The sequence below is a fragment of the Schistocerca cancellata genome, chromosome 7 (assembly GCF_023864275.1).
Source record: "Schistocerca cancellata isolate TAMUIC-IGC-003103 chromosome 7, iqSchCanc2.1, whole genome shotgun sequence".
Lineage (NCBI taxonomy): Eukaryota > Metazoa > Arthropoda > Insecta > Orthoptera > Acrididae > Schistocerca > Schistocerca cancellata.
Window position 1 is genome coordinate 342033691 of NC_064632.1, and position 130409 is coordinate 342164099.

Below are 130409 nucleotides of genomic sequence, written 5' to 3' on the forward strand. Positions count from 1 at the left end.
TGTCAGCAAAATTTCCATATAAATATGCAGAACTATGGGAAAAATATGGAAAATTACAAAAAAAATAGGCAAACTTCGAGGAAAACCTGGTATAATCACGAAAAATAGATGTGAGATACTAAAAATTGAGTGGAATACCACTAAATACGTAAAATCGCGAAGTCGTAATACAATTACGGAAACTGACTGAGTATACAAAACATTAGAGACAAATATCAAGCAAAGAGTACTGAGCAAAATCAATAAAATTGTGTTCTGGAGCAGAAGATTAGGCTGATGCTACATATACACATCTTATGGGTGGAGAGAGGAGGCATTCTAGAGACGTGGCGTCAAGACGAAACGGCAAAATTATCCCGCACATAAGCAATACAGCCTAACATCGGACCATGACTTCTGTGTGCAAGAGGAAGGTTACCAGGGGTGGTGGTAAACTGCGGGAAGACTGTTACATCTCCTGTAGCTACTTATGGTGGTGTTAAGTTGCTCAGACGATGTCATTGTTCCTTCGTATGCATTTCGGCTGCCGGCAATCGTTTATAACTTCCGTACCGTAACCGGGCTTGAACTTCGTAAACAGCAGGTGTCGTACACTCTGGAAACCTATGTAGCATTTGGGTTACAAAGAATCGATGTTTTCTTTGGTGTGCAAGGTAGTAGTTTTACCACTTTACAGTTTGTCACCATAGTTTATCGTAGAGAAATTTGCAAGAGGAATGTATGTCATGCGCTGGGGAAATATTTCTTACATTGTATTATTAATAGCGTTGCATTCTACACAACTAATTGGTTGGAAGCCGCACCGCTCTAGCATTAAGCGTGTTTTAAGTGCAGAACTGTGTAACCTTAGGGATGCATGTGTTTATGTTCCACGATCATTTCTCTCTTACCACTACGTTCTTGATATTGAACCCAGACGCTAGAACAATACTACAGAATTGATAGCGCTGGTTTACATAAAATGCTCAAACTACGTTCGTCTGGAACTCCATCATGCATAAACGACATGTTTCTTCTTCATAACCGTCTGTTATACCATCACATCACTCTGATATCTGCTATATACCGATAAGGGGTGCTAACCTCCTCAACATGCGCGTATCTGAAGAGATCTTGTGTACCGTGAGTAAGATTGGTGTGGAACAGGGGTTAAGGACTCGCCCGGCTCTGTTTATTCACGGGATGTGGAATGTAGCAGTCTACACTTGACACAGACTCCAAACTCATGGTGGGAAAACAAAACAAAACGTATGGCGGTCTACAAAGCTATTGTCATACACTGCTTGGATGAGTTACAGCTGAAGAACGATGTATCAAACTGTTTATGAAAGAACAACACAGTAAACCTCTCTTGTGATTGATAATCTGTGGGATATGATCCTCCTAGAGTACAAGCGACAGAACTTTACACATGTCTGTGCAAGCACCTTTGATCACTGGCCATCTGCTCCAATAGACCAATATTTGTATATCTAATACGATCACCACATACGTTCAATGTCAATACGCAGACGGTATTTGTTTTTTGATATATCAGAAGAGAGGGATGCAGTAATATCTTATTGAGTGAAATTTTGTGAAACCGAGTGCTAGCCTTAGCCAGGTGACAGAAAACTTAGGTCAGCTATGCAGGGACTTTGAGAAGGAAGATCAGGTAATAATAATTGGGGGAGCAGGAAACAGCTTGGCAATGAACCCAAGATATAGTATTAGGAGTGACTTGGATAAAATAGGAGCAGAAACTGGGCACACAAATGTGGGGTTTGTGGAGGTCTTTCAGCGCCATGATCGACTCTGGGTAAATACTACTATAAGGCATGTTAACACTGAGCTGAACAGGCAAAATCTCACGTAAGTGTTGTTCCAGATGATGCTGTTAGTAGGTGGGGATACATTACACATGGTCTGCACCTAAATTGGAAGGGGAAAGACAAATTAGCTTCTTTATTAGCAGATACTGTAAGGAGGACTACTGCCGCACAAGCGATGATCCCTGTGGTTAATGGGACCAGACACACAGGTCTTTTAGGTTAAAGCCAGAGTTCAGACAGACAACAATCAAGAAAAATAGAGTAAAAAAGCTTCATGTACAGTAAATAGGGAAAAAGCGTAAGGTAGTATCAATTTACTTCATCAAAATATCAGGGGAATAAAAAATAAAGTAGATGAGCTGTTAGTGTATTTAGATGATCTCAAAAACAAGAATGAGACTGATATACTTTGTTTGTCTGAACACCATGAAACTGTGGGGATGGAAAGTGTAAGTGTAAATGGGTATAATTCAGCATCTTACATTTGCAGATCTAGCATGGATAAAAGAGGAGTTGCCATTTACATAAAACAAGGATATAAATACAAAACTGTAGAAGTAAGCAAATTCTGTGTCGATCAGCACTTTGAAGTTTGTGCATGTGAACTACAGACAGATAACATAGTGTTGATATTAGCGACAGTGTACAGGTCCCCTTTAGGAAATTGGGAGCTACTCATAAAAAAGTTTGGCTCAATGTTATGCTGTCTGTCAGACAAAAAGAAGAAGCTATTAATCTGTGGTGATTTCAGTGTAAACTTTATAAGCAATGGAAAAGTGAGCTAGAAGTGCTATGAATGACATATAGCTTAGACTCAGTGATCAATTTCCCTATATGTATAGCTCAAGACAGTGGCACTCTAATAGACAATGTATTTGTACAGCAATAGGATGTAAAACTAAGGCATGCTTTCCTTGTGATAAATGGATTGTCAGACCATGATACACACACAACTAATTAACTTACAAAACCTAGCAAGGTGTACAGTTCAGAAACCGTTAAGTAAAAGTGTAAGGTTGTTCAACCACTATCTATAGAGAACTTCAGAGAAAGTTTAAGAAATGTTAATTGGGGAGATGTATATAACAAGCCAAATGCTAATGACAAATGCAACATATTTCTTGATTAATTTATATCCCTCTTTAAACACTGTTGCCCAAAAAAATTACGAAATGTAACACCAAACTGTTTTCAAAGACACTTTGGACTACTAGAGGTTTTAAAGTGTCTCCAGAAAGAAAAATAAAACTGTATGAGACAGCAATTAGGAAATACCCAGAAATAATTTTACACTATAAAATATACTGTAACAAAAGGAGAAAAGTCGTCAGGAAATCATGACTTATGTGTATTAGAGATGAAATTAACAACTTGGGCAATAAAATCAAATCAGTATGGAATGTTGTTAGAAGGGAGACAGTAAAAGTAACCACTGGGGTAGGTAGTATTACTATTAAAGAGAATGAGACCATCTTAACCAACAGTACACGAGTAGCTATTGTATTTAAGAAACATTTCTTAAGTGTGTGTGAAAAAATTGGTGAGAATAGTTCAAAACAACAAGCCAAGCTGTACATGGAAGAGTCAGTTATGAGAAATTCCAGTCATATTAATTTTCACCTAACAACATCTTATGAAATAAGGAAAAATCATTAAATCTTTGAAAAATAAATGTTCTGTTCAAGCAGACGACATCTCCAACAAGATATTAAAACAATGTGGAGCAGGTACAGCTGATGTTCTGAGTTACATGTGTAATGCATCACTAACTCAAGATATTTTCCCAGACATTTTAACATATGTCATTGTCAAGCCTCTCTACCAAAAAGGGGACATCACAAGTGTCAGTAATTACTGGCCAGTATCCTTGCTTACAGCATTTTCAAAAATTGTTGAGAAAGTAATGTAGTCAAGAGTGGTTAGCCATCTCAACAGTAATGGAATATTTAGTAAACCACATTTCGGATTTCAAAAATGCTGTTCCACTGAGATAGCAAATTACAATTTCACTGCTCACATAATAGAGCCTTTAAATAGTAAAATGTCACCAACAGGATTTTTCTGTGACTTACTTGATAGTGTAAACCATGATATAAGTTACATGAATTACAATAAAATGGTATAAAAGGATCAGCACATGAGAGGTTTAAGTCATATCTACAGAACAAGAAGCAAAAGTTTCTTTATATGGTTTAGGTGATTTAAAAAAGTTTCCCACTTCATCAAGCTGGGGTGAAATTACATTAGGTGTTTCCACAGGGTTCAGTCATGGGTTCCCTTCTGTTCTTGATATATGTGAATGACCTCTCTTTTTACCTGAAAGAAGAAGCTAAACTGACACTATTTGCTGGTTATACAAGCACCATTACTAATCCAGTAAAAGAAACTCCAATAGAAAATGATACAGATAATGTCTTTGGAAACGTTATTAATTAGTTTTGTGTGAACGGGCTTGCTCTGAACTTTGAAAAAAATAATACATCCAATTTTCTACTGAAAGGAGTACACTTCCTTCAATAAATATAACGCATCAACAGAAGTCAGTAGCCAGGGTAGAGCATACTAAATTTTTGATGTACATATAGATGAGAATCTTAACTGAAAAATTCATATTTTGGATCTCCTAAAGTGACTAGGTTAAGTAACTTTTGCAATCAGAATAATTGCCAATTTTGAGAATATAAAATTAGTAAGCTAATATACTTACCATACTTTCACTCTGTGATGTCATGCAGGATAATATTTTGGTGTAACTGAAGACTTAGACAAAAAGTATTCACTGCTCAAAAGAAATTGGTTACAATAATGTGTGGCGCTTATAGTTGCACATCTTGCAGGCATTTGTTTAAAAGGTTACAAATACTTACAACAGCCCACACAGTATATTTACTCAGTAATGAAATTTGTTCTCAACAATATGGACCAGTTTAAAAACAACAGTGACATTCCATATTATAATACCAGAAGAAAGAAAGCCTTGTACTATCCTCTACTTAACCTATCTTTGGCACAGAAAGAGGTAAAATATGCTGCTGTAAAACTTTTCGATAAATTACCAAGTGAAATAAAATATCAGTCAGACAGCAGTAATAGTTTCAAAAATAAACTGAAATCATATATCCTCAACACCTCCTTCTATGCCATTGATGAATTTTTGAATAGAAATAATTAAATCTGTAGATACAATATATGCATTTTGTGCCATTTAAGAGAATGGGGTAGGTAAAAAAATTGTAAGGTTAAAAAAACCTTGATTCATGTGTGCATTTCGTATGCACTTGACACATTCCGTATCATAACGGTTACCTTGAGACTGATCAATGAAACAAGTAACTAACTAACTAACCAGTTCTCTAGCAGGCAACATCAGCGAAGCCTATTACAGTGAATGGTATGGAGTTTAAAGTTTGGTAGCATATAGTTCATAGTTTAACTCTATTGGGTAGCACAAAACGACGAGGGGAGAGAGAGTGAGAGAGAGAGAGAGAGAGAGAGAGAGAGAGAGACGTTTGGATGACAGGCATGAGTGCACCCTGAGAGACGCAGGTCTCCTTCAGACTGCAGTACCTGTATGAAGTTTGGAAATGAACCGCAATCCAGAAGTGAAACCCTCATCGTTGTTCCAGTTCCCCATATGATGTGAAGTCTTCCTAATTTTATCGATAAGAAACACCATAGTGACTGCTCATATTCTCTTTTCTACTACCTGAAGTTGCAGAAGAAAGCTTCGTTTGGCGCTCGCCTTACCCATTGTAAACAGTGGGCGGAGCTATGACAATATGTTCCCATTTCCACCGAATGGTCGAAACATGAATCTGTAATATTAACTCAGCTCGGCATATTTATCCATGAGGCGCAGAAGGTCGTAGATACAGCGCCCTCTGACTTCCGCTCAGTTCCGATTTAACAGTTTCAAGATGCAGAGAAACGTCTAAAACCACTCTGGAGTTTTGCTGTATAGGGTCCTTGGCATTCGAAAAAAGTGACTCGTTTCTAGCTATGAGAATGCCACGAATATGCCTGTAATCATTAAAAGACATCTCTAGAGGATCCAACGCAAGTGTTCGGTTGAAAGGAGAGACTTGATTCCAAATCACAAACAGCATTTCTACCAGAAAGCGTAAACTATAGATCTGTAAAGCCAGTGTATCGGTCACAGGATTTTTAACATTTCTAACGACCACAACCTAGCGTCGCGTTTTTAAGTGATTCAACACATAGCACACCATCTACCATATGTAATTATTCTCAATGAACCATCATCCTTCCTCGCCTCTAACCCCATGCATATTTCACAGAACCTCTGGCATCGAGATAGAATTCGTTACAAATACTGTTTGTTAACGTGGGAAATATCGGAAGTGGCAAGTAAGAATTGCGTATATTGAGTTAATAGCACATTCGTTAGCAAAATCACTTTCTAAATTCTGTGAGAAGAGTGATTTTATTACTATCTTACACCGCTGGCGGCGTGCACGCGCATTTTCACTCCGTTACCATAACTCGACTTATAAAGCATGTACAGCTTTTAACATGGATATCGTTGGCGATACTTGTGTGTGCCTGTAGAACCAAGACCGCTTTTTATGCAGGGTGACGTAACATAGTCGTTGTTTTAGTGTTTTTCATAGCTGGTAGCTTGTAAGACGATTACGTCTCTCTTCCTAAAGTCACACTGGTACCACTCACAAGAAAAGCAAATGGAGCATGTCCATTTATCCCAAAATTTTCGCTCAATATTGTTTGGTACTAATAGCATTCAGTTATTAGCGAAGTGTTATACTTAGTAAGGGAGGTGTGACAGATTCGCTGTGATCAGCAGACTTATAAAGTATGTGTTGGGGTATAAAGTTACTGTGGCTTACGTTCTGACATGTGCAAACAAAATGACTGTGTCCGGTCTTAAGGCAGGTATGGATTTGACGTGGGACATTGTGAATTTCAAGCCGTTGATAAATATACTGAAGATCCAAAGAAACTGGTACACCTGCCTAATATCGTATAGGGTCCCCGCAAGCATGTGGCATGGACTCGATTAATGTCTGAAGTAGTACTGGAGGGAACTGACACCATGAATCCTGCAGGGTTGTCCATAAATCAGTAAGACTACGAGGGGGTGGAGATCTCACCTGAAGAGCATGTTGCAAGGCATCCCAGATATGCTCAATAATGTTCATGTCTGGGGAGTTTAGTGGCCAGCGGAAGTGTTTAAACTCAGAAGATTGTTCCTGGAGCCACTCTGTAGCAATTCTGGACGTGTGATTGTCTTGCTGGAATTGCTCAAGTCCGTCGGAATGCGCAGTGGACATGAATGGATGCAGGTCATCAGACACGAGGCTCATATATGTGTCACCTCTCGTACTCGTATCTAGGCATACCAGGGGTCCCATATCACTCTAACTGCACTTACCGCACACCATTACAGAGCCTCCACCAGTTTGAACAGCTCCCTGCTGATATGTATGGTCCATGTATTCATGACGTTATTTCAATACCTGTACACGTCCATCCTCTCGATACAATTTGAAACGAGACTTGTCTGACCAGGCAACATGTTTCCAGTAATCAACAGTCCAATGTCAGTGATAATGGGCCTAGGAGCTGCGTAAAGCTTTTTGTCGCGCAGTTATCAAGGGTAAACGAGTGGGCATCCAAAAGCCCATATCGATGATGTTTCGTTGAATGGTTCGCATGCTGGCACTTGTTGATGGCCCGGCACTGAAATCTGCAGCAATCTGCGGAAGGATTGCACTTCTGTCATGTTGAACAATTCTCTTCAGTCGTTGTTGGTCCCATTCTTGCTGGATCTTTTTCCGGCCGCAGCAATGTAGGAGATTTGATGTTTTACTGGATTGCTGATACTTACAGTACACTCGTGAAATGATCGTACGATGAAATCCTCACTTCATTGCTACCTCGGAGATGTTGTGTCCCATCGCTCGTGCGCCGACTGTAACACCACGTCCAAACTCACTTAAATCTTGATTACCTGCCATCGTAGAAGCAGTAACCGATCTAACAACTGCGCCAGACACTTGTTGTCTTATATAATAGTCATTGCTGACCGCAGCGCTGTATTCTGCCTGTTTAAATATCTCTGTATTTGAATTGCCTAGACCAGTTTCTTTGGCGCTTCAGTGTATAAGGGTATGAGAGGTTTTACGTGGAAAATTATGACCAGTCATAAGGAGGATACAGATATTGATGTTTCTACGTGAGAATCGTCCCAGAGCCGCAGCATCAGGAGGAGATATTTCCAGTAATTCACACACGTCGACTGTCACCAGATTGGGGCTGCAATTTAATTGTAATTACACTAATAAAGATGTGGCTGGTTTCCTAGGACGACTCTACCTGCCATCCATGTGCGTGGCTCGTGGCTGAGGTAGTCAGTGATCGGAACGAATGGACGTTTCTGGCTTACAGTGCGAGCCATCACTAAGTCTCACAAACCGGTCAGATGAAGTACATCTGTGTCGCCCTCTAGGCAGGTGAATAGCGAACTAATATTCAGTATGTGTTGGGCAGCCTTCGTGATAATCGTGTATGTAAATATTCTCCGATTTTTACGTGGATATTTGAGAAGAATCATGAAAGAAGGTTGTATACGTGGAAGAAGCCTGGAGATACTAGAAGGTATCAGATAGATTAGATAATGGTAAGACAGAAATTTAGGAACCAGGTTTTAAATTGTAAGACATTTCCAGGGGCAGATGTGGACTCCGACCACAATCTATTGGTTATGAACTGTAGATTAAAACTGAAGAAACTGCAAAAAGGTGGGAATTTAAGAAAATGGGACCTGGATAAACTGACTAAACCAGAGGTTGTACAGAGTTTCAGGGAGAGCATAAGGGAACAATTGACAGGAACAGTAGAAGAATGGGTAGCTTTGAGGGATGAAGTAGTGAAGGCAGCAGAGGATCAAGTAGGTAAAAATACGAGGACTAGTAGAAATCCTTGGGTAACAGAAGAAATACTGAATTTAATTGATGAAAGGAGAAAATACAAAAATGCAGCAAATGAAGCAGGCAAAAAGGAATACAAACGTCTTAAAAATGAGATCGACAGGAAGTGCAAAATGGCTAAGCAGGGATGGCTAGAGGACAAATGTAAGGATGTGGAGGCTTATCTCACTAGGGGTAAGATAGATACCGCTGAAAGGAAAATTAAAGAGACCTTTGGAGAAAAGAGAACCACTTGTATGAATATCAAGAGCTCAGATGGAAACCCAGTTCTAAGCAAACAAGGCAAAGCAGAAAGGTAGAAGGAGTATATAGAGGGTCTATGCAAGGGCGATGTACTTGAGGACAATATTATGGAAATGGAAGAGTATGTAGATGACGATGAAATTGGAGATATGACACTGCGTGAAGAGTTTGACAGAACACTGAAAGACCTGAGTCGAAACAAAGCCCCAGGAGTAGACAACATTGCATTAGAACTACTGACAACCTTGGGAGAGCCTGCCCTGACAAAATTCTACCATCTGGTGAGCAAGATGTATGAGACAGGTGTTGACAGATGTGCAAATTGCCGAACTATCAGTTTAATAAGTCACGGCTGCAAAGTACTAACACAGGCATAAATACTGGACCAGGCCCACTCGAGGAGTAGTCTCAGGTCGCACCTGATGAAGGTAACGACCTACGCTACAGAAATATCGTGCAAGTACGACGCTGATATCCGGAAGAACATCCGACAACCCAAGATGTCAGATTCAGAAGGATGTACGTTGCAGTAGGTACTGGGAGATGAAGAAGCTTGCACAGGATAGAGTAGAATGGAGAGTTGTATCAAACCAGTCTCAGGACTGAATACCTCAACAACAGCAACAACAACAACAACATCTGAGAAGATCAGTATTGAACACTGACATGTGTTGGCGCACGAGGTATTGATAATATCCGAATTCCTATCATTCCAATCATTCCCAGAAGCCGTCCATGGCTAGGGTGGTTCACTCTGGCAGATGCGCACTTCCACGACTGCAGCTGCAGTCATAGTGGCAGTTTCCTCTGGCCTCTAAGCACTGGTGCTGCAGTGCACAACGGGATGGGCGCGCTGTGAGCATCTGGGAGGTGAGTGGGCTGTATGTACAAGTGTTTCAGCGATCTCTGACATCTAGCTGTGACAACTACTAGGTTCATGATTTAGTGCTTCTCAATACATTGCAGTGCACTCTACCTTGCGCTGGTATTTGTTGTTGTTATTGTCCTACCACGCGGTACACCTTTTTCTCCTCCTCCTTCGTCCTGGTGTACCTGAGAAAACAGTGCTTTAAAAACCCAATCGCAACGTCAAATTCCCGATTGATTAATTTAGTGTTTCCGATAGTGATATTGCGAGCACGCATCTCTCCATCCCCTCCCACAAACGGTTTAAGTACATGGCGCAGTTGAGCTTAAATTTTAAATTCTGAGCTACCTCAAACGCAATTGACTTCCTGCCAAACTACATAACTCTGTCAGTATCCACCAATAGGAGATAGGGAAAAAATCTGGAAGGGGGAAGAGCAGGGTTTGGAAACCGGCAGTAGCGGGATCGAGTCCCAGAATTTCCTTCAAATACACCAGTCCTAGTATCCACCAGTAGGATAGAAGGAAAATCTGCCTGCACACAAAGGGTATCGTTTTAATTAATTAGTCAATCAATCTGACAGAGTGAGGGAATATTTCCAAGACATCTGCAGCTGAGGATTTACCAGGTATGCACTTCTTTGTTCAGGACGAAATAGAGGTTAGTGTGCTGTATGACAGACGCTTTAAAAACTAAACTTCGCCCGAACAGGTCATGAAGGCCCAACGGTACCGATCTGACGCCATGCCATCCTCAGCACACAGGCGTCACTGGATGCGGATACGGAGGGGCATGTGGTCAGCACCGCTCTCCCGGCCGTATGTCGGTTTACGAGGATGGAGCAGCTACTTTTCAATCAAGTAGCTCCTCAGTTTGCTGCACAAGGGCAGAGTGCACCCCACATTCCAACGGCGCTCGGCAGACTGGATGATCACCCATCCAAGTGCGGGCCCAGGCAGCCAGTGCTTAACTTCAGTGACCTGATGGGAACCGGTGTTACCACTGCGACAAGGCCGATGACAGACAATCGCGGGGAGGGCAGTAGCCATATGAGAGACAAAGAGAGAGAGACAGAGAGAGAGAGAGAGAGAGAGAGATATCATGTGTTTTGACAGGAATTTCTCAGGTATCAATGTCAACGAGCTGCCGCCACCGGATGCTTTTTCCAACAGGAAGTACCCAGAGGGCGAGGAAGAGGGGGAGGTGATTGGAGGGAGAAGTGGTGGAGGCGTTGCTTCTCCAGTTTCTTCTGCCGGTGGTACTGTGAACTAACTCAGTCAGTATTGTTCAGCAGGGCGAGAACATAGAGCAGCTGCTTCCACTGACTTGATGTGGAAGGTGTGTGTTTGGGAGCAGATTGTGCAGGTGCTGCAACAGGAAGTAGCCACTTGAGGCGGGAAATCCGACGCTGCTGGGGACAAAGGGGACCATGGCTGTGGGGTGACCTGGTTGCCAGACAATCAGAAAAAATGTAGCTTGTGTCACAGGCAGCGGAGCTCTCTGGGCGCTGAGTATCCATCGTATAATTTCAGTATCAGTCAATAGTTTCTGTATGGTCAGTGTGCTATTACAGGGAGACATGGACTTAATGGTAGATGACCGGCACCCCTTGCGGTGTGGTGACATGGGCCTGGGGTTGCCATGGCTTCCAGCGGCTGGCGCATAATTCAGACCAGCATAGTGGCCGGAGCATGGATGTGTGACGCAATGTAACGGCCAGTACGTCTGCCCTGCGATCAGTGCGAAGATGTGACAGGAAGATTTTTAACAGTGTAATTATCTGTGATGAGCCATGTTGGCGTCTATTTCATGACGGTATTCCTTGCATGATTGAGAAAAAGGCGATCTACTTATTTTCAGTGTATGTTACAAGATCTCCAGCATCCAAAACAGCAGAGAATATTGAGCTTTTTCCTGTCAGTTAAAAGAGAGGTGCAACCCATGCGACTTTAATTTTATAAATAAATCATATATCCTTTGCTATGTGATTGATATTGATCTGAATTTCGCGTCGTAAGCTCCTTCCTCAGCAAAACAAGATGAATGTATTTCCCACCAATTTCCAGGTGGTGGAGGGGAGGCTGGAGGATTTACCAGAGGGGGAGAGGTTAATTAATTTATCGATTTCATTAATTAGGCAATCAAATTGATATCAAAGGTGTGCCTGTATCAGAGATTTCCCAGAGGGGTGGTGGAGGTGGAGGGGTAGAGGGATGGAGGCTTTCTCAGAAGGATGGATTATGCGCAGGGGGTCATAAATCAACCAACAGGACAATAGGTTAAGAGGAGGGGGAGAGGACCATAAATCAATCAAGTTTGACCCTGAACATATGCTTGTCCCTTGATGTATGCAACCCGCAATTACAAATTGTCTGAGAATATACTTTGCACTATTACTCTCATTTCACCAGTTATCGACAGACCTTAAAAATTATATTCCTTCATCGAAAAAGTTTATAGGTAGTGGAATAACATGGTGCATAATGAAGTTTTTCATAATATCCACATGGTGAAATACTCTTCCCTTTGCATGCTATCATTTACCAAAATCTAATTTCTATACTGCAAACACTTTATGAATTATGAGCAATATTGTGGATATTTCACTATGGCATTATCGCTGGCGCGCGTGGTCGTAAATGAGTGTGCTGCATTAGATCAATTTCCTCGAGATTGGTGACAGGTAGACATCACCACCCAGGTCTAAAGAAAAATTCAATATTTTAGCTCAACTTCACACGCAGCAACATACTATGTAACATGCACCAAAATCAAAATTATAGCGATACCTATTTTTCATTGCAAACTTTTCGAATTTCGCGCAGTATATCACAAAATGTTCAAATGTGTGTGAAATCTTATGGGACTTAACTGCTAAGGTCATCAGTCCCTAAGCTTACCACTAATTAACCTAAATTATCCTAAGGACAAACACACACACTCATGCCCGAGGGAGGACTCGAACCTACGCCGAGACCAGCCGCACAGTCCATGACTTTAGCGCCTGAGACCGCTCGGCTAATCCCGCGCGGCAGTATATCACAATGAAGATGACTTATACAGATACAAGTGATGCAAAAATGAATTTCTTTTACCGAATAGTCTCTGTAACATTATTTGAGAAAGACTGCAGTGAGTGCATCTTCATTCTATCATTGCCGACCTGCCAAAAATGGGGAAAAACACTGTCGACCTCAACTTCCGAACAAACAAATAACTCGCCCAGCGCTTGGACGAAAATTGGTCACTGCATATCGGCCATCATATCCCCCGTGGACTCTACAACAGTCAGCACTGAATCACAGCATTATACGATGGCACCGTGAAACTGTTGTCCGCGACAACTGCAGACGACATCGTGGCAGATTCTATCAGCCTGTCAGTGGGAAACGGATTGTCAGTGTTGAGGAAACGAATGGGGAAATGTACCCTACATCCTGAACGACTCGTTTGCGCTGGTGGTTGTGAGATGTCCAGACAGAGCTCCACTTGCGCCAAAGGGCAGGCTGCAGATTCTGGAGACAATGACTTTCCTTGAATGGCGGTGGATGGTGCTGCTTCCTGGAACATGTACGCAGGCTTGGTTCTATAAATCAACAAGTCCACTCCTTGTCGTTCCATAAAAAGTTTGCGCACCCCATAGTAACACGCAGTACTGGCTTGCGTACCGTGTCTGTAAATGTGGCTTCACTCCTTCGGCGTGGAGCATGATATGAGAGCATCTCTCTAAATCGTGGTGCATATAACACTGGGAAGTGCCATGACGACAACCTTTTGACGGATTGATTTGACAACATGTAGTTTGAGTTAGAGCTGTGGTGGTCAGGCATAACTTTAAACATCGTGTTTGTGTCGAGGAATTTGCCTGGAATGAGTACTGTCTGTCCCTAAACTAGTTCTGCGGACGAGGAATCGATTTATGGTTTGTATGTAGTCCTCTATCCAGAAGTACTATGGGCAAGGCAGTCAACCAAGTGACATCATGGCACACCAGTGCCGCTTTCAGTGAACGGCGTTCCAGCGCATTGTATTATGGTTTTTATAGCCGCAGAACTTGGCGAGTAGACTGAACAATTCTGATTCAAATTACCACCTCCAATCGGTGGTGGTGTGCTAGTGACAAATGAACCTCGCTAACCAACTAATACGAATGCAGGGACTAGTGTTTCGGCTGTAATGTTATCCACTAGAACTGCCTCAGTCCAGGGAGTGAACTGGTCGATCATGGTAAACAAACAATGGTTAGCATTTGAAGTCGGGAGTGGACCCACGACGTCCAAATGCACATATTCGAAACGCGCAGTCATGTCCTGAAACTTACCGTTCGAAGCATGAACGTGACGGGATATCTCACTCCATTGCCAATGCAGGCAGGCTCGTGCCCATTGATGACAGTCTTTCTCTATCCCAGGCCATATGTAACGTTTCTACAAGAGACAAAAGGCAGGGGGTACCCCTGGTGACAGATGGTGTCGAACGTTTGCTTGCAGAAAAGCGATGGGAAAAAGAGTGGGGGCTTTCCCTGGAGACGTCGCAATACAGTTTTGAATCTGATCCAGAAACGCCAACAAGTTTCAAGTGTAGTGATGCAGTATCGTCGTCAATGGAGGCTCGGAGCTCATCATCCTGCTTCCGTGCTTCTGCTAGTGCCGCAAAATCGATTGGGTCTTCCACGCTGCTGATGTGCGAAAGACAGTCTGCTACAATTTTATCAATACCAGAGGTGTGTCGAATGTCTGTATTGAATTGTGCCACGAACTCAAATTGGCTGAACTCACATGGAGAGCAGTTAGTGCGGTCCTGGTAAACGTGTAAATCAAAGGCTTAAGGTCCGTAAATATCGTGAATACATGGGGCTTGATCTGTGGATGAAAATGTTAAATGGCTTCACGTACTGCCAATACCTCATGGTCGTAAGTGCTCCACTTACTCTGTGATTGCGACAGTTTATGTGAAAAACGCTACTGGCTGCTGGCGTCTTCTACCAACTGTCGTAGCACTATGCCAATAGCTGTCTGACTCACGTGAACGACCAAGGCTAAAGGCGCATCTAGTTTAGGATGAGCTGACGCATTGTATTATCTGTGTTCTGCTTAACATTGTCGAATGCTGTACAAATTGCTTTTGTCCTCTGCACTAATGAACTGCTTTTCACTTTTGTTCCTGCAAGCTCTGCAGTCAATGGTTCCTGTATTCCAGCATGTGTGACAAATGTCGGCGATTTGAGTTCAGCTTACCTAAGAATCTTTGCAATTCTCTGATCTTACTGGGATTAGGTATTTGTATAATTCCCCAGCATCTCCTGCGCCACCTTGAGAGAAGACTTTCGTTGCTAGTACATCGTACTCTGCACATGCTACAGCCGCCTGTGACGACGTACTTTTGCACTGTACTGTGACTACAGTAAAGGCCATCTCACGCAGAGTAAGGTTTGCTGCACTTAACTTGGTATCTCATGCGATGGCTCCCTTGAGACCTATGTCCTCTGCTAACCCGCTGCCCTACATGGAGTTGTGCATGCTTCCTGTGAAAGGTACGGTGCTATTTTTCTTGCTAGGCGTAGTGGGTTCCCTGCATACTACCTGCCTTGGCCGGTCAGGAGTCGTTTGGTGATTGACCTCACAGCCTACATGGCGGGAACTCTTGAGGCACAGCCATTCAACCAGCGAGACAAACAGAACGTCACGCGCCCTTCAACCTGCGATCTTTCTCGAACGATTGTAAAGAAACTGTTCGATAAGAAAATCGATTCTCGCTTATCTTCTAGCTTCATTCGTTAGCTTAATGATGAATTGCCTATCATTACGCTAATGGTCATATTTACTGTGATATTTCAGAATTAAGCAAACGACCGCAAGAATTTCGGAAAATTTGCGGTGAAAAATGTAGGTTGCTATAAATTTGGGTTTGGTGCATGTTACGTCTTATGGTGCTGTGTATGAAATATAGCTAACATATTGAATTTTTCTTGAAACTCCGAAGGATATTGTTGTTTACTCGAGAAAATGAATCATATGTAAAGCGCTTCATTCTGAGCTTGTGCACTTTTGAAAAAGCTAGAATGAAATATTCACAAAATTCCTAGAGTTTCGTAAACGGTTTCAGATATCAAAACAAGATTTTGAAAATGACAATATGCGAAGAGGAGAGTATTCCGCCACATGATCAATATGTGGAACTTCCATATCTATCGCGATATTCAAGCGACTACAGATTTGTTTCAGTGAAATGATGTAACATTTAAGCCCCATCGACAGCTGGTGAAACGAGAATTGCGAGTTTTGAACAGTATACATGAAGAAATCACAGTATATTTTTATACCAAGAACTGGCATTTTCATAAACTATTGACGTGTCTTTACATTAGTCCCTGTTCTAAGATTCTGTCGTAATTTCAACTGCATTATAATGTTAGCGAGAAGAACATTTATAATCTCAGTTATATTTCGGGGAAGGAAACCGATTAATATGGCAACAAGGAGTCTTGCGTACTATTCAAAACTCGTCATTGATAACGTTTCTCTGTAGAAAGTAAAGTTGATAAGTGTGGGAAAAATACATCGCTACTTCTGTTGAAATTCTGGCGAAATCCTATACCACAGTGTATTTTTGATAACGAATTATGTGAATTGAAACTGGGCAACAGATTTTATTTCTATAGCTCAATAATCTAAGAGATATGGAAACAATTAACAGCACATAGCATGCCAATCCACATTATTTATTACTAAAAACACGCAGAGGTATAGGATTCCATTAAAATTTCAACAGTTTTGAGTAATACATTAAGTTCCCTTTTTGTCACATTCAAATCAGCTTCATCAGAGTTTGTAAATACGAGGGTAAGTCAATTATTATCCGCAATTTAGCTGTATTTTTGTGTATTTTGGTAGTAATGCCGTTTTACGTTGATAACGCTTGCTATGTTTATTTGTTGCTATATCTTTGCAATTTTCAAGCTGCTAGGTTAGTTTCGTTATCGCTGCGGTGCTGTTAATCATGGCTGCTCCGCTGTCTATTTGCACCAAAGAAGAGCAACGTTCAGTGATCAGTTTTTTTGTGGTCGGAACACATGGGTCGGAAGGCGTATCAGTGACCGGAATTCATCGAAGACTTTCGGAACAGTACGAGAACAGTGTTTGCCACAACGGAGTGTCTACGAATCGATTGAAAAATTCCGAAATGGTCGCACAAGTGTTATGCACAATGAAGGAGCTGGACCACCGTTTACCGCCACAAATGAAGAAACCATTGAGCGATCACGTGAAATGATTCTCTTAGACAGACGATTAACTATTGAGGATGTGACACAGCGTCTGCAAGGCAGTCACGGTTCTGTCTACGAAATCATCCACAACAGACTTGGGTTTCATAAAGTTTGTGCAAGATGGGTCCCAAAACAACTCACATAGTTGCATAAACAAACGCCCTTGGACATCTGCAAAAAACATTTGGATCGCTATGGTAACGAAGGGGACAACTTCTTAGACAGCATCAGTACTGGTGACGAAACATGGATCCATCATTACGAGCAGGAGAGTAAATGGCAGAGTATGGAATGGAAACATCGAAATTCGCCGTGCAAGAAAAAGTTCAAGACCCAACTGTCTGCAGGAAAACGGATGCTTACGGTTTTCTGGGACGCACAAGCTCCAGTACTGGAACATTATGGAGAAAGGGGCACAGCAATAAACAGTGTACGTTGCAGTGAGATGCTTACTGCCAGGCTAAAGCCTGCAATTCGAGGCAAACGCCGAGGATTGCTGTCAAAAGGTGTTGTGTAGTTGCACGACAATGCCCGTCCGCATACTGCTGCCCGCACTACTGAAACGCTCCAGAAACGCAAATCTGAAGTACTGGATCTCCTCCATATAGTCCCGATCCACAGGCATTAAGGGGCCATCGATTTGCCTCGGATGAAGCAGTGAAAGAGGAGGTGCATTCCTGGCTCGCAGCTCAACCGAGAACCTTCTTTTATCAGGGCATCAGGAAGCTTGTACAACGATGGACCAAGTGCCTTGGAACGCAAGGGGACTATCTCGAAAAATGATATTCTTGTAAGTTTCCTATTTGATTATAATAAAGTTTTATAACTACTTTGCGGATAATAATTGACTTATCCTCGTATTTATGTCAATAACATTCAAGAGCAGTTGAAATTGCAACAGAATCATAAAACAGCAACTGATAGAAATACAAGTCAACGGTTTATGAAAATGGCAATTCACAGTGCAAAAATAAAGTGGAATTTCCTCACATATGCGTTTCCAAAAAGGTGGGAATTTAAGGAGATGGGACCTGGATAAACTGAAAGAACCAGAGGTTGTACAGAGTTTCAGGGAGAGCGTAAGGGAACAATTGACAGGAATGGGGGAAAGAAATACAGTAGAAGAAGAATGGGTAGCTTTGAGGGATGAAGTAGTGAAGGCAGCAGAGGATCAAGTAGGTAAAGAGACGAGGGCTAGTAGAAATCCTTGGGTAACAGAAGAAATATTGAATTTGATTGATGAAAGGAGAAAATATAAAAATGCAGTAAATGAAGCAGGCAAAAGGGAATACAAACGTCTCAGAAATGAGATCGACAGGAAGTGCAAAATGGCTGAGCAGGGATGGCTAGAGGACAAATGTAAGGATGTAGAGGCTTATCTCACTAGGGGTAAGATAGATACTGCCTACAGGAAAATTAAAGAGACCTTTGGAGATAAGAGAACCACTTGTATGAACATCAAGAGCTCAGATGGAAACCCAGTTCTAAGCAAAGAAGGGAAAGCAGAAAGGTGGAAGGAGTATATAGAGGGTCCATACAAGGGCGATGTACTTGAGGACAATATTGTGGAAATGGAAGAGGATGTAGATGAAGATGAAATGGGAGATACGATACTGCGTGAAGAGTTTGACAGAGCACTGAAAGACCTGAGTCGAAACAAGACCCCCGGAGTAGACAACATTCCATTGGAACTACTGACGGCCTTGGGAGATCCAGTCCTGACAAAACTCTACCGTCTGGTGAGCAAGATGTATGAAACAGGCGAAATACCCTCAGACTTCAAGAAGAATATAATAATTGCAATCCCAAAGAAAGCAGGTGTTGACAGATGTGAAAATTACCGAACAATCAGTTTAATAAGCCACAGCTGCAAAATACTAACACGAATTCTTTACAGACGAATGGAAAAACTAGTAGAAGCCGACCTCGGGGAAGATCAGTTTGGATTCCGTAGAAATACTGGAACACGTGAGGCAATACTGATCTTACGACTTATCTTAGAAGAAAGATTAAGGAAAGGCAAACCTACGTTTCTAGCATTTGTTGACTTAGAGAAAGCTTTTGACAATGTTGACTGGAATACTCTCTTTCAAATTCTAAAGGTGGCAGGGGTAAAATACAGGGAGCGAAAGGCTATTTACAATTTGTACAGAAACCAGATGGCAGTTATAAGAGTCGAGGGACATGAAAGGGAAGCAGTGGTTGGGAAGGGAGTAAGACAGGGTTGTAGCCTCTCCCCGATTGTATTCAATCTGTATATTGAGCAAGCAGTAATGGAAACAAAAGAAAAATTCGGAGTAGGTATTAAAATCCATGGAGAAGAAATAAAAACTTTGAGGTTTGCCGATGACATTGTAGTTCTGTCAGAGACAGCAAAGGACTTGGAAGATCAGTTGAACGGAATGGATGGTGTCTTGAAGGGAGGATATAAGATGAACATCAACAAAAGCAAAACGAGGATAATGGAATGTAGTCGAATTAAGTCAGGTGATGTTGAGGGTATTAGATTAGGAAATGAGACACTTAAAGTAGTAAAGGAGTTTTGCTATTTGGGGAGCAAAATAACTGATGATGGTCGAAGTAGAGAGGATATAAAATGTAGACTGGCAATGGCAAGGAAAGCGTTTCTGAAGAAGAGAAATTTGTTAACATCGAGTATAGATTTAAGTGCCAGGAAGTCATTTCTGAAAGTATTTGTATGGAGTGTAGCCATGTATGGAAGTGAAACATGGACGGTAAATAGTTTGGACAAGAAGAGAATAGAAGCTTTCGAAATGTGGTGCTACAGAAGAATGCTGAAGATTAGATGGGTAGATCACATAGCTAATGAGGAAGTATTGAATAGGATTGGGGAGAAGAGAAGTTTGTGGCACAACTTGACCAGAGGAAGGGATCGGTTGGTAGGACATGTTCTGAGGCATCAAGGGATCACCAATTTAGTATTGGAGGGCAGAGTGGAGGGTAAAAATCGTAGGGGGAGACCAAGAGATGAATACACTAAGCAGATTCAGAAGGATGTAGGTTGCAGTAGGTACTGGGAGATGAAGAAGCTTGCACAGGATAGAGTAGCATGGAGAGCTGCATCAAACCAGTCTCGGGACTGAGGACCACAACAACAACAACATGCGTTTCCAAATCCACAGTAATTATCGTTTCACTAGCTATCTACAGTGCTCAAATATTGCATAATTTCACTGACGAAATCTGTAGTCGCTTGAATAGCGCGACTGATATGCGAGTTTCGAATGTTAATCGTATGCCGAAATACTTTCCTCTATCGTACTATCGTTTGGCAAGATCCTGTTTCGATGTCTGAAACTGTTTACGAGATCCGAGGAATTTTGTGAATATTTCATTCTGGCGTTTTCGCTGCTGCGCGAGCTCGCGACAAAGCGCTTCATATACGATCTATTTTCTCGAAATTGGTAATAGATAGCAACGTCTTTCAAAGTTTAAAGAAAAATTCAATAGGTTAGCTACATTTCATACACAGCAACATACGACGTAAGATGTGCCAGACGCAAATTCATAGCAACCTCTATTTTTCACTGCAAACTTTCCGAAATTCTTACAGCAATTTACTTAATCCTTAAATATCACATAAATTAGACTGTTAACGAAATGATAGGCAGTTAATCACGAAGCTGACGAATGAAGTTATAAGATGAATCAAATTTTTTACCGAATAGTTTTGTTAAAGTCGTTTGAGAAAGTTTGCGGTTCGCCCGGCTCGCGCTCTCTGCCGTTCGCGTAGTCAAGCCAGCCAGCTATCTTCTGCGCCGAATCATACGCCCTGTGCGAGGATCAACATGGGAGGCAGCCATCATCCCCACCTGCTAGCCGGCAGCCATGTGCGCCATCTAGCAAACTTGCAGAGAACCATACTCTGTATGAGACCTTGGTTGGAATGATGGCCTCCTGTATTCGGTCGGTGAGCTCCGCCACAGCATTTCCTTCTGTGATGCTACTATCACTTTCACCTGCGGTGGTAATCTGCTGCTTCACAGTGTACATGACAAATTGTCTAAGACGACATTAGTGTCCACTCTGCTACCAAGGTGTCTCAAGTATTGTGATGGTTTTCGATCTCTTGTGTCTTCCTGGGCACATAGTTTTTATATCCTGTCTTCTTGACGTATAAGTTCAGACAACAGTTTGTCATAGAATTCTGCCCCTGGAGGTGTGGTGAAGGCATCTTTACATGTGCTGCAAAGCAATGATCCAGCTGGCTCACCACAAGAGCAAACTCTGTCATGTCAGCTGTAATTCTGGCATATCAAAAACTTGCTTCAACCTATGCAAACCATAGCACCGGATTATGGGGCCAGGACGAAGGTAGACGAACTGCTAGACAAGAAATGTTCTGCTCTTCAGACACCTTGCCTCTCTGTAAGAAATGGCTTGCTTCAGATCTGCTCTTGTCTCTGCACTTGTCAGTTACAGCACAACTTCCGGCTGGCCGATTTTGCAAGGATGTATTCTTATGTCTAGTAATCAGGTACCACACTGGAGAGAACAAGTTTATTATGCTTGGAGTTATCATTGCTTTGGAATTGATTTATGATGCAGCTCTGTTTTCCCACTACAGCAAATAATTCAGGACAGCAAAAACATGAACAACCTTAGGCAGTAACTAGGTTAAAAGAATAGCTAGGAAAAAGAAATTACACAGAGTGAACATATAAAAGGAAGGAATGTTTTAAACTGAGAGTAACTCAGACTGTACAGCAAAATAAACACACACTCCTGGCTGTTGGACATGGAACTGTTTGACAGCAGCAATGCAACTTTTACAACACTCGATCGTGAATCACTAATTTGTACAATTGCTCCATGAATCCTCTGTCCATGATATTGTGGCAGAATCTATGAAACACTTAATGAACTTCTGTGCTGAAATTTTATGATTAAATTGGGTCCATAATCTATAAAGGGTAATGGAATTCAGACTCAGTTTCACAGGGATACAAATAAATAACTTTTATTTCATCTTATTACAAAGCAAAGTGTACTGAATGGTGGATACAGAAAGACCAAACAAAAGGGCGCTATGTTCAAGGAACATCAAAAGTAATGTGACTGCAATGCCATCATCACCTTAGGTGGGAAGATTTCAAAAGTGAAAGTAACATTCCAGTTTGAACACAAACACATCAACAATATTAGGTGCATCTACTTGATACTTTTTCTTCTGCTCAACTTTGTGCCTGCGCAAATTTTCCAGCAGCACAAGCATGCATATGTATTTGTGCATGCTTAATTTCTTCAAAGTGGATGGTGTGTGCAATAGCGCATTACTTCCTGAATTTGATGGGATCTCTTGCATTGTTTAGCAGATGACATGTACCTGGGTCCCATTTATGTTTATTTCATTATGTAGAGTGTTGAGGTTATGCTTTAAGGCGATATATGTGCAATAATTCTTAAGAGAGCATACTGAAATTTATAGATGATTATAGACAAAGAGAAATCCTATGGAATGTCGCATCTAAAGATTACTTGAATAAAAAAGCCCTGAGCATCAAGTATTAGGTAGAAAGACTCTGATCATATTACTGCAAACAAATAAGTCATGAAGTAGGAAAACAGTGAAGGAAAATCCTACAAATTTATGACAAGTGCATATGAAAACCGTTGACGAATATTCACATTATAGCGAATTAATAGCACAACAACTGAGGAATATGGCATTTAAACAAAAGGAAACATGGGGTATATGGAGATCCTCATCAGACTAAAATAAACTGAAATGAAGGGCATTGATGATGAACAGAAAATATAAATTTGGGACATACTACCTCTATTGAAAGGGTTGTTGACGCCAAAGACCTTAAACTATATGTGATGCTTTTTGATTGAAGTTGTGTAAACAGATGTTCATACAATAAAATACAAATGACTTACCAAAATTATAATTACTTTCATATAATGACTCCCTTAAGTATATCTCAGTTTCAGGAATAAACATTGAAATGTTTCGTTCTGAAATGCGAAATAAATAGCTCCGACTGGTGTATAAGTCGCTGGTTTTCAGGTAACGAAATGTTACTGCCAACCTTATCGCTGCAGTTTCCCAAGAAGAAATTTAAAACCTCATTGTTACCTCCTTCTGAAATTTGCTAACAAGATGTCACTACTGCACTGTATTTCTTGTATATCTGTTATTTATATACTGTTTTATCCAGGGTAGCCTTAATGTTTTTATTTTATGTCATGTTTCATCACAATAAATGCAGCACAAATTGCTAAGCAATCAAATCCATGTACAGCAAACTGCTTGAACAATTATGCATCGTGTGTACAGATGAAAATACATGTGTATGTGCGTGCTTTCAACTAATTTTTGTGCATGCACTTTTTTCATGTGCACCCACAATATCACCCAAAAAAAGAGGCACTGTGTGTACATACTTAAAAGGTATGTTTACACGATCCATTATGCTTTTTCCCTTTGTAGTAAATAACATCATAATCATCTACACTTTCTCTCTCAATACAACAAACTTTTTCACTTAATAAAAGGTTATTTTATAAAAAAACTGTTTCATCAATTTGTGTTGTTATTTATACACAGTGTAGGTATCAACATTGTTCAGTTCTTAATGACCAAAATCACTACTCGCTTTCAGATATCTGTCCTCTCTTATGGAAGAACACTTAACGAAAAAATATCAAAGTTGACATGAAAAATCCGCTATTTGTCACGAAAACAGAGCAAAAGAATAAAAATAAAGACTGAGAAACCGCAAAAGCATGAATTCTACTAGCAAAGAATGACTGAACGCTGGGAGAATACATTAATTCCGATTTTAGAAGACGATGACACAGTTATCCCTACGAACATCAATGTCAAAATTCTCTACCCAGCAACCTTGACGGCGACATCCCATCCCACTCCATCCTGTTCCGTTCTGTTCCATCCCATGCCATGCCCTGGGGGGCATATGTGATTGTCCCCTTTGATGTGTCTTGTAGTCTAGTTGTGGAAGAAGTATTAGGGCAAAAATCCGTGTAGTTGCAAATTTTTTCACAGTGGTAGTAGGGAATGCCATGACAACATACTAGAAATACTGATTATGCTTTTCTTGAATAGCTCAATAATCCATGTCTTCTAGCAAGAATGTTTTTGATACAAATGAAACTACATTAAATTTCCTACAAAGAATGCCCCATTCATTTTTTCTCTAGATCTAATAGTTTCCTCACAGTAGCGGATGGAAGAATCCCAGATTATTAAAAATAGTGTTTCCATGGTATAAACTTAATATTTATTGTTAAATGGAGTTGGGTAAGAATAAATATAAAATATCGATATCACATGTAAGTGCACTAGAACCGTATTAAGGGATAAATAGTGTTTTGGTGGAGTGACATGTGGAAGGGAGTGGATGAGAGGGAGACACATAAGAGAAGGTAGGTCACCAGATTGTGGTCAGGCACTTCCCTGTTTGGTAGTCTGTGAAGTGAAGAGCGAGCAGACCATTTCCCACTCTCTCTGACGCCTCTACGTCACAAGACCCAACCACAAAGTGTTACACACAGCTTAACTGTCCCTCCTGCAGTGTGCTGTGTGAATCACTGACGATGCAGTGCACAGACATACCTAGAAATTGTTTATTTTCCATAAAGTGCGTTAATACTACATGCAATGCAGATATGGGTTACTAATAGTTCCAATGTAAGAAACACTTGTAAGGAATCTACATAAATCTCTGCACACTGCCCTACTGTGCTAGAAGAGAAATAGATTCCTAGTTCTCCTGTACCACTGCTTTAGCATTCTTCCAGAAAAGGCAACTTCTGTCTCTATGAGTACTACTCGCTTTTCAGTTTACCTCAGAAACAGAATATACCACCCCACCTTCTCCTGTCCAGTTCTCTTGATTAAATTCATTACGTGAACAAAATATGTTTCAATCAACAATGGCTGTGACGTGTTTATTTTGTAAGTGACCTATGTAGTGTTAGTAGGAGAGGGATTAAAATGGTAAATGTGTTACCTTGCTGCTGTATACTTTGTAAAGCTGTGTGACTAAGCTGTAACACATGGTGGTAAATTAATGAATGACTAGACGATATTACACTTCTCTCACCTTTAATTTTCTTACTGGTAGACTACATAAATCTGTTCGATTTGGTTATTGCTGGTACTTGTAGAGTGCACTGTACTGAGTAGAGCCACTTACCACAAATCCATAATACACCTTACAATATGTGTGTGAATATTGCTAATAGAATGAGTTTGATCATGTTCAGGCCAAGAACATAATCTGCTGTAATGCACTGCTTGACTTATATTGAAATATCTGAACTTCTATAACCCTTAGGTGGCGTTCTTCTGTTGGAGATGGAGGCAATATAAGCCACTGGGTCTCTAAACTTTGCACCCCGTGGAACAGAAACAGGTCTCCACGGATGTTGGGAGAGTTGAGGCCAGCGTGATGCATTTGATACCTCTGATATTGTGAAAAATATTCGAGCCATTGACAATGGAAACACTGACATTGGTATTGTCAAATACCTATTGATAGCATGTTATACTTGGGGCAGGCTCCTCAGTGTGATAAACAGTTGACTTTCTCCAGCAGTTGAGCTTTCTTACAGAATAGCACACTTAACAACAGCAAATAGAAACTCACTTAATAAATTGATTATAACACGTGATGTGTCTGATAGACATTCTGTTATCCCTTAACTACTGCCTGCACATAGTATATCTTGCCTGACTACTTCTAATTGTTCATGTGCCAGTACTTCCTGACGTATTTATTTATTCTCCTCAACTACACATATCTTCCTGTAATCCATCACACAGTAGTTCCCTATTATCATTTATATTTGCATTACATGCTTGAAGTTCATCAACAGTAGTACTACACTAATAACATCATCATCATCAATTACCTCCCTATCACTATCATTGTCTTCACACTGATCACTGGGACTATCATTCTCTTCTGATCCTTCACTATAATTCTCATGTCCAGTATTACTCTCAATATTGTCCTCCACACTTAAACTACACCTTTCCTTTACTTTCTCCTGCCTATTCTTCACCTCTTCTCCCTTCTCCTTTCTATGCTCAATTACATTTGCTCCTAAATTGCATAGTGCACCTACCCAGTGATCATATTCTTCGGTTTTTTACATTTCCAGTATTATCTCCGGTTTTTATAACCACATCTTGTATTGGGAACACTATCTACCTTTTATAATAAGATTTCTTTAGCTTCATACACGTCTGCAGGTAAAATATCACCTGTATCTACCTAATAAGCTTTTCTTATTTTATTATATCTATGAATTTCCTGTCCTCTAATCGTCTCAGATAAACCCTGCACTCATTATAATTTTGAGTCCCACTCTTTCCTTCGCTGGTACTTCATATATTTATCACACCAAGCATATTATTGATTATTTATTTCTTTAAACCCATAATTTCTTTTTGTCTTATTAATCTGCCTATTATCATAAGATCTATTTACAATGCACATTCTCTTATTGTTCTGTCTTTGGCGTTGATGTGGCTGTGTTGTTGGGGCCTGTCCTCTCTATCCACTTCAGTTTGGCCCTTCACTGGTGCGGTCTTTTGTTCCCCTCATTATCAGTTGGGTATTATGTCCTAGTACTTACTGGCCTCCATTTCCACGACATCTTCCACCTCTCCTACCTCTGTCTGTTCTTACTGCTCTCAAAGCGTATTCCCTAATATCATTTTGGTTACTATTTTTATTGTAATTATTTATATTAGACGTGCTTTAGTTGTTGTGAGATCTAGTCTCATTATATCAGTTCCACATGTCAAGTTCACCTACACTCCTTGAAAATGTGGCTCGGTCATGGTTTCATAGACTGTACATTCCAAGGTAACTTCCTATGCAAGTCATGCAATAAATGCCCCTCAGTTACCAATCCCTTTACATGTCCTACCTTCCTACACAAGCCTTCACAGCAGGGGCAGCTTCTGAGGTAGTGCCACTGTGCTGTGGCACCACTTGTATTAAATAGAAAGAAACAGAAATCTATGCAAATTGCACATAAAACATTGTTTTGGTGTAAGTATTTTCTGATTTGAAGTGGCGCATTTCGCCGTGCAAGCTCTCGAAGTAGTTTTCTGAAGCTTGGAGCCAACTGCAGATTGGCAATCCTGCACCCATTAAAAATGTATGAAAGGCGCGGCCATCAGTTTCTATGTGCTGCTTGTGGCGGAGGTGGAGCTGTAGCTGGTGTGACTTGGAGCCTTACGTTCCTTCCACCAGAGAGCAATAAAGTGCAGAACCTATAGAAGCAAGATCTGCCATCTAACAATCGTGTAAGACTACATCTAGGGCGCATATTTCTTGTAATCCAGTTTTAAAATCTTTCTGCAAGTTAATGCTAATGCATTCCTAAACGCAGATTAATGCTTAATTAAATCAAATACAGAAATAATACACTTAAATACCGTTACAAATAGCTGTATATAATTTTAATATAATTATTCCTTTAGATTTTGAAACTAAGAGGCATTATTTCAATATTGGTATATTTCGCAACAGCAGGGCTATTGCTACAGAACAGAAAAACTAATGTATTCATCACCTGTCGAGCATCTGTTTTCCAAAAAACAGTGTAGTATTTCTATTTATACTTGTTACATTCATGTTACACAGTTCTGTACAAATATGTCGCAGCAGTTGTGAGGTCAGGTAACTGACCGTATATAGCTTTGCGCAAGAGTTATCTGTAAGGGAAAATTCGGTTGACTGAAAATAGCAACCATGAACAAAATTAATGAGTTATCAAAAATGGCATTTGGTGATACGACTCCCAGTGAAAAAAATTCAGGTAAAAAACACTAGGTTTGAAACTCCCAAATCGAACCCATAAAAAATCGATGCAGTAAGTTCAATCCTGAAATTTACCAAAAGAATAAATGGATTTGTGGCTGTCAAGAAAGCAACGATGTTTTTTGTTTTCCTTGTGTGTAATTTGGGAGAGAAGTTCATTGGTGTAAGACCGGAATAACTTATATTGGGCACATATGGCCGAAAATGAAAGTAAATAAAATTCCAAAGTGACACATGAATAATATGCTTAGTCATTCATCTCTAGGCAAAACCAACATTCTGCAGAAATTAGATTCGCTATATAGACAAACAATTGACAACCACATCAAACGTGTAGGGAAGAATAGATATGTATTGAATTTAATTGTAAATTGTATTCGGTTCTGTGGCGTTTTGGAACTGGCTCTCAGGGACAATGATGAATCTGGTGCCTCTCGAAATAAGGGGTTTTTTCGTAAGCTAATTCAATTCAGCATGGGGCTGGATAAAGATCTTAAAGTTCATCTCAGTCAAGCATCAGTGTTCAAGACTGTTCAGATGATCTACTGCACTGCATGATGAAGTTTGTAAAGAAATAAAACGTGCCAAATGTGTTTCAATAATCACAGATGAAACCACAGATCTACCTTGCGAATTGCAATTGTTTATTCTTTTGCATTATGTCGTTGAGGGAAAAGCCTGTTAAAAGATTTTGGAACTTTGTCAATCCAGAACGTCAGAATACTTGTACCATAGATTAGAGTACTCAGAAACAAATTGAACCATTAATTGGCAATGACTGAGCAAAACTAATAGCTCAGAGTTACGACAGTGCAAAAGTTATGAGTGGCAAGTCGAATGGGGTTAAGAAATTAATTAAAGGCAAATACCCAAATGCAAGCTACATCCATTGTTATGCCCATCAGTTCAGCATTGTTATATCTACAGCAGCCTCTGTTAATTGCAAGGCCTGCATCTTTTTTGCACATCTTTTAGGTATTTCTTCTTTCTTTTCCAACTCGTCACAGAGACCAAAACTGTTGCACACCATTATTCAAAAACACTTGCTTGCCTCGTGTGTGCATCAAGAGATGGAATTACCATTCGCAAGTAGTAAAACAGATTTTTGAAAACAGGGAAACTCTTATTACTGTTATGGAAGTCACTGAAACAAATGAGAGCATAAAGCTCTACTATAGAAAAAGCTGGTTCATACAAACAAAGAATGAAACATAACGAATTCATTTTCTGGCAATCATTTTTCTGTAAGATAATGCCTCTTGCAGATGTACTTTTTAATCATAAAATTTTTGAAAACATTATCAGCAATCTTTAAAATTAAAATTTAAAGATTAAAAACAGTCTCGATCGCAACTTTTTATTTATTGAAGTGACCGGTTTCGATTCTATTTAAGAACCAACTTCAGACTCTGAAAAAACATATTACTGGATAGAGGGATCGTTATAATAGTAAGTATATGTAACAAAATGTAGAACTAATAAATAAATATACCCAGAAAGGTGGGTGGACTCTGTGGTGTAAGTTGTGCCGATCCTCGACGATGGACTAACTGCTAATCGACAAGGAGAGAACGGTTATTAAATAAAAAGTTGCGATCAAGACTGTTTTTAATCTTTAAACATTTTAATCAGCTTCAGAAGAAGACAACCGAACCGACCAAAACAAAACAAGACATGCAAAACTTTGAAGCAGTAATGCCAAACATCAGAGATGGCATTGACTCTATCCTCAACGAGATTAGTTTCGAAAATGACGAAACTTTGCCTCCCAAGAAGCCGTGGACTCTTGATGGGCATAAAAAAAGAGGTGCTTTGGAAGTATGCAATGCCACCTTTTCTGAAATAAAATTACGTTTTCAGTTTACTGGACACCTCATTGTAGCCAAATTATTCGATGTAAATCAGTTTGACAAATAGTTCCCAAATTTTCCAGACAAATACATATACATTTCAGGGGAAAAAAGTTGAAGGGAGAGCTTCAAGTCTTCTATGCTACACCTGAGTTGAGAGCAGTTTCTGGTGTAGTTCCTTTTCTTTAGCTGATTCTAGAGGATAAACTTTGTGACACATACGACGAGATTGTTAAACTTTTGAAGCTGCTAATAACGGCCCCTATCTCGATATTATAAGCTGAGCAGTGTTTTTTAATGCTCAAGAGAATTAAAACGTTCCTACGAAACGCCATGAAAGAAGAACGACTGATTGTCTTAGGGATGTTATCATGTGAAAACTCATTTGTGTGTAAAATTGTACATTCCAATTTGACAGTGACAAATCTATTTGGCAACAAGAAGGAACGATGAATGGATTTCCGGTACCATTCCTGTTATTTTGAAACTGTCTTCCCAAAGTCATGGAGCATAAAAGTAACCACACATTCCCTGTGAGCAGTAAAGAATTGTAACTTCCTGGCAGATTAAAACTGTGTGCCCGACCGAGACTCGAACTCAGGACCTTTGCCTTTCGCGGGCAAGTGCTCTACCAACTGAGCTACCGAAGCACGACTCACGCCCAGTACCCACAGCTTTACTTCTGCCAGTAAGTTAAGCTGTGGGTACCGGGCGTGAGTTGTGCTTCGGTAGCTCAGTTGGTAGAGCACTTGCCCGCGAAAGGCAAAGGTCCCGAGTTCGAGTCTCAGTCGGGCACACAGTTTTAATCTGCCAGGAAGTTTCATATCAGCGCACACTCCGCTGCAGAGTGAAAATCTTATTCCAGTAAAGAATTGTGTTGTTGATATGTGCGTGTTTGTGCATTTGTGGGTGCAAGAGATATTGTTGGAGTTAGTGTTACGTTTTATATATCATGCAGGCATGCTAAAAAGATAGCTAAGGCAACCACCTCTCTCTCTCTCTTTTATACAAACACTTTCTATCATGTTCTCCTGCAGTGTATCAAAATCTTACTGCGCATAAGAAGGGCGCTGTTGTAAGAAGTGTTTATTTCTGTTTTCCTATACATTTTGTTCGATATAATATGTTATGAAATACGTGATAAAATTCCGTAATACGTTTGATGCTACCACACAGTTTTTTTTTTAAGCACCGCCAATGGAATACCTCAGTGGCCGCCACTGCTTCAGAGTATTTTCTTATGGCGGCATCACCACTAAGTCTCTTTTCAGCTATTATAACCCTCTGTCTTTCCAGTAATACTTTAGGGATCAACTTCATACATGATTTCATAAATGTCTCTGGAGCTATCTTACCTTTTGGGTCAAATTTTTCTATTTCTATCCATAATTGTTTATGGCATCCCCCTTCAAATGTAACATGGGGCAGTGACATATTACTGTTTTCTAACAGTTTAACCTTTTCCACTAGCACTTTATTTTTGCTGTCTACCTCAGTGTTACCTTTACAACAGTTTCATTTAGTTTTTTATTTACTGCTTCTCTAAGTCCCTTAATCCTATCAATTGTTTGTGACTCTACTTCATGGACAATAATTACTATATTACCTATAAGTTCCTCAGCGTTACCTACTCTTATTCAAGACCTTCACAAGTTCTGTTACTTCATCCTTTACTTTCTGGTCTACAAACAATTCTATCTCTTTCTATAGATCCTGTTTAATGATTTATACATTAATCCTACATTTTTGTCTACCTCCCAGTCCAACTGTGTGACCTGTTCTATCACTATCTACATTGCTTCGTTGTGTTTGGTTTCAAATGCCTGTATTGACTGATTTATTTGTGTTATCAAGGACTGCTTCAATTGACTTTGTTCTGTTCTCATTGTTTGCACACCCTGATTTGATTATGTTAATAATGATTATATCTTTTGATTCTGTTTATTGTCCAAAGCTTGTATTGACTGGCTTAATTGACTTACTGTTTGCATGGTTTGATTTTATAGCTGGCTTTGTTGTCTCAATTTCGTATTCACTGTTTGCATAGTTTGATTTTGCAGCTGGCTTTGTTGACGAAATTGCGTATTTATTTGTGCTAAGATTAACTGTAACATGCCTGTTATTGTATTATAAATACTAAATGGGTTCACATCCTCACCCATATTTACTCTTTCTTCCTCTGTTGGCTACCTAAATGCACTTCCATATCTCTTTGATTGGATGCTTCTATTTCCTGCTTTATTTTCAAATGCAGATACGTAATTGATTCCTCTGAACTTTCCTGGTCAATGTAAGTCGACACTAGTTTCACTGTTATAAGCTCTATGTCCTTTGTACTTAGAGGAATGTCTGCTGCACTTTTAAGGTTTGCATTTCCATCAATTGCATCTGTATTGTCTACGTCACCAATAATCTTTACTCTTCTCCTTCTGGCTGCTTGTCAGCTATACTGAAACATTTTCTAGTATTAATTAACCAAAATAAGCAATTAATTTTTGTAATGTTTTTACACACACTCACCACTCTCAGTTTAGCGTGTGAAAAACTCATAAATTACGAGGGTTGGAACTTAAATTGTGGCAACTATTTATTTGGCAACTATTTATTCACAACCGATACAAAAGAGTTACATGTTTGCACCTATTACTGTCCTTCGAAGTAGTCACCAGCGTTGTGTAGAACCCGTTGCCAGCGAAGTAGAAGGTGTAGTATACCGTTAGCAGAGCCTGTTCTGTTTATGGTGCGAATGGAGCGGTCTACCACCTGTCGAATGTCTGGAATAGTACTGACGTGAATTCCACGAGGTGGTTTCTTCATCTTTGAAATCAAATCAAATTCACAAGGACTTAAGCCCAGGGAGTATGGTGGAATCTACAGTACTTCCCAGTCCCATCGACTGAACAGAGCAGCCACAGCCTGCACTGCATGTGCCCGCACATTGTCATGCAAAATGATGGATGGGTTGTGCAGAAAGTGTCCCCGCTTCTTTCGCAAACCTGGTCGCAGGTGATGCTCCAAAAACGAACAGTAATACTGGGCATTGACAGTCTGCCGTGGAGGAACGTAATGCATTAGGATGACACCATCTCAGTCGTACACGAGAATCACCATAACTTTAGACTGCTCTATTCGCACCATCAACAGAACAGGCTCTGCTAATGGTGTACTACGCCTTCCACATCGCTGGCTACACGTTCTACACAACACTGGTGACTACTTTGAAGGACAGTAACAGGTGCAAACATGTAACTCTTTTGTTCGGTTGTGAATAAATAGTTGCCACTATTTAAGTTCCAACCCTCTTATTTTCACCTACAACCTCTTTTTAATTTAGAAAACGGTTCCTAATTTCATGCACCAAATTACACAAAATTTTGGAAAGTCTCGCTCAAATGTCCATTGAACACGATTCCCACGTGCGAAAGTCCTGTCACCAGAAAGCCGCATGCGATGCCCCACCCAGGTTATCCTAATTTGAATAAGTAGTCGTCATAACTGACTATAAGTGGCGATCGAACTCATAAATGTTCATGGGCAGATGCTTGTGTGTAGCAAGTAATCAGCATGCACTTTACTGATCTCTACACTTAGGGATGTGATGCTACACTGCAAATGACTAACATCGACACCATATATGTATTGAGTTAATTAGTAGGGAAAAGAATACTTTAATCTGAATAAAACACTTCTATTGTTAACACGATACACTTATAATTAAATGTACAGTGAAATATTCAGTGGAAATAGCCTGCTAAGCATTGAAGACGTTTAGATACTGTAGTGGTGCTTTTATTAGTAGTGTACCTAATAATCATTATTTTCGTATTACTTTACAATTTCTGATCACTCTGTGAAGAAATGTGCTTTGAAATTATTATTAAAGCATTACACTTTACATGGAAACAAGCCTTTAATGATGTGATTGCACTTTTATAAGAAAAAACGACTGTATCCTGCACTTAATCAGACTGGAAGTAACTTTCGTCACATGCAAATAAATTTATGAAATCGTGTAGACTGGAGTGCCACCACAGTATTGTTCTGTTGTAGGAAGGTAAAATTGCACAGTACTAGAGATGGGCAAACTGAAACACATAACTGTTTCGAAACAAATGAAACAGTATAATGTAATGTTTCGAAACAGTAAAACAGTTTGTGTATGGTAATCATATAGGCCTAGACATTATAACATCTTGAGTGTCTACTGTATAAATATTGTCTTAAAAACTCAAACGAGATGCGAGAGCTCCAATCATATCGCAGAAAATATGAAACTTTCACTTAGGCGTCTTCGCAGTTTCCTACAGGAAATGCACTATTTTCGTATCATGTGACTTTCATACTTTTCAGTTGTTGACATAACAGATTTTGCCAAACACATCTTCCTGAATTCTAGTGTCTAATTTTGATCGGTTTTACGTGTGATAATCTGTATGTGCTCTTGAAAACGCATATCATGAGTTATAATTTATTGAGGCAGCATTCTGGCAAGCGAGGCACTGAATTAACATTTATGAGTGTGCCACTCCCACTTTCCTTACTTACAGTTAAATTTTCCATTGTTTGTCACACAGAGCAGGATGCAAAGTGACTGATGCTCACAGATCAAAAAATTAGCATAACAGACTGGAGTATATGGCACAATGGTCACGCATGGCAGTTTTTCACCAAACATTCAAAAGTTAGCTGGACACAGCTCATAATACATACACTTGATAGAACTGGAAAACACGTTAAAACATTTCATAGCAACTGAAATGCAGAGATCGGTATCTTTCCTTGAAGTATAAAATCCAGACTAAAATTTAAAACAATTCATACAAGGTAATGCCTTTGTGATACGTATATCATAGCAGCTTTGGCTCTACATTGCTTACAATTCTCACTAAAGAAGTTTGTTTGATGTACAGGTATATGGAGTTTCCTCAAGTACTCATAGCAAGCAGATATATTATCATTTTATTATAAACTTCCCCAGGAAATCAGAGATGAAGTTAAGTTGCTGTTGAAGTGCAATTTTTAACACAGTGTCTGAATACCTAAAACATAAGTATCACAGTTTGTTAACTGAATGTTCTATCACTTCTTGGTAGATCAACATCATAATAAATGAAAAGCACTAGTTTGCTTTTGTTCTGTAGTATATTGTAGAACAAAAGCAAACTAGTGTATCAACGTTTGTTGATTTGCCTGATTTTATTTATGATACACAAGTATTAAAATGAATAGCTCATTTAGAAAAATAAACACATAAACATATATATACGTAAATCAGACAATTATTCTCAAACACATAAATAAACAACATAATCAAAAAATTAAACTCACTGAATGTTGAGCAAAAAGGCGTGTTCTGTGTGCAACAAATATGAGAAAAATGTTTTTGTAAGGTAGCTACATGTAAGATTTAGTGAAACAAAATACAGCAAATACAAATTCAGTGTCCATTGTCCAGAGGAGAACAAAATTAACTGAAATTTTACTGTTTTATTTCTGAGTAGATCTACTGTACCTCTTCTAAGTTGTAGTTAAGAAATATCATTTTTGATATTTTTTTCACTTGAAAGACGGGATTGTTTGTCATATACTTATCAAGCTCGACTATACTGGCAGCACGTGGATTGTCTACACTTTGGATCAAGCCTCCTACAGCTCGGTCAAAATCTTGCCAAATGTTGCCACTGCTAGAGTTCAATGTGCTCACCACAACTGGTTTGGCTGGTGGTGGATTGTCTGTAGAACACTGAGTGGGTTTCTGTCATATTGCACTGCACTTGTTAATTATGGAATCTTTTGTTTCTTTTAATTGATGCCCAGTTTTTGGAAATCCATGCTCCCTGAAACGAGGATCCAATAATGTTGCTTCATAAGCAATTGCTTTATAAGCAAACTTTTGAATGAGGTGGGTACAGATTCCATCAAGTTAAGCAATTACTGTATTAATGGTTTCATTGCTGTAATCTGAGTTTCTCAGTCTCAGACAATGACTTTGTAAACTTTTGCTTAATAAGACAACTTTTAAGAAGGTTCCCCCCATGAACCATGGACATTGCCATTGGTGGGGAGGCTTGCATGCCTCAACAATACAGATAGCCGTACCGTAGGTGCAACCACAATGGAGGGGTATCTATTGAGAGGCCAGACAAACGTGTGGTTCCTGAAGAGGGGCAGCAGCCTTTTCAGTAGTTGCAAAAGCAACAGTCTGGATGATTGACTGACCAGACCTTGTAACACTAACCAAAACAGCCTTGCTGTGCTGGTACTGCGAACGGCTGAAAGCAAGGGGAAACTACAGCTGTAATTTTTCCCGAGGGCATGCAGCTTTACTGTATGATTAAATGATGATGGCGTCCTCTTGGGTAAAATATTCGGAGGTAAAATAGTCCCCCATTCGGATCTCCAAGTGGGGACTACTCAAGAGGACGTCGTTATCAGAAGAAATAAAACTGGTGTTCTACGGATCGGAGTGTGGAATGTCAGATCCCTTATTCGGGCAGGTAGATTAGAAAATTTAAAAAGGGAAATGGATAGGTTAAAGTTAGATATAGTGGGAATTAGTGAAGTTCGGTGGCAGGAGGAACAAGACTTTTGGTCAGGTGAATACAGGGTTATAAATACAAAATTAAATAGGGGTAATGCAAGAGTAAGTTAAATAATGAATAAAAAAAATAGGAATGCGGGCAGCATAGTGAACGCATTGTTGTGGCCAAGATAAGACATGAAGCCACGTCTACTACGGTAGTACAAGTTTATATACCAACTAGTTCTGCAGATGATGAAGAAATTGATGAAATGTATGATGAGATAAAAGAAATTATTCAGGTAGTGAAGGGAGACGAAAATTTAATAGTCATGGGTGACTGGAATTCGACAGTAGGAAAAGAAAGAGAAGGAAACGTAGTAGGTGAATATGGATTGGGGCTAAGAAATGCAAGAGGAAGCCACCTAATAGAATTTTGCACAGAGCATAACTTAATCATAGCTAACAGTTAGTTCAAGAACCATGAAACAAGGCTGTATACATGGAAGAACCCTGGAGATATTGGAAGGTTTCAGATAGATTATATAATGGTAAGACAGAGATTTAGGAACCAGTTTTTAAATTGTAAGACATTTCCAGGGGTAGATGTGGACCCTGACCATAATCTATTGGTTATGAACTATAGATTAAAACTGAAGAAACTGAAAAAAGGTGGGAATTTAAGGAGATGGGATGTGGATAAATTGAAAGAACCAGAGGTTGTACAGAGTTTCGGGGAAAGCATAAGGGAACAATTGACAGGAATGGGGGAAAGAAATACAGTAGAAGAAGAATGGGTAGCTTTGAGGAATGAAGTAGTGAAGGCAGCAGAGGATCAAGTAGGTAAAAAGACCAGGGCTAGAAGAAATCCTTGGGTAACAGAAGAAATATTGAATTTAATTGATGAAATGAGAAAACACAAAAATGCAGTAAATGAAGCAGGCAAAAAGGAATACAAACGTCTCAAAAACGAAATCGCCAGGAAGTGCAAAATGGCTAAGCAGGGATGGCTAGAGGACAAATGTAAGGATGTAGAGGCTTATCTCACTATGGCTAAGATAGATACTGCCTACAGGAAAATTAAAGTGACCTTTGGAGAAAAGAGAACCACTTGCATGAATATCTAGAGGACAGCTTGAGGAGAATATTATGTAAATGGAAGAGGAGGTAGATGAAGATGAAATGGGAGATATGACACTGCGTGAAGAGTTTGACAGAGCACTGAAAGACCTGAGCCGAAATAGGCCCCGGGAGTAGACAACATTCCATTAGAACCACTGACAGCTTTGGAGAGCCCATCCTGACAAAACTCTACCATCTGGTGAGCAAGATGTATGAGACAGGCGAAATTCCCTCATATTTCAAGAAGAATATAATAATTCCAATCCCAAAGAAAGCAGGTGTTGACAGTTGTGAAAATTACCGAACTATCAGTTTAATAAGTCACAGCTGCAATATACTAACGCGAATTCTTTACAGACGAATGGAAAAACTAGTAGAAGCCGACATCGGGGAAGATCAGTTTGGATTCTGTAGAAATGTTGGAACACGTGAGGCAATACTGACCCTACGACTTATCTTAGAACAAAGATTAAGGAAAGGCAAACCTAAGTTTCTAGCATTTGTAGACTTAGAGAAAGCTTTTGACAAAGTTGACTGGAATACTCTCTTTCAAATTCTGAAGGTGGCAGGGATAAAATACAGAGAGCGAAAGGCTGTTTACAATTTGTACAGAAACCAGATGGCAGTTATAAGAGTCGAGGGGTATGAAAGGGAAGCAGTGGTTGGGAAGGGAGTGAGACAGGGTTGTAGCCTCTCCCCGATTCTATTCAATCTGTATATTGAGCAAGCAGTAAAAGAAATAAAAGAAGAGTTCGGAGTAGGTATTAAAATCCATGGAGAAGAAATAAAAACTTTGAGGTTCGCCGATGACATTGTAATTCTTTCAGAGACGGCAAAGGACTTGGAATAGCAGTTGAACGGAAAGGACAGTGGCCGGCCGAAGTGGCCGAGCGGTTCTGGCGCTGCAGTCTGGAACCGCAAGACCACTACGGTCGCAGGCTCGAATCCTGCCTCGGGCATGGAAGTGTGTGATGTCCTTAGGTTAGTTAGGTTTAACTAGTTCTAAGTTCTAGGGGACTAATGACCTCAGCAGTTGAGTTCCATAGTGCTCAGAGCCATTTGAACCATTTTTTGAAAGGACAGTGTCTTGAAAGGAGGGTATAAGATGGACATCAACAAAAGCAAAACAAGGATAATGGAACATAGTCGAATTAAGTCGGGTGATGCTGAGGGAATTAGATTAGGAAATGAGGCACTTAAAATAGTAAGGGAGTTTTCCTATTTGGGGAGCAAATTAACTGATGATGGTCGAAGTAGAGAGGATATAAAATGTAGACTGGCAATGGCAAGGAAAGCATTTCTGAAGAAGAGAAATTTATTAACATCCAGTATGATTTAAGTGTCAGGAAGTCGTTTCTGAAAGTATTTGTATGGAGTGTAGCCATGTATGGAAGTGAAACGTGGACGATAAATAGCTTAGACAAGAAGAGAATAGCAGCTTTCGAAATGTGGATGCAGAAGATTAGATGGGTAGATCACGTAACTAATGAGGAGGTGTTGAATAAAATTGGGGAGAAGAGGAGTTTGTGGCACAACTTGACCAGAAGAAGGGATCGGTTGGTAGGACATGTTCTGAGGCATCAAGGGATCACCAACTTAGTACTGGAGGTCAGCGTGGAGGGTAAAAATCGTAGAGGGAGACCAAGAGATGAATACACTAAGCAGATACAGAAGGATGTAGGCTTCAGTAGGTACTGGGAGATGAAGAAGCTAGCCCATGATAGAGTAGCATGGAGAGCTGCATCAAACCAGTCTCAGGACTGAAGACCACAACAACAACTTAAGAAGGTTACATTTCTTTCGCTGCTAATTTCTGTTGTGACTTGCTCAAAAGGAGATAGTGCCGGGTGATCAAAAAGTCAGTATAAATTTGAAAACTTAATAAACCACGGAATAATGTAGATAGAGAGGTAAAAATTGACACACATGCTTGGAATGACATGGGGTCTTATTAGAACAAAAAAATGAAAACAAAGTTCACAAAATGTCCGACAGATGGCGCTGGACAGCAAAATGTCAGTGACTGCACATGACAATCGTGTATAAAAGGAGCTGTAATGAGAGAGAGAATCAGATGCGCCAGCAGTCGTAGCATGTTGACGTTACCTGAAAAGGCGCTTTTAGTGAAGCTGTATTATCAGAATGGGGAATGTGCTAGTTCAGCATTACGATCCTATCGCCATAGTAAGGGGATTCGAATGCGTAAAGGTACGTTGACAAATGCAGCTGTGGCGGAATTATTTCGAAATTAGAAGCCAGAAGTTGTTTAGACGATATACCCCGTAATGGCCGACCAAGCACAAGGCGTAATGCTGCTGAGACAGTTCAGGAAGAAATGGAGACTGTAGCGGGTTCGTCTATGCACGGGGAAGTCAGCGCTCGTGCAGTGGCACGTCGCACCGGCATTCCAAACACTACTGTTTGGTTGGCACTTAGGTGTACCCTCCAATGTTATCCGTACAGAATCCATCGGCATCATGAACTGTTGCCTGGCGATTTAGTGAAGCGGAGGTCATTTGCGTTGTGGGTGTTTCAAAAGATGGCGGAAGATGACGATTGGCTGAGTAACGTGTTGTGGACCGACGAAGCTCATTTCACGCTCTGAGGGTCTGTCAACGCCCACAGCTGCAGAATTTGGGCTACCGAAAATCCTAGAGCTGTCGTGGAAACTCCATTGCACGACGAGAAAGTCACGGTATGGGTTGGATTTACCTCATCTACCGTTATCGGGCCTTTTTTCTTCGAGGAAATGCGTGATTCTTGTATTGTAACTGCTACCGTCACGGGTGAGAGGTATGCCAATATGTTATAGAATCGCTCATCCGCAGCCTGGCTGATAAACACCTGCTGGAACGTACGATGTTTATGCAGGATGGCGCTCCTCCCCATATTGCTAGGCGCGTGAAGGATCTCTTGCGCGCGTCGTTTGGTGATGATCGTGTGCTCAGCCGCCACTTCCGTATTCCCCAGACCTCAGTTCGTGCGATTGTTGGCTTTGGGGTTACCTGAAGTCGCAAGTGTATCGTGATCGACCGACATCTCTAGGGATGCTGAAAGACAACATCCGACGCCAATGCCTCACCATAACTCCAGACATGCTTTACAGTGCTGTTCACAACATTATTCGTCAACTACAGCTATTGTTGAGGAATGATGGTGGACATATTGAGCATTTACTGTAAAGAACATCATCTTTGCGTTGTCTTACTTCTTTATGCTAATTATTGCCATTCTGATCAGATGAAGCGCCATCTGTCAGACATTTTTTTAACTTTTGTATTTTTTGGTTCTAATAAAACTCCATGTCATTCCAAGCATGTGTGTCAATTAGTACCTCACCACCTACATTATTCCGTGATTTATTCAATTTTCAAATTTATACTGACTTTTTGATCACCTGGTACTTCACAGCATTTTTCAATAACTGACTCGTCTTCATTAGCCAGTTTTGTTTGTGAATCCTCAGTGAGACCGGCGAGGGTGCTTTGCAAGGGCTGTTTCATTTTCAAAAGTCTGTCAAACATTTCATATGTGGAATTCCATCTCGTAGGGCTATCTTGTTTCGGTGTTAAAACAGGGAAGTCCATTTGCTTTTGAATATTGTGTAAGTTCTCAAGTGCTTGAGGACTTTTTTTTTTTAAATCCACTACTGATTTCACTTTTGTGCTTGTGTCTGTAATTAGTTCAAGTCTTCCTTGCACAATTAAACTCAGTGTATGTGCAAAACAAGGTACATCCCACCATTTGCACTTCATCACTGCCTTCACCATATTAGGTTCATTATCTGTAGTGCCAGCTACAACTTTATTGGTAATACCCCAAATTGAAGTCACATTTTGTAATTCACTGGAAATGTTTTCAGCTGTATGCTTGTCATGGAATTTAAAATTAGATAACAAATATTACTTCAGATTGCAGTTTTCATCAATGAAGTGAGCAGTCACTGTAATACAATTCTCATTTTTCACAGATGTCCATCCATCAGTTGTAATGCAGATGTAGGATGCAGCTTGCACTGCAGATCTCACTCGCAGTAGTGTGTTGTCAAACACTTGAGAAAGTAAACTGTTGGAGAGTGTTTTTCTACTGAGAGGTACATGGTTATCATTTAATAAATGAGTCATTTTTCTAAACTCTACACATTCAACTACATTAAATGGAAAATATTCTTTAACAACAAGTCTTAAAATCTGTTTGTCTATTTTGGCTCGTTTGGATGAAGGCACTGGTCTTGATACAAATCCAGTAATATTGGTTTGTCTACCATACCTACCCAGAACTGAAGCGGTGGAAGTGCTGGGCATTTCTTGTACAGATTGTTCATCTTGATGCATAGGCACTGAACAGTTAACTGGCTTCGTCACTGTCCAGATTCATAAAAATTAGTTTCGAACAAGTTTTACTTAAATTAACTGTTGGATGCTTATGTCGCAAATGTCTGTTTAAGCAAGAAGTTGAACTACTTTTAAACGACAACACTGCTGAGCACAAGTTACATTTAACTTTCTCAGGATTCATCTGCATAAAATAATTCCACACTGGGCTTTGTAACGCCATAGCTGAAGACAGAAGAACCATCACAAACGGAACTGAAGGCAGGAGCATACGGCAGAAACAATGGATAGACTAATAGACTACTGGGATTCACACATTCCATTAGTCTGGGTAATATACCTGTCCTGCTAATTTCCATGGACACAAAAGGAATCATTGTAGAGAATAGGAACATTGGCTATAGATTCACAAATAACGCAAAGTAATTCGGATTAATAACAAAATACGATGGAAAAATTTTTTCCCCCAAGTGTTTTGAACCATTACTATAAATCTATCATGCTTCCCAGCCCTTCCTGTTCATCATTACACCATCAGTGATCCATCAATTACATTGCTTGTAATTATAAACATGTCCAATTTATACATATGTCTAAAAGCTGCCACTCTACACCTTTTTATTCAGAATTTTGTACGTTTACTTGCACTTTTTAATATGTTTATTTATTTGTTCATATAAATCGCTTTTTAGTATATATGTTGTACACAGGATATTGGACAGAAAACCTTTTTAGCTATTGTTTTTGAAATGTCAAACATACATTGTATAAATTTTTATGACAAATTGTATCTATACAGTTAATAATTACCAATTTTTGAAATACTGTATATTAACTTATTTCTACAATTAAAGATACAAAATTACATTTTTTCTTGCTTAATATACTGTGAGATTGAATATTAGCAGTTTCTCAGAAGGCAGGATGTCACTTTTTAAAGCTTGGTACTTCAGGAAGAGATTTTATATGTCTTGGTAATCTCTTATAAAGTTTTGTTCCTGCATGATATACAAATTCTTGGCATAATGTGGTGTTACAATGATTAACATGTATGTCACTCTCTGACCTGGTACTGTAATCATGGACACTTTTGTTTTGAGAAGAAATGTTTTCTTTTCTGAGTATGCTTTTTTGACATGCATGACTACTTCCAGTATATAAATGCAGGGAAGGGGTTGGATCTTTAGATCTTTAAAGAAAGGTTTGCATGAAACTTCCTGGCAGATTAAAACTGTGTGCCGGATCGAGACTTCTTACTTCTGCTGCAGCAGTTATTTTGCTGTTCACATGGGAAACCACGGTTACGACTACCATCGTCTCATTTCCTCTGCATAGCCTTACTTAATTTTACTACTGCTCATTACCCTTTTATTAAAGACTGTACACCAAGGAAAGGGAAATAACATCTACATGTAATGTTTACCGTGGTGCAATCAGGAAATTGTGCTTATAAAAGCACTCAGAACAGCTGAACGAGCCTTTAAATTTGCAGCACCCTTCAGACCGAATGAAAGAAAATAATATTAAGACGAGCAAGTTGACCATAGGCAGCGTGGGGAGGGTTTAATGTAGTGCCATGATGTTAGACCAGTTTCCATCGAATTTAGTTCCTGATAGACCAGTATGTGATCTCGATACAAAAGCATCAGGGTACTCATATGGGAACTACTTCCAACGTGTAATTGATAGAATACCTGGTCACGTTAGGTAGCGTTGCGCTTGCGGCCAACACCAATTTTAATTTCAGTCCATTCCTTGATGACACACTGAAATGTTTTCGAACTTTTCTCATTGATTCCTACCTTAGAGATTTCTTAAAGGGTTATATTGTGTGTTAGCCATACCGTAAGTTAGACAACCATAAAGCTCTGACTTGATGTAGAGCATCAAATCATTTTAGCAGTGATTCGAAAATACAAAAGACCACTTCTGAAGAAGGCCTGCTGGCAGAAAGTACTGAAATACAACACTGTGGGCAGTAACAATGCCCATGTTTTACGTCACAATATGCAGAAGTGATTTATATGCTTTTAGAAAAACTCATTTCATGAATGCTATCGACTCTGGTAGCGTATGGGAAGGGTGCTTTCGTGATGATAAAAAGTTGGGTAACACAGATTTCACTAGTTAGGTTGGATTTGAGAATGGGAGTCAGTTTTTGGGTAGTCAAGTGATATGACCATGGTCGAGACCGACTGCTATTTCTACATCACAGTGGCCCGCAGCGTTCCTGTTTCGTCAACACAAACACCACGTGTCTGGGCACACTGCTCATCACATCACATGCTGCGAGTTGCAGTGTCAAGAGGGCGCAGTGTTTTTCAACATGTTACTCAAGTAATAAGTCAAATAGATTACATGAATATTATAAGGTCATCAGTCCCCTAGACTTAGAACTACTTAAACCTAACTAACCTAAGGACATCACACACATCCATGTCCGAGGCAGGATTCGAACCTGCGACCGTCGCAGCAGCGCGGTTCCGGACTGAAGCGCCTAGAACCGCACGGCCACAACGGCCGGCATAAGTGGGACAGAAGCCTTAATTTACCTTTTCTTGCTTATTTGTGGTCTGACTAAATTGAACAACAGCATCGTTTAATATCTTGCCTAATGATTGTCGTTTCTTTCTTAATAGTGATTCTTGACAAAGCACTTTAACAAAGTTTGTATTTTTGTGTGTCATATATCTGAAAAAAGATATTCTTTTATTTTGCAAGTCTTCGTTTCTCCACTGAGAAGTAAATGGTGATCTTTATAAAACGCATGGTAATGTCACAAGGGCGACAGTCGCAATGCTGTTGCAGTGGAATGGAGGGAGTACGGTGCGTGTGATTGCAATGATTGAGCATTGCAACTACTCGGCATCAGAAGCTGGAGAAAAGCGTGGAGTACCGGCAAGAAGAGCTAGACGCTGGTGGAATGAATACCAGCAAAGGGACCATAACGAGTAGAAAACAGGAAGTGGCCGAGGAACCGTGCTAAATTCCCATAATATTGTCTTTTTATATTGACGAGTAATCTGGATAATCTTCACATCGCAAATTTAATATTATGATCCTAGGAACTAACCTGCAATACATTTTGTATTTCATAATCGGAACTATCTGCATTTACTGTCATCAGAGCAATGTCAGGGAACAGAATGCAGCAGTGCCTTGGTACCTACTTGGTGACCTGCTTGAGTCGTGTTCTACGGAAAGGGTAGTTGCTGGTTCACATTACATTACACTAGCGAGAAGTACCGAATTTTCCTTTTTCTCTGCAAACATCCTGAACTCATTCCAGAAATAAAATGCTAAGAAGATATTTGCATTGTGCCAACTCAACGATCAACCTATTTTTATAGATGTTTGTTTTCACAGCCATTCTCATTCTGCACTGCAATAAACTTCACTCATTATTTGCTTCTTCTTATTATGATTATTATTGTCATTCTCTCACTCGGAAGAGTTTTCACATCCCTATTTGGTATCGATGCACATGAAGAGTGGCCATGGAAGAAGGGAATACTGAATGTTACGTCATGCAAAATACACTCCTTTGGTTCAGCACCTCGTGATCAACGCTACAGGAGAAGTGAGATACATAAAGTTGACAATGGGAGGACAGATACGCTGGCACACCTCTGCAACTACTCCTGTTGATTTAACACAGTGTTACCAGATATACTGGTGCTGCGGGATGGAAAATGTAGTACGGACTTCGCCACAGTAGCAGAGAGCTGCTAATTTCGGATCATGACTGTGTATTACCCTTGGGTCAGCTGCTGGTCAGAGTGTTGCAACTGTAAATGGAAGGCTTTGTTTCATAGCTTTGTGTTGATTCCATCTGAATAAATTATACCAGTGGGTAAAAAACGGTTTAGTTTTGAGACCTAACCCTTGAGAGAGAGGGGGGGAGGGTCTGCTTCATGAATTCCAAGCAAAAGAGCACAAAAAACAACGCAGGAATGGTCGAACAACTACTTTCATTCACAGACAAGCATTTGGAATCTATTGATCGTGTAGGGGCCAAACAAGAGGATAACATTATGGAAACAATGATCAGGCTACTTAGTATATAATAGAACATACAGATTTCAACGATTAAACGTATGAAGACGCAGACTTCCTCGTTATCCACAGATGCAGCATATCTTTCGTGTTAACGAAAGTAATATCCCACTTTAGCTCTTCTTAAGTCACAAATGAAATTAATTCCATGAGGAATCGAATATTTGTTGACTGTATCTCTTCTTGCTTCCATCCCTACCAACATATTTCTTCATTCTCGTGGTAATCATGACATTCTATAAGTATGCTGCAAAAGATTGCACGTGGACACATTCGACATCGAGGTGCAAAGTGTTTGATATCTTACATTATATTCAATTCAAATAAACTTTCGATGTATTTTTACTTCGTCTGTATTTTGAGATGATTATGAACGTTACGGAAAATTATTTTACATGGTTTATGCTGAATGAGAAATACTGAATCATCCGTTTTGATTTCCCTACTTTGAAATGATATAATGTCGGCGTCAACAGCCTTCTTCCCCGCCGGAAGCTGAAATTTGTATCATTCTGGATTAATGATTATTCAATGCGTCAAATGTATATATAGCCCACAAGGCGACGTCAGAAACTATGAGGGGAGAACGCCGCATAAAAACGAAACTTTCGCGTCTCCCGTCTAAAGAACCGTATCGAAGAATCACGGCAAGCATTTCGCTGAAGAGCGGCCTCGTAAGAGAGCTGAGAATTGGCAGCGTCGTAGCAAGTATTTGTCAACACTGTGATAGTGCATCTACTTCCGGGTGTAGGCCGGCATTACCTCGCTAAATTCACTTGGCATTCGTTTTTCACATCGAAGACTCATACGATATAATCCACTGTTAGGTGAAACACTTAGAAAGTATATTTAATTTCTGGACTCCAAGAACGGCGTTCTTCACATAAGTAACACCTGTTTGTGTTTTTAATGATGCGTTTTGAGGCTCAGTCAATATCTCAATGACTATAGGTCGCATTTTGCAGCCAGTGTGTCGTTAGCTCAGTGGTTCCCTTACGTGTTGCGATGCTAGTGCTATATGAGGTGGCAGTTCCAATCTCGGTGAAACCTGCAGAACACGACCTTCAATTTTCCATTTTAATTAATGGAGTTGCAAACTGATAGTAAAAGTTCCTTATACGAAAGCTGAAGAATGCCTTTACACACAAATCTTCGTGTAATTTTGAATTAGTAAATTATGTTAGTATCACGGATGACTGCTTTGCATCTGCCAAGGTGTTTCACTGTAAACTAGTTTCTGAAAAGGTTCAAACCGACTGTCAACGATACGAATTTGAGCTTTGTTCGTCATATAGTTCTAATATGTCATGGAATTGTTTATGAAGTGAACATGTTGATTAATATAATTCCTCTCCTGTAAATGTTTGCAATAGCATTTAACTGTAGAGGTTTTCTGACACCGGCGTTAGCAATTCCTTTCTGTTCTCTGCAATGTCAAAAACCATAACTTTTTCTGATTTAAATCTGATGACTTTAACTATCACTTCCGATCAATGTAAAAATACTTCATGAATCTATACATGGAACTCCAAATGTGCAGTGTTCCTGCTCTGCTACAGAGCATGCATTGCAAGGTATTCACACAGTTTATCGCATAGACTTACCGCAAGGAATGAAAAAAAAAAAACTGTAATACACTTTACACCATAGACGCTCACTCTGCCTTGACGAAAACATCCGAATATTGGCCTAAAGTTGCACAAATAATTGACTTTGAAAGAAAAAGAAACGAGGTATGAAGCATTTGTAAATTCATCGAATGTAGTGAGGTGGTTTAATTTCATCCCAGTCTATAAAATTAATTTCAGGCCATACTCAGCTCTTGCCGATTAATGTAATACAGTAATCTCCGTTGCTTTCGAGTGTGAATGGAAATCGTAGAAATTTTCTGTGCAGCAACATTTAATAATAATAAAGCGTTTTAAATTATCAAAAGCGATGAGCGGTAGCAAGCGCTTTCGATAAAGAATGGGGTAGTGCAGCGCCGCTCCTGTCGTCACGGCCGCTGCCGAGAGCCAGCAAGGCGCAAACGGCGTCCAGAGGACAGTCTGCGAGAAATCTGCCGCAAAATGGCTACTGGATAAAATTTTGCTATCGGTGTGTCAGAAAGTGAAATAGGTTCAATCTGCCCTACCATTACATTCACGTCTTCAGCATTCAGACAGAAGAGACTATAAAAATCTTTTGCGCCAGCTGGTCTCGATCCACAGACATTGTAGACAAAAAGGAACCACATGCTACCGCTAGACCACGGGCGTGTACCGTATGCTCTCTCTAGCATGGCACAAGACTTCCTCCACGAAGTGCCGCAGTCTACAGTGTTGCCAGATTGTGCAGATAGGCGGACTTAGAGAATTAGCGAGTTGCTCAGTTTATTTGTCCCATGTCGCGATCGGCGCGGACTTAGCGTCTGCAGCGGCCGGCCGCCGGTCAAGTTTTATGTCAAAGAGTGTACATTTCCCCAGAAAATGATACCGTACTTCAGTATTGAATGTACACGAGCGAAGTATACAGCCCTAACTGTTTCTGCACTAGTACTGTTGCAGAGAATTCTTACCAAATAGCTCACTTTTGCTAGTTTTGAATTAAGGGCTGTGATATGAGTGCTCAATTTAAGATTTTCCTGGATATGAATCCCAAGAAATTTAGTTTCATTGACAGCACTAACGTTTTGGTTATCTATGCATATTATAGGTTGTGCCGGATTTTTATTTTGATCAGTGTGGAAATTCATGAGTACCGTTTTTTGGGGATTAACTATTAGCCTCTTTCTGGTAAAACATTCAGACACTCCCTTTGTAATATCTTTTGCAGATGTCGTAAGATTTTCTTTTTTATTCTCTTCAATCAAAAGACTGGTGGCATCTGCAAACAGTACTGGTTCAGAGTCACTAACGTGTGATGGGAAATCAATGTAGACCAAAAAAAGAAAGGGACCTAAAATGGAGCCCTGTGGAACACCATGACTAAGTCCATATGGTTCTGAAAGGTGTACCTGGAGTTCATTTCCTTGCATGTACTTAATTTCAGTTACCTGAGAGCGATATTCCAAATATGATTCAATCCACTGATTTGGCACACCTCTTACACCATACCATTCAAGCTTCCTCAGGAGTATAGAAAGATCAATCACATCAAAAGCTTTTGTTAGGTACAAGAATAAACCTGAGATATTTCTGTGGTTGTCCACCTCATTTAAGACAGGGTTTATCAGATTGAAAGTGTCAATTTCAATTGATCTTTGTGGTCTGAAGCCATGTTGACATCCAGAAATAATATTATTCATGTCGAAGAATGTAATTAGTTTTGAAAGGAACATTTTTCAATACTTTTCGAAAACCCTGACAATAGAGACACAGGCCTATAGTTACCCATACATTGATGATCACCTTTTTTATGTAAGGGTATTACTTTTGCCATTGTCAGTTGCTGAGGGAGGCACCAGATGATAAGGTTCAATTGCGTATGTCCAATACAGGTGAAAGTATTTGTCTTGCTGTTATTTTTATAATATAAATTGGAATATCATCAATACCAGTTGAATACTTACTCTTCAGTGAATTAATGGTATTTAGGAGCTCTGTTCGGCTTACTGGAATGAGGAACAGGGATATATTATTTATTTCAATAGATGAAAGTTCTTTCCATTTTGTATTAAGTGGATTTCCAAATTTTTCCTTCACTAATTTTCCAGCAACAGTTGCATAGTAAGAATTGAAACTGTTTGCAACTGCCCTAGGGTCAGTGATATTCTTACCCTCATGTGATATCACAATATTTTTGTGAGACGTCTTCTTCCCTGTAAGATCCTGCACAGCTTTCCACATGGACTTAATTTTATTGGATGACTTCATAATATATTTGTCATTTTCCTTAATTTTTGTCTGTTTTATGACACATTTCAAAACTAGCTTGTAGTTTTTGAAATAATTAATAAATTATGGACTGCTGTGAGTTTCTGACTGCAGAAAAAGTTCCTGCTTCCTTTTACAAGATACTCTGATGCCTGGTGTAATCCAGTTTTTGAATCAATCTGTGCTTTTGGAAATCACTTTCCCTTGTGGAAAAGCCATGTCAAAATTATGCTTGAAAATGTTCAAAAAATGTTCCATCATTTCATTAGTATTAGAGGTATCATATACTTCTCTCTAAGGTTGTTTGCTGATTAGGTACTGGAAGTATTCAATATTTTTCCTACTGTAAATCCTTTTATGGATAATATTTTCTATACTGATCGAAATGTGATTTACAGGTATGGCCAGTAATTGCAAAAGGCGGTCACTATAGCCAGTATCAAAGTTTTCTGATGTACACGTGTCCATGTTTACACAGCCTGATCAAGGAGAGTGACACTAGTTTTTGTTTCATGTGTTGAGCTAACAGACAGACGAAGATGGTAGGCTTTTATAATATTTAAAAACGTTTCCCTGTGAGGGCTATGGCTCAGAAAGCCAGTATTAAAATCACCACATAGTACCACTATTTTCCCAGTTGTCTTAAGTTTGCCTAAAGCAAGGTCCAATTTTTTGGAAAAAAAAACACTGATGTTGCTAACAGGAGAGCTGTAGACATATAAAATAATAGTTTTTTCAGACATTAACTCAACAGCTGAAATTTCAAAGTCTCTTTCACAACAAAGTTTGCAAACAGATGCTGTACTCTTATAATCTACATTTTCTTTTACATATATACAAGTTCCCCCATGTTTTGATTCCATTCTACAAAAGCAGTTTGCAAGATTAAAATGCAATATTTTTAAGTACTGAAAAAAATTCATTTTGTAACCAATGCTCACAAAAACATAACACTGAAACATCTTTCCATTCACTATTGAGGAGTATATTTATTTCATCAAATTTGTTTGTTAATGACTGTACATTCTGATGTACAATCTTCAGTCTATATTTGCAATTTAATTCTGCATCACATTTTTTTGTTATACAATCTACTTCCCTACAAAATGTCTTTCGCCGTTTTTATAAGACATCACATCTTTCTTTATGACCCATTTGTCCAAAGTACTGTGGACTGCTTCTATATTATGCCTATTGTGACTCAAATTTGCTAGATGACAGATGTCTTCAACCAAAAATTGTTTCCCACTGAGATTTAAATGAAGGCCATGGCTGGTGTCCATGGACCTGTCTAACATGCTTACATTTATTAAGTTCACATACAGAAACTTTTTGCATACAGCAGCTATCTCTTTGTTTACTGTTTCTGTTAATTTATTTACACTTGACCAAGGAGGTAGGTAGTATCTATGTGGTTGATTTACAAAATTACATTTGTGTTGCCTAATTTGGGTACACACTTTCAAGAACAGTGATGAGTTCACTATCTTTATCTCTGGCAACATCATCCGCACCTGCACAAATTACGACACAGTCTTTTGAGTTAAGGTTTTCGCACGATTTTACCACTGTTTTTGTCATTTCTGCAATGCCTGCTCCTGGTTTGACAAAGGCTTGGACACTTTCGTTAGTTTGTGTATCTGTTACCTTATCTGCTATCTGACGTCCATGATTATCGGCAAAAATCAATACTTTTTGTTCTTTTATGCACACTTGAGGCCAGTCGACTGATTTTTTAATCACATTTCTTTGTTTAGGATGCGACACGCGCGAAAAATTTACTGCGGACGGCTGTTGTTGTTTACAGAGAAGCGTATGTAATAAGAGATGTGTAATTTAACTGAATGTTTTTCACACTTTTATTATTTTGAATGTGAATTGTGTGTGTTATTTTATTGTTTGTTAGTGTTTATAGGGCAGATATTGCGCCAATTAAAAACGAAACTTTATTTTCGGAAATCTTAAGCTTCATGCTGTTGAGTGTCAAAAAAGTTTCGACACTGTTGAGAGTGGTTTATGAAGTGACATGTTAAATGTGTCTCAGTAAGTGGACCGTGGGCGAATCTCGTCCAAGACAGAGCGGAACATCACTGTTTCGATACAATTAGTCGTTCTTTGAAACAACGATACAGTTTCTGTGTATGGCTCAAGATCGAATTGGTCCAGTTATCCGAAACACCACTGTTTCGAAACAGAAAAACATAGCAGTTTGGAAACATAGAAACAGTGGCCAAGTCTACACACTACACAGTACCTTTCGATGTCTTCTTCTGCAACATTGCTTCCAATTTGTAGTAACATTTATAGCAAAACAGCTGGTAAAGATTCTTTGGTAACACTACGACGTTTTACTCAATTACGCAAATTATAGGAATTTAGAACATGTTATATTTATAACCAGCTCAGATATCCTCACAAAAAGAAGAAGGTCATGACTTTTACAATATGTCGTTCTAGTGTGAAAACTATTATACACTTTAGTACACCAATAAAAAATATACTATAGTCTTTTCATGGTAGGTGAACACCCTGCTTATAGCCTCTTAAGAGAATTGCTACAGTATGATGAATTTGCTGCTTTTAATTATGGCTTAGACGTCGTAATACTTTCGATCGTCATACTTGGTCAGCACAATAGATCTTGCTGCAACGTAATGCATGCTGTAAGCTAGCATACAACAAATTCAAACGGCCCACAAAATATATAGCCACATCTTCTTCCTTGGATAAGAGCTGCTTAAAAAAGTTGCAGAATGAATAGTAGGAAGTTTATCTCATCAATCCGAGGGTTTTATAACAATTATACTCAATTTTGCCGCCACAACGTAATACACGTGTTCACCATTTCACACGGACCTCTAGATTGTAATCCACTTAGAGAATGTTCTGGTGAGTAAAAAGGCGGTAATTTTGTCGCCGAAACCCTTCTGTAGGGAAGTACCTAAAGATTATGCCTTAAATCCATGATAATTACAATGATAAAAGCAGTTTTACAAAATACATATAACAATACACATGTCTTTATTTAAACAGTAAAGTTTAAAAACTAGTCTACGAGTTAAAATTGCTTATTTTTCTGCCTGGCGGCAGCACCGTACAGTTTTAGTTGAGCTAAGTTTATTACTTTTGCCGCTAGATGGCAGAAGTGTACCGTGCTTGCTCTGACACCTCACTGCCTTTTATATATTGTTGTCCATCTATGCACGGCTATTATTTGTAATAACAAGTTAAAAATATATATATATATATATATATCTATATTATTGGAATGGAACAGTTTATACGGGGTGGTAATGATACTTGTATCGTTACAAACTCCACAATGTGAGCAGAAGATCAGTGAAGTCATTTTGTTTAGTCACATAAGACAACTGGATAGAAAGTGCTGAGAAGGTACAGTTTGTATGTAAGCTGAAAACCGAGCAGCACTCGTAACAGAAGTTGCCTTTTCTAGAAAAAAAATGTTACATTACACTTGCCATACAGGACGACGTAAATCAATTTCTTTTCTAGCACTGTAGAACAGTGTGCAAAGATTTAGGTGTTTCTTATATTAGTGTTATCAGTAGCTCATATCTTTTGTCGATGTAACGGACTTTGTGGAAAATCAACACTGCCCAGGTATGTCTGTGCATTGTCACAGCACACTGCAAAAAAATGGCTTTGAGCACTATGGGACTTAACTTCTGAGGTCATCAGTCCCCTAGAACTCAGAACTACTTAAACCTAATTAACCTAGGGACATCACACACATCCATGCCCGAGGCAGGATTCGAACCTGTGACCGCAGCGGTCGCGCGGTTCCAGACTGTAGCGCCTAGATCCGCTTTATTTATTTATTTATTTTATTTATTTTTTTGCATCTGCTCAGGGCGGACGTCGTAAGACACCCGGAAGTTCGTTGTTGATCGATTAGCTCAGTTTTTTTATTACAGGGGACTGCTAACCCTCTGACCGAACACGCTGAGCTACCGTGCCGGCTCTCGGCTACTCTGGCTGGCACAGCACACTGCAGAAGAACACGTTATAGCTGCTTCTTTTGGCAAAGGGGTGATAGAGAGAATAGGGAATCGCCTGCTCGCTCTTCAGTTCACATATTATGAAAGAAGGAGGAGTATGACCACATTCCAGTAAACTGCCTTCGCCCACAAATCCACTTCCACCGCTCCTCTTCTGCTTGTCATACCAAAAGAACACAATTTATCCCTTAATACAGCTCTACAGCACATACATGTGGTACATACATTTAATATTTATTCTTGCCCCAATGTACTTAAGAATAAATATTAATTTTATACCATTAAAACACTATTTTAATAATATGCGATTTTCCCATTCCCTGCAAAGTGGAAACTATTAAACCTAGAGAAAAAAAGTATATGACCTTTTCTGTTGGTAATTTAATATAGTTTAATTTTGTACTGTAAAAAATTTTAACTAGAAGACGTAGTTCTTGAGTTATTCGAGAAAAACATAAAAAATTGACCTAAAAAGCCAAGCTACACCGGCTTCACGGCACCCTCACGTCATGGCACCGTCACATTAGGGTGTACAGTCATTGCTCATCACATTACGGCATATCAAGTCATTTCAGGACAAGTGATCTCTGTCCTCAACCTTTTTTTCACTGGTATTATGATCTTCACGGGATGATTTTCATGTGTCTGGGCATGCCAAGTGCACGTGCACAATGATAGCTTATATAAGTGGATGCTGGAGTCCACATTTGCATGAAAATGACATTTATTGGACTCAAACGGTTTGCAGATTGCAGGTTTATCTTGTATAGTAGAGAAGGAAGACAGAAGTGCAAAACAACGCAGAAAAAAATGTGGGTTCGGAAAAAGCATTATGTGGTACAGAATGGGAGTTTCACGCACTATACAAGGAGCTCAAGGAAGGGGAAACTGCATTTTATAAATACTTTCGAAAGTCGAAGCACCAATTTTTTTTATTTGTTACGTCAAATTGGACCATGAATTATTCAAAGGAACACAGCGTAATGAGCTGTCATCATTTCCTGTGAAAAATTGGTTTGTTTAAGTTTAATTGCTAATCTAGTGCAAATTTTTGTGTAGTAACCTTATCTCCCCAATATCTTTCCCTTAAAGCTTTATAGGATATCTTTATGGCTTGTATTTAGCTTTTAATACGACAAGTGCCTTATTTGTACTGGGGTTAGCTAGTGAAACCACGTAAGTATCGACTATTGATGATTGTAAAACATTTTCACAAACAATCCACAGTGCTGCATAACAATTAATAAGCCTCCCACTGACACATATTTAAGAAAATAACTGTAATAAATTATTTGACATATACATCACAAAGAACTCATTTTGACACTGATGCAATGTTTTAAGGTTTCAGTCCATTTCTTTATGAAACATTACAAATGCCTAACAAGATAAGAATAAATTCCACTTACTAATAGATCTGATCCTACCCTAGGCACTTTTTTCACTTTAAGTTACAGCTACATTGTAATCCATTTCACTGTAAAATATTAAATACGGTTATTGCTGTTGTGGACTTCAGTCCTGAGACTGGTTTGATGCAGCTTTCCAGTAACGCTGCATGCCCTCAGGAAAAATTACGGCTGTAGTTTCCCCTTGCTTTCAGCCGTTCGCAGTACCACAACAGCAAGGCCATTTTGGTTAATGTTACAAGGCCAGATCAGTCAACCATCCAGACTGTTGCCCCTGCAACTACTGAAAAGGCTGGTGCCACTCTTCATGAACCACACGTTTGTCTGGCCTCTCAACAGATACCCCTCCGTTGTGATTGCGCCTATGGTACGGCTATCTGTATCGTTGAGGCACGCAAGCCTCCCCACCAACGGCAAGGTCCATGGTTCATGGGGGGTTAAATACGGTACCGGTGTGAATAAAACTCCACTTCATAAGTATAGCAGAAGACAAGTAATTTAGTAGACTCGAGTCGTACAATTCGAACTGCTGTCTCACAGCTTCGGTTAATCTTTCGTCATTAATTACTACATTATAAATATTAACGAAAAAATTTATAAGAAATGACAAAAATAACGAACGACACACAACTTATATCAAACACGAAAATCACGAGGAAAGGAAATATGGAGATGTGCGCATGGCTGTGTAGCGGAAGGAAATGTGCTTTGGAGTCCCTGATCAACAAAGGACAGAATACACCAGCCATCAAAACTTTCTTCCTGAGATACCTTGACGGTGGCGTAATGGTATGGGCAGTGTGGATGTCGCGATTTTAAATGCAATACAGAGTAGTTTAACCGGACAGGACGTGATGTGACATGACGGCCAGTGTGAATTGTCCTTTAAACCCTCCCATTTCCCATCTCCACCCACACATCCCAGGAATCAGGATGTTCAGTATGTTCTTCACAGCATTGCCTCCTGTAAGTGCACAAAAATTTGTGACTACATGATTTTTTCCGGCTTTGCAATCATTTCTTTTAGATTTCGTTGATGTGTCATAGTAGAATGCTTTGACGCTACTTCAATTCTGTCTAGTGTGAATCGGCCTAACGGCAGCTAGAAGATGAGGTTTCTTTGTATGCTGATATGATGACATAAGTTTACGTTTTTGCACATGCTGAAAAAGCTGCTGCGCGATATCTTTTTTAATACATCGAGAATTAGATATTATTCTGTTTGTTGGTAAAAATATATGGGTTGACGATATTTTGACTGTATTAGACGCATTTGTTGATCTACACAAATTAAATGTACGTATTCAAATTTTCCATGAGGCCCAAGGAAACTTTTATAGCGTACTTACTGAACCAAAAACTGGTATCATATGTGAGCGCCTATATGTGAATGACAGAAGTGATTCATCTCTGCTCATGCATGTTTGACAACAGTCGAATGTACTAACTTTAACCTTGACCTCGAACGTGCGTAAGGGACTACGCTAGTCAGTGGCTTTTGAAAATCTGCAATATCCGAAATAAACTTTAAAAAAATTATTTGTTGTGTGTAATGAATGTACTGAGTATAAGATACACATACTGTCACTAAACAATGAGGTGTGAGTACATTTATGAATGACACGGCGTTAGTTTATAATGCCGCGTAACTGCGACATGGCGGGGTTTCGAGAAGTTGATCGGCAACAGTTCCCGCTACAAGATATTTCTTCAATTGTCGGTTTATTTAAACAACAATTAGAAAGTTCTTACGAGCCTGATTTAGCACTGTTATCCATAATTGTTGGAGCTGTTGAAAATTCATTAACATGGAATCGAGCATTATCGGCGCAGAAAGAGACCGAAAATTTTACAGAATTCAAGTTGCCTCCTGTCGAATATCACATTGTAGAAGCATTGTATTCAAAGTTTCACGCTATAATAAAAGGCGCAGTCGATCTTTCACTATATGGACTCACAAAATTTGCTACACGGGATCTAGTTAAGAAAGTGTCTGATGTCATTTGGAATTCTCTGACACGAAGCTATTATAAGGATAGGGCGCACTTGCAGAGCTTGTATAGTTATTTGACGGGTGAGTTAGTGGTGAACGTTTCTGTTTATGCGACATTTCACTGCGAAATGTGTTAGATGTTTACATTATTACTTACAGGAAACAAACTGGATTGTTTTGGAGTGGCGTTCGCCGTGGTTGCCGGTTGTCAAGTTCTTGGATTTCGTGACGTCCACTTAGCTCTGTCAGAAGATCATGCTTGGGTTGTTTTTGGAGAAGGAGGAAAAGAAACAGCCGAAGTTACGTGGCATGGTAAGTGTTTACCTTCGTACATACTATAAACTAATCAAAATTCCGCATTGAGTAGATGAATTGTGACATCTCGTGCAGTAACGTTTTCCGACTATTTTCTTTTAGTAACCTGTCAATTTACACTAAATGGCGTGTTACCAATTGACGGAGAATTGTGATATTCTCTGTGATGCTAGAGTTGTCATTTTAATTAATTGTTGTAGGTAAGGGGAATGAAGACAAGCGAGGGCAACCAGTTGGACCTGGTATTGGATCAAAGTCTTGGCTGTATGTAAATGGACGTCCTGTGATATGTACTAGGCCAATGGAAGTTGCAGCTTTAGTCTCAGCAATAAATCCTAGCCTTAGTCCAACCACAGAGGCAATGGAAATAGCTTTGTTGCAACAAGAACTGCTGTGGTTATTGTATGATCTGGGACATTTGTCTCATTATCCAATGGCTCTTGGTGAGTGAATGTTTAATACTTTTGTATCTATGAATTATGAATAACAGTGTGTTATGTACAATGCTCAGTGATGTGTCTTGCACTGTTTCATAAAATATTTGTAGATGTAGTTGGTGAAGTAAAAGGGGTCGCTGGTTTTCTAATATGATCCACTGTAAGTGATTATATAAATGTGATTTGCCAGTACTTGTTATAACCTACTTGTGAGAAGAAACACATTTTTTAGGAATGATTGATGTACGGTAGGCCTAAATTGCGATTTATGTTTATGAGTGAGACTGCCTCTTAAGAGTCATTCCATGTCAAATCAACACACCTATTTTACCTCACCCTCTTAGATTTTGCTGAAAGTTGGTATACTTATAGTGGGCACTGAGACTAAGAAAAATACCAAATTTCAATTTTTTATCTCAAACCATTCCTGAAATATGGTTATGTAAACTTTTCAAAAACCAGCCAAAAATGTGTGAATGGACTTTTTTAAAATTGTCCTAGGAGCCGCCCTAATTGAGCTAGAGAACTGGGAAAGGTGTCATTTTGCATGCTCTTTCCAGGGATATACAAAAAAACATAGCTTCTAATTAATAATCTTTTTCAAAATACTAATTAATATTTTGATTTAATTTTATTTTTTTTTTACAAAAAGTACATAATTAATAATTTTCAAAATATTTCCATAACTACTTCTTACTATTGTAAATCACATGGCAAAATATAAATCTGGGATGATGATGGGTTCATTGTTAAAAAAAATTATTCCGGACTCTTGTTTTTCACTAACGGCCCTAGTTTGACCAAATTGACCCTTAACAAACAGGAATTTCCTTAAAATATACTGAAAGGTAAGTAAAAAATATTACAAATATCAAAACTTCACCTTATTAAACCAAAACTAATCAGCATATTTTATAATTAAGTTGATTGCTTATTTTAATTTCATACAACTTCACTAACAGTATATTAACCGATATAGGCCTAACAAAAACAAGAAATTGAGCATTTAACTACAAACTGAAATAAAGTATGAATAAGTACAAGTATTTACATAATAGTTCTGGTCCATGATGTTTGAAATGGAACTATTAAACAAATTAAATATGTAATGCTTGTTTTTGAGTAACAGGTATCTGTACATAGCTAAATTCAACACAATAGGTACTAACAATAATTTTGAAACAACTTTCTATAAAATATACATTAACACTAACCTGAGACAAAAATTAAGTTTTGAGTGGAAAGCAGTTTCCCAATAAATTGTCTTGGAACTTCACATATTACATTTTAATAAAGCTGACTGGGTTTGGTTTACATAACTTTCATTAATAATGTATCTTCTCCCTGTCGGAGTAAATGGATTCACTTTTGTGAGAACATCCACAACTGAAACCCACAGGACATCTGCATGTGCAGGAGAAGAAAATGACTTAGCTGGTCCACATGGATGAAGAAAAGTTATTTTCACTTTATCAAGTTCTTCTTTTTTTTTTTTTTTTTTTCCTTCTTCTAAATTGTACCCAAGCCACCAGTTTCTACCATATACAGTGGTGACATATGACATAGCCTGATACATCTTGTAACTTCAGTTTGTCTGGTGATGTAATTACTTCCCTCTCCCAACTCTGCATATCACCTGAGAAGTATGTGACTATTAATTTTGATGTAGTGTTGGGAATGAAAGTGTGAAATTGCTGTGTTCCTTTGATTGTCAATGCCTCTTCAAGTCTGCTTTTTAAGAATATTTCTGAAGCAGTGTAGTCTTCTTGAGTGGAATATGCAAAATCAACATTTGTGATATTATCTACTGCCCACTCAAATAGATCTCTTGCGGTTTGGATCTGATTTTGGTATGGCCATTGCAAACTTGCACAAGCTGCCAGTCTCTTTACTGAACCCCGTACTCCATCACAAGGCCCTTTCCCATGTGCTGTGGCCGAAAAGTGCCACTCAGCTTTTATGTTGAAGTCTTCCTCATGAAGGCAAAGGTTCAGGAAGTTTTTCTTATTTTTATACTGAACGGCAGAACTGTCAGAATAATAGTATATCTTTTTTGGAATCTTTTGAAATTTATTTGTTAGATATGAAATTAGCTTCTTTTGAAAGGTGTAAACCACAGTTGTATTGTGCTCCAGGCAGTCAGAAACAATGACAAAGCTCATATGCTCAATTTTGTCTTCCTGTTTGTAATATATAACAAAAGGATGAATGGTAATCTGTTGTCCTGTCCAGTGGGAAACTCTGAGCTTCATCCTGTAGAACTATACTATAATTTTCTGAAAAATCACATATGACAACAAATTCAGATTCCATAAGGTTTTCTCTTGTGGAGTTAAGGAATGTTCGTTGTTGCTTGGCAATGAAGTCGTGCCGAATCAAAGGCGACATCTTACTACAAAATAAATCTATGAATTCTTCAGAAGTTTTCTGAACAATTTCCAGATTACATCAGTCAACTGACATCCACTGTCAGAACTGAACTTGTTCAATTAAGTTTTCATGAAAAGAGTCTTTTAAAATTTTACGTATGACAGTTTCTCCTGGGCAGTATTCACAATTTCCCATGTTGCAATCAACTGATGATGGGTTGCAAAGCATTTTTGCAATGCACTGCTTATAATTGTTTAAGCTGCTGTTTGTTACTGTATTTAGTTTGGCATTTTCTGTCATTAATTTTATGTTTTGGTGAGTTGTGCACACGCAGCCAGTGTATGTGCCACTCCGGCCAGCTAATACACAATGTTTTGGTCTCAATTCAGCAAATTTAGAGAAACCTATTTTTATGTTAGAAAACTTGTCTTTAAAATGCTTGTAAGCTTCTTTAAGGTTACACAAAATAAGTATTTTTGATATTTTTGTTTTATTTCCACTTGTTTCTGTAATTGTCACACAAATTTTAATACCTGGCATTGCCCTGCTAACTTCATCATTTTCATAAAATGAATGTACAATTTTGACCGTTTCTGTTGGTAAACACTTTCCTGGTTTTGGGTTTGGACCTTCCATGAATCCTTTCTCTTTCAAAATTTTTTTGGACTGCCGAACAATGTAATTAGGGGCATTAAAGTTTCTTTTAAGATTTTCAAGAACGGATTCATCAGTATCAGTATCTGATGAAGAAGTTTCAGGACCAACAAAAAGTTTACGTGTCATTGATGAGATTTTCTTCACTTTTGTTTTGGCGTAATACCTAGATGTTAGTTTTCTCTTGTCAGTTGGGGACTCACCTAGTTCTTGAAGTGTTGTGTTAAATGTTTTAACAGCTACTGAAGTTGGAGTGAAGTCAGGGTCTTGGTCTCGGATGATTATCTCTGATCCAGAAGATTCTTCTTCAACACTTTCATCACTGATGGGCTCTGGTGTATGTTTCAATTTGGTTACATCTTTCCTACATTTATCACAAATCTTGGCACCACTTGGTATTTGAGGAAATAATTTGGGCATCCATGTTGTGACATTTCTCAGTTTTTTTCTGTCTCTAATAAAATGATTTGACTTTTTCAACGGATTACAACATTGCACTCTTACAGCACTGCAATTTTTACTTGGTCCCATATTTATACAAAAACCACTTATAAACTGTCCTTCAATGTATAGATTTACTTGAAAATGAACTATTAAATATAATAGATACAGACAGGTCAACATAGAGGTAACAATTGATTTGCACTAAAACCACAGTGCACAATAATGCTGTAGACGCACAAAGCCTTAGAAGGTAAAAATGCAGACTACATCTTGGCTCCAGTCTCTGAATTATTGTACAGACATCAAGCCCTATGTATACGGTCCTCTACTGACATACTACCTTAAAGGTCAGTTTGGTCAAACTAGGGCCGTAAGTGAAAAACAAGAGTCCGGATTTTTTTTTTTTTTAACAATGAACCCATCATCATACCACATTTATATTTTGCCATGTGATTTACAACAGTATGAAGTAGTTATGGAAATATTTTGAAAATTTTAAATTATGTACTTTTTGTAAAAAAAATTTAAATCAAAATATTAATTACCATTTTGAAAAAGGTTATTAATTTTTTGTCTATCACTGGGAAGAGCATGAAAAATGCTGCAAAATGACACCTTTCCAAGTTCTCTAGCTCAATTAGGGCAGCTCCTAAAAAAGTCCGTTCACACATTTTTGGCCAGTTTTTGAAAAGTTTACATGACCATATTTCAGGAATGGTTTGAGGTAAAAAATTGAAATTTGGTATTTTTCTTAGTTTCAGCACCCACTATAAGTATACCAACTTTCAGCAAAATCTAAGAGGGTGAGGTAAAATTTTTATTTAAAGTGTGTTGATTTGACATGGAATGATCCTTAAGTGACTGGAAAGCATTAGGTAATTACTTCAAATATGTAATCAACCCATCAATAAGTTCTACAGAAGAGAGATTGAATCAGTAATTTTTGTCAGTCATCTTTTAAATAAAAAATGACAAGCAGGTAATTACTTCACTTTGTCCTTTCCAGTGTTTCATGGTCACTGGCCAACATGTACAAAACAAGATAGTAACTGTTCTAGGTTATTTCGTGTGATCATGCAATGGTTAAAGTATTGGTTTAAAACCAGGAGGAGTTGAAATACCCAGCTGGCCATCTAGATTTAGATATTTGTGAATCAGTAGTATGAATGCCGAGGAAGCTCTTAGTGGGGTGCTAATGCATGATTCCTTCCTTTTCTCGTTGCAGATTTTATTTCATTGTTATTGGGGAAAATTGCAATGAGCCCCCAATGCTTTGTGAAGGTTATTATTTTTGTGGGAAATTACACTCACCTCCATAAAGCTACATATACATTTATTTAAGTTAATATTTTCAGCAAAATACTTTCACTGCTGTGATACATTCCAGTGATTGTTTAATCTGTGTTGGATGTGTAAATTTTTTGAAACTTCGTACTAAGTTTAAAAGCTGTAAACAAGATGTATTACCATTGTTTTGCAAATAAAACTAAGGCACCAAAAGCAAAAGCTTTCAAAAGCATTTCTGTGAGGCTGCAGACTTGTATTGCTATTAGAGGTCTCTGTCTTAGCTCCGTGTAGCAATATCGTAAACCTCAATCATGATCTCTGCTTATAGAAGAACGTTGTAGTTCTTTCAGAATGTAAATAACTTAGGAGCAAACAAGACCACAGGCCAAATAATGGAATCAAAGTGTTGATCTGTTGATGGCCACACACAGAAAGAAAAGAAAACTTGGTAGCTGTGTGTGTGTGTGTGTGTGTGTGTGTGTGTGTGTGTGTGTGTGTGTGTGTGTGTGTGTGTGTGTGTGTGTGTGTGGTTTTTTTTTTTTTTTTTTTTTTTTTTTTCCCCTTCTGCATGTGCCTGTCAGTGATGCCACACTTCTGCTATTTGGGATTGGTATCCTTTACCCTATATTATTTATAGGCCTACTAGAAAATACCTATTCCGCCTTGATTGACATTTTGTCTTGAACACTTCAAATTGTTTTTTGTTAATGCACATACGATATTATTTAATAGCTCGTGGGTGAAGCACAGGTAGTAATCAGTAGTATACGTTAAGATTTCTGTAACAAAATTAACACCAGGAAAAATGCAGACTTACATGTTTGTTATGGAAAAGTTAAATTTATTTAACATTCTGTATCTTCACGTGAATGTGTTAATGGTAAGTCAATGGTGGGATATAAATTATGGAGAGCGAAAGGTAACAACTTGATAACAGAATACACATATATACTTGTGCAACATGATTCAGTGTACCCACAAATAATGGAGGTCACATATCACAAGAGTCCCCTGGCATGTGATGGTTATATGGGCTATTATAATGGTGTTTTATATGCTTCAGTGGTCCCATTTTGGTCCGAAAAATAATCTTGGTATACTATGGTGTCTGCAAGAGAAATGGTGGTGCACAAATCATTATATCATCCCCTTGAAATTGAATGAACCCGTAACTGTAACACCTGGTGTTCACCTGTTCAGATACTTGCTGTGCCCTCTGTCACGGAAAGGCAAACTCAAAAGAGGAGGGGTCTGTTAAGTATTGGCAGTTCAAATATACAGTGAATGGTGATACCCCTTATTAGCAGCAAAGTTTGTGATGGATCATCATGTGCACTCACAAGGGAACCTCACCATCGCACCCCCCTCAGATTTAGTTATAAGTTGGCACAGTGGATAGGCATTGAAAAACTGAGCTCACATCACTCGAGAAAACAGGAAGAAGTTGTGTGGAACTATGAAAAAAATAAGCAAAATATACAAACTGAGTAGTCCATCTGCAAGATAAGCAACATCAAGGAGAGTGTGAGTGCAGGAGTGCCGTTGTCCCGTGGTTAGCGTGAGGAGCTGTGGAATGAGAGTTGCTTGGTTCAAGTCTTCCCTCGAGTGACAAGTTTCCTTTCTTTATTTTCGCAAAGTTATGATCTGTCCGTTCGTTCATTGACGTCTCTGTTCACTGTAATAAGTTTAGTGTCTGTGTTTTGTGACCGCGCCGTAAAACCGTCAGATTAGTAGACGAAAGGACGTGCCTCTCAATTGGGAACCGAAAACATTTGATCGCAAGGACATAGGTCAACCGATTCCTCCACAGAAAAACACGTCTGATATATTCTATACGACACTGGTGACGGCATGTGCGTCTGACAGGAATATGTTGTCGACCCACCTAACTTGTACACTTGGCGAATAGGCAAAAAAATTATTCTACTTTGCCCGATTTAGGTTTTCTTGTCGATGTGATAATCACTCCCAAAAAAGTGACGAAAACATAAGAGTTTGTCACATAAACTGCAACAAATGAATGCAACAGTTTCACAGTCGCACAGTTTTCCCTGTGCTCTGTCAAAACATATGTTTTTAACGTTTTCAAATTTTTCCGTGCATAGACCGTCAAATCCTGCATATGTCCAAGCAAATCTGAACATGTCCTGGAATTTTGGAGAGCGAAGTAGATTATGTGTGAGTGCCTGAACTTTGATAATTGGCACACGATCACATAAACAATACTGCTCTGTGTACCTGTGCAGCTTCGCAAAATAATTGTCTGAATATAAAAAATTAAAAACTTTTCACACAATGGAAGACTCGAACCAAGGACCTCTTATTCTGCAGCTGCTCACACTAACCACGGGACCACAGCACTCCTGAAACTCATATTACCCTTGATGTTGCCTACTATCTTGCACATGGCCTACTCAGTTTGTATATTTTTCGTATTTTTTTCATAGTTCCACACAACTTCTTCCTGTTTTCTCGAGTGATCTGTCTTCAGTTTTTCAAGGCCTATCCGCTGTGCCAACTTATAACTAAATCTGAGGGGGGTGCGATGGGGAGGTTCCCTTGTCAGTATCTATGCCTAGAGAGCTCATTCAACATGTTGAAGAGGCTGTTGCATCAGCCGTTGAGTGAACAGGGTGCATCCAGCTGCAGATTGTGGTGCACGTGCCCATTGTCTTGGCACTGAGGACATACAGGGGCCATTCCAGTGACTGACAGAGAGGTCTGAGAAGAGCAGCATTGCTCATGGTCTTAGAAAGAAATTCAAAACCTAAAACATTTTCCTCAGAACTGATTGTGGCCAACTGGTTCTAAATCAAGTGTAAGGTTTGAACCAGCGATTTGGAAAGTTCTGTGCCGAGCTTGGCTGCAACTACTTAGGTTTGTGGCATAGGATTGAGAACTGTAGGGTCCCCCAAAATACGCCAGTGGTGAACCATACATTAGAGGCTGCAGATAGCTGACAATGTGTGGGCTGCAAACAAGGCATTTTTTTAGAGTAACTGATTCTCCGTCAGTCCAAATAATGATAGCTGCAGTAAACACTGAAGTAAGGGCCAAAGATATGGCCACCATAGGTGATAGTATTAATATCCTATTGTTCAACTGCCAAAGCTTTCAGAATGAAGTGCTTCTGAAAAGCAGTGGAGCTAATATTTTTAGGTACAGAAAGCTGGTTAAAAGCCGAATTTGAAAACAGTGTGAATTTTGGGGACATTTAAAATGTGTATCAGAAGCGTAAGTAAATTGGAAATGGAGGGGGTGTATTTGTTGCAGTCGACAAGGATTTCAAATCCATTGAGATAGAAATTGGAAGAAATTGAAGCTGAACTTGCAATTTTATCTTGCTGTTGACCACCAGACCGATACCCAGATGTAGCCAGAAACCTTAGAGAAAACCTCATTTCATTGTATGTAAGTTCCCCAGTCATACTGTCATCATTGGAGAAGACTGTAATCATCCAGGAGTCAGGTGGTAGAAGTGGTGAGGTTGCAAGACATCTTGTAAAACAATTTTAAATGTGTTCTGTAATTTAGAAGACCAGTCATGATGGAAACATTTGATCTGATGGCAACTAATAGACCTGACATCTTTGAGGATGTCCATGTTGAAGCTGGTATGAAACAGCAAGTGGCAGTTGTTGTAACAGTGTTTACCAAAGTACGAAGGACAACTAAGACAAGTAGAAGGAATTATATGTTCAGCAAATTAGTTAAAGAGGTTGTAATGTTCTGTCAGAGTGAAGAACTATGAACATTTAGCTCAGTACTGGACCATGTAGAAAAACTATGACTCGATTTCAAAAGGGTGATTGACCTTGCACTGGTTAAATAGATACCTAGTAGAAAAGTTCAGGTGCGAGGGACTCTCCATAGTATACATTCACTGTAAAGAAACTAGTAAAGGAACAGAGACTACAGCATAATAGGAGTAAAACAATGCATAAGGCAATAGAGGGAGAGATCCTAATGAAACACATTTTATTGTCAAGAAGACAATGAGTGACTCCTTCATTGACTATTGTAGAAGAATATTATTGGAAAATCTATCACACAACCTGAAGAAATTCTGATCAAAGATGAAGGTTGTCATTGGCATCAAAGTTGTGTTCCTCTATAAAGGAAAATCTAAGAATATTACCCCAATTTAATTTTGTACTACTGCAAAATGAGTGCTGTAGATATTAATGTCCATAGTGTGGAGAAACAATTGAAATCACTGAAACTGAATAGAACTCCAGAGTCCAATGGAATTCCTACCAGATTCTGTATAGAATTTGCAGTTGAAACTCCCGTTTTTCAGCTGTAATAAGGTCCCCTTCTCTTGGGGGGGGGGGGGGGGGGCACCTGTGCTCAGTAGTTGGAAGAAAGTGCAGATCACACACATCTACAACAAGGATAGCGCTCCACAAAGGTACAGTCCAATCTCATTGACATCCCTCTGTTGTAAAATCCTAGCGTATAATGAGGTATCTCAGACAGAATGACTGCCTTTGTGACAACCGACATGGACTGTGAAAACATAGATCTCGTAAAATAACAACTCAAGCTTTTCTCATTTGACATACTGAAAATGATAACTTAAGACAGTCAAGTAAGTCCAGTATTTCTTGACTTCCTAAAAGACTTTTTTGTTCAAGGAATCTACAATAATTGAAGTCAGAAAAGGGGCTAAGTCAGCTGCAATTTCAGCATAGAAACTGACAGGGGTTCCATTGGGCCCTGGAGCTGTGTTCAGTTTTAATGTATTCGGCTGTTTTTCAACATCTCTGACACTAATACTTATTTCATTCATCTTTGCAGAGTGGAAGGAGTATGAAATTGGGGCTATTCTCTTGGGGCTTCCTTTGTAAAGGAACATTTGAAAACGGAGTTGAGCATTTCGGCTTTTGCTTGTTACCCTCAATTTCAGTTCCTCTCTTATTTGCTAGAGACTGAACACTAACTTTGGTGCCACGAACAGCCTTTACATGCCATCAGATTGTCTTTGGATGTTGTGAAATATCATTTGATAATATTCTGCTGTGGTAGTCAGTGAAGGCATCACACATTGCTATCTTCACAGCCAAAATCATTTCATTCAGCAACTCTCTATAGCCTACGCTTTGTTTTACATCCAGTAATCTCTGTTTCTTGAGAAGTTCCTCTACAGTGAGTATACCAAGGAGGTAAAATTGTGCACATCACATAATGAAAAAATTGTGTCATCTTAGTACTGCAGTATCAACACTCACAGTTGGAATTGGAATACAAATGCCTGGGTGTAACAGTTTCTGGAGATAGGACATAGAAAAATCCCATAAGCTCAGTTGTAGGTAAAACAGGTGGCAGACTGGTTCATTGGTAGGGTACTAGGAAAATGCAGTCAAGTCTACTAAGGAGATTGCTTACAAAACACGTATGCTACCCATCATAGAATACTGCATAAGTATGTGTGACCCATTTCAGATAGGACTGTCTGGGAATATTGAATGTAACCCATGAAAATAAACACGATTAAGAGCAAATCAAAATAGTACCAAAAATATGATGTATATATCATCTGCTATTGTAGTAAATACTAAATTACAAGTTTTCACTTAGTGTGATTTTGTACAATAAAAGAAACTAGTTTTTAACTGACAGTAGACAGACCTACAATACATTGTTCTGAAATAAATTTTCATTACTCATTTAACACTGTTTGCACATGAAGATAATTTTCGTCAAGTTTCCAGAGTATGTAAAGTTATGTTATTGTCATTACGTATCGCATCTGCCACATATTGTGTGTGTGTGTGTGTGTATGTGTTTTAATTACTTGCAAATGCATTGTCAATTAAATTAGTGTATTGTGGTATCTCTACATCAAGATATATTTTCACTCTGCAGCAGAGTGTGCACTGATTTGAAACTTTTTGGCAGATTAAAACTATGCCGGACTGTGACTTGAACCCAGATCCTATGCTGCCTAAACGTGACAATTGCTCTACTGACAGCTAAGCAGGCACAACTCAAAACCTGCTCTCATAACTTTACTTGCACCAGTACCTTTCTGTTACCTTTAAAACATAACAGAACTACTTCTGTATACTTTCCAAGACTAACATTCCTGGAATAAAGGATATTTCAGAAAACTGCCTTAGTAGACATGGTCTAAGCATTGGAAAAAAACCTTACAACTGAAGAAGTATTTTCAGTCTCTACCATAATGCTCAGTTTCAGTTGTTCCTCCAGCAGGGTTGTTTGTAGATAGGACATAGCTGCTGCAGAATGATAATTCATTCTGGAAACAATCCCCTAGGTTATAGCTGAAGTTAGGAAGGTAGGAGATGGCTGAAGGTTGGAAGATAGGAGATAGGTGCTAGTGGAAGTAAAGCTGCGGAAGCAGGGTGTGTGTCATACCTGGATAGCTCAGTCAGTAGAGCAAGTGCCCGCAAGAGGCGAAGTTGTTGGGTTTGAGTTCCAATCGGGTGCAGTTTTAATACGCCAGAAATTTTCATCTCAGCCATTTTGTAGTATGTGAGAAGCACCATTCATTAACTTCTTAGAGGTCACTGTGCCAATTTTTGTCTGGCAGATGCAAATTTTTTAATTGAGTACGCAGTCATTTGTCTTAAAACAAGAATGTTCCTAAATTCTTTTTTACATTAATCACCCCTTTACATTAGAAGTTCTGGGCTATATTTTTTTCCAGTGTTATAATTTGTTTTCTCTTAGGTTGACTGGTACTGATAGTGATAGGTATTACTCATACAAATTCTGGATATTGGTGATGTTCCAGTACTCTGTTTTCAACGTAACACAATTGCTGTCATCATGGCTGTCATTGTGCCTGGAAACTCCTGTGTGTACCATCTTGCTCTCTCATTGCCGTTAACAGTTTGAATGAGTCTTGGTATCTTACTGGCTTCTACCTGTCTTGTCGCAGAGACATCTACAGGTATACTCTGTAAACCATTGTGAAGTGTGTGGCAGAGGATTGTCCCATTGTACCAGTTGTTATGGGTTTTTCCTGTTTCATACACATATGGAGTGCAGGAAGATCGATAGAGAGAGAACATTGGTGCAACAGCGAAGGAAACATAATATGAGATAATAGGACAGAAGTTAGTCATGTCAGTTTATAATTTTGGTAATGAAAAGTCCTTGGTGCAATATAAGTTGGTGAGTGGTCAGTAGGCACATAAACAAGATTGAACGTTAAACTATGCATCGAATGATGTCCTTTTTCAGAGCTAATTGCATATTATACATGCACCTGCATGGCTACATCGTCTTAGCTGACGAAATTGTACTGGCACTGTATCATGTCTTGGGTGAGGTTTCCATATTTACTCCTCTCGTTATTTGTATTCTGTCTAGAATTTTCCATTACTATAAACTTAGGTGACAAAAGTTATGGGATAGCGAGAAGCACATATACAGATGGCTGTAGTATTGCATATACAAGGTATAAAAGGGAATTGTATTGGTGGCACTGTCATTTATACTCAGATGATCCATGCGAAAAGGTGTCCGATGTGATTTTATCCTCATGACAGGAATTGACAGACTTTGAATGCAGAGTGGTAGTTGGAGCTAGATGCATGGGACATCCCATTTTAGAAATTGTTAAGGGATTTAATAACCTGAGATCCACAGTGTCAAGAGAGTGCTGAGAATACAAAATTTAGGCATTACCTCTCACCACAGGCAACACAGTGGCTGATGGCTTTCACTTAACAACCAAGAGCAATGGTGTTTTTGTAGAGTTGTCATTGCTAACAGACAAGGAATACTGCATTATATACAGCGGAAATGAATATGGGGAGTACGACGAACATATCTGTTAGGACAATGTGCAGAACTTGGGGTTAATGTGCTATGGCAGCAGATTACTGACACGAGTGCCTTTCTGACAGTGCAATGTCACCTGCAGCACCTCTCGTAGGCCTGTGACCATATCAGTTGGACCCTAGAGAAATGGAAACTGTGGCATGGTCAGATGAGTCCTGATTTTAGTTGGTAAGAACTGATGGTAGGGTTTGAGTGTGGCGTAGACCCCTCAAAGTCATGGACCCAAGTTGTCAACAGGCTGGTGTGCAAGTTGGTGCTGGTGGCCCCCTAATGGTGCAGACTGTGTTGACATGGGTCCTCTGGTCCAACTGAACCGATCATTAACTGGGAATGTCTGTTTGGATACTTGTAGACCATTTGTAGCCTCTTACGGACTTCATGTTCCCAAAATGGTGGATTTTTTATGGATGACAATGCACCGTGTCACCAGGCCACAATTGTTTGCAATTGGTATGAGGAGCATTTTAGACAGTTTGAGCAAATGATTTGGCCAACCAGATCATCCAAAATGATCACAATCAAACATTTAGAGAATGTAATCAAGAGGTCAGTTTGTGCACTGGCAACACTTTCGCAATTATGTATGACTGTAGAGACAGCATGGGTCAGCCTTTCTGCAGGAGACACCCAACAACTTGTTGAGTCCATGCCACGTTCAGTTGTTGCACTACACTGGGCAAATGGAGGTCCGACATGATATTAGGAGGTACCCCCTGATTTTTGTCACCTCAGTGTACATGTGGCTCCTGTCTGTCCACCATTTGTTACTAAATCTGTTTCCCCCCCTCGTATTATCTATCCAATATCCCTCCTTATATTTTCCTTCTCACTTTTCTTACATACACACACACACACACACACACACACACACACACACACACACACACACACAAAAACACCCCCCCCCCCCCCCTTCATTACCAAGACTGCACTGGACTTGTGGTACCAAAGCATTGGTTATGGCCACTTCAAATGCATTGCACATTATCCATCTGTCTGACTGACCACTAGATTTTAGTTTAGCAGTATTTAACTATGAGAGTACCTCATTTTAGCCCCTCATACTTGTACTTTCCACAGTCTCTCTCTCTCTTTCATTGTTCTCTTTCCCCCTGCCACTCCACTCCTTCATGTCGTCATGTGCCACATGCAACTCTCCAACGTATGCAACAGAGTTCACCAGTGCCACAGTCCTATCCTCTGTGCATCCTGCCACTCCATGCCAGCCATCCTTCCATTCCCCCATTCTCCTCCTCCTCCCCCCCCCCCCTCCCAGTGTCCTTCCTCCTCCCATCCACCCCACCTGAGATGCATCCTCATAACTGTCTTGCTGCAGTGGTGTGTGTGTGTGTGTGTGTGTGTGTGTGTGTGTGTGTGTGTGTGTGTGTGTGTGTGTGTGTGTGTGTAAAATTCTTACTGTAACCCACTATGACACTTAAGGAAGTGCTTATTTTTGATCTGTGAAATAGTCTGAATATATGTGCAAAGATTCTACAAATCTTGTGAGTTTCATGTGTCTTTTGATGTAATCTGATTGTCATTTGATGTGTTTTATGTTCTATATCAACTTCAAACATATTGCGTCAAAGGCTGTACTTTGAATGCTCCCTAAATGCAGTTAAACATTTTGTCAAACATACAGTACATTGATGCCCTTACAATTTTGCATACCAGTTTCCTTACATGGCACCTACAGTGTTCAGCTTCATTCTGCCTGAAGAATTTCTTTGCGGTCAAATATTTTTTCCCTAAAAATATAAAATCTTGTACTTTGTTCTCTCCAGCTTCATGTTCACATGTCTTCACTTGCAGTCATTAAAATATGCCAGTCTACGTAATTTATCCCAGAAACCACAACTCTTTCTATGGTTTCTGTTTTATGTAGATGCCTTATGTACTGCCAACCTATTTGGAAGCTGTTGTCAGATGGTGCTGATGCTGTCATGCAGTCTGTATGCTTGAACACCATGCATATCTCAATGCTAGAATCACATCATTTTATGTATATTTTTTAATGCAGATCATCTGCTCCATGAAAGATTTGGTCTTCAGTCTTCACAACCTAGCATATCCATTCTACCTTAACATTTCATGGTGCTTTCATTGATTGGTTCTGGTGAGTTTTCTTAACATTATGGTCAGCTACAGACTGCAACACTACAAATATTCTCAAGTTGAAATAAGTGACCGTACAGTGACATCAAATATGTATTGCATAGTCCTTGCTCCAGTATCTTAAATTCTTGAATACTTGGTGCATTCACAATATACCTAATCATAGACAGTTGTATGTTTTAAATGATGCTATCAATATTCCTCTTTGCCTTTAATTTGTAATACACTACTTCTTCTCCCTTCATCCCTCCCTCCCCCCTCCCTCTCCTCTCTCTCTGTCTGTCTTTAAGATACTGCATAATGCTGTTCACACTTATGCCAGCCAAGTTTAATCAATTAAATCAGAAGGAAAGGTGCTGAGCTGCTAGTTTGGAGGGATAAAAAACAACAACAACAACAACAACAACAACAACAACAGGCCGTGAATCTAGATATTTGTGGGAAGATGGCTAATGAGGTGTGATTTTAATTTTCCTTTGAACTGGTAAGGATTCCCAATTTCTTGCTTTATGTTAAATGGGGGCTTGTTGTATGTTTGCGCACCAGAGCTTTTAACTTGTTTCTGAGCTGTGGACAAGGAAGCAAAGACTACACAGAAACTATTTTTGTGTTTTGTATTGTGATTGTGTATAGCACAGCTCAGCTGATACTGACATTTACTGGAGAAAAAACATTAAGGAGTAAATCTTTGTTTCCCTTTGTCACAACAGCAGAGTTCCTCTCGTCTCTGTGTCTGAATGATCTGCCCATCCTTTTTAACCTTCCCCAATATACCCCTCTCTCCTCCTTCAGGAGGAAGGACCTGTCAGCTTGTAACCTCCCCCTCACTTATCGACCTTAATGACAGTGAAAAATGAAACCGCGTGTACCTAATGGGAATTTTGGAAAAGCAATCGTCACCGAAGTTAACCTGTCGGTAAAGAGGGAGGAAAGGGTTTACATCTAAATGAAAGGAAAAGTGCTAATGAAACTGGTGAAAATTAATTTTGAAAGGGGTAAAGTTAATAAAGAAAGTAAATGTGCAGCCGTTACGTTAACAATTAACTAGCGGTAATTAGGTATTTGAGATTTGGGGGAAATTACGGTCGCCAGTCCTAAGGACAATTACTATAGTAACTGAAAAAGAAAGGTTATTACACATATAATTAGCACTAGAAGCGTGGCAACTGAAGGTTGACACGTGTAGTGTGAAAACTGAAAGTTTGTCAGAAGTAATAAATTTCGCTACACCCTGACTTAATTTAGCAATAGAATTAATAAAACCGGAAAATCGAAAGTTAATTTAGTGACTGAAGTTAATAGTGAGCTTCCTTTCTGAAGCACATCGAAATTCAGTAAATACGGTTAGTCTTGGACTACCTCAACAATCATTTCAAAAGCTACTTGAATCTACGCAATTTAGAAAGAAGAGATTTAACTTTGAACTTGAATTAAATGATTCTGAACAATTAACAATAGTAAAATTTAGTACGTACCAAGCTGAGCTGCAGTCACAGGTATGCTAAAATACGGTAACAAAACTCGCACTCTTAATTCGTGCTTGTGTAATCTAAATATTGTAGCCAGCTATGAAAACTTTAACTGAACTTTGAAATTAAAGCAGTGAAATGCTTTATTATTATTTTAATGCTGGCGTTTGAATTTCAACGACACTCGGGTTCATTCCGGAAAAGGAAGGGAACCTGCTTGGTAATGCAATTGGGACAATGAGCAACAAAGGTTCATGCTAAGTTGCTGTAATTATAGTTACGAAAATGGTACAGTTTGAAAAGCTGAGGTCTGCCATACAGTTCTATAACTTTACGTGCTTCCAGTCTTCCTTGTTGGTTGATTGAAGGTTTGATGCCATCGATCGAGGAGGTGGCGACAGTCACTCATTGTCGGCCGTCGCTGTTGCAGAAGCTGGATGTTGGCGCGCCTTCTTCTCGACACGGTCACCAGGAGAAACGGGCTCTTGATGTGCGCCAGCTAATGCTTCCCGTCCGCGACACCATGTCAGAAACTATCATCGCGAGTCGAGCGCAATTACGTGCTGCCAAACCCCGAAAGCACGGCAACTCGCGGGAGCTTCACGCAACGCACCTGCTCCACTCGCTACTCCAGCCAGACTCCCTCTGCTCAGCCGGCGCTCCACGCGGCAGAGTTCACTACCAAAGATCCTACACACTTTGATTCTTCACACGACCTATCGACGTAATCGTTCGATAGCAGTCTTCCCTAGGCAAGACCCAGCGTAAAAATACAAATAATATTTACGAAACAAACCAATTATACATCGACATAAATGTATAAATATATATATATACAAACAGTAAAACAATTACAATATACAAAGAGACAGAAATGTCATATCTTGAGGTAACAAAGCAAGGAAAAAAAAAATAGTACAATAGATGGAAATAGGAGGATATGCATTTCCAGCGTTACAAGCTCCAAAAGCTAACTTTTATGCTTTTTTTGTCAGTATTGACATTTTTCTTGAAGATAAGTACTGGCCAGCGGTTTTGTTTCATAATATTGTAATTTTCTATGTTTGTAGGTTTAAAAATGGTTGAGTTCCTGTGCAAGATGTTTTATATTGTTTTGCTTTTATTACAGGGAATCTGAGTGACTTGGAGGAAGTAAGTCCAACACCAGGACGACCTCCTTGCAATGCCCTCTTCCAGGAAGCTGTTCTCTCAGCTCGAACATATTATGCAAACCAACATGTTTATCCATACACTTACCAAGGTGGTTATTTCTACAGGCACAAAATGTACAAACAGGCATTTGAAAGTTGGGCTAATGCCAGTGATGTTATAAGGCAGTAAGTAGTTGTACATTATTATATACTAACATGTCTCTTTTCTTTCTTATTCTTTCAATAGTATATATGTATACATTTTAATTAGAGTTTTAATAAGAGCAATAAAAAATAAACAAAAAGGAATCTAAATCTACAGTTATCAGTAGGATCTAAATTGGGGACATCTTACATGACTGAATGGGGCCAGGTACTGAAAAATATTTCTAAAAGAGAATACCAGTTTGAAAGAAATTGGCACCAGTTTTAGATTGCTTATTTGTCATAGTACAAGTGGTTCTATTGAACATGCTTTCTATCTAATAGATTTTGTTGACCCTGCAAAAGTATTCAAATATTGTCAACAACAGAACTGATCTATCTGTCTATATCAAGCCTCAGGTGTGTGTGTGTGTGTGTGTGTGTGTGTGTGTGTGTGTGTGTGTGTGTGTGTATGGAGATGGCCAAGTATTTTTCAAGCCTCCACTGTATTTCTGGGGAAGTACATTCTCATTGCTCTTAATAACCTGTAAGTGCTGTGTATCATTATGAATTAATAGATCTTATAATTAAATGTTTCCCTGAGACATTTAAGTATCTTTTTATTATCTACAATAATGATTGAAACAAACAAAATTAATTAAAATTTGTGCTGCGGCCGGGACTCAAACCCGGGTCTTCTTTGCTTGCTAGGCAGAAATGCTACCATTACACCACCGTCTGCTTCGATCATTATCGTAGATAATAAAGAGAGACTTAAATGTCTCAGGGAAACATTTAATTATAAGATCACCAATGGTACAGGGGCATCCCATTACGTCCATTGCTGGGGTACTTGCTGGTATCGTAGAGCCCAAGCAGTAGTGACAATATGCAGGGGAAAAATGAATTGAGTTTGTGTTGGGGAGGGCACTCAGCTTAGGTAGTTCGTGTAGCAATGTTTACCATTTTACTGCGGTGGTGTAATGGTTAGCATTTCTGCCTAGCAAGCAAGAAGACACGGGTTCAAGTCCCGGCTGCAGCACAAATTTTAATTTATTTCGTCTGCTTCAATCCTTATGAATTAAATTTTCTTATAAAATGCTTTTGGTGATGTATACAGAAATTATAATAATACTTCATCATTTATAGTTATTTTTATAAAGAAGTAAATTCAGACTATAAAGAGTAAAAATTTTTATGTAAATACGGTGTATGACAATCACTTGCCAAGCCTCGAAATGGGAATGAGAAAGTCCTACGGAAAAACACACACAAATGGAAGTCAAATTACAGAAATCTTGAGCTTTCAGAGTGGGGAGTTCTTTTGTAAGACTAAACAGGCAGAGAAAAAAGAAAGAGCTACCGTACACATTTTCTTTGGTGTTTCCAGTTACAGCTAACTTGCGTCATAAGAAAGGTATTGCCAGTTAAAATTTTTAACTATTTTTGCTGTTGATATTTCTGTTGCTGTCATAAGGGTGTGCACACAAAGAATGGAGGTTACGTGTAATGGAGGCCGGTGTGATGCCTCTTGAACCAGTGCCAAGATTATCCCCATATTATCTAATTGGACCGCACACAGTGGCTGTACTGACGGCAATGGGTACGTCCTTGCCTGATAACTGGTATGAATGATATGTTCATTGCCTGTTTAGGAGTGACAGGAGACTGATGTACTTCGACAGAATGGCGGTGCTCTGACATCGGGCACTCTCAAACAGTATTACTGAAACTATTCACTGGAAAGTTTTGATTCTTTGGTTACTTATAACAGGTCTGCCCAAAAGTTCCTGGAAGGAATAATTTTTGGTAGATGCCAATGCTGGATGGTGGGGTGGAGGTCAGCCGGAGAAGTTGGTGGGGGAACTGAGCTGAAACGAGACCAGTGTCAGTCCCCTCCAGGCAGTTGAAGCAAAAGCGTGCTTCATGGACAGATATCTACTGCAAACTCGTTGAGCAAAAAAAATGGGGCAGTTTTTGGAGCGGCATTATGCAGTAAAGTTCTGTGTGAAACTTGGCAAAAATGGGGCGGAGACACTTGAAATGCTTCAGAAAGCCTATGATGACGGGGCAATGAAATAAAGCCCAATTTTCATGTGCCACAAGATGTTCTGGGAAGGTCAGTAGTCTACCAGCGATGACGCCCGCTCAGGATGCCCATCGACATCACAAACTGATGACTCAGTGCAAGAAGTGCATCAAGTAGTGGACAAGGACAAACGATTAAGTGTTCGGATGATTGCAGAGGAGTGTTGAATACCCGAGGAGTGTTGAATACCCGGAACAATCATTGACCACATTTCAACTGAGGATTTTCAAATGAGGAAAGTCTGTGCGAAAATTGTACTGAAAAGGAATTGCATGAGCGCTGTGAAACAGATTCAGAGTTTTTGGACAGGGTGAGCACAGGGGATGAGATGTGGCTCTTTGAGTTTTTTGAGTAATCAGTCTTCTGACTGGTTTGATGCAGTCCACAAGGACTTCCTCTCCTATGCCAACCTTTTCATCTCAGAGTAGCAATTCCACTCTAAGTCATCAAATATTTGCTGGACATATTCCAATCTCTCTTGTCCTCTACAGTTTTTACCACCTGCAGCTCCCTATGGTACCATGGAAGTTATTCCCTGATGCCTTAACAGATGTCCTGTTATTCATCCCTTCTTCTTCTTCTCAGTGTTTTCCTTATGTTCCTTTGCTTCCTTAGCATATCAGTCCATCTAACTATCCAACATTCTTCTCTAGCACCATGTCTCAAATGCGTTGACTTTCTTCTGTTCTGGTTTTCCCATAGTCCATGTCTCACTACTGTACAGTGCTGTGCTCCAAATGTACATTCTCAGAAATTTCTTTCTCAAGTTAAGACCAGTGTTGGATACCAGCAGAATTCTTTTGTCCAGGAATTTCTGTTTTGCCAGTGCTAGCCTGCTTTTTATGTCCTTGCTCCATCCGTCATGGCTTATTTTGTCGCCTTGGTAGCAGAATTCCTTCATCTGCTTTGTGATCCCCAGTTGTAACTTAGTTTCTCGCTGTTCTCATTCTGCTACTTCTCATTACTTTGGCCTTTCATTGTTTTACTGTCAATCCATATTCTGTACTTATTAGACTGTTCATTCCATTCAACACAGTCTGCAATTCTTCTTCACTTTCACTGAGGATAGCTGTGTCATTGATAAATTTATCATTGATAAATTATTTCTCTCTGAATTTTAATCCCACTCTTGAAACTTTTTTTTAGTTTCCCTCATTGCTCCTTCAATGTACAGATTGGACATTAGGGGAGAAAGACTACATCCCTGTCTTACACCCTTTTTAATCTGAGCACTTTGTTGTTAGTCTTCCATTCTTACTGTTCTGTCTTGTACGTATTGTACAAGGGTTGACTGAAAAGTAATGCCTCCACCTTTGTAACTCTTCAACAGTTGGCATCATTGGTATGTGGCAGGTACTGGCTTGTTCCATAGCCTCTTCTCTACAGCTCCTGTTGGCGGGGAGCCTTAGCATTGAACGGTTGTTTTGTCACAGTGTAAAATATAGAACCCTGCACAGGCGGTCGGTCAATGCGATTTAAGCAACGTGCAGTCATTGCATTCCTGACGGCAGAAGGTGTCACCCCAAAGGAGATTCGCCAGAGAATGAAAGCAGTTTATGGTGATTGTGTTGATGTGAATACTGTGCATCGTTGGGGGAGTAAGTTTAAAGATGTTGAGGCGGGAACATCTGACCTGCGTGGCAAACAAAGAGTTGGACGTCCTGTGACAGCAATCACAGAGTTTCGCAAGCAAAATGTTGACAGATTTAGACAATCGTTATATCACTCAGAGAGAAATTGCAAGCACAATCGGCATTTCACAAGAACTTTTGGGTCACATTATTGCTTTGCTTGGCTATTGGAAGATCAGAGACTGAATCTCGTTACTGCATGGCATCCTCCATACAGTCCAGATTTATCACCTCTGACTTCCATCTGTTCCCGATAATGAAAGATGATCTGCGAGTACATCATTGTGCTTCTGATGAAGATGTTGAGGGAACTGTGAGACTGTGGTTGCGGAAACAGTGTGTCGACTTCTTCCGTGACGGCTTCAGAAAACTTGCATTGTGATCTGAGTCGATATCTGCTCCTGGATATGCCTTGCAGTCCAGTATCTGATTTCGGAGTCTGTGCCCGACAGTGAAGTAATCTAAGAGAAATCTTCCAATATTTCTCGGCCTTTTCCAAGTATACCTCCCCTCTTGTGATTACTGAACAGAGTATTTGCTGTTACTGACTGATGTTTATGGCAGAACTCAATTAGTCTTTGTCCTCAGTTGTTCGTACTACCAAGCCCATATCTTCTTGTAACTCTCTCTTCTATTTCCTCCCCAGCAACTGCATTCCAGTCACACATGATTATTAGATTTTCATCTTTACTTTCTGAGTTATCCATTCAATATCTTCATATACTTTCTCTGTCTCGTCATCATCTGCTTGTGACGTCAGCGTGTATACCTGAACCATTGTTGTTGGTGTTGGTTTGCTATCTATTCTGATGAGAATAACCCTATCACTGAACTGTTCACAGTAACTCTCTCTCTCTGCCCTTCCTTCCTATTCGTATTGAATGCTACTTCTGTTATACGATTTTCTGTGGCTGTTGATATTAATCTATACTCGTCTGACCAGAAATCCTAGTCTTCATTCCATTTCACTTCACTCACCTCCACTATATCTAGATTGAGCCTTTTTGAATACAATCTCGAAACAAAGCATCAAATCAGGAATTGGCACACCGAGGAATCTCCTTGCCTGAAAAAGCAAGGATGAGCAAATCGCAAATCAAGGCAATGCTCATTGTGTTTTTTGACAGAAGAGGTGTGGTTCACGAGGACAAAGTCAGCAAAGAGTTTTCTGTGAATTGCTCAAACGGTTGCGCAACAGGATTTGACGCTTCCGAAAAGAAGTTTGCGTCTGTTGGATCGTATGCCGGGACAACATGTCGAGCCACAACGCATTCATTGTCTCGGAGTTGCTGGCCAAATAGGTGTGGCAATGCTGCCCCAGCCACCGTGCAACCCCAGTCTGGCGCCAGATGACTTCTTTTCATTCCTAAGGATCAAAAGAACCCTGAAAGTAAGTTGGCATGGGACGCTGGAGGCGGTAAAAACAGCTTTGATGGCCACACTGAAGGTGATTCCCGTTGATGACTTCCAAAGTGCCTTCAGTGATTGGGTAAAGGGTTGGCAATGGTTCATCGAAGCAGGGGGAGAATCCTTTGAAATGTTGTGAAAAGATTGAAAGCTGGTGTTTATAAAGATTTAGAAAAAAATCACTCTGGAAACTTTTGGGACAGACCCTGTGTATCAGCGTCATGATCAACTGCCTATTTTTTCATTGAAGATTAGATTTATTTAGGAATTATGTGCTTTGGCACACAGAATTCAAATAGTGAACAATGAAAAACAGGAGATGCTATGAATTTACATTTGGCATATTTTAGATCATACATTTCGGTGTATGAAATATTTCTTTTAACTTGGGAGGAGCTCTATACCTACCTCCAGCCTTGAGAAAATGGATTGTATGTAGTGTGTTCACTTCCACTCGTGTGTGCTAAAGATGCAGCAAGAGTGAAGTATTCATAACATAAGTTGTATTTTCTAAAAGCTTTGAGATATCAAAACAAGTTGTCTTCATTCATCACTGACGATGATTTTGTGAAGTGGAAAAAGGGTAAGTTGAAGTTGTGACAGAATCCTGAAGTATGTTTATTAAGCTAGGAATTGAGGACTAGTCAGGTGAATAGCTTTTGAAAAAGTATATTCTCAGTATAAAAATAAACATATTAAGTTCTTCATTTACGTTGTTGCAAACTCATTCTCTTTTCACCAGTTGTTGATGACCCTTAAAAAATCACATTATTCTACTGAAAAATCTGCAGTTGCTCATATATTGTGGTAGATAAGAATGTTCACCATGTTAACCATATGGCAAGATACTCTCCTCTTTGTGTGCTATCACTTGCCAAAAAGTTATTAATTATTATGTGTGGAGTTATCATCAAATGTGCGTTTTTGTAATTGTGCCAAGGCAAAGCGTGTTTATATGGACTTTGTTAAGACAGACTGGTATGACAGTTATACATGTTCTGCAGTTGTTTAGTTCATATATAGCCGAAATGTGTTGTTGTTCCAATGTTGTACATTGTTTTTGTGCTTGAAGATGTTGTAACAATTGAAACCAGTAGAGAATAAACATAAAATTGTACAATAGATGGCACAAATATGCTTTTTCCAAATTTGCCAAAAACTTGTTTTGATATCTTGAACTGTTAAAGATACAACAAATCTTATGAATAGTTCATTCTTGCGGTCTCATTAGCACCTGAAAGTGGAAGTAATTGCATTATGTGGAATCCATTTTCTTGAGACAGGAGGTGGGTATAGATCCCCTGCCAAGTTTAAAGAAAAATGTAACATGTTAGCTACATTTCATACACTGATATGTGTGACTTAACATGCGCCAAATGTCAACTTGCAGCGATTCCTATTTATTGTTGCACTCTGTCACAATAACCTTGGCTATTAACAAAATGTAATTGCTCATATAATTGTGAAGCTTCTGTAGTGAAGTCTGTTGTGATTATGATGAATGAAGCTATAAGATACGAAAGAATAAAACTTTTTTGTTGACTAGTTTCTTTAAAATCGTGTGAAAAAGATTGTAGAGCAACTGGAGCACATGCAACTTTTTGCTTGTAGTGGCACTCCCACACCTTGACAAGCAGGCTAACCAGTGCTCTATTTGTACCCGTAGGTGCATATAACAGTGCTAGATAATGTGGTGAGTCAGTATGTAGACTACCAGCTTTGTTAGTGTTCCCACGCTAAAGCTGTAACCATCCCAACATTTTGATTATAAGCAAGCTTCTTCAACCTCCTGTAATATTTTTCTATCAGAATCGGAATTTTATTGTCTCATAACATACAAATTGGGTATCAGGGAGACTCGTCATAGAATATTTATGTCAAGAACACCATTATTTACCACCAAGAGCTGCTAATAAGATTTCTTTACAACTAACTTTGGCCATGGGCCATCATCAGGTTCGTAAAAGCATTTACAACATGATTGGGCTCAATGGCGTCAGATAATAAAATCCATGAATTTGTCACTATTGTCACTTTGTAATATAAATACATTGTCAATCATATTACAACATCAATCACAAAATGTGTGAGACAGCACACTCATTCAGGCTATATCAACAGTCAACATTAACGCTATGAATGGAGCATTACACATATTGTAGTAGAATATAAAAATGTAGAAAACAAACATCCTTGTCTTTTATACAAATAAAAAAATGTCTATCAACTAGATGAATGCTGCAAGTCAACTCGAACAAAATACCGAGCTGAGAAGTTTTGTATCTTATAATAACAGTATTGATTCGAAGGTAGAAGAGTTAATGATATCCTAGTCACTGCCTCCAAGTCAACAGATAAACTGGGCGTACTGTCTAACATGCAGGCTTCACTTGCTGTCTGTACATGAATATTTTGGTCACATGCCATTACAGTTCTGGTACAGTTACTTGGTATTATTATTTGTGGTTAAGCTGACAGGCTTCTCTCTTGGTACTGCAGACTTTTCTTGCGACTAGTTGGGCTGGTTTTTGGTTATCCTTCCAAATTAATGTTGGCACTTCAGTTTTTGGCTGGAGTACCTCCATTCAGCTTATGACTGACGCAGCTTCAGTGCCCTGTGCAGGTCATCAGATGCATGTGTTTCTATTGTGGCTGAGGAAAAGGTACCTGTAGCGAGTGTATGCAAGTCTGTCTTGAGCCGCCCAGTGGAACAATACAGAGTGATGGGAAGCTAGCTGTGTGCTAAACAATAATTCATTTCTTCTGCATTTGTATTTTCCTCCTTTTTCAACTCAAAAGTACACAGTCAGGTGCTTTTTTTTTTCCAAAATTAATTTCATCACATCTGAGTGCTGTTGATTAGACTTTTCTTTGTCATTGGACACAAGTTGTGCTTTATGTAAACAAAAGATTTACTTAAGATTCAGGATTGTTGAGGTATTCTAGTTGTAGTAGACAACTTACGGAGAAATGACAGACTTGTACAGGTAAGCAGGACTTGATCTGCATTGTCATCCTCAACCCTAAACTGTTGTATTAATCTATAAAATCTCACTAAACAAGACTCTCAGGAAGAGAACTTGACTGACTAGTCATCCTAGAAATGAGTTTGTAAAATCACACAAAACTCTGGAAATGTGACACCTGCTGACTAACTTGCGATAGAATGATCTTTGTTATATTGCCACATCTTTACAAGCATGCTTCTGCACTGTGAAATTCAGTTTCAATAATAGTTTTTTCTTTGATGTTGTTTCTTGTCCTGTATAGAATAATTTTCTTCAGTTTGGCGGTTAATTAAATAAATACATTGTATAATTTCATTATGTCAGATAATATATTCTGTTAATGCTCTCTATTATTTTTCTCACTGTAAAAGAAAATAGTTTTGTTTTGATATACATAGTTATTACATAAAGTACTTTTACAGAATATGCAACATTCTTACACAGAAAGGTAGATAAAAATTAAGATAACTTTCTAAATATTGTAAACTATGCTAAATACATGTCGCTTTTCTATAATACATACTGTATCACGTGTTCGTACATAATAAAACATATAAATTAATAGTACTAAAAGAAAACAGCAATTATATTTACCTCCTGAACAATTATGAAATTGCAACCTTCTTTGATGGAGGTCTTCATTTATAGCTACTGAACTTTGACAGTGATTTTTCCCATGGATTTCAGTGACACAACATACACTGGAATTCATCAACCAGTAACAAGATATCAACACCAGAAATCACTGTTCTTGTTGTCAGGAGAAGTGGTCTCACAAATGTCTGTCCCACTATACCAAATGTAGTAACTCTGGGACAGTTTGTTTGTTTATTATTATTATTATTATTATTATTATTATTATTATCATCATCATCATCATCATCATCATCATCATCATCACATTAAGTGTTCAGAATGTTGACCCTGAGTGTTAATGCATGCTCTAAAGTGATTCCAGGCAGACAACACTGCACATTGGATTTCATTTCAATTTATCACAGCATAGGCCCATTTCATGACTTTGGGAGTTGTCAGTTTTTACGTGTTGACCTCTTGTTTTCCCTGCAGGTGAAAATGCAAAGATGTTGAGTATGGTGAGTGTGCAGGCCAGTTTGGGTTTCCAAATAACCAATCCAACAATTTCTAAATACCATATTTACGTAAATCTAATGTGCACTTATTTTTACCATATGCTATATACAAAATTAGGGTGCCCATAAGATTCGGTTGCACATTACGTCCGAGGACAAACTTGAATCCGTCTGTGAAAGGAGGAAAAATGTGCAACCTGTGACTTGCGACACAATAGGAAACAAAGCAAAAGGGGTGGCTGCAGTTCTTACTATACCAAGGCAAGAGTTTGAGGCTAGCTGTGGGTGGATTGATTGCTTTATTAAATAGGTGGGTTTATCTCTACAACAACTTACAACAGTATGACAAAAGCTTCCACAGGATACTGAGAAAAACTTAAAAAGAATTTTTGTGGTATGTCACAACACTTTGGCCAGAGAAGAATTTTTCAGTGGGCCAAATAACCAATGCTGATAAGTTTCCAGTTTGGTTTGATATGACATGTAATTACACGTTTGACGGGATGGGGACCAAAGAATTTACCATTGAAACATCAGGATATGAAAAACAGTGCAAAAGGATAATGCTGGCTCTTGCAGTAGATGGGTGCAAACTTCACCCTTTCTTAATCTTTAAGCAAAGAACAAGGCCCAAGACCCTTAGGAATGAATTGTTGTTCCCTGATGACATTATTGTTCAAAGTCAAGGGAAGGGATCTATGATTGGAACTTTAATGCTTGACTATCTCCAAAATGTATGGGAAGTCCATCTTTGTGGGCTTTCCAAACTACCACCAATGCTTTGTCTTGAAGCATTTCATGGTCATCTCACTGATGACTTAAAAAAGAAGATCCACAGCCTAGCCAGTGATCTTGTTATATTCCTCCAAGAATGACTTCTGTGTTATAAGCCATGGACGTTAGTATACATAAACCTTTTAGGTTATGTACTGGAACAGTACAAAAAATGGAATTGCGAACCAGCACTCCCTGAACTGATTCCAAAAGAGAAAATTATGCATTCTGCGCTCAACATTACTGCACACTGTGTTCTGCGCTCAACATTACTGCACACTGTGCTTGTGCTACCCGGAATAGCATCGAAACACCATTGACCATAAAATCATTCAAGAAATGCCGTATTTCAAATATTCTGGATGGCAGTGAAGATGATGATGTTCTAGAATGACATTGATGATGATGAGGAAAGAGGAAAGGAATCTGTTTCTGATGTAGGTCTCTCCGAGGATACCGGTAATTATAACATTAGTGAATAATGGTGAGTAATGCCTGTAATTTATAGTATGTTTGTTTGTATGTTGTGCAGGTAATTAAGGCAGGCACTATTTTTAATTAAGAACTGTGTCACGTGACAAATTGTTGTTATTTTGATACTTCATGTGTACCCCCATTGTTGTTTAAAATAAATTTAGCATATCAGTGATGCGCCAACAAACTTGTTTGTGATTTCAATTTTTAAAATTATGGTGCACATTACATTTAATGGTGCATTAGATTCACATAAATACGGTATTGTGTTAAGAAGGCCAGTAATTAATTGTGCCAATTGAGGAGAGTGTCTGTCTTGTTGGTACCAATTGGATTGCGTAATGTCCAGTGGAATGCCTTCCAATAACTGTGGCAGCGTATCTGTGAGGAGGTAAAGAAACTTGTGGCCATATAGAGACCTGTTATTAAAATGAAGACCAGTGATGTGATTCTCGAAAAGCCTACATCACACCCTGACAAAGCGAGATCATTGCTTGTTTCTCTCCAGGGCTGAAGAAGTGCCCACGGTTTGTACACAGTGCTTTATCTATAAACATAATCTTGCATAGAACTGCCACATCCCTTTGCAGTTTTCATTGACACAATTCGGAGAACTGAAACACATTATGAAGGTCATTATGACATGAAGTCATTGATGGAGTGAAGTATGAAAAGGATGAAATGCATTGGAACATGTTATTTGTAGAACACTCCTTTTTTGATCTCATTGACCCACCCAAGCTGCCTCGTAGTAACATGTGGATGGTTTGTTACTGCTGCTAAAATGTTAGTTGAATTTCAGTCATTGGTTGCTGTTCTTTTTTGTTGGTGTATTTTAGTCTTCTCATTTCCATTTTCTTGAAATTTGTTTATAATGGATGCAAAGAAAAATTTTACAACTGTACACATTGATGTGTGAAGACTTCTGCACCACTTGTTAGTAGCAGACACAGTGGCTGTGCCAAAGAATGATACGGCGTGGAGTTTTACAATTGTTTATTGAACTTACTTTACAATTTCTCCCTCGCCGTTGCTGCCCAGCCCTGCGGATCCCTCTGCCTGGCTGCTGCTGCAGTGTTGATTCTCCGACAATGCGCGCATCACGCGCCGCTGATCGTTCTTGGGAGCCTCAGGCCACCAGTGCTCCGCTGAAGCCAGGATGCCCTGTGATTGAGATGAACTCGTTGGCACTTGGCGCCCCAGTACGGCATTCCCACGGAGCCACGTTGCTGTGAGGTCAGCTGCCAACGCCTGCTGCACTGGTGGCTGGGAAGCCGTCAGTTGCGATGTCCGTGAGGTCCTGTCATGAACGGACCACGCGCCGTGGGGCCGGATTGCCGTGAAGTCCGGGTGTCAGTCCGTGGCGGCGCCTGTGACCAAGACCACACTGCAGCCGGTCCTGCTGGAAGTTCTCGCTGTATTTAGTCAGCCATGGTGCCGACCGAACTCGGGCCGACCTCCAGAGCTGAAGTTGACATCTGGCGGCGAACGGATGACTCCTGCGAGGTGGAACAGACTTACGGAATCGGCACCTATGAAGATTGAACATTCAGACACGGACCACGTCCGTCCTCAGATCCGAACTGCTTCCTAATGGCTTCTGTCTGTTGCTGCCTGCGCTCCACTATTTATATCCGGCAGGAGGACATTTTTTACCCTCGGTGGTAGCTTTTTGTTATTACTCCCGCAGTATATTGCAGCGTAACTTAGCGTGCTGGCCTCACTTCCCCTTACTCAGCAATCTCCAGGCTTCGCTCGGTCTGTGTGCGTCCTTGCGTCAGTCTGTTGGTAGACTGCTGCTGTCAGCAAGGCTATCTGTGCCTGCCTACTTCGCAACGCCTCGGTCACCAGCATGCCTTTGTTTTGCCATTCTCCACTGCGTGAAGCAACGCTTACTACATGTGGCCGCAACACTGCCTCCTCCTGAAAATTAAATTCGTCCTCGAATTTACCGTATACGTTAACTCTAGTTCTATCCTATATTCTACTTCTTCCCCATATACATCCAGGTTGTCCTGACTCATACCCTACTGGTAATCCATTCTACAGGAATCTCATGGAGTGGTCTTGCAATAACATGCTGAATACTCCGTTTTAATAAGACATATACCACACTGATAAATACAATCGACACGGTAATAGTACTGGTTGAAATTTCCATGGTCACTATGCTACGTTTCCGCCTGGTATCGTACTCCTCCACATGCCTTAATAATTGCTGCATTGAAATTTGGCCTTTCTCCGAATCTACTAGTTTATCTACCGTTTGCAATAGTGTAGCATCCAAGGTGGTGTTAAAATACATCAGATTTTCTCCTGGAGTGATGCTGAATGACGCATCTGGCCAGTACAGCGTCAGATGAGTATCTGTAACCTTGGTGACTCCTGTGACTGTTGCTGGTAAGCTGAAATGATCCCCTACCATTTCACTATTTGTCCCGTTGATTAGCAAACCACTGTCCAATTCCCATTGTCATAACGCTTGGCTGATATCCTCTCTGTAGCGAATACTGAATACAACCAATGCCTCCCAACTTGCTGAAAATGTGGCGTAGGCTTCACTATTATTCTCCGACACTCCGAAGCTTCTGCTTCGGCCCTAAATAACTGGATCCCACGCGACCCCTTGTCCGTGAAAAAACCTGTGATGGACAAACGGAAACTTGATCCATTAGACATCTACTCAACTCTAAACTCGACATAGTAGCATGAGTATCCCCCTCCTTAGAAATTAATGAAACCTCCTGTGTCCTGAACTGTACACCCTTCCCCATGCACCCCCATCTGACCGGATAAGGATGCACTGTGTAACAGTGATACTGTCTCTCCACACTAGTTACTGGAAATCTAATCTCTATATACATCTTAACTAGATCCGTTATTACCTTAATCCTAGACATATGATAAAGAAGTGACATACTCGCTTCAATTATTGGCACTACATGCTCTACCCCCTTTGGAAACTCTCCCTCTTCCTGCTTCAGACTCCATCGGAATTTTTCTGGTGACCTCAACGTCAAACTCACCTGCCCGTGCAATGCGTGATGTACTGCCTTTTGCAATTCGTCCATCCTCACTCTGCATCACCAATGCTGTTAACCAGTTCCCGCAGCAATTTAGCCATTTCCAGCTTCCTGTCCGCTATATCCAATCACGTTTGTACTTATTCAAGATCGGTATTCAATGATTTCTGTGTTTGTTCTATATATGCTCGTAACCCTGTAGCCATCCCACGCACCACGCGTGTCACATTCAACAACTCTGTACCTAATTCCCGTATCCCTGTTGTGTGTGTATATACACTAACTTCCCTATGCTTTCCTCCCTGTCGCGAATAACTGTTAAAGAATTGTTCAAAACCTCAATATCGTCTCTATCCGCTGTTCCAAAAATTGTTTTCAGCAATTTCCCACCTGCATTCGACCAACCCCTCTTTACGCCCTTTCTTCTCCCTGGAATCATACTCACGACTTGGCGCAGTTGTTCCCTTATTTCCTTACATGACCTATCCAAAGCCTCGTACTCTTCTTGCACGTCCCGTAATATTCCATTCTTAGATGCAACCATTTCCACACTCGATACCACCTCCTGTAGCTGCCGCATCTCATTCCTTACCTGCAGGATGTTGAGTACCAGCCGAAGTATCCACTTGTGACTCGTGATGACCACATTCGGTTGTTTCACGAACAACACCCCACTTCGCAGCAGCATATCCTGTACCTGGCCAGCTTGTGTCAGCTGCCAGAGGACTACGCCCCATACTATCCACTTGTATCCCATCCTGCGTCACCTACAGAATGGAGAGAGAAGGAAAAAAACTCCCATCACTACCCCTTAATACCCATAAAATAACCCTAGTCCATGCACAAAAATAATACACACAAGATAATTACTGCTAACTGCACATCCCTCGAACGCAACTTATACTTCATACCCGGTTAACTGTCTTCTTCTGTCGCTTCTTTTCGCTTTCTGCCAGAAGTAGTAGTACATATACACGGATCTACTACCCCCTGGAACGGCTTAACTCTACTAACGTGATCCACCGTTGTCTTGGTAGACAATTGTAATTTTGCATTGACAGGTGATGTCATTTCCACTACCTGGTACGGTCCCTGGAACTTGTTTGTGAACTTCTTGGTTCTCCCTTTTGGAACATATGGATTAGCTAGTAGCACCCATTGGCCTACTCTGTACTGTGCCAACTTCCTCGTTGTACCTCCCATCCGTTCTTGTCGTTGCAACGCTTTCGTGTTAGCTCGTCTAACTCTCTGCCATTCTTCCTTAATGTTTTTCGTAAATTGCCTTACATGCTCATCCCCTGCTCCCACCCTTGGACGAAGCATGTCAAAAGGTGATTGCATCTTCCGCCCATACACCACGTCGTACGGCGACAATCCTGTCGACGTATGTACCTTACTATTATATGCACCGGTTACGAATTTCAAGTACACATCCCAGTTGGTGTGTTGACTATTTACATAGTGACTCAACATCTTAGCGATCGTGCGATACAGTCTCTCCGTTCGTCCGTTTGCTTGCGGGTGGAATTGACTAGTCCGTAGTTTCTTTACCTTCAGTAACTTAAACCGTTGCTTCATCAGATCAGACGTGAAATTAGTACTTTGATCCGAGATTAAGGACTGAGGTATCCCATACCTGAGTAACCAATTATTAACTAAAGCTTGTGCCACTGTACTTGCATTCTGTTCTGGTAATGCGACCATGATTAAATACCTAGAAAAGTGGTCAATCACTGTTAACACATACTTATTCCCTGCTGCACTCCTATTAAATGAGCCTAATACATCAATTCTGATTTGTTGGAAAGGTCTGTCTACCTCTGGTAATCTTTGAAGCTGGATCTTCTGATGGCTCAAGTCCGCACGCTGTGAGCATGGCACACAATTCCTGACGTACTCGTCCACGTCTTGACGTCGTGTCCTCCACCAAAATTTCTCCGTTATTTGCCTATCCGTAGCTCTTCTCCTGCCATGCCCTGAAAGAAAATGGTCATGCACCTGTTGCAAAACTTCAGATCTTAACGCTGCTGGTATGACTACCCACGGGCCACATTTTGTTGACCTGCAAAGTAACCCATCCTGTATTAGGAACTGTGGTTGCTTTCTGAACAATTGGCATCACTATCCATGTCTTGTGCCCTTTTCCACTCATCTTCAGTCACCCGTGTTACTTGTAATGCTGCCACTTTCCTGCTCAATGCGTCAGCATTGGCATGTTTCACACCTGGCTTGTGTATTACCTCATAATCGAACTCACTGAGTTTCAGCACCCATCTCACTAGCCTACTCGCTGGGTGTTTCAGACCTAATAACCATTTCAGAGCTGAATGATACATCACAACCTTAAACCTTCTACTGTACAGATAACATTGAAAGTATGAAATCCCGTATATTACCGCTAACAATTCCTTCTCCGTCGTGGAGTAATTTTGTTCCGTCTTGTTAAGTTGACAAGACGCGAACGCAGTCGGATGTTCTTTGCCATCAATTTCTTGCCCAAGTACAACCGCAAGAGCGTGATTAGACGCGTCAAATTGTAGTATAAACTCCTTCGAAAAGTCTGGAAACTTCAAAACTGGATCTGTCAGTATCTGTTTCAACTCTCAAAATGCTTTCTCGCACTCTGATGTCCACTGGAAGGTAACACCTTTTCTTAGCAACTTAGTAAGTGGCTTCACTATTTCTGCGAACCCCTGTACGAATTTTCGATAATGGCTCGCAAAACCAATGTATGATTGCAGTTGCTTAACCGTTTGCGGAACCGGAAAATCTTGTACTGCAAAAGTGAGACTAGGATCTGTCCATACCCCGTCCTGACTGATAACATGCCAGAGATAATTTACTTGTGCTTGTGCAAAATGCCATTTGTCCAAACTTAATGTTAGCCGTGCTGCCTCTAATCTTTTAAACACCTCTTCTAACCGTTCCACATGCTGCTCTATATCTCTTGAAAAAATTATAATATCATCCAGATACACCATGCATTTTTTCGGTTTCAACCCGCGAAGGAATACATCCAACACCCTCTGAAATGTTGCTGGAGCGTTTTTTAGTCCAAACAGCATTCTTTTATATTCAAATGACCACAGTGCAGCGTAAATGCTGTTTTTGGCCTGTCCTCTGGACATACTTAATTCTGGTGATAACTGCTTCGCAAATCCATAGTGGAGAAAAATTTACACTGCCCTAGGTTGTCTAACATTTCTGTGATATTCGGAATCGGATATACGTCCGCCACTGTCCGTTCATTCAAATGTCTGTAATTGCAACAAAAGCGAAATTTGAAACTTCCTGGCAGATTAAAACTGTGTGCCAGACCGAGACTCGAACTCAGGACCTTTGCCTTTCGCGGGCAAGTGCTCTACCGACTGAGCTACCCAAGCACGACTCACGCCCCGTCCTCACAGCTTTACTTCTTCCAGTACCTAGTCTCCTACCTTCCAAGGTAAGAGTGCTAGTTCTGCAAGGTTCGCAGGAGAGCTTCTGTAAAGTTTGGAAGGTAGGAGATGAGGTACTGGCAGAAGTAAAGCTGTGAGGACGGGGCGTGAGTCGTGCTTGGGTAGCTCAGTCGGTAGAGCACTTTCCTGCGAAAGACATAGGTCCTGAGTTTGAGTCTCGGTCTGGCACACAGTTTTAATCTGCCAGGAAGTTTCATATCAGCGCACACTCTGCTGCAGAGTGAAAATCTCATTCTAAAAGCGAAATTTTTTCGACCCGTCCGGTGTCTTCGTCGGAACTAGGACAGTGCTACTAGACAAAGATCTATTACTGTGCTGAATTATCCCATCTTCCAGTTGTTGCTCTATTAATTGCCCTACTACTGGTTGTAATTTGTTTGGTAGTCTGTATGGCTTACGATACACTGGAGTGTGATTCCCTGTCAGAATACTATGCTGTGTTATCGGTGTAGCAGGTAACGTACCCTGAGCTTCAAACAGTGCTTTATACTTTAGTAATAATGCTTCCATACCCGAACGATCAATTCCTCTCAAATGATTTACCTTGTCACGAAGTACAGACGTGCCCACTGTTTGCTTTATATCATAGTCTAGCCTTGAACTATCGATGTCCTCTTCATCCATTAACTCTACTGTGGCTATTACTAATCCCTTCGGCAGATCGACTTCATCCCGCCCTAAGTTATCTAAACTCACCCGGAATCATAAACTGCCCATTTATGTCTGTTACCCGCGATACACTCCTACGAATAAATCAATGCTTTTCGTCTAAAACCTCATTACTCAGTAGTGGCTCTACCAAGAATAATCCCTGCTGTGGCACAAAGACATCCACCGGTACCCAGATCAACTTCCCTGTACCTGTTCGTACTTTGTCACACGAAATCACCTTTAATGCACTTGTAAGCAGTTTAGTTGGTATCACCTTAGCTATTGGTACGCCTTGCGACTCCGAAACATTTGCAAGGGCTGTACCCATTGAGAACAAGTTCCCATCGTGTTCCAGCGTATGTTGCGAAAGGTCAATTTTGGCGTGATGTTTAATCAGAAAGTCCAACCCAAGTATCGCTGAAAATCCCTGTCCCACAGTTGACAACACCTCCATTTGCTCCTGGAACCACACGTTCCCTATCTTAAACTTAAGCTGTGCTGTCCCTAGTGCATCTAATTTTTTATCATCTACTGTGCGCAATCTGTATCTCGGAGCTTCCAATCCTTTCTTGCCCACTAGGTCCACACTGACAACTGATACATGCGCTCCAGTATCCACTAAAACTCTTCGCCACTTATCTTTTATCCAAATCATCAAACTACAGCCTGCCTCTTCATGCACTCTCTGAGTACCTCTTTTTACTGGGAATGCCTCTCGACGGCAGGAACACTCCCTTTTTCGTTTAACAGTTTTTTTACCTGCTGTATCATTAACCTGTTTCTTGCCTTTACACTGCCGTGCCTTATGCCCTATTTTCTGACAGTTGCAACACTGCGGTTACCGACATTGTTCCTTAAAATGACCTTGCTTCCCACAACGGTAACACTCTTTGGAAGGCAAAAAAATTTTCTTGTCATTGCGACTTATAGTGGCGCTATCCACTTCCTGCAAATGTGTAGCTACGCGCAATGCTGCTGTTAAGTCACTTGGATTTTCCATCTGTATCCGGTGTGAAAAATCCGGCGAGACCCCTCACAAAAATCCGTCTAAAGCTCTAATCTCTTCTTCTTTCAATAGAACTTCGTTTGCACTCGCATCTTGCGTTAACTCATACGTGCGCTCATTCGTTCTCCTAATTCTGTCTGAATATTCTTTACCGTTTCAACCGTTTTTTGCATCGTCCTCCCCAATTTTTCTCTAAAAAATCTGGCACTGTTTTGTTTCCCGAACCTTTGCAATAATCACTCAGCCATCTCTGTGAACGTAGTAGCATCCTTTAAACCCTTCGTGATATGCCACATAAGTCTTTGCGTCATCTACTAACCGTAACCTCGCCATTTGCAAACACATTTCATCCGACCAGCCACACAGTCTAGCCATACTACGTACGTCACCAATGAAAACATCAACATTCTCTGATGTTTTACCCGGAAGGAAGGTATCAAATTAGCCGCTGAACAATCTGCCACACCGGAAAAGACAGTACCCTTGCATTCTACACTACAGCTTCCCGAGCTTGATTGAGTATTTTGCAACAATTGTTGCTCCATCCTCTGCATGAGCTGCTTTTGCAGCTTATTTTCTTCAATCAGTTTCTTAACTTGCTCTGTCAATGCGACTATGGCGTCACTTGTCCCGGTTGCACGTGTCTCTGGCATTTTCCGTGTGGTATACTTCGCCCCACAAAAATAGAATTGTATTACCCAGAAGCAAGTTAATTCCTAGCACGTCTAATGGCAAGCCATCTAGACTTACCACGTTGCCCCATTACGTGACAATAGAAGCCACACACATCACAAATGCTTGGTACAAATTTATCGCAAGGAGCGACGTGACCTGTTAATCCACACACTACACATTTAGATGGCACTATGTTAACGTGACTATCATTCCCACGAAACTGCGATAAGTCTACAGGGCTGCTAGGCCTTTCAAGTGACACTCTCACATCCCTTAAATTTACCCTCGACATGTCTAGCTACACAGAAAACATAGAGAGAAGGCAGTTGCTGGACTCACCCTATTCAGTGTTTCTCGGTTGCTCCGCACGGTGCTAGTCAAAGTCATGGTGTGGGTGCGCCTGACACCACTTGTTACGACTTCTGCACCACTTGTTAGCAGCAGACACAGTGGCTGCGCCAAAGACTGAGACGGTGTGGAGTTTTACAATTATTTATTGAACTTTCTCTACAATTTCTCCATCGTCGTTACTGCCCAGCCCTGCGGATCCCTCCGCCTGGCTGCTGCTGTGTAGATTCTCCGGCAATGCGCGCATCACCCGCCGCTGTTCGCACTCGGGAGCTTTAGGCCACCAGTGGTCTGCTGAAGTCAGGATGCCCTGTGGTTGAGATGAACTCGTCGGTGCTCGGCGCCCCAGTACGGCACGCCCACAGAGCCATGTCGCTGTGAGGTCAGCTGCCGACACCTGCTGCACCGGGGGCTGGGAAGCCGTCAGTTGCGATGTCCATGAGGTCCTGTCATGGACAGACCACGCACTGTGGGGCTGGGTTGCCGTGAAGTCCGGGTATCAGTCCGCGGCGGCACTTGTGACCAAGACAGCGCTGCAGCCGGTCCTGCTGGAAGTTCTTGCTGTAGTTAGTCAGCCATGGTGCCGACCGAACTCGGGCTGACCTCCAGAGCTGAAGTTGACATCTGGCGGCGAACGGATGACTCCTGCGAGCTGGAACAGACTTACGGAATTGTCACCTATGAAGATTGAACATTCAGACACGGACCACGTCCATCCTCAGATCCGAACTGCTTCCTAATGGCTTCTGTCTGTTGCTGCCTGCGCTCCACTATTTATATCCGGCAGGAGGACATTTTGTACCCTCGGTGGTAGCTTTTTGTTATTACTCCCGCTGCATATTGCAGCATAACTTAGCGTGCTGGTCTCACTTCCCCTTACTTAGCACCCTCCAGGCTTCGCTCGGTCTCTGTGCGTCCTTGCGTCAGTCTGTTGGTAGACTGCTGCTGTCAGCAAGGCTATCTGTGCTGCCTACTTCGCAACGCCTCGGTCGCCGGTGTGCCTTTGTTTTGCTATTCTCCACTGCGTGAAGCAACGCTTACTACATGGAAACAGATCATTCCTAGCAGGGTGACAATATTTGATTCAATTTGGTGTTCATTACTAGCTTGCTTAGGGTCCAATTTCCAAGTGAGTTTGCATCCTTCAATGCAGAGCTAAACACAGGCTTAAAGGCACTGGAACTGATGATGTGGGATCAATGTAAGAATTAATTCACCTGTTCTTCTTTATCTGCTTTTTTTCTAAAGGACTCTTTTACCATTCAATAGGTATATTTTTGTTCAATTTACATTTATTTCTTAGCCCCTTAATTCAGAATAGGCAGAAATTGGATTTGTTTGGACAAACAGTGTAAACACTTTGGATTTTGTTAGCTTTGAGAATAAACAAATTGATGTCAAACTAGTATCCTAAGTGGCATTATCATGTTATCTGTTTGTCTTCATTTATTTATTTCAGTTTTTCAGTGTAAATGGAAATATTTGACCACCTGTTTATCACTGCAAACTAGTTGTGAGTTGAAAAGCTTCTCCAGGCGAAAATAAAACGTAGTTTTTATTTCTTAGTTTTCCCGTATATCATAAAGTTGGTTGTTATTCCTGAACCGAACCCCCCCCCCCCCCCCCCGCCCCCCTCCTTTCTTTCATGCCAGAGCTAATTCCATCTATTTTCACATCCCTCTGTTTAAGTTCCTAGTAATTCAATGAGCTGAAAAGTCATTTGTTGGTGAAAGAGTGGCTGTCTGAAGTCACAGAATAACCAACAATGGCAGCTTAAATCATTGGCTTCTAGCAGTGTGAAAGTCATGTGCTTCATAATGCTTCAGCACAATTATGAATAGGTCAAACCCCTCTGACAAATGGCCTCCTCCTCTGGTAGATTGCAGGGGAGTTTTCCACAGGTTAGAACAGGTAGGTAACCATACCTACTGCAAATCTTCTTCTGTTCACACACCTAAATGTATCAGTGCTAGCCTGAACACTTGCAAGACATATACATTTAAAGGCGAACCAGGGGTAAGACAACCCATGTTATGAACCAGTTAACATGTTACAGTCCATACCAAACTGACTCTAAAGACGAACAAACTCACAGTGCTATTACACGATAGTCATGTCGTTGGTCTTTGCTTAACTGCATTCTATGAATCCCTTCCCCTCACAATTTACAAGTAACTTCATTTAGGCATAGCGCACACTATGGTGTGTCTCGGCCATCTGGCAAAGGTGTGTGTGGACAGGGCATAGGTGAACACACTGAATTAGTGCTACAAGGAGACACAAGATGGCTGTGCTTTTTCACACCAAGATAGTCAAGCACCCACTCTTGCAACTCGTATATGTTCAGGAGCAAAGAAGATATTGATTATAATCATTACAGTTGTGAAAGTACCGCTGAATATAACATATTCAACATGCGAAAGATCCCACCATCTATTTTTGTCATTTCCGGAAAGTTAACAGAATGTCTTGGAAGGGTTTCTGTATTGTGGTAGGTAAAGTGAAGGACAGCGTACAAGGAAAAGCAACAAAGTGGAGCAAAATGATTTTCTACACACTGTGTAATCTGCCCAACAGTGTTGGCAGTTAAAGCATTAAATACAGTGGAATAAAGGTAGAGTACATTCGGCATGCCTTAGTGAACTATAAGGAATTTTTTAGATATGTGCTGTTTGGATTTGCAAGTGCACAAAGTTTATTTGTAATGGTGGACATGGGTGAATATACAAGCAACTGATACACAAGCATTTCTGAACATTAACTTGGTGAATATACAAGCAACTGATACACAAGCATTTCAGAACAGTAATTTTGGATTTACTTTGCAACAAGAACACATAAATTTATGAGAATCAACTCCATTACCAGGTGAAACACATAAGATTCCTTTCTTTATCTCTTTAGACAAGAAGTCTCTCAGGTATCTGCAACCACCTTTAGCACTGAATGGTGACACTTTTGTCTTGGTCACTAATATAATTTGTGTTTACCATCTCATTCTGCATTTAGGGATAATCCTATCATCTGATCAGTCAAATCAAAGCATTGCTATCATCAGATCAGTGACAGTTTGGGAACTGGTGTTGTTGCAGAATTGAGTGGGAAGTTACAGGGTATTATTATGTATTGATTTCGACAGATTTTATGATGGTGTTATCCCCAAATGTGTAATGAGATGGAAAGGAACCCTGTGATCAGACACTGAAGACCACGCGATAGTCACCTGACTGCCATGTCATCCTTGGCATTCGTTGTCAGATGCAGTGTGGAAGGACATGGTGTCAGTGCCCAATACTTCCAGCCACAGTTGATATTTTGACCTTGAATCCCCTACCTCTCAATCAGATTTCTCCTCAGTTGGCATCACAAGATTGTGTGCAGCCCAGTCTAGTCCTCCCACCAAGGAAAAATCCCTGGCAGTAATGAGAATCTAACCTGGGTCCCCCCCGCATGAGGATCTGTCGCGTTGACCACTCTGCTATGGAAACAAACACAATGAGACGATAAACAAAAATTATATGGGTGATTGAGACAAGTGTATTACCATTCAGAGTTGTCTCTGTTTTGTTTTTGTGACAGATGTGTAATTTGCCCATCACAAAAATATAATGAAACCATTCTCATGGAATCAGTTGACAAACGATCAAAAAATATTCAACAGCAGATTGTCGGCGAAGAAAAGCAGTAGAATGTAGTTCACATGAAATTCAGAACTATAAATATGCTACTGTGTTGCAAACCCAGCCAAACTTAATGTTATGAAGGTTAATCCAAAAGTAATGCCTCCTATTTTTTTTCTCCTCAAATAAAGTCTGTTAAGTAAAATATTTGAATTTGGCGCTGTTCTATAAAGCTCCTTCTCCAATCCACTGCGATAGTAAGTTACTGCCTCAACAGATTCCAGTACTACAGTTGCTTGCAAAATGGCAAACGCCGATGTTCATATTAGACAGCATTACGTGATAGAATTCTTGAACGCAGAAGGTGAAACACCCATTCTCATTCCTGAAAGACTGAAAAATGTGTACGATGATGCAACAGTGGAAATCAGCACTGATAGACGATGGGCTCGTCGCTGTAATAAAGCTGCATGACAAACACTGTTGGCTGATGAAATGCAGAGTGGCAGGCCAGTGACTACAGTGACTCTACACAACATTTCAGTGAGTTGTGACATTGTTTGTGGTAACTGCCTGGTGACTCCAAATGATTTGTGTCGCATAACCTCTCTCAGTAAAGGCAGTTGTTATTCAACAACTGGGGTACTCAAGGGTTTGTGCAACTTTGGTACCAAGAAAGTTGTTGTTGTTGTGATCTTCAGTCCTGAGACTGGTTTGATGCAGCTCTCCATGCTACTCTATCCTGTGCAAGCTTCTTCATCTCGCAGTACCTACTGCAGCCTACATCCTTCTGAATCTGCTTAGTGTATTCATCTCTTGGTCTCCCGCTATGATTTTTACCCTCCACGCTGCCCTCCAATACTAAATTGGTGATCCCTCGATGTCTCAGAACATGTCCTACCAACCGATCCCTTCTTCTAGTCAAGTTGTGCCACAAGCTCCTCTTCTCCCCAATTCTATTCAATACCTCCTCATTAGTTATGTGATCTACCCATCTAATCTTCAGCATTCTTCTGTAGCACCACATTTCGAAAGCTTCTATTCTCTTCTTGTCCAAACTATTTATCATCCATGTTTCACTTCCATACATGGCTACACTCCATACAAATACTTTCAGAAACGACTTCCTGACACTTAAATCTATACTCACTGTTAACAAATGTCTCCTCAGAAACGCTTTCCTTGCCATTGCCAGTCTACATTTTATATCCTCTTTATTTCATGTCTCATTTCCTAATCCAATTCCTTCAGCATCACCCGACTTAATTCGACTACATTCCATTATCCTCGTTTTGCTTTTGTTGATGTTCATCTTATATCCTCCTTTCAAGACACTATCCATTCTGTTCAACTGCTCTTCCAAGTCCTTTGCTGTCTCTGACAGAATTACAATGTCATCGGTGAACCTCAAAGTTTTTATTTCTTCTCCATGGGTTTTAATACCTACTATGAAGTTTTCTTTTGTTTCCTTCACTGCTTGCTCAATGTACAGATTGAACAACATTGGGGAGAGGCTACAACCCTGTCTCACTCCCTTCCCAACCACTGCTTCCCTTTCATGTCCCTCGACTCGTAACTGCCATCTGGTTTCTGTACAAATTGTAAACCAAGAAAGTTAGCTAACCAAAATAAAGAGAAAAGAAAAACAATTCCCTAACTCTTGGTGTGCTTCCGTTTGGAGGGAGAGGAGTTTCTGGAAAAAATTATGACTGGGGATAAAACATGGGTTTATTTTTTTGAACCAGAATCAAAGACATAGTCGGTGGAATGGTTCACAGAAACTCACAGAAGAAGAAAAAGTTCAAAACTGGGCAGTTGGCAAGGGAAGTTACAGCTGCAGTATTCTTGGATGATGGTGTGATTATGGTTGATTTTTTGGAGCAAGGATCACAATAAATTTTGTCAAATACATCAGTACCCTCAAACAGATTAAAGCACATTGTCAGCAAGTTCATCCAACGAAAACTATGGTGGATGATCATGTTTTGTGTGACAATGCAAGACCACACACCAATCGTCACACCGCTGAAGATATTGTGAAAACTGGATGTGAACTCTTGCCACATCCCTTATACAGCCTTGACCTGGCACCATCAAGTTTCCACCTGTTTTGCATGCTAAAAGGAGGTCATCGTGGGATTCACTTTGATGATGAAGCCATGAAAACGGAGTGTCAGTATCTGTGGAAGTAGGACTGTGTGTTTTACCGCACTGCAATACACACCATTTTTAAAAGATGGGCAGAAATTGTGGAAATGGATATTGAATTGAAAAGTTGTAAATTAATTGTCAGTGTTGTAGTTTGATTGACTGTTGTAACAATTGTGACAGGAGATTCTCACAACCTCAGTACCTTAATAGGAAATCAAACAAATGTTGAATTATAGCTACAGCAAACATCTTCACGATACGTTAAAACATATACTTCCTAAAACACTTTTTCACTTCATTTCAGTGTAGATTTGACATTTTCTGAACACTCTTAACAAGTAGAACCATCAAACTGATCCCTAAAATTTATAATTTGCAATGATGTTCAAAGAAGATTGTTTATGTGATTTGCTTATGACTAATGATGAAACAAACTTTTCCTGATAGGAATTGATTTTATCATATGAAACTGTTTAATGCATTTAACTAAGCCTGAAACTTGTGAACTTACGCAAGTGGTAGCTATTATTAAGTTCAGTTTAGTTATCTGTCAGATTTTGTTACGCTGTGTTTGACCTGTGAACAAAAACATCAGTGCACCACTTAAATGTCTCCGCCATGTGTAGCTCTGGAGTGCCACTCATGACTGCAAGTCTGTGTGTATTGCTGCACACATGGGTGACACATAACTCCACCACAGGTACACCACAACTTCTCCACATGTTTATGCCACATTGCTCGTGTGTGCATTGTGCCTTACATCTGGATATCTGGTATTGGCTTTCCTCTTTTCAGTATCTCAAGATATTTTCCATGAACTGTTTGTTAGCTCTGAAAAGTGACATTAGTTCTGCAAATTTATGTTCAAGTGTAAGCTTCTGTGAGATATTTGTAAAACTCGAACTGATGCAAATAACTCTGGAACTAGTGATCAACAAACAGTCCCTGCAGCGAAGTAGTATCTTTCAAGATGTGATGGTGACAAGAATCAGAAACAGATAGCTCAAAATGGAAAAAATTGTGTGATCTAATGATGAAATGTATGATAAAAGGATTACAGTATACCTACTCTGTGTGTATTGAAGAATGCTGAGTGTACCAAAGGTGCTATAATGTACAAAATTAGCAGAAGTCTGGATAGGGGGGCAAGCTACTTGACATGGGAAGTTGGAAGCCAAACTATTTGTTGATGGAAGCCAAGGTCATCTTGAGTGAAGTGCTGGGAGTATGGATTGTATGAAGCCAAGGTCATCTTGAGTGAAGTGCTGGCAGTACGGATTGTACAAGTCAAAATCTGAAACCAAAGCCGTTGTCAGTCATCAACGTAATACTACTGTGGTACATAACTGTAGGCTTCATAGATGTATACAAACTGTTGGTGGTCAGTGACACTTGTGGCTTTGTAGGGACTTGTTCACTAAGAATTCTGTCAATTACAGCTATTTACTCTGGTGACCTTTGCTGCTACTTGGATTACATGTGGCATGCCACACCTCACTAATACAGTATACAGCCTCTATTTTCGTCCCACTGTCTGGTGGGTACATTAGTGCTCCTGTTTCTGAATCTTTGCATGGCAGGAATACTAAACCTTTCTTCATACTCAGTGTTTTGTTTTTGCTTTATTGTCACTGTTTTATATTTTGTAACTTGTATTGTCATTTCTTATCTACAGTTTTTGCTGTCTTATTACCCACTTCATTTTGTGTGTCATTGCCCATTTGTGTCTCATCTATACATCTGTCCCTCTCTCTCCTTCACTTTTTCTTGACACACTGATTGCCCTTGCGTGCCACTTCCAGCTTTTCAGATTTGCAAAATGACGTGGTAGAATTCCAGTAGTGATTTATTTCTCATGCCTCCTTCTATTCAGTATACTGTGTGTGACTGTCCTGCTTGATACTTGATTAGTCTTATTTCCTCCAGTCATTTCTTCTATCTTCCAATCTAAAAGTATTCCTTGCCTGCAGAGCCGATGTTTCTCTCTGAAAACATGTCAGTCTACTGCTACCTTGTATGTAGCATTTTCCAATCTCTATTTGTTGGAAGAAATGAAATTCTAACTACATGTGAAACACTCTTCAAAACATAGGCATTTGTGCATGGATGTGAAATGGGAAAGTTACTTAAGAAGAAAAGAGGAAGAAGACAGGTGTGACAGATAATGTTACAAGAGAACTATGTCTGTTCATTATCTTGCTTGACTTAATATTTTTATTTCACTGTTGCCACATTTGATCACACTCCACAGTGATTTGCAATTTCATAAAATATCTTTTTCTGTTTTCTGTGGTTTATAACTGTTGAATGGAGACCATAGTAAAAAGCTAGTTTTATTTTAAAGAGAAGTTGGATTCACATTATAGTGTAGCCCTTTTGACTTACATTGCCTGTGGTACACTTTAAGAACTGTGTGTTGAAACTCTGAAACAATGGCCTTCATTGAGACTGTGGGTGGTCAAACTATTCAAAATTCTTTCAAACAAATTATCATTGACAATAGGGAAAAAAAATAATATGCAATAAAACACATTCTTCCTCATATGTGAAAATGGTGCAATAGTACAGCAGTAAACACACTTTCACATCAAGATACCTGAATCACCACTGATCATTATGATTATTAATTTGTGTCCCACGCTTTTGCAGTAGATTCTCTTAGACGGCAATGACCAAGTTTTAAGTTTTTGACACTTTCTGTAAATAGAGATTGTAGAGTACAGCAAGCTCACAAATTTTCTGGGTTAATGCAGACCTGAGAAACCACGGTTAACTGAAAAACATGCATAATCCAACATACACATTTTTACAGATGCTCCGTGTTGCGTTTGAAATCCCATTGCATTACTTACGTATTGCTTCCCAGAATTTGATAAATTATTTACAAAATTAACTTAAAACACACTATTTCATATCATTTGCGTTCAGTTCACTTTTGTGACATAATCACTTATAATTTTTTTGTTTCTGTTTTTCATTTCCCTTTTCCCTGATAACAGCTTTCATTTTCTGGAATGTCAAAACATAAGTATAGTCAAATGAATTTTGTCCTGTATTCTCTAATAACTGATAACAGCATTTCAGTGCCATTGTGCTGGATAACGGATCCTTCATTTACATCATCTTTACACTTTTCATCTGCCAAACTCTTTTCACTATATCCGCATGACTTAATTACTCAGATCGCAGTTCATAGGCATTGCTATTTAACTGCTCACATTTGTTTCCATCATCTACGTCTTAATAATCAGAGATTTGTATTATAAATAAAAACATTCGTTTTGCTAAAAATGCAGTACTGCAGGCTTTGTTTTTTATTATTTCAAAATACGGTAATCGTTGTGTCTATAATCCACCATCTAGATAATCCACACCCAGGTAATTGGGAGCTTGCTGTGTGTAGTGAATAAACAATACATATATTATTTGCAACTTCCTTGAAAGTATAAAGCATCTATCCATTGTTCTTTTTGTCACAGCTACAATTACTCCAGAGATGACGAAGAAGTGTACAAAGAATTCCTGGAAATAGCAAATGAGCTGATCCCTCAAGTGATACGTGTGGTGGGATCAGGGCACAGTGCACGTTCTCTACTCAAGGACCCAGAGTGCTTTGCGCACCTCTTACGTTTCTATGATGGAATTTGCCAGTGGGAAGAAGGCAGTGCCACACCAGTATTGCATATAGGTTGGGCAAAACCATTAGTCAATACCATCTCAAAATTTGATGCAGCTGTACGTGCACGTGTCGACATTATATGCCGAGGAGCTACACCGGAAAATGGAGGTGAAGGCGGTGGTGACAATGGAGGAGGGACAGGAAGTGCAAGTGGTCACCTCAATAACAACAATTACCGCGAAACGGACATTGTTCGGAGTCTGGAATCACGTGTCGGACCTGTAGGAACTTCTGCCGGAGCTCATCCCAGCATTGCTGCTCTTACTGCCGCTTGCGGTGAGAAGATTCTCAATCGAGATTATTTACTAGCAGGAGGGGGACCACCATTTGCTTCGGAAGGCCGCGAATCGCCAGGCCCATCAAGTGACATACCAGAGCCGACTCCATCGGTACCATCATTACCTCCACCATTGCCGGTAGTGGAGGAATTGCCCCTCGGACCTACTGAGGAGGGACGACCACAGGTGATACTGCACTCTCAAAAGATGCGTGGGTTGAAGGATTTGCTTCTAGCAGAAAAACTGAATACTCATGCCATCTCTTTGCAACTTACAGCACAGTCACAAGTACAGGTAGGGCGCAAAGTACGTGCATCTGATCATGATTCAATGGATGGCTTTGGTATTCGCAACTCTTATAAACGTGCCAGGAGAGAGTAGCTAAGACAGTCCTAAGTTATAATCCCACTTTACTTCGTTGTCCCACATTTGCTGTGTAATTTTAAGAAATAACACAGTGATTGCTGAACTCGAGTACAAATCCATCTCCATTAAGAAAGAAAAGTGGTTGTCTATTCTTGAGATATGTCTTCTGTAGTTCCATTTTGAAAATAGAAGCACAAGCAGTTTAACCAAAATCTTATAGTCTCTATGTAGTATAAGTATATTTGACTAAAGTCATAATAATAGCTTTGCCCACACTATTTATTTGTTCAGGGTACAACCCAGTCAATCATAGAAATGTGATATACTGTCAGGTCTGACCGACAGTTGTGATCTTCCCCCCCAGTGTTTAGTCAGATTCTCTAACTTAATAGAATATTGAGAATTTAAGGTGAAATACTGTAAGCACGTTATTTAACTACAATTGATGTAAATTACTGCACCAAATTGGTCCAAATATAAAAGAGTTATTGATTGTCAGATATTCTAAGTGTACAAAAGAAGTGTAGTATAAAGTGCAATCAGCCGAGTCCAGAAAAGGCTGTAAACAAACTAGTTTGTGGTCTGAGGATTGACTATGAGCTTAAGCGAATATGTAACGGTAAACATGATGCAGTTAACTGGAGGTACTTTTCTTCAAAAAAGCACTGGAAAGGTTTATAATTGTCTCGGCATTCTACATAAATGGATATTTGTTTATGTTGTTTGAGCCTCATCAGCTGATACATTTACAATTGCCAGCTCTGAAATGTCATACATATTTAAATAACCAATTTAAGAATGTTCTTTCTAGCTATTTTGTATCTTAAAAGTAAAATATGAAGAGAAAAAAAGAAAAGCATCATTCTGAACTTAATTTCCAGAGTGATCTTCTTTTTAATATTGATAAAAACTTTTATGTTTTGTAGTAGCTTGCTGTCTTGCCATTTTATGAAATGTATTTATTTTATATGCACTTCTGCTTTCAAACAATGAAAACTCCGGGATGGGATAATAATGTGAATTAGGATAGATTGCTACTCACTGCATAGAGGGGATGTTGAATCACAGACACACACCTTTAAAAGTAGAGCATTTAATATATTTTAGCAATTGGAGAAAATCGTTATCAGATGAAGAAGCACACTAACAAACACACACAGTCATACATGCGGACTTCTGCATGTATGGAAGTATGTGTGTGTTTATTCTTCTGATGAAGGACTTTGTTTGAAAGCTAAAATGTGTTCTACAGTTTACTTTTAAATGTTCTTATCTACTGTTCGGTGCCTCCTGAGTGTGGTGTGTAGCAGTCCAAAATAATTCATATTTCTTCATCTGCCTCCCCCTCCTCCCCCCCCCCCCCCCCAAACTACTGACGTAGTCTTGTTTGATGATTTTCTTAGAAAAGTAACGTGAAATTGCTGTTGTATAAAGAATATGTCCAGTATTGTAAAATATTGATAATTGTAAAAGTTATTCCTTTATGCAACTGCCTCAAAAAGAAAGTAGCAGTTGTTTGAATGATATACTAGATTCCAGCGTAATTACTGATACAACAGGTTTTTTTTCTTTTATTTGTTTTGTACATTCCATGATTTGTTATTTTGCATTCCAATTTGTCCAGTAATTTGTATATTGGTGTGGCATATGTAATCACTTTTACTTTAAGATTTGCTTCCTCGTCCAACAAAAAAAGTTAGAAATCGTACCTGCAATAGTTGTGCAGCAAGAAATACTTTTCTTTAAGACCATTTGCTAGTTTGACCTTTTAAAGTAGTATGCCTCTGCTCCTTTCTACTTTTTTAAGTGTGTCCTTGCTATTTTCTATAGTGCCCACTTTTACTTGGGAATTAATGTACATTTTTTTCACACCAGAGTAAGACCTGTACTGAATATGAAGTACAAATCGTTTTGGTAGTACTTATCTATTTTTGAGAAAGAGAGACACTTTTAAAGAAATGAGAGTATGTTTGTGTGTTTGTATGTCTTTACAAATGTTATAGCAGTATTGATATATTCTTTCCATTATAACTTTTTTGAGCTGTCCCATGTCTTTATATTTATAGTTGAATGTTATGTGGCCTAAGTTGTGAAATTGTTGGTAATCTGTTGGTCAATGTGAGTTGTTTTTATTATAATGTTAATATTACACATTTTCAGCCAATAGAGTCATTTTAATTAAAATTGCTGAGCTGTGTGCCAAAAGAAAGACAGTAAGGTTCCTCACGCATGGAAGCATTGAAGCATTTCTGTGCTGATGTTATCTAGCTTATTTTGTATATGTGTTAGACACATTTGCACATAATAACTCTTCATGAACTGGTGCTGCATGACTAAAATGTCTGTATTTTAAGAAGTTTTCCATATACTTGTCTGTTAGCTTATTACATGAAAGGTTAAGTTTCCTATTTGATACTGTCTCAAGACCAGCTTTTCCCAGTGTCTGTTACTCTGCTTATAAGAAGGAACAGTTCTGTTTCTTGCCTTCTGTTACCTCTGTTCTCACTCTAGAAATTTCCTAAAAATTGTTTGCATTAAAATAGTGTGAAACACTCATAATAAGTGAAGAGACAGTAGTTTAGTATAAGCTGTACTTTAATATCCAAGTGTAAATTGTTTATCCCACAGCATCTGCTGATCAGTAGACAGTGGTGTGCTCCTGTGACTCTCAGCAGTTTCGTTATATCCCTTTAGTTTTTCCTCTTCTATGAACAGTGAATAAACTTGGCACAATTAGGCATCCTCAGATCTGATTCATACATGACACTGTGTTATAGATTTTAGCTGGGTAGTGAGAGTTCAGCATATTGTCCTCCACAGCTGGTGAGAGTGAGATTTGCTGTTATCTGGAAATGGTTTAAAGTTATCTGATGGCAGGAAATGAATGTACTGAAAAATGGTAGTGGGATAAGTTGCCAAGGAGTCAAGTTTGTATATAGAATGGGATGTATTCGCAGCTACACTGCGTTATAGTAAGCTCATAAGATGTTTATTTTACCTGAGGTGAATACAATGGAAATGGATGTAGGCAGTATGTAAATGAGAGTGTACTTCTGACAGTGATCGTATTTACGACTCATCATTTACTTTGGAACGGTTTTTCGTTCTACCTCATGCCTGTTAGAAACTGCTTCATTTATCCTATGATTGCAATTAATAATCAGGAGTTATGTAATCTTGTTAAGATTTTCTTGTTTACTAACAGAAAATATTGGGGAAGGGATTAGGAAGCAACTTTTGCCATCAACAGGCAGTGTCAGTATTGCACATTGTAACAATCTACTTCCTCTTCTTAACAGTTTGATATCACAAAAAGTCTGTCAGTGCCACGTGTGTGTGGTGCTCTAGGACTTTGTGACCCACATGATCTTGGCTGTGTGACACGGTTGGACTGCTGTTGGCTAAGTATCTATTAATCAGTTGATACAGGTGAATTCTCCACCCTGTATTAGTTAAATAATTTTTGGGAAAGACCAAATAGCCTTTCATTGATGTGTGAGACAGAGTTAAAGAGTTAATACTGTGAAATAACTGGCTACTGCCAGGAGCAATATGATTGCAGTCAGGTAAACTGTAAGATCCAACTGCTGGACTGTAAATACATAAAAGTAACAGAAAGATCCAATTACTGGACTGCATAACACATGACACTAACAATCTCCATTAATTGCCAACTAAGTTTTTGTCATATCCTTGACAAAATCTCAGGGTAACGTTTCAGATAAGTGAAGATGAAATAATCACACAAAAATCAGTGTTAACATCCTTTGAAACTATAGAGTTTAGTCTTCTCACCAAGTCAGTTTCTTTTATCTTTATTTTGCCCATCAGCTGTGACTACAGCAAGGTTGCTGGTGTACAATAAATTAGGTCAACACTAAAAATAAGAATAATAAAGCCCATGAATGAAACTCAGAACTGCTGATATTGTTTCACATCCTGGTTCTCTTGGACATGCATTTTCCCCTCAAACAGGGATCTGCAACTTACTCCACATGTTGAGAGTTCAAAGCAAGTCTCAAAATTTGTTAAAACTTCTAGGTTTATTAACTGAACTGTGCTCTAGCTACAGAAATTTTAGTTTGTTTCTTGCTCTCTGGCATTCTCATTTGTTCAGCTTCCTCTACAGTTAACAAACCATCACCACACTTGTGATGTGACAGGAAAGCATTCTAAAGGACTGCATTATGATTGGAAGCCGCTGACAGAGGGACCCCCAGCTCCCTTGCGGTTTGGAATGCTCTCCAAAAATCGAATTTAGGCTTGCACCTGTATCAGTGATTACCAACCCATACTTATTAGCACGGGAAAGATACACTACAGCATGTGCTTTGAGCCTCCTGCTGCACGTCAGCACAGAAGTAAAAATAATACACAGAAGTAACAAATGCTTCTCGAAGAAATTTTCGACAATTCGTGCAGTGGTCCTACTGTTGCTTTATTACTCATTTCTAATGAAACAGAGTGACAACACAACAAGAGGGGGAGGAAGGGCAGTTCTTTTAAGGTTGGCAGTGGCAGTGGCTAGGAAACCCAGTAATCATAAAGCTCAACAGATAGTGCATTGTGTTGAAGGGCAGACTACAAATCCATAGGCTCATTATTCAATCTGTGCGCATTGGTTTTTGACAGTTAATGGAACTTATAAAGAAAGCAACTGCAGTAGGATTGTGCTGATTTTAAAACTGACTTTGTTAACACTTGCTGTACCATTACTTTATATTTTTGTTATAGTCTCATCCTGTCTTGGTTTGTGTTCTGCTGCTTTTTTCACATGAAGACTTTTCACTCATGTGGCCATACTCCAGAAAGTGAACTTCCAAGAAGCTGCAGACTTGCAATGATTAAGGCAAAAACCCTCTTCAGTGGTCTTCTTTGTTGCTTGGCTTTTTAGGTCAACAGTAGAATAGACTGTCTTCTGAGACTGATAAAGTTTGTTTGTACTTTTTTATTTCTTTCATTTGAACAGTATCTTCAAAGAAAATCAGTGGAACTGTCTGTTTCAGTGAACTGTTCTAAACTACAATTTTGTATTGTATTCTTGTTTAGAAATCACCCCGAACATTTAGGCAGATACCAAAACTCTCTATCTTCCTTAAAATGTAAACATTTTGAATGCATGAGATGATAAGTTTGCAATGTGTGAAAGTTGTGACATTTTAATTGGCTTGCTGCTTATTGAGAACTAGCCTTTCCCCTGTAGCTTCGCCTGTGTATATGTTTGACACATTTGTTGAACACAGATCCTCCTCCCTCTGTCTGTCAATCTTATCCTCCCACCTCTATCGATCTCTTCCTCCCTACTCTGCCTCTTAATTTCCTCCGCCCCCTCTCTTTGTCCATTTCCTCCAACCTCTCTCTGACCATACCTCACTTCCCTTCCCCCTGATATACCCTCGCCCCCTTCTTTCCATCTCTGTCCCGCTCTTCCTTTTCCACCAGTCCACTACCACTCTACACCCCTCACCTGCATCATGCATCTCTCCCTCATCTCCTCTCTCTCTGTCTGTCCATTTCTTCCCCCCCCCCCCCCCCCCTCGCTCTGTCTATCCCCTCCTCTGTCCATCTCAATGTGTCCCCAGCTATGCTCATTGGCATGTGTAGCCCCTGCAGTACAGGTAAAACAAGCAGGCCGTTACTACTCCAATAACATGCCTGTCTGTAGGGCAGGCTACACAACGATGGTTGATAGTCATTTATTTGCCTGTGACATACAGTCTGCCATGCGAAGCAGCTCGATAAAGCATGCTGATACTACTATAATGCAAGGTTCCTCTTGTGCAGGGCAGTCTACATGTCGGGGCTGGAAAACAGTTTATGGCCCCTGACATGCAGCTCCACTACAAAGCAGGTTGATTTAGCAAGCTGATGCTGTTTCTGAGGTACACCAGCCCAGACTTCACAAGGGATCAATAAACAAGGATCAACAGTCAAGAAGCTGGTCATAGTGAACCAGGTGTATTTCAGTACACAACACCATAGACAGAAATATAAATAACAATCATAAGCTGTAAACTTTTCAGGTCGTATAACATTCGAATGCAGACAATCCAAGTTGTGATTCAGAGAGAAAACCAAATAACATTTGCACTGTTCATCTTAGTGTCTGATGTTGCGTAGAACACTTGAGCTGGTCACTAGATATGATGCACAGAAGACTACAGGTGTTTTGAAGAGCACCCGTTTCAAACATTGGTTAGCACACACAACAGCATGTGGTTGGCTGGTTTCTGGGGTCACGGCTGAGCTGCTGGGACCATTATGGCCGTTGACCACACTGTATCCAGGTGTGCATACCATGCGAGTGCGTGGTCGGAATTGGTGGCAGGAAATTAGGTGTCAGGAGATGACACCACAGGACAGCTTACATGCTAAGGGCTGGAACATTATGTGCCTCCTTGAGCTACGAGGTTATAAACCCCACAGTAATAACACTCATGAGGCCTGCTGTTTCTGTATCAAATTTGGTTGAAATCGATCTATGGGTTCGGAAAGGGATACCGGACAAACACACATGCACTCCCCTTTATATATACAAAAGGCTAGCCATAATGAATATTAGTTGCCTTTTTTGCCAATAAGACAACAGTTTTATTTAGAAGAGTAGCACCTTGATTTAACATTCGTTGTCATTGATGTTTGACAGTTTCACTTATAAATCAGTGTTGCGCATTAATTTTGTAAAAATTGCTTTATAACACAGTGGCAATGAGTAGGCTTTTATAGAAGTCAGTTTTTCACTGGAGTTATGAATTGGACCTATATTGATTTATAAGGCCAAAACAGTTAACTTTGTTTTGTAATACTCTGTGATGCTCCACAGAAATGGAAGAGAGGGGAAAATACAGCTGCAAATAGATTGAGAGTAAGAAGAAAAAGGTTAAAATTCGACTGCTATATGGAATGGGGTTCTTAATGATACAGATTAATAAAAAATGCACTTGAAATATGTCTGAAATGCAGTGAAACAAGGAGAGGGGGCAAAAAGTGGAGCACATTGGACAGTTTTTCTACATTAAAGAAACAATTTTAAGGAACATAAGAGTAAGAGGTGGTAGAGTGAAACGTGTTGAATGAAGATTTGTTATTTTTTTTGGTGAAGTACTAATGAAAGGATAAGGCTAGGAAGTGTGAGCCAGCACAGAACAATTATCAACTTTTTTGAAAGTCAAGATTTATGATTGAGAAGATTTTTCTCAATCTTTGATTGGACTGAAACAGTGTAGTGATAGAAGCAGAAGAAATGTAAAGTTAGAAATGTGTTATTGGCTATGATCAGCTGAATTTTAATATTTATCAGAGGCAACTAAAGACTGTTGTAAATATCCAAGATACATTCAACAACCAGTTGTAATTTATTTCTACACTGTCTCAACTGCACGTACACAGTTCTCTTGGAAATACTCAGTATTTTTAGTGCCTAATTATGTTCTAGATATCAGTTAAATAGCTTTTATGAATCTCTGATAACAGTTCTTACGGAAAAGAGTTTTACCCTATTAATGGCTCGTCTGACTTTCCTCCCTTACAAAATCTACGTGTTAGATTCTCTGCTGTGAATGTGCATGGATGTTGGGACAGCAGTAAGGAGGTCATGGTTGGGTGACATATTATGAATGAATTTTTGCAGGTTATTGCATAGAGATTGATCCAACTGAAGCTATCACTTTTTGAATGTCTTTTTTGTTGAAAGGATTAACACAAACATAAAAATTATGAAAAAATTTCTGATGCTTTTCTCTAGAATGAATACTTTACTTCAGATTTACTTGGATCACTTTATGCGGAATTTTCGTTCTTGGATATCATTTTATTTGGTACTGAGTTTTCTAATACGTTGTTATGTACCATTGCACCATTGCAATTTGCGAAGAATAGTCCTGTGTTGTCTTTCTCGTTCAGTGTGAATAGTAGTACTAATAGTCCAAAATTTGTTATGCAATATTTCACTTCAACAACTTTTGTCTACCAATGTTTCAGTAGGCTATCATTCTACAGGGAAATGACTATAATGTACTGTATTAGTATGTACACTATACTACTGTAGAAGTCCGGTAAAACTTTGTCTACTGACAGTTCATTGGCACTTGTGTGAAATTATACTTTCCTGTCAATAGCTGTGTTCTCTTGTTAAATGTACAAGTATCTTCATTAAGTTCTGTCTGTTGCACAGCTCTGTACATGCAGATTGTATTCTAGTTTGGTTTATGTTGCTCCAATTCTCCAATTTCAAGCATTTTTGTAGTCAATCTAACTTCCGATGATATTAAGTCACTTGCCAATCATGTGGGCCATTATTATTTAAAATTTGGCCTGTCTAAATTTGCCACTTAATTTCAGATCAATTTTCCAAATTCAATATGTATCCCTTATTTGTGCATACCAAAAATCAACATAATATATGTACTTATTCTCTCTCTCTCTCTCTCTCTCTCTCTCTCTCTCTCTCTCTCTCTCTCTCTACTTATTCTCTCTCTCTCTCTCTCTCTCTCTCTCTCTCTGTGTGTGTGTGTGTGTGTGTGTGTGTGTGTGTGTGTGTGTGTGTAACAATTAGGAATTAAGCTACCTATGCATGTTTGCCAGAAGAGAAATAATTCCCCCCAAAATACAGCTGGAATGATTTTTTCAATGTTGTTTGATGTAATTACCTTCCTGTTAGACATACAATAATTGCGTGTCAGGACTTCTTATCATACATTCTCATTTGTGCTATAAATTTAGTTGTGTCCTCATATTCTGAGCTTAGTGTCATCATACTTTACACTTATGCAGTAATATTTATATGTGTCCATTTACTCAATCCCTGTGGTGATCTAGATGATCTGGAGCAAGAAATATAACAGAAGGGCATTCGTTGAAATTTGCTTGTGAAAAATAAAATAAATGAATTTCAAGGCTTTTGGGCTAAAATTGTTTCTGTGGAACCTAAGACAGGAAAAGTAGAAAGGATTATTATGGTGCGGTAAGTTACTTATATCACCTGCCAGTTGACCTGTTAATCACATTGATCTTTATTTTATGAATGCAGAGTTTGTCATTAAGCATCTTTGCATAAAACACAGTTTTCACATCAAATGTTTTGTTTAACATTACTTGTAACTTTTCTTAATCATCTGTAACCTTCCAAAAGTTCTCCTGTCTCGTGCAAATTAAATACTTCTTCCTGATACTGTAGAATTTCTCTTATATGTTGTTTCAATGCAGTACATATTCTTTATTTTTGACACTTTAATGAAGTTCGTACCTTCATTTTCATTTTAAAGAGTATTCTTATCCTCTTAGCTCACTTCTCGAAGTTCTCTTGTTTGACTAACTTGCTTCTTCTTCTTCTTCTTCTTCTTCTTCTTCTTATTATTATTATTATAGCTGAGCTATTATTACAGTGAGTCTGTTAAACTCTTGTCATCTTCTGTTACTTTTGTCGTGTATTTGACTGAGTTCCCTTTCCATCAGTTATTCAACTGTAGAACTTCTTTCAATTACAGTACCATGTTTTTGATGAAGCATGCTTTCCTATGTGATTTTACTTTTACTTGCTAAAGGCAACTTGGTTGCCAAGTGCATTACTGTGTCCTCTTACCAACTTTTGTGACATCTAGTAGACAATCATGTTTAAATTCACACATCGACATTTGTCAGAGAAAAAACCACATTTTGTGAATATCTAATGAATCATTTGTGGGTCGACTATAGGTTTTAGCCAATTAGGGTGGCGTAGAACACCTAAAATGCAACTGATGAACTCAGATGTCTGTTGAACTCAGTTTGCTGAAAGGTCAAGTGATTAACTAAATGAAACAATTTTTAGTCTTGTTTCACAGCAAAACAAGGCTAAAAGAATGTTTCGTCTAGTTAATAAAGTATACAGTATTTCACCAAAAAACCACATGTCAATCATTAACATTTTTTCATCCACTCAACAGAACAGGAGAAAATACGGAACTGCTTACAGAAGTTCACATGTAATGAAAATTAATTCTTAGCATGGTAACACTGTAACAGTCAAGGAATTGCAATAGTGGTCTTTCTGAAAATTTATTGTGGTTTTTAAGGAAGTCATAATAAGCAGTTGAATCCATTGTGCACTTTCTGCTTTTTCTTTTTCCCCTTTTTTTCTTTCAGTAATTGTTTGGTTTTGTTAGATGTGTGTGTGTGTGTGTGTGTGTGTGTGTGTGTGTGTGTGCGCGTGCGTGCGTGCGTGCGCATGCATACGGCCGGGCAAGTGCATGGGAGCATGGGTGTGCGCATGTTTTTTCTTGCAAATTTCGTGACTCCAGAATTTGACAAGATCAACTGAAGTTGAATATATGCTATGGATGCACTAAAAGGAATGCAGAAAGCAACTGGTTATGCTCATGATAGTTGGATTTTCAAATGATTGTTAATGGCATTGTTGTTGTTGTTGTTGTTGTAGCTATAGAGAGGAAAATTATGAGACTACTCTCATGAGGAGCCGAGGATTTTCTTAAAAATATGTGGATTTCTTGCAGTCAAGCATCACAGATTCAGTAGATTCTGAAAAAGATAATGAATTATCACAAAGGCTTTTCAGGTAAATGAACACACTTCTTTCTAGGAAATTATTTTATGAAACGTAATAGGTAATTTTTTTATTTATTTAAATGGTGGGAGTAATTACAGACAGGCCACGTAAGTCCGTAATTCTAGTGTAACACTCCATATAATGAGAGAATGTTAAAAAAGATGAAACCAAAAAGATGTTTTTGATTATACACAAAGCTGTGACAGCTGCATCACCATTAAGTAACTGTGCCATTAATGCTGCATACTCATTTTGGTGAAATAATTGTAATATTTTTTTGTCAATTCTAACAAAATTAAGCTTGTCAAGACTGATTTTTGTCCCTCTACAACCTGTTTAGTGTTGTTATTTCTGACCAAAGAGAAGTAAAAATGACAAGAGACGTGCATTGTGAAATAAGAAGAAGCCAAGCACAGATCTGTTAAGATTTTTTGTTTCTATTAACCTCCATGACATTCATACTTTCCTTAATTTCCTTTCTGGGCTTAGCCTTTATTTTATTATGTGATTAATTAGTTACATAGAATCTGTGAAGCATTTCATAAAAATTGCCTGAAAATACAAAATGTGATGCAGCAGGAGTAGTATTTTACTTGTTGTTTTTTGTCAGGTAACAATATCTGTTAGTTTATAATGTTATAGAACATAAATATGTAACTGCAGCTAATATTAGAAACTGCGTACTGTGACAGCCACACAAGCCAAACTGTGATACAGTTAAACATCCACAGTGATGTATTAATGTTTGCTGGTCTTTAATAAATATGTGTACTTTGAGTTATATGAATATAAGCTATGTAGTTCTTGTTGTTGTTATTATTATTACTACTACTATTATTAATAATAATAAGAAGTAGCAGCTGGTTTCGATTTTGACTGTCACTTATGAAATTATGAGCTGTGTAATGTGCTGTTGGGTAGATCATTTACTTACGGGCCTGCATCAGTGTTTTACATTTCCTAGTGGAGCACAATGGAAAGTGAGAATTGATATAGTGTACTTATTTACAAATAATTTCATGAATTAACATGTTTTATAATGAATCTCTCTCAGGAAAGGTTTCCCAAGTTAAAGTGATTTGTATGGAAAAAAAAAAAAATGTTAATATGTAAGAAAAGTAATTGATCTAATAAATTGGACCACTGTTTTAAGTCAAACTATTCCACAAACTAATGTGGTCATAATTTATAGTTATGAAACAATAATTTATTTATATTTACAGTTTCATGTTCATTGTTAAATTGAATGTTGGGAAATTGAAATGCAAAATTTAAAAAAAGGTTTTGTTAAAGGAAATTTCCAAACTATGATTGATTATTTTTACAAATATCTATTCTAAAAATTTCTAGTTAACAGAGTGTTAAAAACTGCAGTTTTGCTGTTTCGTTGCATTATAGGAATGGTTGTACTGAGACTGTGATTTCATGAGTGACTAAAAACACATCACACAAAAGTCAGTATTTTTATAATGTGCAGTAGTCACTTATGAATAATTGACTATAGTGACATTTGTTACAGAAACAACTTGATTTTTTTCCTGACATTATGTATTATTCTAAAGTTGTGTGTGTGTGTGTGTGTGTGTGTGTGTGTGTGTGTGTGTGGGCGCATGCGAGCACGCTCGCGTGTGTTAAGTCGGTGGGGAGCTGTTATATTCATAATCGTATTTATTGTTATAATAATAATGTAAAAGAAAGCAAGTTTTAAAATTTTTTTCAATGGAATGTGACACTGTAGTGTTCTATTTTGGAGAGAGTTGTGTGAACAGCATGCAGCAAAGACACTTCGTATACGATGTTTGGCTTGTGAGGAACATCTAGTGATATGTATGATTCTGCTTTTGTGTGTGTGTGTGTGTGTGTGACAGAGAGAGATTATGTGTATAAATGGATGTTAGTAGAAGTGTGCGATAATTTGAGCTGCAACTGACATGTTGTAGAGCATTTGAGTTTTTCAGAATTTCTGAACACATTTTAAGAGATTGCACATTTATCAGATTTTGTATGTAAACCATCTATGAACTTGATAAATACGTTAAGTCTCAATGTAAATTGTTTCCTAGTATGAAACTGTGGCAAACAATTGTCTTGTAATCATGGATGGAAAATTTTATTGATGTTAGGCTGTAGCCAGTTCTGTGTAATTTATTTTAAGTATACAAATTAGAGAGACTTTATGAGGTTTCACAAGCATAAAATGCAAAGGATAGATACCACTGCTGATGGGTAGCTGTTGCTAACCCAGTAATTTTTTTCAGCAGGAATTGCAGTGTTATTTATAATAGTAATTGTGCTATGAAGGGAAATACATGAAGCTATTTAGAGATTAAGCACACTTAGAAAAAAATGTTTTCCTCTCCCTGTAAAAATACTAGGCAAATGAAGCCCTTTGTTTCCCTGGTAGTACCAATGTAATCTGAAACTTATGTAGAATTGTGCTTGTTACAAGCTATGTAAAATAAGAAAGTTTAATGTTGTGAGTCCACCCTCACAGTATATATTGTGTGGCACTGTTTTTCCTTACCCAGCCCATATCTTAGGAGGGCTTAGTAATGAAATGTATATTCCTGATCATAAAGTGAAATTAATCTTCCATATCTTGGAGCATCTGTAATGATTTATCATATCCTAAAGCATAGGTGGGAGTCTTAAACAGCAATGTGGAACTGTGGGAACTATGACAGAGAGTGAATGACAATACTAAAGCGGTTTGCTGCACAGTAGTATGGCACTGGTATATTTTTAATAACTAATGAGTTTGTACACATTTAAAAAAATAGTAGCTGTTTCTCACATGAACATTAGAGAACAAGAAAAGATTGATGTTATTATCTCAGTGACTTTGAAGAATGGACAGATGCAGATTTAAACTGACCTTTTCTCAAAGATGAGTTCATTGTCTTAACCACAGGTCACATCACTCAGTGCACCAGATAATTAATATGACTCTTGTTAACAATCTTGAATCTGCACTGAGGACACTTAACTGTAACACTGGTTTCTCGCATCATATTTATGTTGTGATGATTTTTTGCAGTGGGCTTAGTAAGAGGCTTAGTGACTTAAATGTAGTGAAATATGGAGTGGATGCCTTGATGTGTATGGAATTTACACATATGACTTCTTAAGAATTTAGATGTTGTTTCTGTTTTGAAATTGAACTGTTCTTTCATTGAAACACTTGGATTTTATTGTACATTTCTTCCACTTTAGCTGTTTATATCAGTCCACTTAGGATTTGTTCTTCCTCATCTGAAATTTCGAAAGACCCCCAACACTTGTTTGTGATGCTTTCTGTTTTACTGGGCTGGAATTTTAAATCAAACTTTTTGTTATTGTGAGTTTGATTTTTAACAGCTTTTGCTACCACCACCACCACTACTACTATTATTACTGCAACACACACACACACACACGCACACACACACATATACACACACGCTCCTGCATTTTTGGGAGCAAAATACAATGTTTTATTGATTGTAACTAGATGTTTCAATAAATACAACAAAAGAGGCTTCTGCTTAAAAACAGTTATGTTCTTTATCTATAATAGGAATTATTAAGAATGAGAAGCACACTATATGCTCAAACATTGGCTTGAAAACAGTCAAAAGCCTTCTTCTCAGGCACGTGAGAGAAGTTTCCACATTCTTTTGTATGGAAACTTTTTGACTTAAAACTAAAATTCTTTTGTCACAATTCCCTCCTTTGATCTGCTGTTATTTTGTTGCTCATTCTAGCACATAATTCAATTCCTTTTGTTCTTCTTTTTTATTTAATTTTATTTATTTATTTATTTATTTATTTTTTTTTTTGAAGGAGAACCACAGATGATTTGAACTTGCCGATACTTTTTGTTAGTATACTTAACAGTAGTTATGATGTAAGAAAAAGACAACCACACACCCTGTTTTCTTATTTTTAATGTGTGTTCAGTCAACAGCCATGGAAAACATGCTAATAGAACATTTTGTGTAGAATACAAAGAATAGTATAAGGCTAGACAACAGCACACTATGCAGAGAAATTACTGGGCATTAGGTAAGCAAGAAGTAGAACTCCTTTATGTTTCACTCAGAATTCCACATTATTGTGATGTCAACTGATAAACGTACAGATACAAACAATTAAAAATTGAAATTGTATGCTGTGACATGCAGTAAACATAAAAATGAAATAAAATAAACAAAACTACATGTCACAAAATAAACAGTAAACCTCTAGCTTGAACTGCTATTATTCCTTTGTTCAAATATAAGAAAGAGAGAAACCTATAGCACAAATTCAAGAGGCACGTACTTTGTAATAGGAATATCGCAATCTGTACTGCGTTCACACAAAAGAAGAGTGTTGCCCAGTTTGGCTTCCAGTATTAACATTTTATCTGTACATCAGCTCTACCTATTAAGTTTCCTACTCACGTAATCGAAATAAGTGAAGTGACGCAATGATAAGACAATGGACTCATATTCTGGAGGACAGGGCTTCAACTCCTCATCTGTCCATCCAGATTTAGAGTTTTTGTGGTTTCCATTAATCACTAAAGACAAATGCTGGCATGGTTCCTTTGAAAGGGATGCAGCTGAGTTCTTTCCACAGATAGTTTGTGCTCCATTTCTAATGACCTCATTGTCAACAGGGTGTTAAAATTAACCTTTCTTCCTTTTTTTCATCTAATTAATAGCTTCCTCTTGGTTTTTCTTGTGGGCTTAGAAAACACTACCCACAGTATTAATATTTTGTTTATTTTTTAACTGCCTAAGTATTAGGTACTATATTCGCAACACAGACTCAGTTTTGGCTGTACTCTTTGTTGAGTTGGTTTTCAGTCAAAACAGATTATTTTTTAATGTGTTTTAAGCTGTAGGACAATCTTTGTAAGTATGTAAATGTATATACAAAGGCAAAAAAGTACCAGCAGCTATCAGTATGAAAGAATTTAATATTCTGCACAGTGTGAGATACTAATTTGTATGATGGTATTCAGTGGTGCCAAATGATGCACTTAAAAATTTATTAATGTATTTAGAGATATAACTGATATTTTTGTGACATTTGTGTGTTCTTATATGGTTAATTAATGCCAGTGGCATGAAATTAGATAACGAATCTTCAGTAATTGATATTGGGTTGAGGATCAGTGTTTTTGATCCTTCTGTTTTAAGTTATTGCTTTGTTGTGACATCTCGTCTTTAATGAGCTTTGCAGACCTTTATGTGCAGAAATTGGTCTAGCTGCTGATAATCAGTGCATATGGCTTGTTTATGTGGGGAGCTGTTAAATGATGCACATTAAAATGCAGAATTATATGCATTTACTGTTTAGTGTGTTAGTTCCAAGTAACCCCTGTAGTAGCAGTAGTTCAAATAAGCATGTATCTTAGTGTTAATTTGATGTTTGTCGTGCCCGTTTATATAACCTATAGTATTAACAGCTGTACATTGTGTGGCTGTACTGCTGCTACGTGCTTCTTCTCTCCAAAATAAAATTTATTGTTTTGTACTGTTCTTTGCTTTAAGAAATTATGAAGTTGCATATCTCATAGAATCTAGTCTCCTAAACATCACTGTTCTATTTTTCAATCACATACATAGAATTCTATAAATATATGGCTTTACTGTATATGTGTATAAATAAATGTATATGTCATAATGTATTGCTATAAATGTTAAGATTTTGACCCATATTTTTTTATCTGAGAGGTGATATGTCTTTTCATTTATGCTGTTTTATGTGTTTCTATTTATAAACCGATTGCTTCTGAGAATTTTGTGTGTTTTGCAAATATTATATTTTGTATAACTTATTGCCTTTTATCTTTGATCTCTAGGAAGACAGGAAACACAGCTTATGTACACTGTGTAAATTGTCTTTGAATGTCAATCATTGGCAGCATGTAATGTGCAGTACATAGTATCTAGTATATTGAGGTTATTAATTTTAAAGCCTTTTAGCACTTTCTTTGATCAGTTATGTAAATTATTATTGTACATGAAGTTATTAAATTTGTGTATGAACTGATTAACGGCTTTAATCATTGTTTTTTCGCCGCATTCCTGTGTAACTGTGCAGTGTCCTCTGAAGTATTGGATAATTTTCATTTTGTTCTTTTTATACATTTTTTAAAATTAAATATACACAATTCTTTCTTGAAGTCCTTTCCTCCCATCAAATACAGAAAATTCTTCTTCTCTTTCGATACATAGCATCAGGTAGTAGAAATAATTCGAAAGTAACTATACGTGGGGATTTCAATAGTGATTTTATCTTCGACTGTTCTGGTCAAAAGTGTTAAGAATTGCAGATGTTTGCCTTTAATTTGCTTCCCACAGTAACCTTATGAACAAGGGCAGGAGACATGATATAATTCTAAATCCATTCGTCTCACGTGAAGTAGTTGTGAGCCCAATAATAAGTAGTTTATCAGCTCAGGATGGTTAAACGGCAGAAACGAAGCTTAACTAAGAAGTGAAACACACATTATCATAGAATCATAAATGGTGATTCAATTACATTTTTCAGAGATAATGTAAAAAATTAATAATGGCAAAAGTGTTCCCAAGGGGTCACAAACAATAGGTGCAAAATCAGCTGTTCTAAAAATTCCTTACAACACTGTGAATCCATTTTCTGTATGTACAGAAAATGGATTCACAGAAACAGTTAAAGTGGAAGCCAAGAGAAAGGGTGGAGATAACATTTTGTATCAGATTATTTAATGCCAAGAAAATGAGAGCTTTATGTAATGGAGTTTTAAAGGGGCATAACGACTAATATTGCAAAATTCCTTATTGTGATATCAAAGAGGCAAAAACGATATACAGTGCACAAAAAATTTAGGACACCAGTACCAGAGGAAATGCAATTTGGATAATTATTACCATATTTTACGGAATATAAGATGCACTTCTTTATTTGAAAAATTACCTCAAAAATTCAGGAGCACCTTATATTCAAAATTAATATAAAAATGCCCAGTGTTTGATTTAAAATTATTGCCAGTCTTAAAAATGGCTTTATATTCAGTGTTGTGGGAAACCTATCTCTGTCTGGCAACATTGGATTCAACTGGCAGCAGCGGTGCACCGATGCGACGAACATGAGATGAAGGGATTCACAAGCTTGCAGACACTCTCCCTCCTGCCCCGCCATCGCAAACCCAAATCACTGTCTAGTCTGTGATGCGTTATTGTAGTCTACAGTGCCAGCGAACTCGAATTGAAAGTGATTTATGTTGTAACAGTACAATATTTTTGTTAGTAGCTAGTTATGTAATGGAAAAAAAAGAAAGATATTCTTATGATGCGGACTATAAATTGAAAGTAATAGCATATGCAATGAAATGAGCGTACGGCGTTGTTTGTTGGTAGTCCCCATCCGGGAAGTTCGGCCGCCTACTGCAAGTCTTATTGCAGTTGATGCCACATTGGGTGACTTGTGTGCTGTTGCATGGGGACGAAATGATGATGATAACACAACACCCAGTCCACGAGTGGAGAAAATCTCCAACCTGGGCCCGCTTGCATGGGAGGCAAGTGCGTTACCACCATATGCAGTACATGGAAACAGAGCAGCTGAGCAGCATTTCGGCCCTCCACCTACAGAAAAAACCATTCAAATTGTGGACCAGTAAAGAACAACTAGGGGGGGGGGGGGGGGGGGGGGATGAAGACTAAATGTGCAAATAGAGGACTGAATGCAAAACTAGAAGATGACATATTGAAATGGATTCAACGACACTGTCAAAATGGCATTGGGATTAATACAAAAATGATTCAAATACATGCTTGTAAGCTAAGCACTATGGTGAACTTAACAGATTTTAAGGGTGAAGTTGGTTGAAACTACAGGTTTATAGAGTATCATGTACTTTGCATTTGAACCGAATTGAAAACATCTCAAAAAATACCGTAATAGTATGAAGAGAAATTATTTTTCCATCACTTTATTATTCGGCGTTGAAGAAAAAAAAAACAGTGTGGAACTAAGCCAAATAGTGACTATGGAACAAAACTCCTCTGACATTTGGTGTGCTGAATAAAAGAACTGTTGCCATGAAAAGCACTAAAACTGTAAGTATAAAAAGTGGACCTGAAAAAATACACTACACTCAAAATTGTCCTTTGATGTCATGCTGATCGTACTAAAGTTAATCCAATGATCATTTTCAAGTGCAAAACAATGCCAAAATCAAGTGGATACCTCCAGGTGGTGGTGATGTCATATGTGACAATGATTGGATGGATGACACTGTTATGAAATTATGGATTAACGGAGTGTGGGAGGGAAGGGAAGGGAAGGTGCTTTATTGAAGAAGAGCTTGTGCTAGGGCAGGTTAGTAGTCATTTGAAAAATTCTGTGAATGGGAAACTTTGACAGGAAAACACAGAGCTTGCTGTTATTGTGGAAGGGCTTAATTCACAATTGTAACCTCTTGATGTCTCAATAAATAACCCATTTAAAGTGTATATGAGAGAGGAATGGAACAAATGGATAATGGATGAAACCCAAATGAATTTATGCCGAAGGGATCTTTGAAACGATCTAAAACAAAACGTGTGTCAGTGGATAAACAGTCATAGTCTAGAATGAGAGAAAACATCATTGTCAAATCTTTCAAGAAGTGTGGCATAGTAAAGCTCTCGATGGCAGTGCAGACCATCTTATATATGAAAAGGACAACGATGATGACAAAACGGAAGAAGAAAAAAGTTGAGAGGACAATTTTCAGAGATTTAAAAGGTCAGTTCAATTAAACTAAGAATTTTTTATTGTCTAGCTTTGCATCTAATAATAAAAATGGCACAAATATTATTCTTTTGAAAGAGATTGTTTAAAAATTAAGATGCATCTTACAGCCTGTTGTCTTATAGTCCCAAAAAAATGGTAGGCACAAAACAAATGAACTCTTAAGTAAATGATATGTAACTCTCTGATTATAGCAGTAGGTAGACTGGTGACATTAAATTCAAAGGATTGACGAAACACTGGACAAAAATGTACCCTCAAAAGTAGATCAATTAGACTTGCTTGGAAGGCGTTGCATACTGTCAACAGCAGACACCAATTTTGCCAAATTATCTGTTTGAAAGACAACATAGCTCATTAGGTCCCTGAAACCCCTCTGGCTATGATAGTATTTCAATCAAAGGACAAAAAAATGGTGCTGACTTGGAATTTCTACCACTTAAGTTACCTTTGTGGCCAGTGGAGACATATTTCCTGAAAGACTGAAGCCTCAAAATTTTTTGAGGAGGTAGCTTAGAACAAAATATTGAACTGCCTCTCTGAGAATAACAATTTAATGGCCTCTGTAAAAACTTCTCTACTGAGAAAACAGTGTATGATCTCACAAACTAAGTTCTGCTTGAACTAAGCAAGAAAAGTACCCTACTGACACTTTCTGTGATCTTGCCAGACCATTCAATATTGTGTACATCATAAATTGTGGTATGCAAACTAAAATGTTGCGTTAAAAACATTTCTTCTGCAGGAATGGAAACATACCTTCACAATAGAGGAAGGATTATGTTAGCAATTGACAAAATTTGCAATAGAGAAACATTAAAAATGGTGTCCCATTTGGCTGACTCCACTTTGAACTCACTGGGGATCCAGACACATAATAAAATGAGGTGGCACTGATATATGGATAAGATAACCAAAACACTGTTCTAAGTGCTTTGCTCTTAGAAAGCTGTGTTTCCACCATGAAAGGATTGCTGGCATAATCTTCTTAAGCAATACACCAAAGGTCAAAAAAGTGTTTCCTCTATAGTAGTACAAAAGCCTCTTCATGGATGTATTCCTTCATACAGTTACACTGATGACCTACACAAGTTATGATCATCTCTTTAGTAGCGTGTTCATCCACATTTGGAAAGCAGTGCAGCAACGATTCTTCATGGCATTTACTCAACATGTTCTGGAGATATGTGACCCAAGAATCTGCACAAATCGTGCAATAATTACGACGACAAGTCCCATGGAAGCTCAGGTGAATGTCCGCAATCGCATAATACTGCTCGCACCAACCTGTGTCCGTGGTGTGCTGCGTATTTAAAACAGCCATTTGCCTGGATGACGGTGTATCCAGACACACAACATGCAACCTGGTATAACAAGAAGCATAATTCACCTGACCAGCCAACAGACTTCTAGTGATTCATGGTCCAATCTTGATTATCCTGTGCCTGCAGCAATCATAATTGATGTTTTTGGGTCTCAGGGAATGTGCAGGGGTCATCTGCTGCAGTATCCCATGTTCAACAATGTGTGCTATGAAATTCTTGTGATTGCACCATCGTGGAACTCTTTGTCATCAGATCTGCCATCAACACCCACTAAAAATAATGATAATGGAGAATTCAGGATGGAATTAGCAATATTATGAAAAGGATAGCTGCTACTCACCATGTAGAGGAGATGCTGAGTTGCAGATAGGCACAACAAAAAGACTGTCACAAAATGAGCTTTCGGCCATGAGCCTTTGTGGGAGAGGCAACAGGGTGGGGGTAAGGAGCAGTCTGGGGCAGGGGGGGGGGGGGGGGGGACAGTAAAGTGCTGCTAGTGGGAGCATGCAGGAACGAGGTGGAGAGAGGGTAGGACAGATAGGTGCAGTCGAGAGGAGAGTGGGGGGTTGCAGGAAAGGAGAGAAGTAAAAAGACTGGGCGAATTGCTGGAAGGGGGCTGTTTAGTGCTGGAATGGGAACAGGGAAGGGGCAGATGGGTAAGGACAATGACTAACAAAGGTTGAGACCAGGAGGATTGTGGGAACATAGTATATATTGCGGAGAGAGTTCTCACCTGTGCAATTCAAGAAAGCTAGTGTTGATGGGAACCATCCAGGCGGCACAGACTGTCAAGCAGTCATTCGAATGAAGAATATTGTATTGGGTGGTGTGTCCAGCAATAGGGTGGTCCAGTTGCTTCTTGGCCACAGTTTCTCAGTGGTCAGTGGCCTTTTATTTGGACAGGGAACTTCTTGGTTGTCATGTCCACATAAAATGCTGCACAGTGGTTACAGCTTAGCTTGTAGATCACATGACCAGTTTCACAAGTACCCTTGCCTTTGATGTGGTAGGTCATGTTTGTGACTGAACTGGACTAGCTGGTGTGTATGTGTTGGGGGGGGGGGGGGGGGGGGGTTATGGAACAGGTCTTGCATCTAGATCTATTACAGGGATATGAACCATGAGGCAACAGGTTGGGTCCAAGTGTTGTGTAGGGATGGACAAGGATATTGTGTAGGTATGGTGGGCGGCAGAATACCATTGGGGTTTGGGATGGGAAGGATAGGCGGAGAATGTAATTCAGATGCTCCAGTCCTAGGTGGTACTGAGCCACAAGGGGAATGCTCCTCTGTGGCTGGATGATGGGACTTTAGGAGGTGGTGGGTGACTGGAAAGATAAGACACGGGAGATATGTTTTTGTACAAGGTTGGGAGGTGATTATGGTCAGTAAAGGCCTCAGTGAGACCATCAGTATTTTTTGAGAGAGACTGCTCGCCACTGCAGATGTGACGGGAGCAGGTAGCTAGGCTGTATGGAAAGGACTTCTTGTTATGGAATGGATGGCTGCTGTCCTCATAGACTACACATCCATATCTAGGGTTCAGTGTCAAGTATATACATGATACCAGTTGCAGGTGGTGTACCCAACAGCTTCTAGAACAACAAAAATTTGATTTTAATGTTTCATGTTATTACTGAAGAAATTTAAAATGTTTTCATAAGCTACACATTGAGAGGTATAATCATACATTAAAAGCTTAACACAGTGAGACAAGTATTACATGTAGAAACTGTGTGTATGTCACGAGGCAGCGTAACTGATGGCACACGAAGTCATGGATTTTATTCATCAAATATTTGAGAATGGCTGCACTTAGTGACTTTCAACAAACTTTAAGGATAATTTAAAATCTTTACTAAACTTGTTCTTACTTGCAAAAGTGTATAACAGGTACTATCAAACAACAGGCAGGAAACTGAAAATCCCCAGATATTCAAAAATAAAGTACAAGAATATCTCAATAGCCACACTTACAATTTATTGGAATTTTTGGACTCAGAGATGTAAACTCGTATAACATTTTTATATTAACAAGATCTTGACTTTTATCAATATACAGACAGCTGTTGGTCAGTGTGAAGTTACATAAATGCTTTGTATGACATATTAAATAAAGATGGAGAGGGAAAGACGAAAGGATGTGGTTTTTAAGGGAGAGGGTAAGGAGTCATTCCAATCCCGGGAGCGGAAAGACTTCTGTATATGTCTGCTTGTGTCTGTATATGTGCGGATGGATATGTGCGTGTGTGCGCGAGCGCACACCCGTCCTTCCTCCCCCCAAGGTAAGTCCCTCCGCTCCCAGGACTGGAACGACTCCCTTGGGGGGAGGAAGGACAGGTGTGCGCTCGCGCACACACGCACATATCCATCCGCGCATATACAGACACAAGCAGACATATACAGAAGTCTTTCCGCTCCCGGGATTGGAATCCTTTCGTCTTTCCCTCTCCTTCCCTCTTTCCTGACGAAGCAACGGTTGGTTGCGAAAGCTATAATTTTGTGTGTATGTTTGTGTTTGTTTGTGTGTCTATCGACCTGCCAGTGCTTTTGTTTGGTAAGTCTCATCATCTTTCTTTTTAGATATATTTTTCCCACGTGGAATGTTTCCCTCTATTATATTCATATTAAATAAAGAAGTAGTTGAATAGTATAATAGGCGGAGTAGTCACTTTGTCCTAAATATCTCTCTCCTAACACACATTAACACATATAAAGTAATTTAGAAGTATTTCCTATAATTATCACTATGAGAAGATTAGCATTACTTACAATTTGTTATTAGTATACTTTATAGGGTTGTAAACTAGCTCACGTCTGTAGTGGAATACTACACATGCCCCACGGGTAACACTAAATGAGCTAGAATGAGTAGGCATTCAGACCAGAGATTGGATTTCCTGACTACAAACATGAAGACAAATAAAAATCAAAAAGCTTTAAAAAAATGGACCATTTCAGGACCAGCTGATTAAAAGTCTTGGATTATCAATCTGAGTGTACTTAGAAGGTATTAGCCATGCTAAAAGTGAGTACCAATCTAAACTCCTTGTAGATAATGACATTGGTGTAGTTCCAAACCAGGGAACACATGCTCGAACTATGGAAGACCTGCGTAAAAGAGGTATCCACGGCTACGATCTTATGGGTGCTACATATCACAGTGTGTATGGTGTTGCCACCTATGTAAGGAGCAATATCGAGCATGCTCATCTCATTTCGACAAATACAGAAAATGAGATCCATTATGTCTCTACACAAGTGGAGGAGAACATTATAAATAATATTTACAAGCTACCAAATGTGCTGTGGCCACTGGATGTTCTGCCAATTACTGCCCACTGATCGATTTACTAGAGATTTTAATAGTCACAACAGTCTCTGGAACTGCGCACATGACAATGAGTGTGGTATTGCACTCAATGACTAGGGTGAAAATGAAAATCTATACCTGGTTTATGATGCCAAGGATTTGGGAATTTTCAGATCGGCCGCTTGATGAAGAGATTACAACCCGAATCTATGCTTTGTGTGCCGGGACTGCAGGGAGCACCCAGTGCCTGTATCCAGAGAAGTCATGCCTAATTTCCCCACACAGCCAGCTCAGGCCAGTAATCCTCGATACGGGGCTCTCTGTCCCAATAGCTAGATCTGTATCGTGACCCAGATGAAAATTCCACAGGGTTGGTTGGCGGAATTTTACTGACCACCTAGATAAATATATGTTTTATTCCACCAGAACTTAAAAACTACCCTCAATTCGTCAGGGCTGTTCTTACTGCTGCTAAAATGTTTATCCCTCATGGGTACAGAAAGGAATATGTACCAGGCTGGAATGAACATCGCGAACAACTTTATGATCAGTATAGCGAAACTGGCAACAGTGATATTGCAAACGAACTCCTCCAAAGTGTAGGTGCTGCTAGAATAGTATGATGGTGTGAGATAGTGGAAAATGTAAACTTCAGACACTCAAGTAGAAAGCTTGGCGGAGCCTCCAATAGACCCCGGCAGAAATCTGGTATTTCAGGTTACCAAATCGCTAACAATATGGTTGAAACTTCTAGATCATCCCATAAGAAACAATATACTTCCAATATAAAACAAGAACTCACGTCTCTAAAAGTTCAATGTCCAAATGAGTCCAATTTCTCTTCACCTTTTACACCGACTGAATTGAGTGAGGGCTTGAAACAAACTATACATGGTAAAGCACCGGGTCTGGATAATATAAACATGGATAATGGTGGAAAAAATGGCTAGTCCACTTCTTCCTCAACATCCTAGACAGTGGATCACTGCACAGTGAGCTAAAGAGACCAAAAATAGTGGCAGTTTTGAAACCAGCTGACAACTCTCAAAGTTTCAGACCAATTTCCCTTTTGATCTATGCTTATAAACTGAGTGGCTCATCTATAGTAGAATTAGCGGCTTCATTCAGGAACATAGCTCAGAAAGCGGGCTTCAGGCCACAGAGAAGTTGCTGAGGCGAGGTAGTGGCCCTAACAGCTTTCATAGAGATTGCTTTCCAAGAAAACGTGAAGACATCTGCTGCATTCGTAGACCTAACTGCGGCATAAGACACAGCCTGGATAGATGAGATGATATACAAATTACTAAAAACAATCTGATGCCGAAAAACTGCAACTCTCATCAACACCATGATAGACAATAGATATTTCCTTGTTTACTTTGGAGAAAATGTGAGCAAGAAGAGG

The 130409-nt window shown here is 39.3% G+C and overlaps 1 protein-coding gene and 1 non-coding gene across 2 annotated transcripts; both read left to right on the plus strand.

Moving 5' to 3' along the window:
• The first annotated feature begins 56806 nt into the window (after positions 1–56806).
• Positions 56807–105978, plus strand: LOC126092520 (menin). The gene is made up of 5 exons (XM_049908146.1): positions 56807–57224; positions 57303–57455; positions 57659–57901; positions 75179–75386; positions 104230–105978. Exons 1-5 carry the CDS (start codon positions 56807–56809, stop codon positions 105086–105088), a joined length of 1881 nt encoding a protein of 626 aa, XP_049764103.1. The 3' UTR covers positions 105089–105978.
• Trnaa-agc (transfer RNA alanine (anticodon AGC)) lies at positions 76314–76386 on the plus strand. Its single transcript has one exon. It is a non-coding gene; the product is annotated as a tRNA-Ala (tRNA).
• Positions 105979–130409: the final 24431 nt, after the last annotated feature.

Coding starts and splice junctions, on each gene's coding strand:
- LOC126092520 (XM_049908146.1), top strand. CDS start 56,807: ATGGCGGGGTTTCGAGAAGTTGATCGGCAACAGTTCCCGCTACAAGAT. Junction 57,456..57,658: donor AGCCGAAGTTACGTGGCATG/GTAAGTGTTTAC, acceptor TAATTGTTGTAG/GTAAGGGGAATGAAGACAAG. Junction 57,902..75,178: donor TCATTATCCAATGGCTCTTG/GTGAGTGAATGT, acceptor CTTTTATTACAG/GGAATCTGAGTGACTTGGAG.